The sequence below is a fragment of the Phocoena phocoena genome, chromosome 8 (genome assembly GCF_963924675.1).
Source record: "Phocoena phocoena chromosome 8, mPhoPho1.1, whole genome shotgun sequence".
In the NCBI taxonomy this organism is placed as follows: Eukaryota; Metazoa; Chordata; class Mammalia; order Artiodactyla; family Phocoenidae; genus Phocoena; species Phocoena phocoena.
The window spans coordinates 109,873,715-110,011,196 of NC_089226.1; the positions used below are offsets into that span (position 1 = coordinate 109,873,715).

The 137,482-nt window shown below is 57.7% G+C and overlaps 6 protein-coding genes across 7 annotated transcripts; 3 read left to right on the forward strand and 3 right to left on the reverse strand.

The window, feature by feature from the left end:
* The first annotated feature begins 6,330 nt into the window (after nt 1–6,330).
* Nucleotides 6,331–11,644, forward strand: RNH1 (ribonuclease/angiogenin inhibitor 1). The gene is made up of 9 exons (XM_065882650.1): nt 6,331–6,432; nt 8,987–9,157; nt 9,397–9,567; nt 10,007–10,177; nt 10,264–10,434; nt 10,527–10,697; nt 10,963–11,133; nt 11,294–11,464; nt 11,557–11,644. The coding sequence occupies exons 1-9, from the start codon at nt 6,347–6,349 to the stop codon at nt 11,642–11,644; spliced, it is 1,371 nt and encodes a 456-aa protein (XP_065738722.1). The 5' UTR covers nt 6,331–6,346.
* A 2,217-nt stretch (nt 11,645–13,861) lies between these two features.
* PTDSS2 (phosphatidylserine synthase 2) lies at nt 13,862–41,450 on the reverse strand. Its single transcript, XM_065882505.1, has 12 exons — nt 41,269–41,450; nt 34,156–34,257; nt 26,559–26,641; nt 22,203–22,270; nt 16,545–16,679; nt 16,254–16,304; nt 15,387–15,500; nt 15,136–15,254; nt 14,638–14,752; nt 14,420–14,565; nt 14,142–14,327; nt 13,862–14,021 (listed from the first exon to the last, which is right to left on the reverse strand). Exons 1-12 carry the CDS (start codon nt 41,448–41,450, stop codon nt 13,862–13,864), a joined length of 1,461 nt encoding a protein of 486 aa, XP_065738577.1.
* An 11,960-nt stretch (nt 41,451–53,410) lies between these two features.
* On the forward strand, nt 53,411–71,260 carry ANO9 (anoctamin 9). The gene is given in 27 exon segments (XM_065882506.1): nt 53,411–53,473; nt 55,291–55,365; nt 55,469–55,594; nt 55,784–55,929; nt 57,085–57,149; nt 57,264–57,322; nt 57,404–57,477; nt 57,713–57,847; nt 58,201–58,297; nt 58,430–58,490; nt 58,575–58,657; nt 58,790–58,836; nt 58,838–58,880; nt 58,970–59,113; nt 59,116–59,133; nt 59,219–59,255; nt 59,489–59,600; nt 67,060–67,117; nt 67,232–67,331; nt 67,471–67,599; nt 67,678–67,830; nt 68,560–68,689; nt 69,269–69,370; nt 69,442–69,535; nt 69,655–69,793; nt 70,417–70,783; nt 70,927–71,260. Coding segments are annotated over 27 exon segments (2,991 nt in total).
* Nucleotides 71,261–73,068: 1,808 nt separating this feature from the next.
* Nucleotides 73,069–79,106, forward strand: SIGIRR (single Ig and TIR domain containing). Its single transcript, XM_065881937.1, has 10 exons — nt 73,069–73,252; nt 74,847–75,009; nt 75,884–76,082; nt 76,579–76,712; nt 76,812–76,952; nt 77,350–77,493; nt 77,785–77,887; nt 77,952–78,102; nt 78,280–78,469; nt 78,769–79,106. Exons 1-10 carry the CDS (start codon nt 73,202–73,204, stop codon nt 78,930–78,932), a joined length of 1,440 nt encoding a protein of 479 aa, XP_065738009.1. The 5' UTR covers nt 73,069–73,201; the 3' UTR covers nt 78,933–79,106.
* An 878-nt stretch (nt 79,107–79,984) lies between these two features.
* PKP3 (plakophilin 3) lies at nt 79,985–88,350 on the reverse strand. Of its 2 annotated transcripts, XM_065882021.1 has the most exons (14): nt 88,270–88,350; nt 86,794–86,989; nt 84,573–84,649; nt 83,836–84,467; nt 83,625–83,748; nt 83,058–83,262; nt 82,594–82,768; nt 82,078–82,195; nt 81,833–82,003; nt 81,564–81,749; nt 81,115–81,268; nt 80,710–80,902; nt 80,534–80,621; nt 80,327–80,362 (listed from the first exon to the last, which is right to left on the reverse strand). In XM_065882021.1, exons 1-14 carry the CDS (start codon nt 88,348–88,350, stop codon nt 80,327–80,329), a joined length of 2,436 nt encoding a protein of 811 aa, XP_065738093.1. The 2 variants fall into 2 exon arrangements, with proteins under 2 accessions (XP_065738095.1, XP_065738093.1); XM_065882023.1 differs by lacking the exon at nt 88,270–88,350 and having other exon boundaries at nt 79,985–80,362; nt 86,794–87,031.
* A 7,289-nt stretch (nt 88,351–95,639) lies between these two features.
* B4GALNT4 (beta-1,4-N-acetyl-galactosaminyltransferase 4) lies at nt 95,640–107,334 on the reverse strand. Its single transcript, XM_065882507.1, has 20 exons — nt 107,184–107,334; nt 104,216–104,319; nt 103,739–103,834; nt 103,564–103,659; nt 103,398–103,488; nt 103,219–103,319; nt 102,987–103,054; nt 102,716–102,794; nt 101,452–101,518; nt 101,187–101,321; nt 100,985–101,094; nt 100,766–100,866; nt 100,588–100,688; nt 99,616–100,507; nt 97,491–97,792; nt 97,177–97,330; nt 96,964–97,036; nt 96,710–96,863; nt 96,235–96,361; nt 95,640–95,763 (listed from the first exon to the last, which is right to left on the reverse strand). Exons 1-20 carry the CDS (start codon nt 107,332–107,334, stop codon nt 95,640–95,642), a joined length of 3,126 nt encoding a protein of 1,041 aa, XP_065738579.1.
* Between the last annotated feature and the right edge of the window lie 30,148 nt (nt 107,335–137,482).

Here is a 137,482-nt window from a genome sequence, read left to right on the forward strand (position 1 = left end):
TGCTAGGCCTCATCCTCACCGGGTCCGACTTTCGAGGCCCACCTACGGCACGCGCGGGTCCGCCCATCAGTTCCAGCTGGAGGCGATGAGGGCACCTTGGGGACCACCGCTGGCCCCGCCCCACCCGCAGGCCCCGCCAGCAGGCCCGCCCCTGTCTGCCCGCCCACAGGCCCCGCCCCTAGAGGCCCCGCCCACCGCCTGTTGCCGCGCCGCAGCGAGGCCCCGCCCCACCGCTGGTCCTGACACCGCCCCCCCGGTCGGAAGTAGGCCGTCTCCCTCCCGGTCAACAGGCCAGGGACAGTTCGTTGTCGTGTCTAGGTCAGTCACTCCCTAGGTCCGTCATCGGGTGGGCCAAACAGACGGCCGACCGGTCCGGGGTCAGTCCTTACCGGCGCCGGTCTTGGTCGGGCCGCGCGTGGACGCACGCCGGGTGCCACTGAGGCCACGCGGCCCGGGAGAGGTCCGCTGGGCGGGGGACAGCCCCACTCCTTGGGCCTGTGGGGCGGGGCCTGTCGGGGGCGGGTCCGGTGAGGCGGGTCCGCGCGGGCCGAGGCCGCGGCACCGCCCAGGGAACGTCGGCGCGCTCCGATGACGTCAGGGCGTCCGAGTTCGCCTCTGCGTATGCGCGCCGCTGCCGGCCGTCCTCCCGGGGCACTCTGGGACCTCCGGCGCGGGGCCCTGCTTCTGCGCTTCCGTGGTCTGCGTCCTGGTGGTCCGCTCTTTGGCGCCGAGCCATCTACACCAGCAAGGGCTGGCTCAGCCAGACTTTCCTTCTCAAATTGAGTAACCCCCGACCTTATTTCCCAAAAGAACCGATCCCCAGGAAGGACAGGCAGCCCTGGCAGAGAGCACTCGACCGGGTGGCGCCCATAAGGTGCTGGGCCTTGGGATGGCCATGTGTCCGCCCTGCAGTTCTGTCCCGTTAGGTCACCCGAGTGACCCGGGGGAGCTGGGTGGGCAGCTCCTGTGGGAAAGAAGACATAAGTGGGACAGCACCTCGAGGGCCGCGAGTTCGGGTTGTCACAAGGTCTGGCTGAGACAGTCTAAATGTCAGCTTGTGGAGATTGGTTGAGTAGATTGAATACACTCGAACAGTGACACACCGTGTGCCCACTAAAAGTTAGCTTCCATACATATCTACTCACGTACGTGTATATTCGTGTATACATTGTATACATATCTATTCTTAGGTGAGAAATATAGCAGCTCCCTAATGCATTAGTTTCTTACTGCTACTGTAGTGAGTTGCTACAGACCAGATATTTTACAATTCTGGAGGTCAGAAGTCAGAAATGGGCCTTAGGGGGTTAAAAATCAACGTGTCCACAGAATGGCTCCTTCCAGAGGCTCCAGGGGAGAATCTAGTTCTTGGTCTTTTCTAGCTTCTAGAGGCCGATTGTCTCCATCTTCAAAGCACAGCCACTCCAACCTCTGCTTCCATTGTCACTTCCTCTCTGATTTTGACCCTTTTGCCTCTCTTTTAAGGACCCTCAGGATTACATTGGGCCTATCCAAGTAAACAAGGACAGTACCCCCATCTCAAGATTCTTAACTTTGTCATATCTGCAGAGACCCCTTTGCCATCTATGGTAACTATTGACAGGTTTGGGGATTAGGACGTGGTCATCTTTGGGGGCCATTATTCTGCCTACTATTGCTAATATTTCATTTTTATTTTTAAAACTGTATTGTGTGTACAGGAGGAGCAGGGGCAGACACACAGATGTCAGATCATTTGTCTCTGGAAGATGGGCATCCTTGGGCCTTTTTTTTTTTTAATCTCTTCTGGTTTTTCTACAAAAAGCACATACTGCTCCTGTGATAAAAATCATGTTAAAGTTGGTTGGCATACCAGTGCACCCAGAGGCCTCTTTCTGCTCCCTCCCCTCTCCCTGCTGCATCCTCACCCACCCCAGCCTGCAGGAGTTTCTGCCAGAAACCCAGCACCACGCTCGTCCTCCTGCATCAGGGTGGGGGAGAGCTGCACACTGTCTTCACTCGACAACTTGTCAACTTGCACTTGCTCTGCGGGAGCTCATGGTGTCGGGCGGGGGTGGGTGTCTGTGCCTTGGGGCCCCAAACCTGCGAAGCCACTGGTCTCTCCAGGACCCCTGGCCCAACGTTGGTGGCCCTGACCCCTTACAAACTACACAAGCAAGGACTGGCCCTGCCGGATATTCTCCCCAAGTTGAGTAACCCTTCCTTTATTCCCACAACGAACCAGCCCCCAGGCAACTGGTCAGCTCCCTGAGGTTCCTTTGTTAAATTTAGAGATCTTGGTTGGTTTCAATAACTGACCATCTGGGCCACATGTGCTTTTCTCTTCTTCTGCTGTAAATTCCAGCTCTGATGTTTTAAGTTTACCAATAGTGAGCCTGCGAAACCCTAGGCCGCCAACCTTGACTCCAGTTAAAGCAGAACCCTAGCTGCCTGCCCCCAACCCCCCGCCCCCTCCCCGCCCCGCTCTGTGACCCCAGGTATGCCATGTGCATTCCAACACATGTGAGTAATAAACCTTTTTTTTTTTTCTCCAAAGCTTCCTAATGGTCTTTGTTGAAGGCTGCCTTGCAATCACAAGGGCAAGTCCAGCCACGACACTGGTTATGGCTAGGCCAAGAGGGGCGCAAAACAGGTGTGTTATGAAGCCTTTAACCATCTTCCTACTGGTAGACATTTAGATTGTTTCCAGGTTTGGACAGTTGCAAAATGCTGCAAAAAGACATTGTGAACATGTCTCCTAAGCTCATGCATGAATATTCCTCCTGATCGATACACAGAAATGCAGGGGTGTGTAGTGTTTTACATAAGCCAAATGCCACGCTTGTTACCCGAAGAACGTTTCGCCTTGTGGTGAGTGTTGAGCCAAAAGACACAGCCAAGCCAGAGATCCGGAAAGGAAGGATTGATTTCTTGCTGCAAGTAAGGGGAACACTGGGGATCTTCTCCAAAGCAGTGTCTCCCCGCAGAGTCCAGGGTTCATTTGATTGAAGTCAGGAGGGTCAGAAAAGGTCATCTTCACCCCTTAGATTCCGGTAGGTCTGGTGGTTGCGGCTGCAGGCTAATCGTCACCATTGAAACAGAACCGGAAGTCTTTACAACTGGAACATTATTTTTGCTGTTGTTACTTCTCTTGCCTGATTACAGTCGTTTGTTTCTGCGTTCTTTTGTTCCCTTAAGATCATCAATTACTGAGACCTGTTCAAGGGCAAAGCATTGTGGCCCAGCTTAGATCACAAAACGGCTTAGGCCAAAACATGGCTTCTGTTAAGAAAGCCATGCCTGGTTCTCTCTCCCAGGAAACCCACCGTATCTGCTTACACACTGACGCATTTCATCACAGCCAAGACAGATAGTTTCCATCTTTTCCTGTGTGGCAGCAAAAAGAAGTGCCTCAGATACTCGATTTCTGTGCTTTGGGAAACTCCCACGTCCTGCCTGCTGGTGGGAGGGCGCAGAGAAAGCCCCGACGGCCTCTGTCTCCTTGGGGGTGGGCGGGGCTCCCCGCGCCTGCGCCCGCATCTCCGCCTGACGCCCCCTCCCCGCAAGGTGGCCTGCCCCTGTTCTGGGCGACAAAGTGGAAAATCAAACTGGGACGTCAACTTTTACCCCGGAGTTCAGCGGAAAGCGGCGAAGGCTTAGCTGTGGGCGCAGGCTCGGCGCGCGTCTCAGAAAAAGACCCGGGGCCAAGCCGGGGAGGGATGAAGGGATGTCGGGCGGGCCCTTCCCGGGGTCTAGTGTCCTCCAGCCGGGGTTCGGTGGGCGAGGGCGACCTGGCGCGGGGATCTAGGCCCGCCCGGCCCCCACTCTCCAAGGCCCCGCCCCAGGACGTGACCCCACCCCCTGCCCGGGCGGAAGACGCAGCTCTGCTCTCTGGTCTGCGGTGGAGGCCCAGGAGGTGAGGTCCGGGGTCGGGGCAGAGCGGGAGCGGGCCGGCGAGGGGGGCGCGGTGTTTTGGGGGTCCCCCAGCCGCTGACCGCGTGGCGGACGGTCCCCGGACCCGAGAAAGCGCAGGGGCCGGGGGCGCGGGGAGCCCTCTCCGCGCGGCTTCTGAGCGGCCCGCCTCTCCCTGGAGAGGCCCCGGCCCGACCCCGCGCTGACCTCCGACCCCCGGACACATGCGGAGCCTCGGGCGGGCGTGGAGGGTGGCGGCGGCGGCGGGCTGCCCCGCGCGGACCCCGGCGCGCCCCTGCCTCCCGCCACCCCTCGCGCCTCGCAGAGGTAACCAAGCTGCGCCGGTAGCGGGGGGGCGGGCCGCGGGCACCGCTCCAGGGAAGGCCCGGGCCGGACGCTGAGGCGGAGAAGACGCACCTCCTGGCTTCCGGCGCGGTCTTGCGCAGCGGCCTGTCCCCGCACTTGGAAGCATTAATTAGGGGCCGTTGTTGAGATCCTGGACCCGCGACTTGGGGCCTGGGGAGCAGCCCAGCTGGTGGGGATCCTGATTGCCAGGGAGGCCGTGGGCCGGACATGTGCTTGTTCCTGTCCAGATCAGGCACCGTAACTGGGGGCTTGTGAGGAAGGCTGTACACGCGGCATCTTTGCGGGATGTTAACACTTTTACATGGGTTCTCAAAGGGATCTGTGTCCTCCGGAGGCTAAGACGCCCGCAGGCCGACCAAAGGGATACTCTGGGTCTAGTCAAGTCTGGGGGCTTGGGGGGCGCAGCTGCCGGCTATCAACTTCCTACTCTGGAGAGGCGAGTCCCCTAATGTCACACTGGATTCTGGGAGGGAGCGGCCGGGGGAGCGGTGTCGGGGCTGGAGATCCTCAGGGGCCCCTCCCCCTGATTCCTCTCCCGCGATGACTGAGGGTTCTGAGTCAGGGTTTGGGTGGCCACACCCTGGGCTGGGGGTGGGTGGCAGGCCTGGTTTTGCTCACGTGCTCTGGCCAGTGGGCTGGGCGGCCTCTCCCTGGGACGGCCCCTCCCTGGGATGGTACGGGAAGTGGCCAGTTACCCGTGCCCTCGCCTTAGTTTCTTAGTAGGCCCCTCTGCTGGGACATGAACACGTGAATCCGAATCTTACCTGATCATTGGCACCAGGGGCCTCCCAGGAGGAATGTACCTAGAGCCTTTGCCTGGGCTGGCCCTCCTCCCCGCTGTGGGCTCGAACCAGCCGGGGGCCGGCAGGGGGCATGCCCTCTTCAGCAAGGCCGGGGCTGTGCCAGGCACGGACACAAACACGAGTGAAGTATTGTTCTCAGGAATCGGGGGGTTTCGGGGAACCGGGAACCTCACATGGGTCTGAGTCATCCTGTCTCCGGCGATCTGGAAAGGCATGGCTTCCAGGCACGGGTGTTTACTGAACTTCTTGTTGCTCTTGACTGAAAACCCGCTCCCGGGCACCCCCCAGCTCACGGCTGCCGCTGGGTTCCTCTCCTGCTGGCCCCCCCTTCAGGGCCACAGTCGGCACCCGCCAAGGGCTCTGGTTACTCATTTGTTCAGGCGCTGTGTGTGGCCCTGGTGAGGCTTCAGGGCCTGTGACCTCCCATCCCAGACCTGCTGGCCAGAGGCCTCCGTCTTTTCTCAGCCTGCTTGGTGGACTGGCTTCTTTGTGGGCTGGTCCCTGGGTTGAGCCGGGGTTGGGCAGAGGACGTGCCCTGTCCAGAGTCCCAGGCCCAGAAGGGGCTCATGGAAACAGGCGCCCCGGGCGGCCACCCATGAAGGCACCATCCGGAGCGCAGGTCACTGGACCTGGGGTCCCCACCCTGCCTTCTCTGTCCTGGCCAGGGCGCTTGTGGCTGGCACCCCTCAGGAACTGCCGGATGACCACCTGACAGGGCTGCTTCAGAGCAGTGAGGCCTGAGGTGCTGGCATCCTGGGCGCGTCTGGCCTTGTGGATGCCGGCCAGGTGGGGCTGTGCGCTGCCTTCCTGTTCTCAGAGGGGAGAAGTCACAGATTGGGGCCCCTGCGCCCTCCTGGCTGGGGTCTGCACACTGTCCGGGCCCACAGGCGCCACCTCTCCCCGCCCCCCCGCCACCTGTCCTTGCTGGCAAGGCAGAGGCAGGGCTTCGGGCGGTGAGCGCCGGTCTCCCCTTCCTCGGGTGGGAGGTGCCCGGGAGGCTGAGGGGTGAGAGCGGCCTCTGTCCCCGCAGCCACGTCCCCCAGCTCTGCGGTCCGTGGCTGTCTTTGCCTGGGAGCCCTCGCCCATTTCTGCTTCTGGAGGCTGACGTGGATAAAGGTGCTGAAGAAGGGAAACAAAGCAGGCTGTGGCTTCTCCTGGAATGTCCCCTGGGGTCCTGTTTGGACGTCTTCCGTCCACTGGATCTCTGGCCTGTCAGACCTTGAGAGTTTGGCTGAAATCTTCTCCTTCTCCCCTGCCTGTGTCTAGGCAGCACCTCGCCTCCCACCATGAAGCTCGACATCCAGTGTGAGCAGCTGAGTGACGCCCGGTGGACAGAGCTCCTGCCTCTGATCCAGCAGTACGAGGTGGTCAGGTAGGACCAGCCCTGCCTGCGTCCCCGGGGTCATCACCCCGCAGGGGGTGAGGGGTGCTCCCAGGTCACTTCACTTACAGAAGCGTGATGTAAATTTTGTATGATTTTCACGTGGCATAAAATGTGACTCCTTTTGTATTTTTTTCCAACCGTTCGAATGTAAACCCATTCTGGCCCACGCCTGGTGGGCAGAGCAACCTGGCCCAGGGTCTCCTCCGCTCGTCCCCTTCCCCTGGAAATGCAGTCGCCGCAGCCGGCTCGTGTGGGCACTGCCTGTCCTCTGCCCCTGCCGGGCTGCGGGCTGGGAATCCAAGTCCAGGCTGACTTCTCCTGTTGAGGCCCTCAAACCCGCAGGTTCCTCAGGGCTCACGAGCAAGAGATGAGTGCCTGCCTGCTTATCTTCTTTTTTTTGGATTTAAAAATATTTTATTTTTGAATAGGTAAGACATGGTACAAAGTCAAAAAGACACAAAAGGGAATACAGTGAAAAGTCTCACTCCTGTGCCCAGTCCACTCTGTTGCCCTCCGCATCAACTACCCTTGTTTCTAAGAATTTAGCCCCCAGGTATAATTCCGTAGATATAATGTGAAATAACATATGCACAAGAATGTTCATTACAGCATTATTTTTAATAGCAAAAGATAGGGAACAATGGAAATATCCATTAATAGGGGACTGATTAAGTTATGATATATCCGTTCAGTGGAGAAGTACACGGTTATAAAATAGCAAGAGACAGCCCTTGACGGGCAAGTATGTATCAAGCAAACAAAGTGCAGAACAGCATGCACGGTAGGCCATTTGTGTTTCTAATACAAGGAAGCACGTGTATACGCGAGTATCTTGGGAAGGGCCCGCAGGAAGGCGGGGGCTGGGAGGAAGAGCAGTGGGAACAGCGTTTAAGCAGGTGCAGTGCCCGACGGGTACACTGAGGAATGGTGAGCTCTCCGAAGTACAGCATGTGCGGCGGAGCGGCAAGGGCGAGGTTAGCAGATTTCCAATTCTTTTCCCCTCGGTTTTAGACAAATAGCAATATTTGTATAAATATTGTTGTATAACCTTCCTGTTTCCCTTAATCTATTTTGGAAATCTTACCCAGGCATTTAGAGCCACTTTTTTTTCTTATTAGAGCTCTATGGAAATTAATTGCTTCTAACCTTTTGTTATTACAAACAATGCTATAATAAATAACTTCTTACATGTGTCATTTTACTTTTTTTTTTAACATCTTCATTGGAGTATAATTGCTTTACAGTTTCTGCTTTATAACAAAGTGAATCAGTTATACATATACATATGTTCCCATATCTCTTCCCTCTTGCGTCTCCCTCCCTCCATCCCTCCCTATCCCACCCCTCTAGGTGGTCACAGAGCACCGAGCTGATCTCCCTGTGCTGTGCGGCTGCTTCCCACTAGCTATCTGTTTTACGTTTGGTAGTGTATATATGTCCATGCCACTCTCTCACGTCGTCCCAGCTTACCCTTCCCCCTCCCCGTGTCCTCAAGTCCCTGCTTATCTTTCTTCTTTTGAACTTATTTGAAATAGTTTTATGGAATAGTTTTATGGAAGGTTTATGGAAGAGTCACAAAGACAGTGCAGGGTCCCCCGTGCCCCGTCGCCTGGGGCGCTAGTCAAAGCGAAGGGCCCGACACGGCCGCCTTGACTCACGTCACCGGCTTTTCCGTGCATGTCCTCTCCTGTTCCCGGCTCGTGCGGGACCCTCCACGGCATCATCGCCACGTCTCCACGGCCCCTCCTGTCTGTGATGGTCCCTCCGTCCCTCCTTGTCCTTGGCTGCCTGACTCTGGGGTCCGCTCACTCGGGCTCAGGTGAAAGTGCCTCTGACGTCTTCTCAGGGTTGAGTCACACGTTTTGGCCAGACAACACAGAAATGACGTTGTGTCCTGTCTGGCGTATCGTGGGAGGTGTTGTCACAGCGGTGCCACGTGGTCACCCCTAATGGTCGCCGTGACCACCTGATGCGGGTGCCTGCCACTTCTCGGGGTGACACCCCTTCAGACTCTGCTCACGTCCTGTTTCTGCTCGGACTTTTTGCCTGTTGATCTTTGCAGATGTTGGTGGGTTTTTGGCCTGAAGTGTTCCTGGGACTCTGCCTCACTGGGGTTTTTAATTTTTTCATTCCTTCCACATTTATCACTTGTCATTCTCTGAGGAAGAGCTGGCTTTCCTTCCACCTGTATTGTCTCAGTGGTTCACTTAATCGGTGGACGTGATCCTGGGTCAGGGCCTGGCACATTCCACGCTGGCCTCTCCGAGCCTCTTCAGCCGGGCTCTGCCCTCGAGCTGCCGCCTCCAGGTTTGGTTTCTCTCCTGGGGGTGGAGGGGCACTTGTGCCCCCTGACCGTGTCCCGGGGAAGATGCAGAGATACGCGTCCGTATAGGTGCCAGTATCTTAACAGTTTTCACGAGACAATCCACGCGCTTTTTCTCGTTCATTTTAAGATGTGTTGGTTGTGACCCACCTCGTCGAGTTCTTGGCCCAAGAACGGGTCACAACCTGCTGTGTGAAGTGACTGAGTGTCCGTCTGCAGGCTGGACGACTGTGGCCTCACGGAGGTGCGGTGCAAGGACATCGGTTCCGCGCTCCGGGCCAACCCCTCCCTGACGGAGCTCAGCCTCCGCACCAATGAGCTGGGCGACGGCGGCGTGCACCTGGTGCTCCAGGGCCTGCAGAGCCCCACCTGCAAGATCCAGAAGCTCAGGTGAGCCATGCCGGTCACTCCTGGGCTCTGGGCCCTGAGGCACACCTGAGCCCTCTCGCGGGCCCCCACCCCGCGTCTCCTCCTGCAAGGCCGGCTGCCTGGCCTCCCCCGTGGGGGTGTGCGTGGTGGCGGCAGTTCTGTGTCCGCCTTGCTTGGGCTCCGGCAGACGGAGGGGTGGCTCGTCTTGCGTGGGAGCCGCAGCCGGCTCGTGGGGCCCGCTGACGGCCACGTGTGTCCAGCCTCCAGAACTGCTGCCTGACAGAGGCCGGCTGCGGGGTCCTGCCCGGCGTGCTGCGCTCCCTGCCCACCCTGCTGGAGCTGCACCTCAGCGACAACCCACTGGGTGACGCCGGCCTGCAGCTGCTCTGCGAGGGGCTCCTGGACCCGCAGTGCCACCTGGAGAAGCTGCAGTGAGTGTGCCCCCCACCCGGGGCCCCGAGGGGCCCGCGCCCACCCGTCCCCTGGGTTTCGGCTGTCTGCCCTGGGCAAGCCCCCTCCCCAGCTCATCGGCTGCAGGGAGCTTCGAGGAGGGGCTCTTCCCTGAGGCTGGGGTTGTGGCCTCTGAAAGCAGCTGGCAGCTGGCCTGTGACCCCGAGTGACGGGGTCAGCCACAGAGGGAGGAAGCCAAGCCGAAAAGCCCCAGCTCGGGCTGGGTGTCTTTCTCCTGGGTCTCTGGGCACCCGCCACCCGGGGAGATGGCCCCTCGGCCACTGCCGTGCTGTCACCGCCAGGCAGCCGTCCGGTCTCCGCAGGCCTCACGGCTGGGGTGGGAAAGGAGACCCAGACAGGTGCCCCCTGGGCCAAGCCGCATTCCTGCGGCCGAGGGGCTGACTGCCCGCCCGCCCCCAGTCTGGAGTACTGCAACCTGACGGCCGCGGCCTGTGAGCCCCTGGCCGCGGTGCTCAGGGCCACACGGGACCTGAAGGAGCTCGTGGTGAGCAATAATGACATGGGCGAGGCTGGCATCCGGGAGCTGTGCCGGGGCCTGGCGGACTCCGCCTGCCAGTTGGAGACACTCAAGTAAGCTCCGGGCTGGGGCTGGGGCTGGGGGGCAGGGCGGGGGCTGGGGGGGGCACCCCAGCTCCTAGCGCCTCTCGTGCCCCCAGGCTGGAGAACTGCGGCCTCACGCCGGCCAACTGTAAGGACCTGTGTGGGATCGTGGCCTCCCAGGCCTCGCTGAACGAGCTGGGCCTGGGCAGCAACCCGCTGGGCGACGCAGGCATCGCGGAGCTGTGCCCTGGGCTGCGGAGCCCCGGCTCCCAGCTCAAGACCCTCTGGTGAGCTGGCCTCCGGCTGGACAGACAAGAACTTGGGGGCGGCGGGACGCGTTGGGAACCTCTCTGTGCTGATGGGAGACTCACCTCTGTAGGCTCTGGGAGTGTGACATCACCGCCAGTGGCTGCAGAGACCTCTGCCGCATCCTCCAGGCCAAGGAGACCCTGAAGGAGCTGAGTCTGGCGGGCAACAGTCTGGGTGACGAGAGCGCCCGGCTGCTGTGCGACAGCCTGCTGCAGCCGGGCTGCCAGCTGGAGTCCCTGTGGTGAGGGGGCCGCGTGGCACCAGGGGATGGGAGGGCCCACGCAGAGGATCCTGGGTGGCCCGGGGGGGCCAGCGCCCGGGGCTGGCGAGGTGCAGGTGCCCTCGGGGGGCGGGGGCGGGGTGCCGAGGTGGAGCCACTGAAGGTCAGAGACTCGGTGGGGGGGGGGGGGGGGGGCGGGGCGCCGGCGTTCAGATCCCCAGGGCCCTCCCGGGGCACCCCAGTGGCGTGGGCCACAGCGGCCCCAGTCCCCGTCTGCCGCCCGCAGGGTGAAGTCCTGCAACCTCACGGCCGCCTGCTGCCCCCACTTCGGCTCGATGCTGACCCAGAACAAGCGTCTCCTGGAGCTGCAGCTGAGCAGCAACCAGCTGGGCGACTCGGGCGTCCAGGCACTGTGCCAGGCCCTGGGCCAGCCTGGCACCACACTGAGGGTGCTCTGGTGAGCCTGCTGGGGGGCGCCCCGTCCGCCCAGGCTGAGGGTGGGGTCAGCTAAGACTCAAACCCGCCCCCTCGCGCTCCACGATCAGGGCCCGGGCCCTGGTTGCACAGCCACCTGGGGGCGCACCCTCGGCCTGACCTCGGCCCTGCCCTCCGCCCAGGCTGGGGGACTGTGACGTGACAGACGGCGCCTGTGGAGGCCTGGCCTCGCTCCTGCTGACCAGTCGCAGCCTGCGCGAGCTGGACCTGAGCAACAACGGCCTGGGTGACCCCGGCGTCCTGCAGCTGCTGGGCAGCCTGGAGCAGTCCGGCTGCGCCCTGGAGCAGCTGGTGTGAGTGGCCCTGGTGTGCGGGGGACAGGCGAGGCACACGGGGCGGGGTGGGGGGGGGTGTTGCTGCTACCTCACCCCCTCCCTCCCTGCAGCCTGTACGACATCTACTGGACGGAGGTGGTGGAGGAGCGCCTGCGGGCCCTGGAGGGGAGCAAGCCTGGCCTGCGGATCATCTCCTGACGCCCCTCCCCGGACGGCCCTCCTACCACGAGGAGTCCTGGCTTTAACCGAGAGAAGAGCTTAAATCAGCTCATTTTTGGGAGAGCATTTTAGGCACTTTATTAAAACGCTTTTCTGGCAGGAGGGGTCTTTGTCTGTCCTCGTGGTCCCCACGAGGCTCTGGTGTCAAGGGGGTGATGTTTTCGCGAGCACCACAGACGTAGCAGCCTTAGGCAAGTCAAGTCGGGGGTCCGGGCCTGGTGGCGGCTGCGCCCAGCGGGGTCCTCCGTGGGGGTCCGGTCTGAGCTCCCCAGGTGCTGGCGGGGTCCTGCTCCTTGCGGCCTCAGAGGCCACCCCGTCCTACAGGCCTCCCCTGCCTCAGGTCTGTGAGGACGGCATCCTGCCTGCACTAAGGGGCACCAGAACGTGGCCCCTGGCCTCGGGGCCTGGCTCACCTTGGCCAGCAGCAGTGGTCGTTGGCTGGCAGCGTGCTCGGACCTCCTGTGTGTGGCCCGGAAAGCCCGGCTGGGAGCTGCTCCCAGGGCCTGGCCGAGCCTGCCGACGGCTGGCTCCCGAGTGCTCTCCTGGTGGAGGCTGGAGCCCTGTGGACGTAAGGGCAGGGTCCGCTCCGTCTCACTGGCCTCGTATGGCCGTGGGCGGACAGCGTAGGGGTGACCTGTCCTGAGCAGCACGATCAAGGTGTGACACTGGGCAGCTTTCAGAGGGTCGGCGCCTGGGCAGTAACTTCCTGCCATCACGACGAAGCCCCGAAGGTACCCAGGGGCCCCAGAAGAGAGCAGGATTTGTGGAGGACTGGGGGGACCCACCCAGGTCTGGGCGGGAGATGCTCCAGGGGAACCTGCACCCACCGTGGGCCAGAAACCACTCCTGGGGGCCACGCCTGGGACCCGTGAGCAACACGGGCCTCCAGCCCTGCAGGGAGAGCACAGGCCACAGGAATGAGGTAATCTGGGACCAGAGCGACTGGACCCTGTGGCGCCGAGAACCCCGGGTGGAGGTGGGCAGACAGGACGCTTGGTGTCTCCGCAGTGTTGGGGCAGGCGTCGGCCCTAAACCCAGATCAAAGGTGACACTCGACAGCAGCAGGTGGGGTGGGGCACACTGAGGCCCCGGGTCACACCCCTGACGTGAGGAAGCCCACGGAAGCCAGAGGCTGAGAAGCAGCTCAACGGCACAAGAGCAGAGGGTGGGGCGGGGGCCCAGGCACACCGCCGTCCGTCCTCAACCGCCGCCCTCGGTTTGAAATTCTCCCTAGAAATAGTTACGGGAAAATAAACTAAGGAAACAAGTCCACCACCAAGGCCCTGGCGCTCTGAGAGGCCCTGCCCTTGGGAAGGTCGGGAGTGTCACCCTTGCCCGGAAATCAGGGCGCTTCCCTTCGCCGGTGCGTGTGAAGCCTGAAGACAGTGTGCCATCACCCACACCCCGCCCAGAACTAGCTCCCTGGGACCGGCCCGAGGGGCGGATGCAGCAGGAGGCGCCAGGGGTGCCGGCGACCCTCGTGCCCGCTGGTCGTCTGCCAGGACAGGTGTCCAGCCCGAGTGGCTCCCAGCTGCCCTCTGGGCCGCACAGGGTAGGGCGGGGGCGAGGGGCAGCGAGGGGCTGCGGAGCTGCAGGCCGTCATCGTGGCTTTTATTTGTTCTGTTTGCTCGTGGGGGTGACCTCAACCCTGGGCCACAGAGACCCTCCCTCACGACCCGCCCTCCCGACGGCGGGCACCAGGCCTTGGAGTCTCTGACTCGATGCGCGGGCAGCCCTGTCCACGCACCCTCCAGGTTGGAGGATCAGATGGAGGCTCCCGAGGAAGCGGATCTGCCCTTTCCCAGCCACGCCAGGGCGTCCCTGGACGACTGTCCTTCACACGTGCCGCCAGAAGGTCGTGGGGGACCGGCGGGGCCCAGGGAGCGGAGAGGGGCACCGAGACGCTGCTGCCTGGGCTGGGCCGTCCGGGCACCAAGGCTCGGGGTGGCCAATGCGGCGGGCTGACTGCGCAGAAGGGGCACCAGCCGGCCCAGGGCAAGCCCCAGAGCCTCAGGAGCACACGTGCACACACACACGCACCCACACACCACACACGCACGCGCGCCCCACCCCACCGTGCACGCGGGAGAAAAGGGAGATAGAACCTTGAGGGCTGAGGCCTGCTGGAAGGCTCCTGGCGGGAATCGCAGAGGGTGGAGGGCGCCGGGCCTGGGCTCTGCAGGCCCAGCCGCAGCGTCAGTGCGGTGCCGGCACCCCCTCCCTCTCGGCCTCCTCGGGCCCCGAGGGGTCGTCGGGCCCTGGCGGGCGCCCGTCCACACTGCCGTCCGCCCTGCCCTGGTCGTCCCTGCCCTGCTGCTTCTGCCGCCGTGTCTCCTTGTATCTCAGGGTGATGTCCCTGGGGACAGCGGGGGCTGCGTCACCACCGGCTCGCCCACGGAGGTCCCTGGACGCTGCCCCGCAGGGGAGCTCAGAGCCTGGGGTGGGCAGGCAGGACCACCGGGGCCACGGCGCTCACCGCAGGAAGAAGCGCCAGACGGTCCAGGTGAGGGCGAGCACGGAGCCGAGCGTCCAGCACTGGGCGATGTAGAAGGGCAGGGACAGCGTGAGCGTGTGCGGGTCGTACTTCACCACGATGAGCAGCTCCGTGACGGTGATGGCCGCCACCAGCCAGGCCTGCTGGCCCAGCTTCTTGTGGAGCTTCCTGCAGAGGGAGGTGGGTGCAGGGGTGAGGCTCGAGAGCGCCCCGCCCCCGCGCCACCCCCTCCACGGCCCAGGCCCCACCCTGGCCCTCACGGGTCGTCCATGAAGTCGTAGATCTCCCGCATGGCCACGCCGCCCACGTTGACGAAGAAGACTAGCCGCAGGAGGACCAGGTAGTGCTCGGGGGGCATCCACAGCACAAACTTCAGGTAGAAGGTGTTCAGCTCTGCCAAGAGAAACTGGGGGCAGAGGAGGGTGGAGGGCGCCCGGGGCGGGGAGGGCAGGGGCGTGCAGGAGGCCACAGGCCTTACCACCAGGATGATGCCGCACACGGCCAGCCAGCGGCGCAGGCTGGAGGCCGGCTTCCACTCGAAGCGGACCCAGCTGTAGGGCGTGAACTGGAAGACGATCCTCTTCATCTTGCCCCTGGAACCGTGGCCCGTCAGCCCAGGGCAACGCCCACCGGGCACACTCGCCCCCGGCCCGCGCCACCCAACCCCCGGCCCCCCAGGTCTTTTCCTGGACTGTTTCTCTACTTCTTCACAGAGGGAGGCGGCTGGGAAGGGGCGATCCCGAGAAGGGCCAGCAGGGAGTAAGAGGAGCCGGCTGGATGGAGACGGGCTGACGTCCTGGCCGCCACGAGGGCAGCACCCAGGGTCACATCCTCGGTGGAGTTTACAGAGGCAAGATCCTCGCCTGTAGCACCTCACGAAAGGACCTCGCGGTGGGGGGGGGGGGGGTGGGGGGGGGCTGCAGGCCCCACACTGGGGTCAAGGCCTGTGCGGAGCAGGGCTGCTCTCTAGACGTACTTGTAGGTCGGAATGTTCCAGAGGCCCTGCCACTTGTACGTCTTTAGGGACAGCCACTCGAGAGTCTTCATGCCGCAGTAGATGCCCAGCCCGTTGCAGACGAGCACGTCCATGATCCACTGGGGGCGGGAGCCAGGTGGGAGGGAGGTGGGTGCCACAGGTCCCCAGGTCGAACGGCCCTGGCTGAGGGGACCCCGTGCCGCCCGCCGCCCCCCGTCGTGGCCGGCCGGGACGCAGAGGGCGGCACTTACGTGGTCCCACCAGCACTCGCTGAAGTTGGGCAGCTGATGCTCCAGGCTGTACTCCAGGAACTCAAACATCACGCTCACGATGGTGCACATCCACCAGTCACGGATCATCAGGGTCTGCGGGCCACCAGGACGTCAGCCCCCAGGGCGGGATCCCCCAAGGACAGCCCGCCCCTACCCCCACCCCACTGCCCTCAGGTGGGGCGCGGCGGCAGGGCAGCTGTGGCTCCAGCCGCCCCAAGTTAAGACTTTGAGGGCTCCCCTGGTGGTGCAGTGGTTAAGAATCCGCCTGCCAATGCAGGGGACACGGGTTCGATCCCTGGTCCGGGAAGATCCCACATGCTGCGGAGCAACTAAGCCCGTGCGCCACAGCTACTGAGCCTGCGCTCTAGAGCCCGCGAGCCACAACTACTGAAGCCCGCGTGCTCTAGGGCCCGTGCTCGGCAACAAGAGAAGCCACCGCAACAAGAAGCCCGCGCACCGCAACGAAGAGCAGCCCCCGCTCGCCACAACTAGAGGAAGCCCGCGTGCAGCAACGAAGACCCAACGCAGCCAAAAATAAATAAATTTATTAAAAAAAAAAAAAAAGACTTTTGAGGCAACTTGCAGGTATGTCGACGACTCGTGTGTCCAGGCCTGAGGGTGCCCAGGGCTGGGTGGGATGGGGGCTGGGGGCCCCCCGTGGGTCTCTCCCCTTTGCTCTCCAGCGGCCACCGCAACACCCAGGACACGCAAGGTTGGGTCAGGCCCCCCAGCTCGGCAGCCCGCCTGTCCTGCACCGCGGCCGCAACCCACCGCACGGCTGGAAAATGGCCCAGAGTTCAGGGCGGCTCCGAAACCAGGTACCCCGCCCAACGAGGAGGTGCCTACCTTCAGGTACCAGCCGATGAAGTGTGCGGGCACAAAGCCGTCCAGCTTGTCCTGTGGGACACAGAGGCAGGCCTCGCGCTCGGTCCACCATCGTGAGCTGGGAAGGGGCCCCGCCGCAGCCAGAGGCATCCCCGCGTGTGGGCGGCATGGCCCCTGGTACCCTCATCCCATCCAGTCCAGAGTGACTCGGGTCCCAGAAGCACCCATGCCTGGGGCAGCGCCGAGCTTCACGCGTGGGAGGTGGTGGGGCCCCCATGCCATGAGGCCGGCCGTCCCCCTCCGGGCACCTACCCAGACGTTGTGGAAGGGGTCGGTCTTGTTGTCGGCATCATAGATGAGGCAGTTTCCCCCGTAGTCCCTCTCCGGCAGCGGGACCCCCAACCTGGGGTCAACGTACTTCAGAAACTGGCGGCCGTCCTGGACGGTCTGCAAGGGCGGCGGCATGTCAGTGGGGCAGGGTTTGCGGTGCGCAGACAGCACCCACCAACCGCGAGGGGAAGCACTGTCTCGGCATCGCCCTCACTTCAGCCGGGCAGAGCGGGGATGTGCCAAGTCCGAGGATGTCCTCACGCCCCCTGGGACCCCAGGACAAGACCACGTGGCGTCGCAGGGGCACCTCCCGTGGGAGGGTGCTCAGATCACCAGTCTCCCCACCTCTCCTCCCTACGTCCGGTTCAGGGTCCAGACCCCACACCGAGGAACAGCACAGTGGGACACACTTCTCCAGGCGGCGCCCGGACAGCCTCTCCCAGACGCCAGCGTTAGCCAAACAGCCCTCCAGCCTCGGCACAAAGTGGGCTTTTGGGGGCGCACCCTGGCAGAAGAGGACCCCCCCCATTCCTCCCTCCAGGCCCCCGCTGGCTGCCAGCTGGGGCCTCTGGTCCACAGGAGGGACCCTGGGACACCCGTCATCAGGACCCTGTCCCCTCGCTCCTGCCCCGAGTACCAGCGAAAGGGCACGACGGGGAAGAGGCTCTAGGCTGGGATGACGAGACGCGGTCCGTGGTGTGTGTGGACAGATGACACTCAGACCTGCATCTTGTCACATGACTGAGGTGACACCACGAACAACTGAACCCTCCCCCCCCCACGTGTGCCCTGGTCACACGGGATCTGAGGGCGACACCGCTGTGTTCCTGAGTCAGGACGGCCCCACGGGCTCTGCTCCGGAGCCAGGTCAGCAGGGGCTCAGATCCCTGGACACTCAACCCTCAGAGAAGCGAAAAACAGCACTGTACCAGGTCTCCGTCTCAGGGCATCTGAGGGCTGACGTGACCCAGGGAAGTCAGCTCCGGTCCCAGCTGAGAGCTTGTCACCCAAGCCCAGAGGGCCAGACCATGAACCTCCACTCCAGCAAAGGCCAGGGAGGCCGACTGACCCCTCGTGACATGGCTCTGGGAGAGGACAGCAGCCTGGGCAGGGGGGCCTCCCAGAACCGGCCATTTATAAGTCTGCAGACTCACTGGTCAGGACCCACAGGGCTCCGCACTGCTGGCCGAGAGAGCCCACATCTTGGTTCCTAAGAGCATTTTCTCCAATAAAGGAACCAGGCTCCCTGGAGAAATGGCAGATTCCAAGACGGGCTTGGAATGTCTTCCAGCACCAGAAAGGAGGGAGGTGCTCAGAAACCCAAAACAAAACACCAAGAACCCACGTAGGTGGGGTATGGGAAAGCTCCCAACAGCCAAGGCTGGAACAGTTTGAGCAACAAATCAAGTACTGAATTGTAACCCAAAGTATAACGTAGATACCTACCCACGAGTCTGCGCTGATTTAAGAAATGACCGAACACATTAGTGAGTCGGAGAGAAGAGACAAACCTCCCACACAGAAGGTTTCCCATCGGATTATGGAGCTGCTCTCCGCGCACTCCGCACGGGGGCCTCCCTCCCGAGGGCGAGGCGTGGAGGAGACCCGACAGACACACCTCTGCCAGGGGGTCGGGGTCAGCACCGACGGTCAGAATCATGTGTCAGATCACGACAGAAACACCAGACAAACCCCCAGCAACCCTGATACCAAAATCAGAAAAAAACATTCCAGGCAAACTACAGACAGTGTCTCTTATGAATATGGATGCAACAATCCTCAACAGAATACCAGCAAAGTGAATCCAGCAGTATATACAAAAGGTCATACACCACGACCAAGTGGGCTTTATCCCAGGAATGCTAAGCTGGTTCAAAATGAGAAAATGAATCAACACAAAACATCATGTTAATAAAGGGAACAAACCACACGATCATCTCATTTCATGCAGAAAAGCATCCAACCAACAAAATCTAATACCCTCTCATGAAAAAAACACTCAACAAATTAGGAAGAGTGGAACTTCCTCCATTGACAAGGGGCATCTGGTGAGGGCTGAGGGCTCCCCACTAAGAAGTGGGGGACAGTGTGAGGCCAGGGACGGACAGACACTCAGGTTGGAAAGGAAGACGTGAACTCCCCCTATTCCTGCACAGAGACCCCCTCAGGAACCCCCCGAACAGCAGCAGAGCTGTGGGAACGAGTGAGCCGACACAGAGGACCCAGACCGACAGAGCAAGCAGGCTGCGTGTCCAGACGCCAGCGACCAGCAGACCAACACGAAATCAAGACAGTCCCACTCAGGACAGCATCAGAAAGAGTGAGATACTCAGGAATACATTTCACAAAGGAAGTGCGAAACATATACTCCGAAAACCACAAAACGTTGCTGAGAGAAATGAAAGACCCACGTAAGGGGAGTCTCCTGTGCTGCAGAGGAGGGGAAAACCTGAGAGAAAGTGTGGGTTTTAGTTAATAATGATTAATTGTAACAAATGCATCATATTAGTGTAAGATGTTCATAACAGGAGACCCTGGGTGGAGAAACTCTCTGCACTAACTTCACAATCCTGTAAATGTGTCTTAAAATAAAAAGTTTATTTTAAATAAATAAAACATGAACCATTTAAAAAAATCAATCAGAACAAAAGCTGGTCTCCCAAAAAGACATACAAACATCCAACAAGCACATGGGAAGATAGGGAAATGCAAATCAAAACCACATCAGGGGCTCCCCTGGTGGCGCAGCGGTTAGGAATCCGCATGCCAACGCGGGGGACACAGGTTTGAGCCCTGGTCCGGGAGGATCCCACATGCTGCGGAGCAACTAAGCCCGTGCGCCACAACTACCGAGCCTGTGCTCTAGAGCCCGCGAGCCACAACTACTGAGCCCACGTGCCACAGATACTGAGCCTGTGCACCTACAGCCCGTGCTCCGCAGCAAGAGAAGCCACGGCAATGAGAAGCCCGCACACCGCAATGAAGAGTAGCCCCTGCTCGCCACAACCAGAGAAAGCCTGTGCGCAGCAACAAAGACCCAACGCAGCCAAAAGTAAATAAATAAATTTATTTAAAAAAAAAAGAAGGAAAACCACGAGATATTTTACCACTTCACCACCCCGCCCGCCCCCCCACCAAAAAAGGGAAAATAACAAGTGTTGGTGAGAATGTGGAGAAACTGGAAGCCTGTGCACTGCTGGAGGGGCTGTAAAATGAGCACAGCCGCTGTGGAGAACAGTCTGGCAGCTCCTCTAAAGGTTAAACAGAGTTACTCAGCAACCCCACTTGTAGGCATGTCCTCAAAGGAATGGAAAGCAGGGACTGGAACAGATACTCGCACACCCACGTTCACAGTCACCAAAAGGTGGAGGCAACCCAAGTGTCCATCCATTTGAGTGGATACACAAAATGTGGTTTAAACACACAATGGAACACTACTCGGCCTTAAAAAGGAAGGAACTTGTGACACAGGCTACACAGGGTGAACCGTGAGGACATCACACTCAGTGAAATAATCCAGTCACAGAAGGACTAATCCTGTCTGATTCCACTCCCTAGGGGTCCCTGGAGGAGTCACATCCACAGAGACAGAAAAGTAGACGGTGGGGCCCAGGGCTGGGGGAGGGGAGGGGAGTGAGTGTTCATGGGGACAGAGCGTCCGTTCGGGAAGACGGAACGTTCTGGGGATGAAGGTGGGGAAGGTAACACGACCACGTGAATGTGCTTCGTGCCCCGCCCCGTGCGCCTAGAGATGCTGAGACGGTAAATTTTATGTTATGTTTTTACTGTAGTTAAAAAGTACTTTTAATTAAATGCACTGCAATAAAACCGCACAGTATTCTACATACACACGTGTGCGTGCACACATGCATGTAAAACTGAGCTGTGACAAACTCTGTGGAGCGCATTGATATCAATTTCCTGGTTTGATACTGTCTTTTATATATATATATATTTTTTTAAAATTAAAGTATAGTTGACTTACAATATTATGCTAGTTTCAGGTACACATACTGTCCTACATTTGTGCAAAATATTGAGGACCTGGGTGAAGGAACACAGGACCTACCTGTACAATTTGTTCACAACTTCCTGTGAATCTACAATCGTTCCAAAACAAAATGTAGAAAGAAACTCAACATGAATAAGCAGTCTCAGTGTAAAATATAGAAGCAGGCAGGTTTTAAAGGAAGATCCTAATAAACTGGTGCTGGACGAAGAAGTCTTAGATATGACATCAAAGACACAACAAGAAAAGACATAAGGACCGCCACTGCTAAAGAACGAAGGCCCAACACATCCAGCAAAGGACCTTGTAACCAGGACTACATAAAAAGCTGTCATAACTCAACACTACAAAAACAAACCACCCGATTTTTAAAAAGGGCAAAAAATAAACATTTCACCGAGGAGGATGTTCGTTTCATGGCTCATATATGCAGGAGAGGTTGGTCAACATCGTCAGCCACTCTAGAAATGCAATGAAATCCATGAGACACCGGCTAAAATACAAGATCCTGGTGATGGCAAGTACTGCCAAGGATGAGAGAGGGTGCTGGCGCGACACAGCTGCCCTGGGAGTGAGACACCTAACCTATGACGCAGGAGTCCCTCCAGAGTGTTCACCCTCAAGAAATGAAAGCTCAGGTCCACACAAGAGCCTATACCTGAGGCTCAGAGCAGCTCCACGCACATCTGCCCCAAACCAGACACAACCCCAGTGAATGGACAGATGGCGGTCCCTCCACCAGGAACCCCATCCACGACAGAGGACCGGCTGTAGGTGCGCACGGCTTGGTTGAGTTTCAGAGGCAGTGAAGGCCACGCCCTGCACAACTCCACTCACACGAGACTTTCCAGGAGACAAACGGCGGCGACGCAGGGACAGATGGCGGCTGCGAGGCCAGTGCGAGGCCAGGGCCACGGAGGTGGCACCCGAGGGGGCCTGGGGCTCTGTGCCTAACTGTGGTGTCCACACAAACACAAACAGGTGTTACAGCTCCCAGCCCTGCACGCCTACCCGAAATGCAAACCTTCCCACGCGATGATCAATCACTCAGCTATCGCTGACTGTTCTGAGATTGTGAATACTGAAGACCACCCTCAAAGGCGAGCTCGGTAAGTCCAGCAGAACAGGATTATTAGTCAGAAAGATGTTAGCGGCAACAAATCCGGATCCAAGATTTACTGAGGAGCTAAGTTTCCAACCTCCACCCCAACCCCCTTGCAGAACGTGTGACAGAGGGAGAAAAGCACACGAAGCCACAGCCGGTCACCTGCAAAACCAGAAGCGAGGCCCATGGCGAATGGTCCCGGGCCCACTGCCCACTCAGAGCGCCTGTGCTGCGGGGTCAGGGGCGCCCCCTGTGAGGGGCTCAGCCCTGCTCAGATCTGGAGCGCCTGCCAGGCGTCCACGTCTGAACCCATCGTCCCCCGGCCACGGGGCAGCTGCGCCCAGAGGTCCAGGCCCGCTGAGAACGGAGACCCTGCCACAGGCGATGGCTGGCGCCTTCCCACCCCTACAGCCCCTGCCCCCTTCGGGTGGGGTCCAGCCTCCTACCAGAGCCCTGGGGGCCGATACGCAGAGCGTTCTGTGCCACCTCCACTTTCACAGTTCACCCAACCAAGAGACCCGCTTACCTGGAAGAGTATAAAGATGAGCACCAGCTCGTAGACCACACTGACGCAGAGCCAAAACCTCCAGTAGGCTGTACAGACACGGAGAACACAGCGGCATCAGGGGGCGCCGCCCTGCGGCCCGCGGCCCCGCCCCACACAGCTCCTGAGCGCGGCCTCTGCTCGGGGCCCTCAGGTCCCTGGGAGAGACTTCAGAAGCAAGCTCTAACTCAGGGCTGAGCACAGTTTCTCTCTGACTGTTCTTCCTTCCTTCTCTTCCATTCCCGTCCCTAATCTTTCCCGCAGCACAGAAGGCCCGCAAACCACCAGATTCGAGCAGTGACAGCAAACATCCTTGTCTTGTGTTTCCTAGGGATGCTTCTAACCTCCATCATTAAGTAAGTTTGCAGGGTTTTGGTGGATACCTTTCATCACGTTAAGAGAACCTTTTCATTCCAGTATGTTGTGTTTCTATCATGGATGAGTACAAAACTTTATTCTTCTGCATTTACGAGGACCAATTTTTTTCTTTAGTGTTAATGAATGAAATTAACACATTTCCCAACATTAAACCATCTCTGAATTCCTGGGATGACAATTTGTTTTAGGAAACTGTCTTAAGTTTCAATCAGCACTTCTGTCCCTCCGGTGACTACACTTGGCGGTTCTATATTATATACTTTAAAGTCGCTGAGAGAGTTGATCTTAGATGTTCTCACCACACACACACACACACACACACACACACACACACACACACACACAAAAGTTGAGATTACATGAGATGACAGAGGGGTTAACTAACCATACTGGAGTATGCAATACACATGTATCAAATCATCACACGGTACACCTTAGACTTGTTACGTGTCAATCCTGTCTCAATAAAGCTGGAAAAAAGAACGAACGTGTCCTTCAGAACCCCTTTCACTGGCCGGGACTCCTCTCTCTCACCATCTGCTTTCCATACTCTCAAGTCCCTGGGGGATGAGATAACAGGAAGGGGAAGGTCTAGAACTGTCCTAAAAGCCAACGGTAACTTCTATCTTCCAAGAATCTTCAGAAACCTGTTTAATAAATGCCTAAGGGGACTTCCCTGGTGGCGCGGTGGTAAAGAATCTGCCTGCCAATGCAGGGGACATGGGTTCGATCCCTGGTCTGGGAAGATCCCACATGCCGCAGAGCAACTAAGCCTGTGCGCCACAACTACTGAGGCTGCGCTCTAGAGCCCGCGAGCCACAACTACTGAAGCCCGCCTGCCCCAGAGCCCACGTGCCACAAATACTGAGCCCACGTGCTGCAACTACTGAAGCCTGCGGACCACAACTACTGAAGCCTGCGCGCCTAGAGCCCGTGTTCCGCAACGAGAAGCCCGCGCACCGCAACGAAGAGCAGCCCCCGCTCGCCGCAACTAGAGAAAGCCCGTGCGCAGCAATGAAGACCCAATGCAGCCAAAAAACAAACAAATAAATAATAAAACAATAAAATAAATAAATAATAAGATATCTGCTTACCCTATGCTTATGTCTGTAAAGAAAAAATAAACCACCAGCCTACTTTTAAAAGTTAATTCACCTTGAATTAAAAAAATAAGCCGTGCTCACAAACTGGAGACACAAGGTTTGGCCACGGCTGTTCCACAGCTATTCCAGGTCATCTGTGACAGCACCACGTGCTCTCCCGCCCCCGCTTCAGTGGGGACCCAGGGTACAGGCAGCCGGGCAGGTGAGTGGCAGGGGTGCGGGGCCTGTTGTGTCAGAAGAGGGTGAGAACTGCACACATGCCAGGCTCCGGGGCCAGCCCGGCACCCTCAGGCCTTGGGCCTAACCCGCTTGCCGGGGGAAAAACCGCCCCGGACACTGATGAGAATCCAGCCTCGCACGGGCAGGAAATACAAACGTGGCTGAGTTCTTGGGAAGGTGGGCTAACGTGTTCCGAGACAACGGACGTAAACAGCCGAGGTGACAGGCTTATTCTTCGTGCCCTTGAAGACAGGAAAAACCTGGAAAATTCTCCCTGGTTCGAGGCTGCAGCAGCAGGTCGAGGACTGTGGAGCAGGGACTTGGTGCGGCCGAGTGTGGCTGCCCAGCTGCGGGGACGGCCACCTCCTCCCATGAAGGCTGCGCTGTCCCTGCCCCGGCCACCCCCACTCTGCTCAGACTCCCCACCACTAGCACCCCGTAGAGCCCACCAGGACCCAGGCCTGCCCCCCACAAGTGGCCAGCGGGTCCTCGCCCCTCCCCACGGCCAGGGTCCCCACACCCTGCTGCAGCTACGGCTCTCCGCCAGCCACCCCGGAGGCTCCTGATCACGGGCTGCCCTGCTCCCAGACCCGCACTCGTATCTTCTTCCTGAGCAGCAACTCCGGCCACCTCAGCAGCACCTGCAACGTCCTCGTCTACTCCAGCTTCTGCAGGGAGCCGCTCACGAGGGCAAGGGGGCCTCTTTAGTGGCAGCCCCAGCTGGAGCTGCAGCCAACTCGTTTCCAAATAAAGCAACGCCCCACACAGGTCAGCTGTCTGCTCCCCCAGTGGCTACCGAGCCGGGCCCAGAGGAGGGCGGGAGGCACGCAGAGACCCCAGGGTGCCTCCTTTGTGGAGTCCGTTCCGGCCAGCGTGCACACGTAACCTGATTTGAGAGGCTGAGGACCTCCTGCCAACTACCAGGTGAACAAGCCACCTGGACGGTGCTCTGGGGCAGGTCCCCCCGTGAACTGAGCCGAGACCGGCAGAGAAACAGGGTGGGCGCACAGCAACCACACTCAGGAAAGGCAGAGCCACGCTCAGAACGTCAGCTCGGAAACTGCGGCACTGCCCGCTCCAGAGGGGCAGCCGGCCTGACACTCACACCACTCAGAGCCGCAGATGGAGCTTTCCTGAAGCTGAAGCCGAAGCCCCGGGATGATGCGGGCAGGGCCCTGTCTGTCCTGCTCGCGGCTCGTCCAGTGCCGGGTGCCCACGAGAACTTCGCTGCGCCCCCACCCACCGACAGCCTCTGGGGAGCTTCTGGCAGCTCCTGTTCTCCCTTCCAAGTCTGTCGGACGAGCACTGAAGACACCTGGTTTCTCACCGTGACTCTGGTGGTTCTGACACTTCAGCTCACTTTTCCGTTGCTCTGGTTAAGAGTCCACGCCCTTCTGAGGCAAGACTGGACGGGCCCACACCAGTGGAGACGGTGGAGAAGGTCCTGCAGCCCCTCCCCAACCCCCAGTGGGGGCCGTGCCCTTCGGCTCAGGAAGCTCACGCTGCCCCGGGGGCAGGGACCATACAGGCTTCAGCCAGCACCAACGTCCCCACCAGGCATTGAAGGGGCAGAGCCCCCGGGGGCCTCGCTCACAACCCCCGGCTCGCTGGCCCCTGAGCAGATACGCCCCTTCTAGGGGGCAACTGGGTAGCACCCATCAGGAGCCCCAAATGCTCATGCCCTTCATCTGCTACGCTCCCTGGACCTTTGGTCCCATGGATAATCGGACAGGTACACAAAAGTGTACATGTGGAAATTCACTACAGCCTGGTTTATTGCCACGAAATTGGAAACCCCCAAGTATACAATCATACAGGACTGGTTAAGTAAACTGTAGTACATTCAAATGATAACAAATGATAAACAAGGAGCCATCAAAAATCCAGTTCTCAAAAATGAAAAATTCACAAGGATATGCATGTGTTAAGCCTGAGGTGAATACTGCATGATACAAAACCACACATACAGTATGACGCCAACTTCTTGTTTTTACACCTGTGTACGTATACACGCATACACACTCATTAAATCTTAACGGTGGTTATTTTCCTTATTTTAAATATTTAAAAATACTTTATTTAAAAATACTTTATTTTCCAAATTTTCTACGATAAATACACACCCTTAATGAGATAGAAACTCGTTACTAAATAGAGACCCTTCAGGAAAACTCACCACCCCTGCCCCGGAGCCGGCCCCTCGGAGAGGCTGGAGCCCGGACAGGCTGGAGCCCCTCCAGCTGTGAGGGGATGTCCCAGGGGTTGCCAGAAGGCCCCACGACTCCGGGGTGGGGGGGGTGGCTGCGGATGGCGCCCTGTGAGCCTCCCAACAGCGGGGGGGCACAACCACCAGCTCGAGGCCACGCCAAGAGCACTGGACGGCCCCGGGCGCCTCCGCCTGCAGGGAGACCCCTCTGCCTAGCACAGAGAGGGCAGGGACGGGGGAGGAGTGGGGGCGGGGGCGGGTCCCCGGGGGCTAGCGCCCAAAGAGGAGGGGCTTCGAGGTGGCGGTGAAGCCGGCCAGCCGGGAGGGGCCCCAGGGGGGACGGGACACCCACACGCAGCAGCACAGACACAGAGTGACCCTCAGAACAGCACGGCCACACGGGCACACACAGAGAAAGAAACGGCAAGTTACCTGGATGAGGTCTGGAAAATGGCCCGTCTTTAGCTTGTGTGACTCCAAAACATAAGAAAACCAAAATACTGGCCACAATACCTCTGCAAATAAAGAACAAACAGCCCTCAGTGTGCGGAAGCGCCAAGCTCCGGGTCGGCTCCTCCCTGGCGGGAGGTGGGAGGGATCCCCGGGCGCCCACCACGGGGACGGCCCCTGACCCCCGGTTAGGGCAGAGCCGAGGCTCGGCCGCAGAGAGGCTGGCGGCCCAGCACTGCCGCCCTGGCCCCAGAGGCAGCACCAACCCGGGGAGAAGGCCCTGCCACTGGGCTGTGTCATGTGTACCGTCAAGAGCCACGTCACTAAGACGTGTGGCACATTAAAAACACACAAACAAAAAGCCCCTAAAATTCCACACAGGATGATCCAGAGCTCACTAAAGCCCTAAGATGGAAAGGTATTATTAGGATCAAATGGCTTCCCACTCCAACAAGGCTGGGGCCCCGCTAAGTAGCTCTTTCGTCCTGTGGGGCCACCGTATCCAGTCCCAGCAGGAACCCACCAGGAGACAGAGTGAAAGCCACGCAGACACACACGGCACCCCTGCCCACGACAGAGGAGCAAGGCGGGCCCAGCTCACCCTGCCCATGCGGGACTGTCATACCACAAGGGTTCACAGTCTTGCGTTCGCAGGCCTGGGTGACTGCAGGTGAAGCCGCCGTGCACGGACGCGCTTCTCACGGGACGCCCAAGGCCGCTGTCCCCAGAAGCAGGTCTGAGGATGCAAAGCCCTGTCCCTGGCACTCAGCGGTGGGGTGGGGTGCAGGTGAGGCTGCCCTGGGGGCAACGGTCACCCTTCCGGGGTCTGGTGAAAGGGCCGCTAGACACCCTCCTGCCCCAAAGGGATGATGTGGGAAAATCTGTCGCCCAGAAGGACTTTTAGAGGAAAGCAAATAAATTACACTTTAAAATAATCTTTTAATTTTAGAACAGAAAAGTTACAAAGACAGTACAGAATTTCCCACACTCCGTGAGCGTGGGACAGCTGTCACAGTCAGTGAACCAACACTGATCCAGTAACTGAAGTCCACAGTTTTTTCTTTCAGATTTCTTTACTTTCTACCTAAAGTCCTTTTCCTATTCGAGGACCCCATCCAGGGCCCCACATGACAGTCCTCAAGTCTCCTTAGGCTCCTCTGGCCTGTGACAGGTTCTCAGACTGGCCCTGTTCTGATGACCTGGACAGTTTTGAGGAACACCGGCCAGGTATTTTGTGGAATGCCCCTTAATGAAGGCTGCCTTTTTTATTAGATCAGGGCTGTTTATGATTAGATCAGGGCTGTAGGATTTTTGGAAGTGAGATCACAGATGCTAAGGACCATCTTCATATCTTATCAAGGGTACACACCATCAACACGATTCTGATTGTTGGTGCCGCCCCTGACACCCTGGCAGAGGTATGTCTGTCGGGTCCCCTCCACACCTCGCCTTCGGGAGGGAGGCCCCCCCCCCGCACAGCTGGCAGGGAGCAGCTCCGCAACCTGATGGGAAACCTTCTGTGCAGGAGGTTTGTCTCTGCTCCCCGATTCACTAATGTGTTCGGTCATTTCTTACATCAGCCCAGATTTGTGGGTGCCTACGTTACATGCTGGGTTATAATTCAATACTTGATTGATATCGGTGCTCAAACTGTTCCAGCTTTGGCCACAAGGAGCTTTCATTTGGCTCCTGTACTGCTTTGACACGCCTCATCTTTGTGGAGGTTTGTATTCTTGTTTCTGAGCACCTCCCTCCTTTCTGGTGCTAGAAGACACTCCAGGCCCATCTTGGGGGTTCCCTGTCCCAGCCCTGGAATCGGCCATTTGTCCAGGGAGCCTGGTTCCTTTGCTGGAGAACGAATGCTCTTAGGAACCAAGATCTGGGGGCCCGTGTACTCCTCGCCTCTGGGCCCTCTCGGCTGACAGAGCAACAAGATACGTGTGTGCCAACCTTGCATACACACACGTTACAAATATTCCTGTGTGTAACCACCTGTCCCTACATTAAACGAACGTGAGTTCTCACTGACATCTCCAACCAGCATCTGTTATCCACGGATCATTCTCCCCTTGGTCGCCTGTAACCTCCCACTCCTCCGGGGTGAGAATCCCGGCCTCCACCATCCGTGTACTTTCCTGTTCAATCCCAGCGCACGTGTACAGCAGGGACACGGCTGTTGACCCATGCCCCACAGGAAACAACTTCACCACTAGAGCCCAGTGCTGTGTGCACATCCCTTGCCTTCAGGCCTACAGACCCCACTCGTTTCCAAAGTGACTCAGGTCAGCACCTTTTGTAGGTTCTCCTGTCACAGTCTGCATTCCTTCCTGGGGTCCTCCACCTCTTAAAGGACTTTTTTTTTAATTTATTTATTTTTGGCTGCGTTGGGTCTTCGTTGCTGCACGAACGCTTTCTCTAGTTGCGGCGAGTGGGGGCTACTCTTCATTGTGGTGCGTGGGCTTCTCATTGCAGTGGCTTCTCTTGCTGCAGGGCACGAGCTCTAGGCGCGCGGGCTTCAGTAGTTGTGGCTCGCGGGCTCTAGAGCGCAGGCTCAGAAGTTGTGGCACACGGCCTTAGTTGCTCCGTGGCATGTGGGATCTTCCCGGACCAGGGCTCAAACCCGTGTCCCCTGCACTGGCAGGAAGATTCTTAACCACTGCACCACCAGGAAAGCCCCTAAACGATTTTTAAAATTTGCATACTTAGGTTTACTCTTTGTGTTGTTCAGTCCTATGGGTTTTGACAAACACACAGCGTCCTGCATTCACCATTACAATATCAACAGAACAAGAGCCTAAAAAAATCTCACACTCCATCTATTCATTCTCCCCCTGCCCCGGAAACCACTGATCTTTCTACCATCACATAGTTTTTGCCTTTTCCAGAATGTCACAGCGTTGGACTCATACAGTATGTAGCCTTTTCAGGCTGGCTTCTTTCCCTCAACAATATGCATTCGTCTCTGTCTCCATGGCTTGATAGCTCATTTCTGTTTATTACTTAATGATATTCCATTGCATGAAGGTACCAGTTTGTTTACCCATTCACCCACTAAGGACATTTTGGTGGCTTCCAAGTTTTGGTGATTATGAACAAAGCCGCTACAAATGTCCATGTTTGGGTGTGGACTTAAGTTTTCAGCTCCTCTGGGTAAATACCAAGGCGCACAGCTGCTGGATTATGTTTAGTTCTCTGAGAGAGTCTCCAACCGTCTTCCAAAGCGGCTGCCCCATTCATGTTCCTGCCGGTGATGACTGAGAGTTCCTGTTGCTCAGGTCCTCGCCAGCGCCCGGTGTTGCCGTGTTTTCAATCCTGGCCACTCGAGCAGGCGTGTAGTGGCGTCTCCAAGCTGATGCATGGTGCTGAGTGCGTCCTTTCACGCACTTGTGTCCTCTTTGGTGTCCGTCCAGACCTTCTGCCCGGCTTGGAACTGTGCTGCTGGTTTTCCTCCTGCTGAGCTTCAAGAGCTCTCTGAACAGTGAACACAGACACTTCATGAGACGCGTATTTGGCAAACATTTCCCACCAGCCTGTGGCTTGTCTTTTGTTATGCTTTGCAGAGCAGAAGGTTTTAATTTTAATCAAGTCCGACTCATCAGTTTTTTCTTCTGCGGATCATGCGTTAGGTGTTCTATCTAAAAAGTCATTGGGACTTCCCTGGCGGTCCAGTGGTTAGGTCCAGTGGTTAAGACTCTACACTTCCACTGCAGGGAACGCGGGTTTGATCCCTGGTCAGGGAACTAAGATCCCACATGCCTCACGGCAAGGCCAAAAAAAAAAGGCATCCAAACTCAAGGTCACCAGATTTTCTCCCACGTTTTCTTCAAGAAGTTTTATAGTTTTCTATTTTCTATTTAGGTCTATAATCCATTTCGAATTCATTATTGTGAAAAGTGTAAGGTCTGTATCTAGATTATTTTGTTGAAAATTCTCCTTTCTCCACTGACTTGCCTTTGCTCCTCTTTGCGTGGGGCTACTTCTGGGCTCTCTACTTGTCCAGCCTCTGCCAGCACCACTGTCCTGACCACCACTGCACAGCTTTAGACGCTCCAGGCCCATCTTGGGGGTTCCCTGTCCCAGCCCTGGAATCGGCCATTTGTCCAGGGAGCCTGGTTCCTTTGCTGGAGAACGAATGCTCTTAGGAACCAAGATCTGGGGGCCCGTGTACTCCTCGCCTCTGGGCCCTCTCGGCCCTCAGAGGCTGACCCGCGGTCAGGCCTCTGCCTCTGTGCTTCAGTACTGTGAGTACATTATATTTCTACACATTGCAAATATGCAAAATATGTTTATATTGTACATGTATTGATTTATTTACACATTTACACATGCATATGTGTATACATATGTAAACATCCCAATGTCACCAACAGATAATGGATCAAGGAACTGTGGCGTGTCCACACGGTGGACCACCCCTTGGCAATGGACCAGGATGACCGTTGACAGACACGGCAACGTGGGTGTCACAAAACCATCATGCCGAGTGGGAGGGGCCGGACACAAGGGCGCATGCTGGATGACACTGTACAACAGACAAGAAGGGCCTGTGGGGACAGATCGGTGGGAGCCTGTAGCCAGCAGTGCAGACTGACCGCGGCCCTCAGAGGAAACTCAGTGTGTACCTACACCTAGTTGTGGCAAGTAGATAAGCCATACGTTTTAATTACGTGCATGTTATATTAAATGACACAACAATAAAGTTGGCCTAGGAAGAAAAATCTACTCCCTTAAAGTGACAGAACTTGTTAGATCCACAATGACACACAAGGTGAAATTGAAAGCTTAAGGGAAACGAACCAATTTCCTAGATTTTTAACAACGTAAATATTAAATTTAAAAAAAAGCCATAACCTTTGGGAAGTATTTTACATATACAAAACCCTCCCCTGAGAGCATCAAAAGCTCTGACATAATAAAAATCAGCAGCCCCAGCGGCCTCCCGAGACCGGGGGGACCTCATCACAGCCCAGGCAGATGTGCTGACGTGGGGGGCAGGCTGTGGGCCCCTCTGGGGTCCACGGGGGTGAGAGTGGACTCAGCAGAAATGAACCCACACGCCTATGTGACTGTCCCTGGAGGAAGCTGCAGAGCCTCAGACAGGTGAGGGCGGGGCTACAGGCTCCTAGAAGTAGGCTCCGGGCACCACCAGCAGCCGTACAGGGCCAGGAGGGCAGCTCCTCTGTGCCCCTGCAGTGGGCCGAGAGGGCCAGAGACGGTGGCTACGATGTCCTGTGTCCCCAGAGCACAGAACTTCAGGGCAGAGCAGTGCCTGGGGCCCTCGAATTCCCACCCACCTGCCTTCCCCCGGCCCCGCCTTCAATGAAATCACACAGGGGACCCCAGGGAGAGGACCCAGGTGTCCCTCTTGGTGGCATCTTCTGGGCTCACTGTGCCAACCTCTCTTGGGCAGAAACAGCTCAGGAGAAAGGCCAGTGCAGGAAGAAGGGGTGGGGAAGCACCCACCCAGGTCCACAGCTGCTGTCCCAGACGAGGCCAACAAGCCCCCTCGACGTTGGGGGTCTGAGCCCCTGGGCCCCTGGGCGCAGGGCAGGGCCCAGGGCAGCAAGGCTTTGTGACTCGCCTGGGCCCCTGCCTCGGGAGGCATCCCGGGACACGCTGCTGGGCCCACTCTTGCTGTGGGGGGGCCCCGCTCGTCCTTGTGACTGGTCTTGCCCTGTGACGTCACAACTGCTCATCTCTAGCCCAACTTCACAGCCACGTGGGGACACCTCTTCAGTGTGACCAAGCTCTACCTTTTTGATCCTCCCTGCCTGGCTGTGCCCAGCAGATGCTGCAAACCCTCCATAACCACGTGCTGGCACACAAATGCACAGGAAAGGCCAGGTTCCAGCTGGAAACCCCCTTGAGGCAGACGTGGGGCTCCGTCTCCAGGTCCACAGGCCCAGCGTCCCCCTCAGAGACCCACCCAGAGGGGCCCAAAGAGGAGCCCCCCTCCCTCCTCTGCTCTGGGCTCCGCGACCCCTGCTGCCAGGCCTGCGGTGTGATCACACAGGGCTGAGGAGGGCTGGGCAGCCTGGGTGGGAGGCCTGCGCCTTACAGGGGAGGGTAACATACACTTCCTGGTGTCCTGGACCCAGGCGTCTACACCACAGTCTAGGCGGAGGGTTGGACCCCAAGGGTGAAGGTGTACGAGCCCAGCCCACCACCCAAAGCTGACCAGCGGTCTCCTGCCACCTCTGGGCTCCGGATGCCGCCCTCCACCTGTCCCTGCCTGGCCTCCTCTAGCTGTCCCAGCACAGCAGGTGGAGCCTAGGCCCCAGGATCAGAACAGCAACAGGGGCTTCATGGCACCAGAGAGGGAGAGGTGAGTCCGTCCAGCGTAGAAAATGCACAGAAACGAGTTCTGAAACCAGCTAGTCTTCCCCACGCACTTCTGAGACTGGCTCCAGAATCCATGGGATTCAGGCAAAGGACACAAACCTACCAGCTGGTCTATTTCTGGAGATAATGCTGGAAAGACAGTCTACCCACTTCCTGCCCTGCAGGAGGAGATGGACCACCAGACTCCTAAAGGCAGTTTAAAACTTTCAAAAAGTCTTCTAGTCAACAGAGTGTAGAAGAATGGTGCTAGCTGATGGGAACCACCCCTGGCCTCACAAAAAGCCCAGACACTCAAATTCACGGTCACTGTGATATTGTGATCTATACAAGAAATACGTATTTGGTCTTCATCTGTTTCAGGCCAGAGCTCCTAAAACCCCTGGTATTGCCCAAGCCCTGAGGGCTACAAAGGTATCTTTTGTTATGTTAACGAGGTGACTTTTGGACCCCACCTCCGGATGGGAGCTGGTTGCCAGGGGGCCAAGCAGACGACTGGAGGGCTGGTCTGGAACTCTCCGTCCTACCCTCAGACCCCTGGGAAGGGGTAAAGATTAAGTCAATCACCAGTGGCCAGTGATTTAATCAATCACGCCATGTGAGGAGGGCCTCCCTAAACCCCAGCAGCACGGGGGTTCAGAGCCTCCAGGCTGGTGACCGCGTGGACGCTCTGCGTCCCACCCCCACACCTTGCCCTACACATCTCTCCCATCTAGCTGCTCCTCCATCTTTCTATGAAAGAACCTTTGATAATAAATAAGTAAAATGCTTCTCTGAGTTCTGTGAGCCGCCCTAGCAAGTTAATTGCACCCAAGGAGGAGGCGGTGGGAACCTATGGTTTACAGCCCGTCAGGTGATGACCGCTCTTGCGACTGGGGTCTAAGTGGGGAGGGGATGAAGTCTGGCCGGACCGAGCCCGGGACCGTGGGGCCTGGCACTGCCTGGAATGGTGTCAGATCTGAGCTGACCTGCGGCACACTCAGGTGGGGCCTGGGGTACTGAGGGTGGGATGTGTGGGGAAGCCGCCCCATCGGAACTGACCTGAACCCCTTTAGACCCCTCCCTGGAGCCGCCGCAGCACCTTCTGGTTTCTCGCGCACAAATGCAGCACGAGCAGGGGTCCCACGGGAGCCGTGCTGTCGATCCCAGGGATGGGACGGGCAGAAGAGGGGCTGAAGGTGCCACACAGCACCCAGAGACCCTGCCAGCCGCGTGGAGCGAGGCTGGGCCGGGCCGGTACCTCTTGGTGTTGTAGGCCGTGTCCCGCGGTGTCTCCTCCAGCAGTGTCACGTAGCCCAGCACGCAGGTGAGGATGAAGAGCACGCTCAGGGTGTGGGCCCGCCTGCAACGCAAACAGCCCGCGTCGGTGCACGGAAAGCACACGTGGGACCGCGGCGCGACGGGCCGCCAGAGGAGCGAGCTCGGCCCTCGACCTCCATCTCAAAATCCCCCGAGCGCCAGCTACGGCTGCGTGACTCCCAGACGGTGCTGTGCCGGCGCGGCGGCCCGTTCGGGCGGGGAGAGCGGACGGCACGTTGGCTCGAGGCGTCCCGGGAAGGTGGCTCTGCTACAGAGGGACCAGGCGGCCGGTTAAGTGGGCTCCGGGCACCGAGCAAGATCGCCCAGAGACCAACCTCGTGATTCATGAAGTGACCATGGCTGAGAGATTCGCCGGGATGACAGCGGAGCACTGGCGGCAGAGAGAGGTGCCAGGGCCGGAGCGAGAAGGGCGTGGGCCGGCCACGGCCGCCAGCCCAGAAGACCGGGCAGAGAGATGGCTGCCCGGTGGGGGTGAGACATGGGCTCCCCGCTTCCGCCTGCCCACCCTGGCTGGGCCTCCAGAGCCCCGATGTGGGAAAGGGGCGGCACTCGGCAGGCAGCGGGTGGCCTCTCCTGGAACCAGGGCCCACGACAAGTCCAGCACCCGACCGCACGCCGCCCAGCCACATACCCGCCGGGGCCCCTCTGCGCTGAACAACTGCCTGCAGAGGGGGCAGAGGCCCAGCTTCCGTGTCCGTGGAGAGACGATGCAGCCCTGCATTTCTAAACGAGGGCACCTCCAGCCTTGAAGGGCACCCTGAAGACGAGTGAACAAACACACGAAAAGCATCGAGCCCAGTACTGGCCTCCTGTCGAAACTCCGTGAAACACGCAGTGAAGAAACGAAAAAGCCAGCCACCAGCCGGGAGAAAACACTGATGACACGTACACCCAACAGAGGCCTTTGTACCCAGAACACACAAAGAGCTCTTACAGCTCAACGATAAAGACGATCTCCCGAAACACGAACGAAAGACTGAACACACACGTCAAAGAAAAAGATCAACAAATGGCCAATACCACACGAAAAGATGTGCAGCATCCCTGGTCGTCGTGGGAGCAGACATGCAGCATGGCAGTCAGCAGCGCCCGCCCCTGGGACGGGATCACGGACAGCACGAGTGCCTTCGAGGAAGGGTCCTCGCGAGGACGCGGAGCCACCAACACACACGTTCCAGGTGGGGCTGCAAAGGGTGCAGCCGCTTTGAAAATGCTTCCCAGTTTCTTACAAAGTTAAACAGAGTCTATCACCCAAGCCAGCCATTCCTTCCAAGTGTTTACTTGTGAAAAAGGAAAGCATATGTCCATTCAAAGACTTGCACGTGGACGTTAACCCCATGCTGACAGCCAGGCATGAAAGCAACCTGCTGTCTGTTTCCACCGACAAGACTCACAAGAGGTGGCCATAGAGCATGGATGGCAGATGGGCGGGGGAGGTGCTAGGGCAGCAGCTTCCAAGATGATGGAATGTCCTGCATCCCTACCCCGGTGGTGGGCACCATGTGTAAGGCGCTGGAGTGTGGATACGGACCCTCAAGTGGGTGTGTGTCACGGAAAGCAATCGTACCTTGATTCAAGTAATTTTCTAAAAAGCAAGAGTGGGGCTGCATGAGATTAGGCTGGCGCTAAAGACCTGGACCATAGCTAGAGCCCATCCCGACGTCCGGCAGACCAGTCCTCTTCTCCATCCTGATTATTCTTGCATATTTCCTCTCCCATCTTAACTGTGACATCAGTCTGACAGCTGCCACAAATAATTCTAGTAGGATTCTAATTGGAACTGCACTGATTTTTTTTTTTTTTTTTTTTTTTTGCGGTACACGGGCCACTAACTGTTGTGGCCTCTCCCGCTGCGGAGCACAGGCTCCGGACGCGCAGGCTCAGCGGCCATGGCTCACGGGCCCAGTCTCTCCGCGGCACATGGGATCCTCCCAGACCGGGGCACGAACCCACGTCCCCTGCATTGGCAGGTGGACTCTCAACCACTGCGCCACCAGGGAAGCCCTGAACTGAATTTATAAATTAGCCCTGGAAGAACCGATGAGTCACAACTAGATGAGAGTTCCCCATCCACAAGACAATGAGTATCTCTCCATCTATTCAGGTGTTACGCCCTTCACTTAAATTTTATTTTCTTTGTGAAAACAAAAGCAGTCATGTTCAGATAAGTTAGCTCCAAGTAAAGAAAGCAGAGAGCACATTCTTTTGCCATATTTCACAATACTGGCATTTAAAACTATTAGAAGTGAAAAAAACTCCTATTTTAACTATTTTCATAAAATTCAATGTTAATATATTCACATTTGAGTCCTAGGCCATGAGGGAACTTCAGGAAAATCTCAGCCTTTCAGCTGAACTCTGTATAGTAAACATTTCAGTGCCCGAGAGATCTGTGGAATAATTACAGCACACAGACTACATTATAAGGTTCTACTTTAGACCTTCACTCCTAAGGTTCTCTGGATGTGGTGACCTAGAAACTGATCCTCTGCTGGACATGAGCCAACACCTACACACAGAGGGACTCAGCTGCCTCTCCTGGGTCTAGGACATGGCCCACCCTTCCCACCCCAGAGGGGACATCAGATTTTAGCAGGGAGAACAAGAGTCACTGAGAACCCACCAGGGACCGAGGGCATCTGGATTATGAGGGTGACAACGGTAAGTCATGGGCCTCTCCGTCACCTTGGCCCCTGAGGCTGGTCAGAGCTATAAACGGCAGTGTCGGGGTCACGCAGCTCGGTGGTGAGGGTCTGGGGTCTGAGCCCTGCTCGGGATGCCTCTAGCACACCTGTATCACCTCATAAACCCTCGCCGTGAGGTGATGAGACCCAGGGCCAGTGGGCCTAAGTGACACAGACACTAAGCGGCGCAGAGCAGCTACCAGGTGCCAACAAACCCCAATCCTGTCTCCCTGAGCTGTCGTTCCAACACAGCAAGACACACAGAGGGCTGGGTATGGAGTCAATGAAACGGGGTGGGGTGGGGTGCAGAATTAGGGAGGGCCTCACGCAGGACACCTGGGGACACAGGTCCAGGCCAGCAACGCGAGAGCAAAGGGCTGAGGGGCCACCATGGCTGGAGGAGGGGATCCTGCCCTGGGAGGCCCGGACTCACGTCGGTGGGGCAAGAGCCGCTGTAGAGCCCAGAGCAGACGGGGCTGCCTCGCGACCCTCCAGGGCGGGCAGGAGATGCTGGGAGTGGCTGGTCTGGATCTGCCCAGAAGGTACAGCTGACGTGCTGGACAGGACGTGGAGCCCAAGCCGGCCGAGCGTGACTGAGCAGAACCGCTCAGGGCCGGCGGGGTTCAGCTCCAGGCCTGTGTAGACGTGCCTGGCGGGCCGTGGGCGGAGCCATGGGACAGCACGCTTGGCAGGCAGGCCGGCAGGCAGGCCCAGTCCCCTGAGCTCCAGAATGCTCACTGCCTGCCCCAAGAGGCAGAGTCACGCCTACCCTGGTGAGCATTTCCAGAGGAAAAAAGCAAAAAACAGGAATAAAGTCAGAAATCAAGATGTGAGAATTGGTCCCAAAGGTCCCTGCTTTTCAGCCACCACAGCACAGACTCCTCACCAGGCTTCTTTTCAGCTCAAACACCAAGTCTGAGCTCAGATTTCTCCTCAGAAACCATGGAGGCCAGAGGAAGTGGGACAAAATTTGTAAAGCAGTGAAAGAAAAGAAATGTTAAACCAGGATCCCATGTCCAGCAAAAACATCCTTGAGAAACGAAGGTGAACTAAACATTCGTGGATGGAGGAAGAAGTAGAGAATCCGGTGCCGGCAGACCTGCTCTAAAAGAATCACTCACTCCAGGAAGCTCTCCAGACAGAAGGGAAGTGAGACTAGAAGGAAACCAGGTGGCCAGGAAGGAAGACGGAGCCGCTGAGATGGGAAGGCTGGGCAGATCAGGTACTGTCCTCACGAACACTGTGTGATGGGGACCACCAGAGCCCAAGGGGAGAGGCCAGACGGATTGAGATGGACTTGATGTGGCAAAGCGAGGATGCTGGGGCTGGAAAAGCTCTGCATGTTCACTGTGGCCACAGAGACGTGATAAAAACAACAGGTCGGTGGTGCAGGACAGCAGGGAAGATTCCATGTCCCTCTCGGATGCCAGAGCTGGGCAACAACCTCTTGATCCTAGCTCCCGGTGCCCAGGAAGACAAATGCACCGTTTGGTTGAGTGACTACCAGATGACGTGGGGATCCAGGCACAGGGAGAGATCGGCCGTAAATCCTGTGACTCCAGCCACTGGGCCAGGGTGAGGGCATGAAGACAGCAGGCTCCCTGCCACGGCGAGCGGAAAATACCCAGTTGTCAGCCCCTGTCTAGAGGTGACCATACTCATATGCCGAGCGGGCAGGGAGGCAGCCTGCCAAGCCAATCAGAGAAGGTACAAAGATGTGGCTGTGAGACTGAGTGCACAGCGGCGGCTCGGCCAGGTAACGTCAAGACCAGAAGGCCTGTCCCAGGCCTGCGAGAGGCACCTGGGGCCACCGACCCTCCTGGCCTGCTGACCAGCAGGACCAAAAAGGCACCAGCTGGCAAGTCATGCTGCCCTGATGTGGGCGAAGCTGGCAAACCCCAACACACACTGACTGAGGTACGTGGGGCGTCTAAGATCTGCCCCGCAAATCCTCACAGCTACTGTGAGACGTGTTGCTGACAGCAGAGCCCGCGCTCACCAAACGCTCAATGCTGTAAGATGTGAGCACGCAGTGAGCATTTCCAAAATGTCACAGCCATCCATCTTGTCCCTGACTCAAAGCGTGGTGACCCAACGGCGATTCATCTTGCCCCTTCCCCGAGGTCCAGTTTGGGGCAGCCCAGCCTTGGGCTCCACAACTGAATCCTAATTCCATACTCTGTGGCTGACAAGTAATGACAAAGAAACTCACAATCCTCATACATGGCCCCCAAGAAGCCCGAGCTCCTTTGGAAACGAAAACTGTAAAAACAAGGTTTTGAACATGCAAGAGTTCTTTCAAGTAATTTTGGAACATACAGTCGTTTCCACAAATACATACTTTTTAGTCTTTAGGTTAATTTTTTGGTAACATCCATTAATAAAATTCCCTAAAACTCAAAATAAAGAGTTTTTAAAATCCCAGCACAGCAAGTCAATGATGAGAGACTCAGAAAAAGGTAAGTGGCTGGGCCCTACAAGTAAAAATAAGTCATTCTCGCCAGGTGAGCATCTGGTTACCTGCCTTGAGGAAACGTGAAGCTTCTTCCCCTGCACAGGTGAGGGCAGAGGCCCGGGACGCAGCAACAACCACACACGCCAGCAGCCCACACACCTGCGGTGCAGAGGCTGCAGACACCCGCCCAGGAGGCCGGTACCCGGAACTGGCAGCCCCGCGGCACGCCCTCCTGTCTCCATCAGGCCTCCCCACAAGTGAGCGCAGCTACGGCAGGCCTTTCTGTGTCCCCATGGGCAGGGACCCGCGGGCCGCTGCTCTGTGCTTCTAAAGAAACCCGCACGTGCCCTCGTTACCCTCTGGCTTCTGTGAGCACCGCTCAGCACCCCCTTGGCCAACATGCTGAGCCTTCTGAGGCTCCAGTCTTGTGCCAGAACCTAAGTTTCTTGTTTAGTTCTCTGTTGTATCCCCTAGAACAGCAACTGGCACCCCCAAAATATGCACTGAATGAACGGGAAAGGAAAGCAAGCCTGGGCACCACTCCAGAACCTCAGTCTCCCTCTTGTGGTCACCAGCCGGGCTGTCAGAGGACGGCGCCCTCTGCCCTGAAGTCTGAAGGGGCCCTGTTCCCAGAGCAGGAGACGCCTGGTCCACTCACAGAATGTCTCTAGCTCTGGGGCCACACCCCCGCCGAGGAGGGCACCCCACCCCTCTCCCCCTCCCCCTGGCTCCAGGCCACTGGAGCACAGTATCTTCCCAGAGCAGGGCTGGGTGGCCACCCCCAGGAGCAGCTGCCCACACCCACAGGGAAGATCCCGACCTCGTTAGATGCAGGGATGCCTCCCCCACCACATCCGCTCCCCTGTCTCTCCCGAGTCAGATACAAGCAAGACACCAGTGGCCCCACGTGCACCTCCCCTGAGGTTTCCAGCTGTGTGGCACCTCGCCGACTGTCCAGTGGCTCCGTCAGGCTCTCCTCCTTTCCTGATCTCATTTTCTCTGCGGTCCCAGGCTCCCTCTCTGAGGAGCTGCTTCCACATGGCATCCTTGCTGCCTACACGTCTGTCTCTCCCATGAGCTCTCTTGGCACCAAAGCCACAAATGTCCCCAGGGCCTACCACGGGATACAACTTTAGGTGGCCGTGAACTGAACAGCATAGAACGGCCACAGCCCTCCTCTCAAGAAGCACACTTTCTAGCGTATGGGGTTTGTGCCTCTAAGAAGCAAGGAAAGAGAAGCTCAGACTGGCGAAGGGTAGCCCAAGGTCACTGAGCCATCAGGTGCACGAGCCACACCTGGGACCTGTTGGTCCAAGACTGCTTTCCTGGACCCTCAAACGCAGAAGTGCCCAACTCGGCCTAAAGCAACATCATGAACTCTTCCAACTCTGCTCCTGGCGGCCCCTCCCTCCCTGACCCCCGCGAAGGTAGACTAGAGGGCAGCCTGATCCCGAGGCTTGGCCGGGACCGAGCTGCACACGGGTCAAAGGGCTGGCCTGGCGAGGAGCCACTAAAGAGAGGAAGAGCCTTCCTCTACACTCGTTCGCTCAGCTCCTCGCGCGGAGTAAGGTGTCGATATTACCGCCACGTGCCGGGGGAGGAGACGATCATTTCACACGGCATCAGCACCGTCAGCGAAAGGGATCACGACGGAGGGCAGAGGGGGACTGCGGACAGGGAGGGCAGGAAAAGCCTTTCTGAGGTGACTTCGGAGCCAAGTCCTCCCAGGATAGGGGGCAGGGAGCAGATGAGGGGCTGGACCACCGGGGAGGCCGGGTCGGGGCTGCAGCAGCAAGGGGCCGGTCCCGGGGTCCTGCGTGCACCCCCAACCCGCACGACGTGGCCACGCCCCTCGCGACCCCAGCCGGCACTGAAGCGAACCACCGTCCCTCACCAGAAGAAGGTGTTGGTGCCGTCGTCGTAGACCTCTGACTCGGTGCTGCGGCGGCCAGCGGCCGGCGCGCTCGCTCGGCCCGCGGCCGCGCCGTCCAGCGGCTCCTCCAGCGAGGCCTTGCCCACGGGCACAGGGGACCCCGGCCGCGGCCCCTCGGCGCCCTTGCGCTCACCCCTCCGCATGACGCCCCGACCCCAGCAGCTCTGCCCCGCGCCTTGACCCCACGCACCAGAGTCACCGCGAGACCGCGCGAAGAGCGCCGGGAAGGGGTCGCGGCGCTCGCTCCGCAGGGTCTCCGGAGAGCAGAGGCGGGGGGCGGCAAGAAAAGGGCGGGCGGTGCATTGTGGGACCTGTAGTCCGAGCGCCTGGGCGCGAGGCATGCTGGGATTCGTAGTCCCCAATGTCGTGCGTTAGAGGCAGTGCTTGCTGGGAGGGATGCCGCCTGGTTGCTAGGTAACCAGCGCGGCAAAGTTGCGGGAAGAGCGAGGTCTCCCCATACTGCTGGGGCGCCCGGGCTGCCCCAGACCCTCCTCCCCCGCGGTCTTCCCCGAGCTCCGCCCAGACCCTCCTCCCCAGGCAGCCTGCCCCGCCGGCGCGCCACCAGCACTCCCCCCTTCTCAACACCCTGGGCCCAGGCGTGTTCTCCCCATTCTCCATTGGGAGCTCCAGACTCCAGCCTGTAGAGTCCTCTTCATGGCCGGAGAGTAGTTCTTAAGAAAGTAGTAGACATGCTGATCTTGGTTGACTCAAATTATTAATGTAGACAGAGCCCCCTGCAAAAACATTTAGCTCTGACCCATTTGAAAAAGTCCGGCAGGACTTGCCTGGTGGCACAGTGGTCAAGAATCCGCCTGCCAATGCAGGGGACACGGGTTCAAGCCCTGGTCTGGGAAGATCCCACATGCCGCAGAGCAACTAAGCCCATGGGCCACAACTACTGAGGCTGCGCTCTAAACTACTGAAGCCCACACGCCTAGAGCATGTGCTCCGCAACGAGAAGCCACCACAAGGAGAATCCTGCTCACCGCAATGAAGAGTAGCCACCACTTGCCGCTACTAGAGAAAGCCTGCGCGCAGCAACGAAGACCCAACGCAGCCAAAAATAAAAAATAAATAAGTTAAAAAAAAAAAAGTCCGGCATCTGCTCAAAGGGTGAAACAGAGAGTTAGTTACCATGTGACCCAGCAATTCGTATATACTCAAGAAATGAAAACATATGTCCATGCAGAACTGTACATGGATATTGTCACCTTTAATAATAAAATAGCCAGTTATTTCACCAGCAAAGGCAGGCTTATTCAGGAATAGCAGAGGAATTGCAGCTCAGTATCTCTGAACCACGGTGGACCACTGGCAAATCCAGAGAACAAGTAGGGGGAACGTGCTATTATAGGGAAAAAAGGGAGCTGGGAGGGGCTGTGATATCCAGAGCCCATTGGAGGAGCTGGGGGTCCAAAGTAAGGAGGCTTCCCATGGGCTGGGCCACTACAGTCTCTGATTGGCTGGGCTGCCGTGGGAGGAGAGAAGTTTCCTTCCTCCGGCTGGGTGGTCCGTAGAGATGCCTTCCTTTCGGAGGTGTAGTGGGGGGGTTCTTTTTCTGTTTGCATTACCAATGAAAATAAATATACCATTCGTTTTAATTTTAGAACTGCAGTCCTCCAATTTAATCTTAAGGAAAACGAGTTTGGGGAGATCAAAAGTTTCCCATAATGGCCATTGTAATTCTGGATTACTTTGGCCCACTTAGTTAAAAAATAGTCATGTAGGGCGGTCCCTAGATTTTAAACATGAAACCAGCTGGAGTCCCCAAAGGAGAGCTGCCCTCAGAGCATTTAGATGGCCAGGATCCCATTTCCCTAAGTCCTCCTGAAAACCCAAGAAAGTTGCTAGAGTCCTAACCCAGATTCCAAAGGGAATAAAACAAAACTCTTAGTTCCCAATTAGCTCAGTCCCCAAAAGAGAACCTTGCTACCATGCACTCCAGAAAACAGCTGAGTACTCACCAAGGATGAAACCACACCGCTGAAAGGACAAAGCCTCTGTCCTGAATAAAGTTGGTGAGCTCAAAACGCAAAAAGAGCAGGGCTCAGAATCCGAGAGGAGACTCACCAAACCAAAAGCTGGTGGCGACTCACAGAAGCAATAAGCACAAAGGGCTTGGTGCAATGCCTCAGTCAATTTCATCCCTTGGGGTTTGCCTCCAGACCCCACTACTGACACCACATGTGTCCACTTCAATAATATAAATACCTAGTTATTTTACTAGCAAAAGTGAGTTTACTCAGGAATAGCAGAGAAATTGCAATTTGAGATACGTGAACCATGGTGGACCACAGGCAAATACAGAGAACAAGGAGAGGGAACTTGCTTTTATAGGGAAAAGGGGGATTGGAAGGGGCTTTGATAGAGTCCACTGGAGGAGCTGGGGGTCCAAAGTAAGGAGGCTTCCCATAGGTTGGGCCACTGCAGTCTCTGATTGGCTGCAATCAGAGTGAAGCAGAGAGAAGTTTTCTTCTTTCTGCTAGGTAGTTAATAGAGATGCCTTCCTGTCAGAGGTGTAGGGGGACATTTCTTACTGTTTGGGGGTCATTGACGATGCATCGAGGGCATGAGAGCTTCCCCTACAGGCCTGTCCCCACTCCAGCTTTAGCTGGTTTCTTTAATTAGTTCCACAATGTTCATAGCAGCATAATTCATAATAACCAAAGGGGAAGCAACTTAATGTCCACCAACTGAGGAATGCAAGCAAAAAAATGTGGTATATCCGTACAATGGAAAATTATTCAACTGTAAAAAGGAATGAAGTTTTGACACATGCTACAACATGGGTTGTACATTATGCTTGAAAACTTTGTGCTAAGTGAAAGAAGTCAGCCACAAAAGACTATATACTGGGCTTCCCTGGTGGTGCAGGGGCTAAGAATCTGCCTGCCAATGCAGGAGACACAGGTTCGAGCCCCGCTCCGGGAAGATCCCACATGCCGTGGAGCAACAAAGCCCGTGTACCACAACTACTGAGCCTGTGCTCTACAGCCCATGCTCTGCAACAAGAGAAGCCACCGCAATGAGAAGCCCGCGCACTGCAATGAAGAGTAAGTAGCCCCCCGCTCGCCACAACCAGAGAAAGCCCGCACGCAGCAACGAAGACCCAACGCAACCAAAAATAAACAAACAAATAAATAAATTAAAAAAAAGAAGACTATATACTGTATGGTCCACTTATATGAGATGTCAATAGGCCAGAATAGGCAAATCATGGACACAGAATAGTGGTCACCACAGGCTGGGAAGGGAATGTGGAGTGACTGCTCAAGGGTACTGGGCTCCTTTTCAGGGACATGAAAATATTCTAAAATTGACTGTGGTGATGGTTGCATGTATCTATAAGTATACTAGAAACTACTGAACTGTTCACTCTAAATGCAGAGAGTTCCCAACAGCTTCACAAATGGTACCTGTTGTGATCTTTACACCCCCAGGTTCTATTTTTATCTCTGGCTTAAAGAGGAGAAACTGAGGCACAGAAAGGTTGGTAACCCACTGGCCCAGCCTGTTCTTCCCCTGGTGCCTCTCCCCTGAAGCCCTGCACTCTGCAGAGACCCCTGCACCTGCAGCTTTGCTCCTGGGGCGTGACGTCTGGGTCTCACCTCCGCCTAGTCCCTGACCTAACCATGATGCTTCACCCTGGACACCTTGCAGCCCCCTCACCCCTCCCACTGCGAGACTTGGAGACAGGCCAGAGGGAGAGGGGCAGGGCATCTGCAAGGCCCACCACACTTTGTGGCCCAGGTGGCCAGGTGGCAGGTGTGAAAATTAACAAAGGGAAACCTCATTTAAAATGGAGTCGGGGGACTTCCCTGGTGGTGCAGTGGTTAAGAGTCCACCTGCCGGTGCAGGGGACACGGGTTCGTGCCCTGGTCCGGGAAGATCCCACATGCCGCGGAGCGGCTGGGCCCGTGAGCCATGGCCGCTGAGCCTGCGCGTCCGGAGCCTGTGCTCCGCAACGGGAGAGGCCACAACAGTGAGAGGCCCGCGTACGGCAGAAAAAAAAAAAAAAGGAGTCGGGAAACCCTGAAGGGGGAGCTCTCACACACACGTACCTTACTTTACATTCCTGGGCAGGAAGAAGCTTGCTTTACTACCCAGCAGAGGAAGGAAGTTTCTCTCCTTGCCCAGCAATAGCCAGCCAGAGAGAAGCTACCACCACTCAGAGCACGAGAACCCATCACCACCCTGAGCTTTTCTCCATGGACTTCTGGTTCAAAGCAGCCCCTCCCAATAAAGTAACAGCTCCTCTCCTTTGTTCTCCAGTCTTGCCTGTGGTTGGCCATAGTCTGTGTTTCCTGAACAGCAGTTCCTCTGCCATTCCCAAATAAACTCATTTTGCTAGTGAAATAACTGGTTATTTCGTTTTAAGGTTGACACAGGTGTGAGGAGTTAGCAGAACAGCTTTGAGGACATGGCCCGCTGCGATTCTGAGAACCTGTGGGGCTGCCCCTGGGACCCCATGTGGGGAGGGTGCAGAGGCCAGTGACCTTCCTCAGCCAGGGCGGTGACTGTGGGAAGCCCCAGTGCACTGGAGCAATTCAGGGTCTTTGACGGTGGCCGATTCTGGCCTTGCTCAGGGATTGCTGGTGTCCTGAGGCCACACCTCAAAGAACCAGGTCAAAGGTTACATGGGAGTGGCCTGGTCTCAGATTCCAAGGTTTCCTTAGGCCTGCAGGACACATTTATGGTGGTAAATGGTGAAAATATTGGCAGAAATGCTTTCCAAAAACATTCTTGCAAGGAAGGCAGAGAAAAAGTTGCGAATTTGTAAAAGAACCATGGCTATCCTTTTCCACTGGAGTGGAAAACCTGCAAAGGTGAAGGGTTCCATAGAACTCTGCCCGCCACTCGCACACCTGCCGCCTGGGAGTTTTCTCAGGGTTGATGGAAGGATTTGGGACAACAGGGCTGTAAACTCAGCCAAGAACGGCTCTCTGCTCCCTGAGAAAGAAAACAGGGCACTTTCCTGGTGGCGCAGTGGTTAAGACTCCACGCTCCCAATGCAGGGGGCCCGGGTTGGATCCCTGGTCAGGGAACTAGATCCCACATGCATGCCGCAACTAAGGAGCCCGTGAGCCTCAGCTAAGGAGCCTGCTAGGTGCAACTAAGGAGCATGCCTGCCGCGACTAAGACCTGGTGCAACCAAATAAAAATAAATGAATAAATAAATAAATAAATGGCATTCACTATTTAAAAAAAAAAAAGAAAGAAAACAGGAACTGCTGAAATTTAAGGCCCAGAGGCATTGGTGGGGAGCAGCAGGGAGACAGAAGTGTTCCTGGGGTGAGGACATCAGGGGCCTGGGTCCCCACCCCAATGCCATCCTGGTGTGACGGGCACGGGCCAGCTTCCCGCAGACCGGAGGAGCAGAGGCCCAACCTGGGGGAGGGGTCTCTCCTGCAGGGGCCTGAGGCCAGCGAGGTCTATGGCCCAAGAGAGGCTCCGTCAGCCAAAGAAGCCAGAGGGGGGTGGGGTGCCTGGGACCAGCCTGGAGAGGACTCAGGAGACCCCAACCTCAGCCGCCCTGCCTGTGCCGCCTCCGAGGAGCAGCCTCAGAAAGACCCCAGAGGGTCTTCGGCCACATCCAGGCCACTGGGGTTGGGAGGACAGATTCCCCCGGTGAGGATGAGCCTGGGGCACTCTTGGTAGACTTGTCATTCTGACATCTTCCTGGGGGAGGCGCCCTAGAGACGGCGGGAATGGGGGGCCTGCGTCCTGCTGCACTTTGGCAGCAGGATTCACAGGGGAGGAGCCGGAGGCCCATGTGCACCTCGACTGGAGTTCTCCGCCCAAAACAGGGCAGGGTCAGCCTGCGGACAGCCGGGGTGGCCAGGCCACACTGCCTGAAGGGGTGCGGCTTCTTCACGAGATGTACTCAAAACCAAGGCAGAGAGTGAGGCTGAGCCTGAACAAAGTTCCTGATAATAGACTTTAATATGACAACAAAGTGCATTTAATAATGCAGAGTTTATAAAAGTGCTGTGTGTCAAAGAAAGCAAACTGTAGGAAGAAAAGCGCAATTCCACCATCCGCACGCAAATATGAATATCAAATACAAAAACTACTCTCCCGGTATTTTAATGCATTTTAACTTAGTTGAGATAAAGAAATGTATATATGTCTACAATCTATGTTTTCTTCACTTAACAGTATAACATAAGCATTTTCCTGTGCTGTCATAAACTCTGAAAGCATCATTTTTAACGGCTACTTAACCAGCATATGACTATACCGTGTTGGCTCAGACATTTCCCTATGATTGATAATCCAGGTGGTTTATAATTTTTGCCTCAAAGCACATAGTAATACATATTTTCAATATTTTGGAGTTTTTCTTAGGATAGTTTAGAAAAAGTTAATTAATGGACCAAAGTATGAACAATTTTTAAGGCTTTAGATTCTTATTGCTGGACTGCTTTCCGAAAGGGCCGCACCCATTTCCTCTCCAGATAGGACTAGATGAGACCTGCCCTTTCCATCCTTCACTGAGAGTAGGGGAGCTTCCACTGTGGGGCGAGGCCAGGGCTCCTCTTCCCGCGCCGCTCCGCCCCCGGGCTGGAGATGCTACGCTGCCTTCGCCCAAGGGGCCAAGGTGCAAGAGGCTCTTGGGCAGCGAGGCTGCTGGATATAATTTAGGTTCCCTCAGACCCTTGGAAGGTGGGAAAGAGAAGAAGCAGTGTTTCTGTGGCATTAAAATTGGGAATGCCAAATAAAGACATTGAAAAAGGGAGCAGCTGTGTAGACACTTGGAGGGAACTAGTGGACTCTTTTCACAGAATGAAAGTGTAAATGCAGACTGTCCTGAGCAGGTTGAGCTGGAGACTGGGGGGAGATGGAGAGTCCAGGAGATGGCTGGTAATGGGGATCTTGAGTTTGGATTACTGATGCTCAAAATCTCTTGCTGACTCTGTTTCCTGAGCTCTAACACAGCGTTTGAGGCCCTCTCACCTGTGGCAGAGGCTGCTGGGTGCCCCCAGGGTCCATCTACCTTCTCCCTTAGGAAAAATGATCATACTTCCCGTGCTTCCTTGCAGTAAGGTGTGGCCAGGTGACTGGCCAGGTGACTAACCACATGCAGGATGGAATACCCCTCCTCCATCCTTTGCTCTTCCTGCTGTCTGGAATGTGGATGTGACGCCTGGAGCTTGAGCAGCCACTTTGAACTGTGCGATGGGTCCACGCGCTTTCGGTGACAGAGCAACAAGTTAATAACAAGGCGTCTGGTAGGACCGCCTCCAGATGTCATTTATGGGAGAGAGAAGTAAACAGGCTTGTTTAAGCTGCTACTGTTTGGGGTTTCCATCACACCAACCTCAATGCCTTTTTGTCCAGATTTGCTCCATCAGAGTTGCACAGGTTCTGTGCTGCCAGTTCACTCTCTTGTCTTTGCCACTTCGTAGTTCAGCCTGCCATGGGGTCCCGCAAACAGAAATGTGGGTGGGGCCGTGTTACCCCTGGGGCAACCTAGAGCAAACATGCCAACCATGGGTCTACACCGCAGCCTGGGCTGCAGTGCTGTAGCGTGACATCGTGGGTGCCCCCTGTGACACTATGGGTGCCCCCTGCTCTCCTCCAGCTGCCCCCATACTGCTCAGTGTCTCCACCTGTCTTCTCTCCTGGCTCCTGCCCTGTGTCCTCAGCTTCCCAGCAGCTGTCAGAGCCTGGATACCCCACCTCCCTATCCTGCAGGGCAGTCCCTCTCAGGTGGCCCAGAGCCTCCTCCAGCTGCTGCCCGCTGGACCACAGGATGTGGTAGAACTGCCTTCTCAGTCCTTCATTCCCCACCCAGCCCAGCCAGCCACCTGTCCTCAGGACCCCAAGGGCTCCTCCTCCCCCAGCTGGCGTCCACAGAGCAGGGGCTCAGGGAGCTGATTGTTTCTTGCTGGGGTTTGTCTCATCTTCAGTCCTCTGGGCCCCAGTTTCTCCTCTAAGGGAATCAACACTAGACTTGAAAGGGTCAGAGGTTGGGTGCTCTGGAAGGGCCTGGGGAAGGTGCGTCCTGGGGTCAGGGAGAGTGAAGGCGAGCAGGGAGCTGCGGTCATCGGCGAGGGCTCCCCTCCGCCTACCGGATGCCAGTCTAACCCCGTAGCGGAGGGGACACTCCCCTCTGCAGGTGAGGCCTCGGGCCTCGGGGCGGGGGCGGGCGCGACGGCGGCGTCCCGAGGAAGGTGCCCCAGGTCCGAGGAAGGTGCCCCAGGTCCGGGGGACTGGGGGGAGGGTGTGCCTTCTGGCCCGCGGGCCACTAGCTCCTCCCCGACGGCGCCGGGCGGCACAGGGGCCTGAGGAGGGAGGGGAGAGTCGCGCACGGAAGTCGGGAAGGAGCGCCGGGCGGCTTCGCAGCCACACTCGGGTTCCCACCGGCGCTGGGACCGCCGGTCCCTCCGACCCCTCCGAGCGCGGCGCCCAGCACCGCCACCAGCGTGCGGGTGAGTCCGCTCCGAGCCACGCCCACCCGGACGGGGTCCGAGCCGAGGCCCCTCCGGCCGGCCCTGCCCCCTCACCTGGAGGGTGCCTGGGGCGGCCGCGGGTGGGGTTCTGCCCAGCCCCGGCCGCGGGGAGGCTGGCCGGGCTGGGATTGGGGCGGGACAGAGGACGGCGGCCCTTCGAGAGTGAAGGGCTTACGCGGGGAGGGCAAGTCCACCCCCTGGGCCCCGAGCCGGGGTTCTTGGGTCCCTCCGGCCCGGCTCTCACACTCACACAGAGTGTGCGGGAAGGCATATCCACCCCTGGGCCCTGAGCCAGGAGGAAGACCCCAGACCTGCCGCTCTGCCCTGAGGGGAGGGGCTGTGGTCTCTAGGGTGGGCTGACCTGGGGATGGGGAGTCCCAGGGTGGCCAGCTGGGCCCTTGGCTCCCTGGGGGTTCTGCCTAGGCAGGGGTGGGAGCCCGCCGAGGGCTACTGGATTCTGATTCTGGGGGCAGAGCAGGAGGCCGTGGGGGCCCTGGGGAGGTAGGCGGGAACATCCTGGAAAGACTTCCTTCCTTCCCTCCCCAGGGAAGAGGTCGGTCTCCGGGGCGGGGCCAGCCCTTGGGCAGCTGGCGGGGACCCGTGCTGAAGTGGAGAAGGAAAGCGGCCTCCCACTCAGCCCCCTCAGGGCGCTCCCAGGTGTGGGCCCAAGCAGGCGGCCTCTCACTCTGCCCCTGCCCTTCCAGAGCCAGCTCTGGAGCCCCGGCTGCTAAGGCTGTCATGTGGGCATACGCTGGCCTGACCCCGAGCTCCCCTGGCTGCCCCTTCCTCCCGTGCCAGCCCTGTGCTGGAGTGGAAGGGAGGCGGGGCTGGCAAGGGTGGCTGGGGAGGATGCCCCTGGTTTGACTGAGGCAAGAGAATCAACCCTTGGAGAAAGACTGATGCACACAGCAGAGAACTCTGTGGCCCCAGCTGGACCTGAGCACACCCTTCCCCTGCTCCAGTCCCTTCCACGGCTCCCTGCTGCCCCCAGCTGAAGTCCAGGCTCCCCAGCTGCTGAGAGGCCCTCTGATCTGGCTTCTGCTAACCCCCAGTCTCACCTCCCGGCAGCTCCCTTCTTGCCCTTTATGCTTCTGCAGAGCTGAAGTGCTGAGTACTGAGTCCCTGGGAGGTAGCACCGAGCCCCTGGACACCAGTTGCCCGCTGCCCCTCAGGGCCTGTCCACACCACAAGGGCAAGCTCCCCTGCCAAGTAGGCACCTGCTCTCCGGGCCGTGTCCACTTACACTACGCACTCCCCGTGAGGGCTGCACACAGAGCAAGCTGTGTCTGGGGGTGGATGACCTGACACATGAGACAGAGGGATGGCAGAAGGGAGTGGGTAGGCAGATGACAGGACTCGGAAGATGAGTCAGAGGAGGAAGCAGGGGCTTCCCCGGCGGTCCAGTGGCTATAGGACTCCTCGCTTCCACTGCAGGGGGTGCGGGTTCGATCCCTGGTTGGGGAACTAAGATCCCACATGCGAGGGGGTACGGCCAGGGGAAGGGGACTGGGAAGGGAAGATGAGGAAGCAGAGCCAGCAGGTGGGGCATCCACTGGGGGGGTGGGGTCAGAGGCCGGACGAGCCAGGGCGGGCCTCTCCCTGTTCACGCTGGGCAGTGGGGCAGGAGGGTGCGGAGTGCCGGCAGGGCTGTGGTGTGACCCTTGGCGTGAGACGGGCCGTGGAGAGTGACGGAGGCCCACGTGTGCCACATGCAGCTGGGGTGATGTCACACGGGTGCTCCCTGTAGCCCGCAGGGCCAGGACTGCTGGGAGCTGGGTGGCAGTCGCATTCGCCCCTCCGGTGACCTGGAGGCTGGCCTGGGAAGGGACAGACAGGGGCAGGACTCGCCCGGCTCTGGCTCCCAAGGCTGGGAAGGTCTCCCGGGAGCTGCAGCATCGTAAGAAGTTTCCTCTTGCAGAGCCAGCGGGTGAGGCCGTTGGGACTCCAGTCTGTACCAAGCCCTGGGTGCATGGCCTGCAGGGGTGGGGGCTGGAAGGCCGAAGGGAGGGCAACAGAGAGCCGGGTGCCCAGAGCCTGCCCCCTGTCCAAGTGCAGGGACTTGCTGGGGGTCTGCACATGGCAGCGCTGGGATCCCCGAGGCCAAGAGTGCCAGGGTAGCCCCTGTAGGAACCCTGCAGGAGCCCTGGGGATTGGGAGCCTGATGGGCACACATGGCTTCCTGGGGGTGGGGTCTGATAGACAGGGACGCAGGGGCCCCAGACACCTCGCTTCGGGTGCACCAAGCAGTCTGGTTGGCTGGAGGTGGGGGTGACTTCAGGTGGACCTGGTTCCCATCTGTGAAGGCCTCTTTCCCTGGAGGACAGGTGGACAGATGGACAGCCTGATGCTGGAGGCTGTGTCTGTGACCACGGCCCAGAGAGGGGCCTTGCATGTGGCAGGTGGCCTGGGGATGGGGCTGGGGAGCCCAGAGTGTACAGGAAGCTGATGCTCAGGACCTGGTCCCTTTGCGGCTGTGGGGTGTGGGGTGGCTAGACCAGGGCTGGGCAGGGGGCACTCAGACCTGGCCGCTCCTGTGACTGCTCGCCCATTGCCCAGGGGTGACCAGGGCAACCCTGAGGGGTGCATGTACCTTTGCCCTCGGTGGGGGGTGTCTCCCCGTCCAGTGGCCCGAATCAATCGTGGGGGTCAGTGCCCGTAGGACACCTCTGGTCCAGATCACACACCATCCTCCAGGGAAGGTTGAGTTCCCCTTTTCCAAGAGGCTCTGGGTAATGTCCCAAAGCTGTGTGATGTCTCTGGGGCGGGAGGGGTGTCTGGGACCCCAGAGCTGCACCAAGTCCAGCAGCTCATTTCTGGGGCCGCCTGAGGGCCGGCCTCCCGCTGTCGTCTTGGCAGGTCCCTCACAGGCAGTCTTCCCCAGGCTCCCTCCTGCTGCCTCCTGCCAGGGTGGCTTCCCTGTGCCGTCCCTCCCCGCCCTGGGGTCCCGTCTTCCCGTTCTTCAGCCTCAGGCCGCTGCTCACGTGAGGGAGTCTCTCCTTTCAGCCTCTGTGGGACTGTCCACCAGGGACCCTCGAAGGGTCCTCCTGCAGGAGGTCCCGGGCCTGGGGAGAGGTGGGCGAGCCCTCATCTTGGATCTGAAGCCAAGCACGTGAGGATCCGTTTCACTTACGAGTTTGTCCAACATGACACTTAGCCCCTAAGGCGGGCAAGTCAGAGCCTGCTGTTTGCTCACTGGGAGTAAATGAAGCCTAAAGACCCCCCTCCACTCCCCGCCCTCCCCCCTCCACCAACCTGGATGCCAATCCCAGAACCCTCCACTCCACTTGTGCAGTTTTTACAGGTCTGTGAGTTTTCGTAAAGAGTCACAAAGACGGTGCGTGGTCCCCCGTGCCCCGTCGCCTGGGGCGCTGGTCAAAGCGAAGGGCCCGACACGGCCGCCTTGACTCACGTCACCGGCTTTTCCACGCGTGTCCTCTCCTGTTCCCGGCTCGTGCGGGACCCCCCACGGCATCATCGCCACGTCTCCACGGCCCCTCCTGTCTGTGATGGTCCCTCCGTCCCGCCTTGTCCTTGGCCGCCTGACTCTGGGGTCCGCTCACTCGGGCTCAGGTGAAAGTGCCTCTGACGTCTTCTGCTGAGATGGGACTAGGGGCTTTAGGGTGGGGGATCACGTACTATCGCATCACATGCTGTCAGGAGGTCCCCGACATCTCAATTACATCACCGTGACCTTGACCTTCATCACCTGGGTGGGGGCATCTGCCAGGTTTCTCCTTTGTAGGGTGACTCTTTTCCCCTTTCACGCTTCCTTCATGAGTCACCGAGTCCAGCCCACCCTCGAGAGGGAGGAGTCTGCACCATCCTCCGGAGGCAGAAGCGTAGAAGGATGTGTGAGGTTTGTTGATGCTGCCGCAACATTTAACAAAGAATCGGGGAGACTCAGGGGCTCGGCACCATCTGCTTCCCCCTTAAGGTTCTGCCCGCTGGTTTTAGTGTCCGTCCGTCTGTCCAGGACGTGCCTGCAGCCGTCGCTCCTGCACAGTTCTCACTGGACTTACTTCTAGGAAACTCAGTACCGTGTCACACGGGTCCCCAACGCCCTGTGTGCAGTGGCGGCCCTCACGTTCCTGTTGTGTGTGGTCATAGCACAGTGTTTTCACCCATCTGCCTACCGACGGGAATTTGGGTTATTTCCACAATTCTGACATGAAATGTGCTGCTGTGAGCACTCTCGTCTGTCTCCAAAGGTGGCTGGCCCGGGGCGTAGTGTCTGGGACGGTCCACTTAGTTTCCCAAGTTCCGGCACCAATGTGTGAGCCACAGCGACGCACGGGGCTTCTGCTGAGTCACTGGGCTTTTTTTTTTTGACGTATAGTCGATTTACAACATTATAGTAGTTTCAGGTGATTTACTATATTATATTACATTCAATATTGTTATAGATCACCCGGGCTTTTTTTTTTTTTGACGTATAGTCGATTTACAACATTATAGTAGTTTCAGGTGATTTACAATATTATATTACATTCAATATTGTTATAGATCACCCGGGCTTTTTTTTTTTTGACGTATAGTCGATTTACAACATTATAGTAGTTTCAGGTGATTTACAATATTATATTACATTCAATATTGTTATAGATCACCCGGGCTTTTTTTTTTTTTGACGTATAGTTGATTTACAACATTATAGTAGTTTCAGGTGATTTACAATATTATATTACATTCAATATTGTTATAGATCACCCGGGCTTTTTTTTTTTTGACGTATAGTTGATTTACAACATTATAGTAGTTTCAGGTGATTTACAATATTATATTACATTCAATATTGTTATAGATCACCCGGGCTTTTTTTTTTTTTTTAATATTTATTTATTTATTATTTATTTTGGCTGCTCTGGGTCTTAGCTGCAGCAGATGGGATCTTCATCGCGGCATGTGGGATTTAGTTGTGGCATGCATGTAGGATCTAGTTCCCGGAGCAGGGATCGGACCCGGGCCCCCTGCACTGGGAGCGCGGAGGCTTAGCCACTGGACCACCAGGGAAGTCCCACCCAGGCTTTTTTTTGGGGGGGGGGGGCGCACCAAGCAGCATTGGGGATCTCAGTTCCCCTACCAGGGATTGAACCTGGGCCACGGCTGTGAAAGCACTGCATCCTAAACACTAGACAGCCAGGGAACTCCCACACCTGTGTTTTTAGAGCTGTCTGGCCGTAAAATGTTGGCTACCAAATGGTGGAAGGTGGTGCCTCCTTGGTCACCTGGCCTGCGTTTGCCAGATGCTTCCCTAGCTCCATGGTTTCAGCTTCTGAGTGCCCCTCTTTTGTGAAGTGTGCATTTGCATCTCTGGCCCACTTTAAACTGGGCTGTCTGCCTTTTCTTATGAATTCTGGGAGCTCTTTGTATAGATTTCCAAACCAACCTCTGCTGGCCACTTGTGCTGTAGCCTCATTGCATGCACTTAGCCCCACCCGGAACTACCCCTTTGCTACCAGAGCACCCAGCCCAGGAGGTGCTTGTCTGCTGCAATGAGCCCCATCCTCCGTCTGCTCTTCACCCCCAGGGAGAAGAGAGCCTCCGGATCCTGGTGGGGACCGAAGGGGACAGCCCCCTGCAGATGGACATCAATACCACTGAGGTGAGTCTCTGCTTGAGTCTCTCCTGGGCTTGGTCCCACCTACTGCCCCATGGCCCGCACCTGGCCCGCCCTGGTCCCCAGTCCCCACACCTCCTTCTTCTAGACTGAGGCCTCCGAGCCATGGGACTATGTCCTTGTGGCTGATCACTGCACCCAGAGAAACCCCAGGCAGGTCCAGCGGCAGCAGCAGTTCCTGGAAGAGCTCGAGAGGAAGGGCTTCTGCTACAGGGTGGGCGGGCTGAGGGCCTCGCCTGGGCGCAGGGGTCACGGGGGACTGGGCGGATCCCGGGGAGGTGTCTGGGGAGGTGGGCTGAGGACTCGTGCAGGAGAAGGATAGGAGGGGATAGGCCATTGGCTTTGGATGAAGGGGAGGGTCTCAATGTGGAGTAGAGGGTCCCATGCTGCCCCCCACCCTCAGGCAAGGGAGGACCAGGCGAAGGTGTTCTTTGGGATCCGAGCTGACAACCGGGTCTTTGACCGGTACCGCAGACTTCTCATGGAGCCCGAGGCTACCGCCCCCAGAGGGGAGCTGGCCAGGCCAACTTCCATCCCAGCCACCACCAGGTGAGAGGCTGGCCCAGAGTGGGGCCAGGAGGACCCCTGCCCGCCCACATGCCAGTCCAGACAGGCAGCAAGGCTCCCAGGAGTGGTCCCAGGGTGGAGGGCCCAGGGGGCAAGGGTCTGTGAGTCAGTTTCCATGTCTGTAATACGGGAAAATGACAGTTCTCACCTCTTGAAGTGTTTGAAGGTTACATGTGACTATGTCCCCCAGATGCAGAATAGAAACCAGCCTTAAAGGGTGGGCAGAATTTGGAGAGGCTGAGAGGATCCTCCCAGCTGTCTCTCCTAGGCTCTGAGGTCATCTCCCTGGATTCACGTCCTGACTTCTTTCCTCCAGACCAAATGCCCCTCCCTGGACATCTATCCCCTGCTTCCCAGGCACCCAACACCTCCTCTCTCTCCAAGCACCTGCTTCTCCCCACCCCGATCCTCTAGGCCTCCAAGCCAGCCCACCCGCCCTCCCCACAGCCCTCCTCCATCATCTTCCTGGCCCCAGCCCCGGCCCCCTGAACTCATCTGGGGCCCGATCAGGGAGACTAGCGAAGAACACTCCTGGAATTTGGATACGAGGCAGTGGAGGGGGGCTTCCTGTGAACACAGAAGGACTGGCCGGTCTTGGGAGGACACATGAATAGAGGCATCTTGATGGGGCCTGAGAGGAGCAGGCTGTGGGGAGTGCCCTGGGACACTCAGGGGGCCGTGTCTCATAGGAGAATGTTCCAGAGGAGCAGGACTGTATAGTCAGATGCCCGAATGTGCCGCTTCCTGGCTGTGTGGCCTTGACCAAATTACTCACTCTCTCTGAGCTTCAGTCGCCCCATAGGCAAAATGGCTCACAGGGGTGCAAAGAGGATTTGTGCACATAAAGAGCGTGCTCTCGACGTGTGGGGGCTCCGGGTGGGACAGGTGATTGGAGGTGGGAGGTCTGGGGGGGATCTGGGAGAGACTATTGCAGGGCTGAGCATCGGGGCCCTGGGAAGAGAGAGACCACCCTGAGGGAGGCGCACCTTGGAACCATGGCACAGCTAGACCCTGGGAGGATTTAAGGAGGTGGGCTCCCAGAGGAATCCTGGATTCTGGGCTCTGGTCAGGTGGTCTGGGGGCTCTGCTAGGACACAGAGGGGCCTGGGACCTGGCCAGATAGAGGGCCATCCTGAGCCAGCTCTTGTGTTCCAGAATCCAAATTGTCAACTTTGTGCTGAAAAGCAAGATGGCAGCTGGTGGTAAGGACTGGATGGCAGCAGCCCACCAGGAGGGGCAGTCACACGGGGAGAACGGGACAGGGTCCTCCCTCACCCCTCACTCCCTTCTGACCCGAGAATCCCTGTGACCACCAGACACGCTCCAGGATTTGGTGAAGGATGGGGTCTTTGAGGCCGTGTTTCCCCTACACAAGGTGAGTGGCGGGCCGGCTGGGAGAGGACCTGAGGGCAGGACCTGAGGCAAGAAGCTCTCACTGTCTGTCGCCTACGCTCAGGGGGAGGAAGACCTAAAGAAGAAATGGGCCTGGTGGAGAAACATGTTCCAAGAGCAGCCAATTGGTGACATCAGGTACTACTGCCCCCCGCGGACACACCTGCGCCCCCGCAAGGCAGGCTGCGCCCCCCGCGGTCACACCCACGCCTCCAGCAAACTGCTGTGCGGGCTCCCATTTAGACACACATTTAGATGCCCTCAGTACAGGCGCTCCTTGCCCGCCCCCGCATGTGGCATGTCTCACCCCGGCGTTGGCGCTGGACGGTCACCCCTGCTGGGAGTGGCCCTGACGGGACGGCTGTGCCCCTAGGAACTACTTCGGTGAGAAGGTGGCGCTGTACTTCGCCTGGCTCGGCTGGTGCACCTACATGCTGGTGCCCGCCGCGGTGGTGGGCCTCATCATCTTCCTGAGCGGGTTTGCCCATTTCGAAGCCAGCCAGATCAGGTGGGGCGGAGTCAGGCAAGGGACGGGACTGGGGGGTCAGGGAAGGGGCAGGACCGGGGTGGGGGAGGTCACGGAAGGGGCGGGGCTAGGGCGGGGTCGTGAAAGGGAGGCACTGAGGGTGGGGAGGAGTCAGGGAATGAGCGGGACTGGGGTGTGTAGGGTCATGGAGGGGGCGGGGTTGGGGTGGAGTCACGTAAGGGGGTGGGACTGAGGGGGCTGGGTGGAGTCAGAAAGGGGGCGTGACTGGGGCGGGGTCGTGGAGCGGCGGGACTGAGGGTGGGGCGGGGTCCCCCAGGGGCCACAGGAGGGGCCACAGGAAAGCGCCGCCGACAGCCCGGTCCCTGCACCCCCAGCAGGGAGATCTGTGATGCCCACGACGCCTACATGTGCCCTCGCGGCGACCACATCCCCAGGTACCAGCGGCTCTCAGAAACCTGCGCCTTCGCCAAGGTTTGCGCCGGGGGGGGGGGGGGGGGGGGGGTTGGGGGGGGCACTGCGGCTGCTCGCCCGCGGGGAAGAGGTCCCAGGGGGTCCTCCCAGGGAAGGGAAGGCCGCCTCAGCCCCACGCGCCGCTCTCCCCAGCTCACCCACCTCTTCGACAACGAGGGCACCGTGCTGTTCGCCGTGTTCACGGCGCTGTGGGGTGAGTCGCTGTGGCACCTGGGGGGCAGCCGAGCTCCACGCAGCGGGGACACGCCGTGAGGCCTCTGCTTTCTCCCGGCTGCAGCCACCGTGTTCCTGGAGTTGTGGAAGCGGGAGCGAGCCCGTGTGGTCCTGCAATGGGACCTGTACGGGTGGGACGAGGACCAGGTGAGGCTGAGCCAGGTGACCAGGCCCAGGGCCCACACGAGTCTGCTGTGTCTGAGGGGGTCCCCATGTATGAGGCGCGGTTCCCGTGGGTGAGGAGTCCCGTGTCTCAGGCGTGTCTGGTGCCGTCCACAGGAGGAAATGCTGCTGGGGCTCATTGCCTGCCCTGACTACCAGCCCCGGCTACGCGCGGAGTACCGTCATCCTCCTGCTGTCTCTGTTGATGGTACTCCTGGGGCGCCCCTGGTGGGGCTGGAGAGCAGGTGGGGCGGCCCCTGGAGGCCTGCCCATCCTGGCCTCCCCGACCCCCCCCAGATCTGCCTGATGATAGGCATGGCCCACGTCCTGGTGATCTGCCGCGTCCTGGTCGCTGCCCTTTTCAGCTCCGCCTTGCCCTTCCTGGGAGAGCAGGTGACCACGGCCGTGGTGGTGACCGGGTCCCTGGTTCACTATGTGACAGCATCCTCGTCATGACCAAGGCAGGGGTCGGGGCAGGGCGAGGGTGCCGGTGGGGGTGGAGCTCTGCTGAGGTCCGAGGTGAGCCCTCCGTCTCCCCTCCCACAGATCAACAAATACGTGGCACTGAAGCTTTGTGACTTTGGTGAGAGGAGGGCCCCCCTGAGCCCCTCTCTGGCTACTGGAGGGAGGATTCAGGGTGGGGATCTTGGAGCCCTAGGCTGGGGGGGAAGGGGGCCTACGAGAGGGCAGGGGCTCGCACCTGGGAGACAGGTGGGGGTCGCAGGTGTCCCTGAGTTGTCAGGATAGGGACAGGCTGGGCGCGGGCTGTCATCGGGGTGAAGGATGGGGGAGGGACGGCCCCACATCTCATTCCAGAGAAGCCCAGGACCTTCTCAGAGCGAGAGAGCGAGTTCACCATCAAGTTCTTCACTCTGCAGTTCTTTGCTCACTTCTCCTCCCTTATCTACATCGCCTTCATCCTGGGCAGGTAAGGGCCACCTGCTCCCACATGCCTCCCTCTAACTCCTTTCTCCCCACCTTGAAAATAGAAATACCTGTTCTTGTTAATTTTTAAAGTAAATCATGCTCAGAACACGTGGAAACCCAGTACAGAAATATGTGAAGGAAGCCCACAGCGAACTGTCCAATCCTCGTCCTCAGAGATGACACTGTAACTGTTTGTTGGGTCTTCCCAAACTTTTTTACACATTTAAGTACACACACATACACCTATTGACATGAGTGATTTTGTCGTGTAAATAATTGTATCTGCCTTACACTGAAAACGTACTATGGGCGTTTTCCATGTCTGCATGGGTGGTGAGGCTTTGTTTTTAAAAACATACTATGGGCGTTCTTTTGTGGGATGCCCTTGAATTTATTTAACCACTTCAGTTGGTGGACATTCGGGTTAATTCCAGTTTTGAGGTTTATAAATAAAGCTGCAGTGGGCATCCCATGTAACACACACGCACACGCACACACTTCCCCTCACCTTCCTAATTAATGAAATGAACATTTTTGGTTCAGTCAACATATCTTTTTTTGTCTTTTCTGAAGAAAATAATTCCTCTATGTGTTCTCTATGTTTGTTCAAATGTTGTAAGTTACACATACACTGCCAATTAATCCCAAACTCTCTAGCAAAACTTTATTTATTTATCTGCAAAATTTATTTATTCAGTTATTTATTTATTTTTGGCTGCGTTGGGTCTTCAATGCTGCGTGCGGGCTTTCTCTAGTTGTGGCGAGTGGGGGCTACTCTTTGTTGAGGTACCCGGGCTTCTCATTTCTCATTGCGGTGGCTTCTCTTGTTGCTGAGCACGGGCTCTAGGTGTGCGGGCTTCAGTAGCTGCGGCACACGGGCTCGGTAGTTGTGGCTTGTGGGCTCTAGAGCGCAGGCTCAGTAGTTGTGGCGCATGGGCTTAGTTGCTCCATAGCATGTGGGATCTTCCCGGACCAGGGCTCGAACCCGTGTCCCCGGCACTGGCAGGTGGATTTTTAACAACTGCGCCACCAGGGAAGTCCCTCTAGAAGAACTTTAGAAGAAACCAACTCCTGCCAGTATGGTCAAAGACATCATGAGGTCCTTGGAGACGCCCTCGTGGCATCTGTCCCCTTCTCTTGGGGCTGTGCTTGGCCCTTTCATCCTGGGAAGCCCCTTACTCTCTGCTGTGTAGGATCCCAAGTTTTCCAGTGGCTTCCTGTGAAAGGCTACATGGGAAATCATATGTGCTGAGTTTCCTCTTTATTGGGGGCCTGACTGAGCGTCTGCTGGAGAAAGGGTTCTAAGTTGGACATGGTTTTCCTCAGATTTCCGAAGGGTATTTTGGTTTCCGGCTTCCAGCGTTCTGTTCCGCAAGTCTGGCGTTAATGTTCTTCCAACTCTCTGTGCATCTTCTCACTGTCCCCCGTCTTCTGGAATTTCTCAGCCGTGTGACTTGGTGGGTCTTTTTCAGTCGACATGCTTCGGTAATTCACATCTCTCTCCTCCACACGCCAGCTTTCCTCTCTCTGCCGGATGATTTCCACCATCACACAAACATGCTGTCACAGTTCTTTCCGGAAGTCTTCTCATCGGCGAACCCGGTTTCTGGTTCTCCTGCCTCGCGCTTCTGCCTCCCCGGTACTCTCACTGCCTCCTGGCGCTGACCTTTGCTCTCCTGCTGGCCTCGGAACGTCGCCTGGCCCCGAACCCTGGTCCCTCAGACTCCGCTCTTCCCTTGCTCCCCCTCCATAGCCGCCGCCACCCAGGACGTGATGCACATTTATTTGTTCACTGTCTCTCTCAGAAATGGCAGCTCCCCAGGGCGGAGGGTAGGGCGCTTGTCCTTTGCTGAATGCTCAGCTCCTGCAGTCAGCCAGGCGTACAGAATCAATGCTGGTCAAGTGGAAAGAAATTACCAGGTACTCACTGGGCCTGGAGCCTCAGGGCCTTCAGTTTTGAGAGATTTTCTTATGTACCTGAGAGCCTCCTGCTTCAGCTCCCTCTCCTCCCTTCTGAGGAATTCTTTTTGTTTGGAAATTGGACCTTCTGAATTGATCTACTTTTCTTCGCTTTTTTTCTCCCATTCTTGTTCCAGTTTCTTGGAGTTTTTCTCAACTGTTTTCCAACCCTTCTACTGAACGTTTCACTTCTGCTCATGTTCTTAATATCAGAGCACTCCTTTTGACACGTGCAGATTCTTCACAGCCTCCTCTTCATGTCACCTGGACACCAGGGCTTTTCTTTTCTGAGGATGTGGCCTCTTTTTTTCCCTTCTACTTTGACATTTCTTCTGTTCCTTTCGAGTTTCTTTTATGCTCTTTCTTTGATCGGTCTCTGATTCTGGTGTTAGAGACCCCCCACCCACCCACCCCACCCCCGCCTTAGATGTCTTTTATTCTTGGCCACCTGTCTGTAATTGAGAAAGGCATGTGCCAGTGGCTTTGCTCTGGACCATGTGTCTCCTGTCGGGACCTCTTGCTGTGTCGGTTCCTGAAGGGGAATCCCTGGTCTCCTGCCTGGAGGCAGAAGGATGCCCGTCAGTATGCTGGGAGCCCAGCTGGGGAAGGGACACTGTGGGGTCTCAGTGTCCATTGGCCCAACCCTGCGATCTGAATCTTTGGTTGTTCAACCCCCTAGAAATGTCTTTGTCTTCTTGTGTGTGTGTGTCTTGTGTGTGTGTGGGGGGGTGGATTAGGGGTTGGATAGGAGGCCCAGGGGTTCAGCCGGGCCTGCATCCCATCCAGTGGGTGCCCCCAAGCTACCAGAGGTGCCCAAGTCCTGGGGTGTTCCAGGCTCTTGGGCAGGGTTGTGTTGCTATTCAGACGTCTTCCCTGCAGGCTTAGATCCAGCTTGATGTCTCAAGTGGGCTGCAGGCCTCTCCAGTTCCCTTCCACCTCCGAGGTGATGCCTGGCAGTGGGTGTGGGCAGCCAGCCATTTTAACTGGGAGTCGGCAGTGCACATTTAAATTGAGAGACATTGCTAAAGCACCCTCCAAAAATGCTGTGCTGACTCACAAGGCCGCACACTGTGTACGTGACCGCACGCTCCACGCTGGTCTGATGGACAAGGACCTTGAAGGTGCGTTATTAAAACCTACTAGTGAGGATCCAGCATCTTCCCAGATACTCTTGGCCATTGAGTTCCGTTTCCTATAAGTTGTTCATATCATCTGAGCATTTCTAGAACATCAAGGTCAAGTGGATTCTCTTCTGACTCATCATGCCATATTTTACGCTGCTTCTTATCTGACCGTTTCTTTGTTGTACAGCTCTTTATTTTTCCTGTTGTTTTTAATTGCCTTTTTTCCTCCTTGCATGTCTTTATCTTATCAAGGGTATCCAGCCTCTCCATTGTCAAACTGCCTATTGCATGGAGTCTCTTTTCTCCCAGAGACCCTCCATTCTCCCCACACTGGGCTGGTGGCTCTCCGTGCCTCCTGCATACCTGTCTCCCTGGGACTTCAATCTGCTGCTTTCCTGGGTTAGGACCATCATCTCCTGGACTCCCAAGCCTCCTTCTTTCTTGATTTTTGCTTTCATTTATTTTGAGAAGGTATATCGGAGAGGTAAACTCTCTGAATTCATGTATGTCTAAAGGTGTCATGTTCTACTGTTGCACGAGATTGACATGGCTGGGTGTAGAAATCTAACTTCAAAACAATTTTCCCTTCTAGAACTTTAAAGACATTGCTCCGTTGTCTTTGAACATGCAAAATGGATGATAAGAAGTGTGCAGAAAATCTGATTTTTGTTTCTTCCTAGTTGACCTAGAAGCTTTAGGATCTTCTCTTTAAACAGGGGAACAATCTAGGGTGGGTCTTTTCTTCACGCACTGTGCCGGGCAATTGTTGGCACCTTCCGATGAAACAGCCCGTGTCCTGCTTAGGCTCACTACGTTTTCTTCCGTTTTTCCTTAGGTTGTTGTTGTTTTTAATTTTTATTGGAGTATATGGTTGGTTTACAATGTTGTGTCAGCCTCCACTGCACAACAAAATGAATCAGCCATACGCATACAGTACCCCTCCCTTTTGGACTTCCCTCCCATTTAGGTCACCACAGGGCATTGGGTAGAGCTCCCTGTGCTCTACAGTATGTTCCCATCAGCTGTCTATTTTATACATAGTGTCGATAATGCATGTGTGTCAGTCCCAGTCTCCCAGTTTCTCCCACCCCACCCCTTTCCCCCTTGGTATCCATACGTTTGCTCTCTACGTCTGTGTCTCTGTTTCTGCTTTGCATATAAGATCACCTATACCATTTTCCTAGATTCCACATATATGTGTTATCATATGATGTTTTTCTCTTTCTGACTTACTTCACTCTGTGTGCCACTCTCTAGGTCCATCCACGTCTCCACAAATGACCGCATTTCATTCCTTTTTATGGCTGAGTACTTCTCCATTGTATGTATGTACCACATCTTCTTTATCCATTCCTCTGTTGATGGGTATTTAGGTTGCTTCCGTGTCCTGGCTATTGTAAATAGTGCTGCTGTGAACATTGGGGTGCATGTGTCTTTTTGAATTGTGGTTTTCTCTGGGTATATGCCCAGTAGTGGGATTGTTGGTTCAAGTGGTAGTTCTATTTTTAGTTTTTTGGGGTTTTTTTCCTTAAGTTTTTAAAAATATTTTTTTCCCCTCTGCTCTCTATGGAACACCTGGTCCTCTTGGGTTTCTTATCTTTTTCTCTCATATATTCCATCTCTGTGTCTTTACATTCTACACCTGGAGAGATTTCCTTCACTTTGTCTTTTTGCCTTTTTTTTTTTTAATGTTTATTTATTTATTTATTTGGCTGCACTGGGTTTTAGTTGTGGCATGTGGGATCTTTAGTTGCAGCATGCGAACTCTTAGTTGCGGCATGTGGGATCTAGTTCCCTGACCAGGGATTGAACCCAGGCCCCCTGCATTGGGAATACGGAGTCTTAGCCACTGGACCACTAGGGAAGTCCCTGTTTTCTTTTTTTAAGTTTAACAGTTAAAGTCTTAATTTCCAAGAGGGTTTTTATTTTTTTATCCTTTTTTTTTTATAGTGTCCTTTTCTTGTTTCCACAGATACAGTACTTTCTTGAGGATATCAATGTTCTTTTTTCCCCTTAAGTTCTCATCTGTTTCCTCATTATCTCATTTCCTAAAGGGTCCATCTTCCTGTTCCTTTATCGTAGTCCTTCTCTTTTGTACAGCTGGTTTTCCTCGTGCCTGAAGATTTGTAGCTGTCCATTCATACTGAAGAACGAAGGACTGAGTAGGTTTTCCCAGGCAGGATGGGATATGTCTTTATAATAACTCACGTCTGCTGACACTCACCCATTCTATCCTAAGGGCCTCACATTCATCAGCTCTAATCTGCACAACAGCCCTATGGGGTAGGGACTCTCTAAACCCCATTTCACAGATGAGTAGACCGAGGCACAGAAAGGTTAAGAAACGATCTCAGGGTCGCACAGTCAGCAGATAGAAGCGAGTCTGGCGCCTTTTGTGTACTGGCCCTGCATGTGGCATCCCTGGGAAAAGAAGGCAGGAGCCTGTGCAGTCACTCGTGTTTCTCTGGAGGCCGTTTCTGTTTTGTCACGAAGGTTATCACTGTGTCTCTTTATAGTTCCTGTTTTTCATGCCGTGCTCAAAAAGGCCTCCCCTCCTCAACATTAAAAACATGTTCAGGGGCTTCCCTGGTGGTGCAGTGGTTCAGAGTCCGCCTGCCAATGCAGGGGACGCGAGTTCCTGCCCCAGTCCGGGAAGATCCCACATGCCGCGGAGCGGCTGGGCCCGTGAGCCATGGCCACTGAGCCTCGTGTCCGGAGCAAAAAAAAAAAAAAAAAAAAAAGTTCAGCTGTGATTTCCCTTAGATGCTTATGGTTTCAACATTTTAAACATTTAAATCTTTGATTCACAAGGAATTTGTTTTGCTGCAGGCGGCAAAGGAGGGAAGCCTGTTTTGTTGTTTTCCAAGTGACAGCCAGTTGTCCCCAAACCATTTGTTGACTGTTCCATCGCCACCACCACCCTTCTGTCACACAGCAAGTTCCATCATTCACTTGACTGTTTTGGTGCTCCGTGGATTCTGACGATTCTGGTCTAGTACCTTTCTGTGTCATTACTACTGTAATGCTTTCCTGTCAGATAGGTCTGGTGTCAATTTTCTTTTTCTCTTCTTTTTCACTTTTCCTTTTTTGTAGTTATTTACGTGTTTATTCTTCTAGGTGAACTTTAAAATAATGTTTGTCAAACTCCATCAAAATTCTGTGGGATTTAGCTTAAGACTGCAGTGAAATTATACATTCTTTTAGGGAGAATTGACATAGATACTGTATTAATTTTCTGTTGCTGACCACAACTTAGCGGCTTTAAACAACACACATTACATACAGTTCTCGAGGCCAAGAGTCCAAAATGGGTCTCACTGGGCTAAAATCAGGGTGTCAGCAGGGCTGTGTTCTGTCTGCAGGACCTCGGGGAGAGTCCATACTCTTGTTTTTTTCAGCTTCTAGAGGCTGCCTGGCCCGCTCCGTCCTGTGTCTGCAAAGCCAGTAGTGTCAGGCTGAGTCCTTCTCATCCTGACATCTCTCTGGCTCTCCCTCTTACTCATTTAAGGACTCTGGTGATTACAATGGGCACACCCAGATAATCCAGGATTCTCTGTCCATTTTAAGGTCAGCTGATTACCACCCGCCATGTCAGATAACATAGTCACAGGTTCCAGGAATGGGATGTGGTATCTTTGGGGGCCTGACATTCCACCTGTCACAAAAATACAAGCGTAAGTTTTTCTATCGAAGAACAAGGTTCCTCTATTCAATGTTGTTTTAATGTTCTTTAGCTGTGTTATAGTTTTCTTCTTATGGGTCCCCCACATTTCCTGTGAATTTCACTCTATTTTATCGTTTTCGCTGCTATCTGCGACAGATATTCCCTCCTGCTACATTTCTCGGTGGTTTTGTTGCACCTAGGAAAGCAAAAGGGAGTTGAGCTTGATATCAATTTTATATCCACTCTGAGCATTTTTCAGATTTATCTGCCCAATCGTTCAGTTGATTTATTTTGGTTTCCCAGATATATAATCGTATTTTCTACAACAAGTTTTTCCTTTGCAAAGTTACACCATTCTGGAATAGTAGTTGTCATGAACTGCAGTAACAGGAGTGCTTGCAGGACTTCACCATGGAGCGTAAGCCCAACGTTTGGTTAAATATACCGTTTTTATCATGGAAATCAGGTGATTTAAACACAAAGTAGCCCTGTGTGCACAGTTACCTGGGGAGAAACTGGGGCCCCTCCTCACAGCCTTTCCTGAGCCTGTGAACAGCTGAGAGGTCCCCGGCGGTCCTGCGCACACGCAGGCCTGTCTGGGTTAGCCTCTGCTCACCTGTGGGGCGGGTCTCCTTCCTTCCCCTCCAGGCCCCACTGCTCCCCGACTCCCACTCCTGTCCTGCGCCCTCTCTCAGCCTCGCTGCCCTTCCCAGGATCAACGGTAACCCCGGGAAGTCCGTGCACTTGGCAGGGCTGTGGAAGCTGGAGGAGGTCAGTCTGTCCGGACTGCCCTCCTTACTGGCCTTACTGCCCTCTTCCTGAACTGCCCCAACCCCCTGGTCACCCCCAGGCCCCGTGCCTGACCTCTCACCCTTGCCCCCACAGTGCCATCTCAGTGGCTGCATGACGGACCTGTTCGTGCAGGTGGCCATCATCATGGGTCTGATACAAACGCTCAGCAACTGCATGGAGTACCTGGGCCCCTGAGGACCACCCTCCCTCCCGGGGCGCCACCCTCACCGCAGGGAGCCCCCGAACCCACAGGACCCCACCTCCCAGAGCCAGCAGTCCCGAGGGGTCCTCAGCCCCTCTCCCCGTCCCCCACCCGGTCCTCCTCGCTCGCAGGTGCCTGGCCCACAAGTGTCGCTCGATGCGAGCCACGTCCCAGGACCCCGAGCTGAGGCACTGGCGGCGCAACTACCGCCTGAACCCGGTCAACACCTTCAGCCTGTTCGAGGAGTTCATGGAGATGAGTACGCAGGGCGGGGCTGGTGGGCGGAGGGGCGGGCGGGCACCGTGCGGGGGCCCACGGTGACGACCCCCACCCCCAGTGATCCAGTATGGCTTCACCACCGTCTTCGTGGCCGCCTTCCCGCTTGCCCCGCTGCTGGCGCTCTTCAACAACCTCGTGGAGATCCGCCTGGACGCCATCAAGATGGTCCAGGTGCAGCGGCGCCTGGTGCCCCGCAAGGCCAAGGACATTGGTCAGGGGCCCGACGGGGCGGCCTGAGGGCGGGCGCTCCAGCCAGGGGGGCATGAGCCGCGAGGCGCGCTGGGGCCACGCCAGTCCCCTTGAAACCAGCGCTCTGAGCCATGGGGGCAGGGCTCAGGCCCCAGGAAGAGGCGGGGCTGGCAGGCACCTCGCAGGCCGCTCCCCCCCAGGGGTCCCATTGAAGGGCCAGCGGCCGCCCTGCGGAGGCCGTGCAGAACGGCTTGACTCTCAGGGAGCTGAGGGAGAGGGGTCCAGCAGCTGGGCACAGGGACTGAGAGCAGGTGGCCTTAGTCACCTTGACTGGCCTCGCTGAGGTGGACGGGTGTCAGGGATGAGGCCAGGAGATGCGGCGTTGGACATAGGCAGTGGGAGAGAAGTGTGAGGGAGACTTGGGACCAGGTTAAGGCGGTCTGCCCTGGGGAGGGGACCCAGGAGGTGGAGCAGGCCTGGGGGCAGCCGAAAGGTTCAGGCATAAGATAGGGGGCGGAGACCTGAGCCCCTCCCTGTCCACATCAAGAAGAGGGGTGCAGGAGAGTGGAGGCTGCTCTCTGTTGGCCTTGGCCCAGGTCTTCCTCATCAGGGACCTGGCCCTGTGGCTGCCACAAACAGAGGCATGATGAGGCCCTTGACCATCCAGGCTCCCAGCTTCAGGGGATCAACAGAGGTGGGGGGGGCGGGGGGTGGGGAGACAGTGCAGGCCTCACCCCCTGCTGTGGCCCAGGGACCTGGCTGCAGGTGCTGGCCGTCATTGCCGACGGGATGGTCATCGCCTTCACATCTGAGTTCATCCCCCGAGTGGTGTACAAGTACTGCTATGGCCCGTGCCGACAGGGGGCCCACCCTGCAGTCGAGTAAGGGGACACCGCCACACAGACCCTGGGGGAGCCTCAAACTGTCCAGAGACCCCTGGGAAACTGGCCCAACCATGGCCCAGCCCCAGGGGACCCCAGGGAAGGGCTCGATGCTAACAGTATTGCCTGGGGTGGGCTGCCCTCCCACAGCAACCTGCAGACCCTGAGTGGACCCCGGGAGTGCTGACGGGGACCCCAGTAGGGGATTAACATCCCAGAACCAGCTGTTTTCTGAGCAAGTGATACTGGAACGGCTCCCCTTCCAAAGGCAGACCCTTAGTGGTCTGCATGCTGTCCTCACCCAGTTCCTCCAGCCCTGCAGGGGGGCAGGTCTCCAGGGGTAGGTCTCCCCCAGTAAGGCTGGCAAGGAAGCCTCGGCCCCTGGCAAGGAAGGCAGGTGGTGGCACCTGCAAGTCCCTTCAGCCTCCCCCAGGGGCCCCTCTCCCATGTACAGAGATGAAGGAGGGGGGTCTGCACTGTGGCCCACCCTGATGGCCCCCACCAGGCAGGGGTCGGTTACAAGCCAGCACCCCAGAAGCCTGAAGGGACCACACCAAACTCCTCTCCCACTCCCCCCAGCTGCCTCACGGGCTACGTCAACCACAGCCTGTCCGTGTTCTACACCAAGGACTTCCAGAATCCTGTTGAAATAGAGGGCTCAGAGAATGTGACTGAGTGCAGGCTTGGACCCCCATCCCCTGAGAGCACCCTCTGAACTCCTGACTCCTGACCTCAGGTGCTTCCCACCCCAGGTACCGGGACTGTGGCACCGCTCAGAACTCCAACTTCACTGAGCAGCCCTGGTTCCTCCTGGCCGTCCGTCTGACCTTCCTCATCTTCTTCGAGGTGAGCCAACACTGGGGACAGGCCCCAGGGCGGGGCAGCTCTCTGCAGCCCTCCCTGGGCCCCTGCCCCCTAAAGTCCCTGCTCAGCGCACCTTGACCTCCCCACTCTGGCCCTCCCAGCACGTGGCCTTATGCATCAAGCTCACTGCTGGCTGGTTTGTGCCTGATGTGCCTCAGTGGGTGAAGAATGAAGTCCTGAAGAGGAAGCACCAGAGACCTGGGGAGGCGGGGCTGCCGGGGCCTGGCCCCGAGTCCCGAAGTACCAGAGACTCCGGCCGAGAGCACAGACATGGAGCGGGCCCGGAGCCGGTCCAGAGGCCAAGACGCAGAGCTGCTGCCGCCACCGCCCACCCCAGCCCTGGCTGTGTGTGTGTGGGCGGGCTTTAATTAGACCCGCGTATATGTGGGGGTCCGGGGAGCCCCTGTATGTTTGAGGTGTCTGTGAGCTGTACACCTGTCCATGGTCTGGGAGGCCTGTTCCACCTGTGAGGGCTCAGGCTTGGTACTACCTGACTTGAACTCTGAGTGACCCCTGCCACCCAGAGAACTGGGGCGGGGTTGGGGGGGAGACAGTGCAGGCCTGTCCTGTCTTCTCATGCCGTCTCGACAGGAAAACTGGCCCTGTTTCCTGGGCCCCAGATCCTGCCCCACCCCACTGGCTCCCCTCAATCAGCAGAGTTTTCTCTAATAAAATAAAACTGCTTTGTGTTAATTTCTGGGCTTCTGGCCGATTACGTCTGCCCTCAGGGCTAGCTGGGAAACTGAGGCCGTGACGGGGAGAGGCCCGGAATGTGGTAGCCTCCGCCCTCCTCTGGTTTTCCGTGGGCTTCCAAGTGAGGGGTGCCTTACAGAGGTCTTACCCTCCCTGCACCTCGGGTTTAGGAGCGGGAGTCAAGGCAGGCTTCCTAGAGGAAGACAAAGAGCTTGGGAAGAGAGGCAGAACCGTACCAGGTGCTCCTGGGGACGGTGGAATTTCCGAGGAGTTCCTGGGGCACGGAGACTCTCGGGGCTGGTCGGGCCGGTTTGGCCTCTGCCCCCAGGCGCGGCGGCCGCGGCTCCAGGGGGCCGAGCGCAGGACCGTCTTGAACACCAGCCTGAGGCTCGAAGCAGGACAGTTGGGTCCGCCCTCGCCCCGGCTGCTGGGCGGGGCTGCACCTGCCACCGTCGCTGGGGCTGTCGCCGCTGCGCACCTGGCCCAGGTGAGCCGCTCCACCCTCGCGGCCGCGCAAGCCCCGGGTCTTGGCAGCAGGTGAGTGGCGATCGCGGCTCCTACCTGCGGAGGTGAGTGGAGGTCGCCGGCTCCCGGGAGCCAGAACCGGGCCTGGAGCTTGGGGGGCCGAGGCGGCTTTTGCCCCGGGGAGCCTCTGGACCGTGGCGGGTGCGGTTCCGCAGGAAGCGCCTCGGAGCCGAGCCCGCTGCCCGCGTCGCCCGGAAGCCTCAGCTCGCCCTCGTTCCGGCCCCTCCGGCCTTGCGGGGGCGAGGGCCGCTCTTCCCGCTCCGCCCGACTTGGCCCTCGGCCAGGAGAGGGAAGAGGAGCGCCGAGGCGCTGAGGGACCCCGCCTCCGCCCCAAAGTCCGAGCCCAGGCCCGAGGCCTCCCAGGGCGCCGGGGGCGGACGGAGAAACCTGCCGAAGCCGCTGCGCACCTGTGTCCGGGCGGAGCTACAGCCTTCCGCGCACCCCGCCCTTCCGTGCGCGCCCCCGACCTGCCCGCCCCCGCGCCCCTAAACGTGCGCGCCCTGCCTGGCTCACCCCACCCGGAGGAAGGGGGTACTAACACCCCACCGGGAAGGCGGAGCGCGGGTGTGGGGTGTGTGGCGGGCCCGGGGGTGCAGGAGGGGGCCTCTAGGCTCGCGGGGCCACAGCGCTTTGTGCAAGTTCTTTCCTTCGGGACAGACGTCCGGGGATGAAGCACGCGCCAGGCGCAGAGGGGCCGCCGGTCCCAGATGAGGGGGAGTCGCTCAGAGACTGGGGTGCTGAGCAGCAAATCAGACGGCTGGGCGCCTGGGGACAAGGCGCGGGCGCGCGCCAGGCGGCCAGGCTGACGCCGATGCTCCGAGGAGGCGGAGAGCCAGCGTGAGGCCGGTGGGTGGGAGGGGCTAGGGCTTCCTAGGAACCGCGCGGGTGCGGCCGAGCGCGGTGGGCGGTGCAGGGGGCGGGCTCGGATTCGGAAGGGCTATTCTCGAGAGTGCCTGAGGCGACGTGGGGTTTTCTGCTCGCTTTGTGGAGTGGGCCTGGGGGACAAGGGAGGGTGAGGGTGGGCGTTAGCAAAGGGGGGACGGGCGCCCAGTCGCGGCTGTGAGGTGGTGGCGCGGGTGGGCATGCCGAGAGGCAGGCAGTCTGGCAGGAGCTTTGAGAGGCAGCAAAGCAGGTGGGGACACCAGGGAGAACCTAGCTCTTTGCCTCCTGCCTGGGCTCTCCCGGGCAGGTCACTGACTGCTGGTGGCCACTAGCCTGTCCGTCAGGTGCTTACGCTGTTCACTCAGCCTCAGGGCCCACTGGGGCTCCTTGGAGGAGCTGCGGCTCGGTGGGGAAGGGGTGCAGTCAGGACTTCTTCCAGTTCTATTGGACCCTGAGCCCAAGATGCACCATCGTCCAAGGGTCTTGGAGGCCACGGGGGGGCGGGCGTTGTGCAGGGGGCCTTGGACAGGGTCAGATTAAGGATGTAGGAAAGCTGACGCTGCAGTGAGGATGCTCTGCCCCTGGAGGGTGAGGGCAGGGACAGGGACCACAGGGGACCCTGCCCGATTGCTATGAGCAGCGCCATCAGCCACCAGTGCTGGGCCCTGAGTTCCAGGTCAGTCCGGGATGGTGGTGCGGGGGAGTCTGCTGTGACTCCAGGAGATGTCGGCTCTCCCCGACCTGGGTTCAGAGCTGGGAGCCTTGCTGAGGCCTCCTATTTGCTTCCTTATCTAGAAGAGGGGGCTTAAGGTCCATGTGATACCCCAGCCCCCTTGTAACTGCTCACCATTTGGGGGCTACACCTGGGAGGTGGACAGGGAGGGGGCCAGAGAGCCCTGTTCAAGGGCCCGTTATTGGTGAGAGTTTCCACAGGAGCCCCACCCATCACCCTGGCAGGTCAGAGGTCAGAGATACATCGGGGCTGCTCACTGGGGCCTGGGGAGCTACGTGGAGACACCCCCCCCATCTCCTGGGTGTTGGGACCATAGGGAGTGTCCGGGAAGCAGGCCATACTGCCCAGCTCCTCAGGCGTGTGCAGGATGGCCCTGACTGGGGGTCCACTGGCCAGGACCCCCACATATCACCATGGCCCCCAGCCCTTCTGCCACCTCCCCGCTCACCCAGGCCTAGCCTTGGGAAGGGAAGGACGGTGCCGGTGCCCGGGTGGGCTGGGGCGGGCCCTAGAGGAAGGAGCTGCTTGACTCAGAGTTACAGGAAGAGTGGGGCAGGCGGGGCTGGCGGGGAGAACCACCAACTGCCCGCCCGCCCGCCAGCCGGCTGGGGAGGAGGGTGGGTGCCTGGGTGGGGTTTAGGTTGAGGAGAGGATGTGACTGCAAAGCCAGGAAGCTACGGGGAAAGTTCTTATTAAAACGCACAAACAAAAGCCAGGTCCTCGCCGTGCTTGGCGATGCGTCTGGGGCAGCCGTGGTGATTTGGACTGGGCCGGGGGCCCAGCCGAGCAAACAGTTTGCTCCCAAGCACACGTGAATGACCTCAGTGACGGACATCCCCTCCTCAGGAGGAAAGAGCTGGAACCAGGTGACTTCGTGTTCTCGCTGCTCAGCGTGAGCCTGTGTTCTCGTCCTTGGATGCCTTTTCCGGCCTGAGCCCTCTCCTCGAAATCAGGCCTGGCTGAGGGGAGGCCCGCAAAGCACGTGGCTTGCGTGTGCGCGTGTGTGCGTGGTGCGTGTGTGCCAGTGAGAGAGCGAGGGCTGACGGGAGGCTGCGGGTGGGTGTGAGGCGCCGTGTGTGTGGTGTGGGGTGTGCACGTGCAGGCGTGTGTGGGGCGTGCAGGGGGCGGTCGCACAACACAGACTACACAGAGGATGGGGAGGGTTGCAGTGGAGGGTGTGCAGGGGGACACCTGTCGCCTGGCCATGTGGTCTGGCCTGAATTTCCAGGAGGGTCCGAGGTTGCCTTTCCAGGGGTAGGAGGTCTTCTGAGGTTACAGAGGCCAAGGGGCCACTGTAGGAGTTGCCCTGGGACCCGCTGGGCTGGGGGAGGGGGCGTGAGCCGCCCAGCCTCCCATAGCCCTCAGTGGGCTTGTCCTCCTGCTTCAAGGGCCTTCCCAGGACTGCCCTCCACTCCAAAGGGCTTCTGGAAGGACCCTCCGCACCAGCCCCCCGGGAAAGAGCCAGATGCTCCACCGATTTCTGAGGAAATTCCAGCCCAGCCAAACCAGGGGCTTCCAGCTGATCACGGGTCCACATCGGGTCACCCGTGCCGAAGGAATGGGGGGCAGGCTAAGACTCGTCCCTGCAAAGCCTCAGGGGCCCTACAGGTGGGGGGAGGGCCTGAAGGAGCCGGGGCCCTGGTGTGTCCACTTAGCAGGGAGCAGGGGGAGGACTAGGTGCCCAGTAAATACCCGCTGGGCACCAGGGAGGAGGTGCCCAGGGCCCGGCTGCCAAGGAGTCTTCCTCAAAGGCTCTGCCACTGGGGCTTCGTGCCCCGCCGTTCAGCCCAGGTCACTGGAGAGCTTTGTGGGTCAAGAGGCGTGTGGCTGCTGCCAGTCTGGCCGGGAGTGGTCCCAGACCCCGTGGAGGAGAGAAAGGTCACCGTGGGCGGGTGGGGGCTTCCCTTGGACAACTATATGGACAGTGTGGACAAGAGTGTCTGGGTCTGAAGATGACAAATGGGTGGAGGCGCCAGCACAGGACCCAGAAGGAGGGCTGCCCCGTGAGACCAGCCTGACCCCCCGCTCACCCCTCCTGCCTCGACACCTCGGCCCAGTGCAGCCTCAAGTGCAGGGTTCACGCGTGCGTGGTGCACCCAGGATGGCGTCCAGAACAAAACCCCATGGCTGGGAGTGAGGCTCAGTCAGGCAGCCCAGCACTCGAGAACCCCGAGCCCCCCGGAGCCTCGGTACAGGCTGAGTGCGGCTGTACTGCAGCCCCCCTGCCTGTGTGTGGCAGCCCTGTCCCAGGGGACTTGGGAACGAGGCCAACTCCTGGGCTCACGAGGTGTGCCGGGAGTGCTGTCCCACCCTGGGCTGTCACCGTGTCCCTGGGGCAGATGACGTGCCTGGTGCTCGGGCCTCCACGCGGCAGCTGGGACAGAGGCAGTGCTTCAGTGGCCAGAGTTACACGTTAACTTATCCTGTTCTTGTTTAACTTGCTTCCGGGGATGGCGGCAGCCTCTGACCCATCCTGGTGCCCTGACTGTCTGGCCACAAGGACAGAGAGTGAATCCTGCCCGGCCCTTGAGGGATCAGTCTGCTCGGCCGAGGAGCCCCGGGGAGCCGTGGGTGGCACCAGTGTCCAGCCTGCCTCGAGGAGGCCCCGGCCAGACCATGGCAGGTAGACGGCCAGAGAGGGATGGGCACGGGCTCCACTCCCACCTCCTGCCCCTCAGGCTGGCTCCACGCTGCAGTGTGGCCTGGCCTCTCTGCTTGGCCTCCAGCCAGGGGTACAAAGACCTCTGTTTGCCCCTCCCCTATGGCCCGGGGTCCTGACCCCATGGTTAGGATGGGCCCACACCGTCTCCTGCCCAAGGCCTCCTGACCAGGCTCGTGGGGGTCAGGAAAGCCCAGGGATACTGGGAGTGGGCGCTGGTGGGGGGCCATTGGGGGTGGGCTGCTGGGAGACCACACTACCAAGATGATGGCGGTCTTCTATGACTACCGGCTCCGGCTCATCACCCCAATTTAAAGATCTTGGGGAGGTGAGAAGGCTTGCCTGTAGCCAGGAGTAGAGGGTCCTGGAACCCCCAGCTCCCATACCAGGTGGAAGGTGCTGACGCCCAACCCGACTCCCCCAAACCACTGGTGTCCAGCAGAGGGGCCGGGGCCTGGGCATCAGAGCAGTGGGCGACAGGTGCACACAGGAAATGTGTGCTGGCTCACGTCCTGGGTAGACAGGCAGCTAGGCGGGCCCTGCTGAGCTGGAGGGCGGTGCTGGGCCAGCTCAGCCATGACTCCGTGCTAACATCTTCTCTGGGGACGGGCAGCCACATCTGGGGCAGGCAGAACACATACGAACCGGCTGCTGCGGGGGTTAGAGGTGCCAAATGCCAGGCCCTGTCCCCCGTGGGACGCGTGGACAGACGTGGTGCGGTTACCGAGCAGCACATGCCACTGGCCACCGTGGTGTTCTCCTGGCCCACAGACCATCTGTGGACAGTGGGAGGCTGGCATCGTGGGCACAGCTAACCCACTCGGTCCTCTCTCTGCAGGAGCCTGCGACAGGGCCCCTGACTTCCTCTCCCCATCTGGGGACCAGGTGCTGTGGCCTGCCCCGGGCAGTGTGGTCACTCTGAACTGCACGGCCTCAGTGGCCTCTGGGCCCCACTGCCCCTTGCCCTCGGTCCAGTGGCTGAGAGATGGGCTGCTGCTGGGCAATGGAAGCCACTATGACCTCCATGAGGACTCCTGGTAAGAGATGAGGGTGTCCAGGGTCAGGTGACCACGCTGGATATACCCCCCCCAGTGGCCTCTCTGACCTACACCCTGGTCTGTAATGACCTGGACATGGGCTGGGGAGTGACTGGCCAGACATGCCATGGGCAGAGTGCCACTCTGGATATGCACACTGACTGCAGGGACAGACGGCCCCTCTAGACACTCACCTTGTAGACCACCCAGGGCCATGGGGGCCAGCAGAGTCCTACAGCCTGAATTACTCACTGACCGTCGGGCCAAGCCTAGGATCTGAGGACCCCCAGGACCCAGATCCAGGATTAGGGTGACTGTCCCAAAAGAGATCCACACCCCCTTCATGTTCTGCCATTTCTCTTAGCTTATGGCCCAAGGACTGCCCAGGAGGCCCAAATCTACAGCCTCTCTGGGTGAGTCCCAGACAAGTGGGGCTCTGGGGCATCCGGTGATGCTGTCGGGCCCCAGGTGAGGGGGTGGGGCCTGGTCTCCCCAGGGTCAAGGCCAACTGGTCAGAGGTGCTTGTGTCCAGTGTCCTGGGGATCAACCTGACCAGTACTGAAGACTTCAGGACCTTCACCTGCTCCGTCCAGAACATCAGCTCCTCTTCCTTCACTCTTTGGAGAGCTGGTGAGTGGGGTCCAGTGGGGCAGAAGGTAGGAGGGAGGCCTGGGGAGCCTTTAGGCTTGGAGGGTGCTGGGCTGGCTCAGTCAGTGGCTCTGTCCCCAGGCCTGGCTGGGCACGTGGCCGCGGTGCTGGCCTCACTTCTGGTCCTGCTGGTCCTGCTGCTGGCAGCGCTGCTATACGCGAAGTGTCGACTCAATGTACTGCTCTGGTACCAAGACACGTATGGGGAGGTGGAGATGAACGGTGCGTGGGGCGCGGATGCATGGGGAGGCGGAGTCAGCCACGGGGCCTCCCTAGGCTCAGCTCTGGGTGGGGGGGATTGGCTCTGGAGGTGGGGGCGAGGAGGCATCCGTCCCTGGAGGGCACTGGAGAGATCCCAGTCCAGGAAAGGGGGGTGTCTCTGTGCAGCCCAGGAGGGCACAGGGCCGGCAGAAGGGCGCCACGGTAGCCTGGTTCCAGGGCTCCACTCGGAATCCTGTGCTGAGGAGGGGTCTAAGCGGGGCCCGGGGCCGAGATCTGCTGGATCTGCGTCTGGGGGGCTGGCCTGGACCCCGGGGCACAACGGGGGAGGTTTAGGGGGCCCCGAGGGTGGCAAGCCTCGGCCTGGAAAGCGGCCGGGCTGACCCGCCGCCGTCCGCAGACGGGAAGCTCTACGACGCCTACGTCTCCTACAGCGACAGCCCCGAGGACCGGAAGTTCGTGAACTTCATCCTGAAGCCGCAGCTGGAGCGCCGTCGGGGTTACAAGCTCTTTCTGGACGACCGCGACCTCCTGCCACGCGCGGGTACCGCGGCGCCCTGCCCCTTTCCGCTCGGGCCCAGCCCCGATCCGGGGCGCAGGCCCCGCCCCTGTTCCGACCCAGACCCCGCCTTTTTCCAGGGCCACGCCCCTCAAAGCCCATCTCCTCCCCGTGCAGGGCCCAGCCCCATCTCTACTCGGGCCCCGCCCCTGTTCCGGCCCAGATCCCGCCTTCCTAGGGCCACGCCCCCTCGGGTTCTCCTCAGGCCCAGGCTAGGGCCCCGCCCCTTCTAGGGCCCCGTCCGCACCGCCCCCGCCGATGCACGGGTTCCCGCAGAGCCGTCGGCCGACCTCCTGGTGAACCTGAGCCGCTGCCGGCGCCTCGTCGTGGTGTTGTCCGACGCCTTCCTCGGCCGGGCCTGGTGCAGTCACAGCTTCCGGTGGGTCCCGCGCGGGGCTGGGTGGGCCCCAACTGCGCCCCCCCTGACTGTGCCGCCCTCGCAGGGAGGGCCTGTGCCGGCTGCTGGAGCTCACGCGCAGACCCATCTTCATCACTTTCGAGGGCCAGCGGCGCGACCCCGCACACCCTGCGCTCCGCCTGCTGCGCCAGCATCGCCACCTGGTGACCCTGCTGCTCTGGAGGCCCGGTTCCGTGGTGCGGAGGGGCAGGGGGCGGGGAGGGAGGGGGCTTGTGGATGGGAGCCCGTGGGTGGAGTGCCATGGTCAGCCGCCCAGAGGAATGGGCTCTTTGCGGCCAAGGAGACCAGGGTCTTTCCGTGTTGGCACCCCCTCAATTGTTCACGCTCGCTAACTGCCCCACGTTGGCCTCCAGACACCTTCCTCCGATTTTTGGAAAGAGCTACAGTTGGCATTGCCACGGAAGGTGCAGTACAGAGCGATGGAGGGAGACCCCCAGACCCGGCTGCAGGATGACAAGGACCCCATGCTGATTGTGGGAGGCCGGGTCCCAGAGGGTCGGACCCTGGACCCGGAGCTGGACCCTGACCCTGAGGGGGACTTGGGTATGCCCACCGGCCCCACCCCTGACCCTGAGAAGCTCAGCCTGAGTTGGAGGGGGGCTGCGTAAGGTGGAGCCCCAAAAAGGGTCCAGGTGGCAGGGACTGCTCCCTGCAGCCCGTGGATGGGCTTAATTCCCAGCACCTCCCACTGCCTCTTTCCATGAAGGTGGTCGGGCCCGGGGCCTGACTGGGAACCTCCAGGACCTCAAATACCACCATGCAGGAGGGGCAGCAGGGAGTGACCCTGGCAGAAGGCAGGCTGTGGGCGGCCCAGCCTCAGGCCTGGCGGTACCCCTCCCCAGGTGTACGAGGGCCTGTCTTTGGGGAGCCAGCAGCTCCACCGCATGCAAGTGGGGTCTCGCTTGGAGAGGGCCAAGGCAGTGAAGTGGATGTGTCGGACCTTGGCTCCCGAAACTACAGTGCCCGCACGGACTTCTACTGCCTGGTGTCGGAGGATGACGTGTAGCCCCTGCCCCCTGGAGCAGCAGGTTCACCAGGGACAGCTGGGGCAGGGCTGGGGTGGGTTTTTTTCCCACTCAGCAGGACCACGAGCCCTGTCTACCTGCAGCCTTGGGACCTCGGGGAAGGAGAGTGGGCCCAGCAACCCTCCTTGTGCCAGAAATAAAGTCCTTTGGAATCCTGCCCAGGTCTCGGCCTCTCCTCCCCTGGGGCAGGAAGTGGGTATGCAGTGTTCTGAGCAGAACACCCCACCCCTCACTTCCGTCTCAGGCACTCCAGGGCCCTGGATCCCTTCCTTTTCTCGCTCCATGGCCACCTGGTCACTGCACCTGGGTGTCCCCTCAAGCCCACCCTCTCCCCATCCTCCTCCGTCCTGAGCCAGCTGAGGCGTGTCTCTTGCAGCGGCCTCCTCAGGTCTCCCTGCTTGGGGCCGTGACTGTTCCTAGTCCCACTGTGATCCAGACAGTCCCTTGGGGGGCAGGCCCCTTAGAGACTTCAGGTTCTGAGCTTTGCAAAAAAAGCCTGTTGTTGTAAAAAATGTCAGTGGGAACTTTACAACCAAAGGGCCTGGCTTGGTGAGATGGAGAGGTCCCAAAACCTACTGGACCCCAAGCCTCAGACAGCATGAGTATACCTATCAGGGCACCTCCAGGCCCAGGAAGGCAGGGCAGGGAGAGGTGTTGGCTGCATCTGCCACGTGAGCACAGCCCGGTAGGGCAGCACCGAGGCCAGTAGGAGTCACAGCTGCCCCAGAAGTGCTCGTTCCTCTGCACACCAGGTCCCCGGCTCCGCTGCTTCCGCATCTCACTTGGCTTGAGGCTGCCTCTGCTGTCTGCCCCATCTCCTCCATTCTCTCCGCCAGCTCTCCTGCTGCTGGACACGCCCTCCTCCCTGTCCTGGGTCCCCTGACCTGTAGAGGCCTGTGTATGGGCCCAGCGGGGAGTGTCCTAAGGGGCAGGCATGGTTGCAGGCATGGTTGCTCTTGGGGACATTGCTGAGTCCTTGGGTCCGACCCCCAAGTCTGACCAACCAAAGAAGCATGAGGGGCTGTGGCTGCTATGTTCACGGCCACCTTTATTCCCATTGCTGGCTGTCCCGAGGCACTGCTGGGCCACAGCCAGAGCCACCTCTGCCAGTGTGACCTGGCCACCACCCCACGCATCAGAGCAGCCTCAAGCCCTGCCCCACCCCCTGCCCTGCAGAAGCCAATTCCCCAGCCGCAAGCCCCTGTCCCCTCCCCCGTGGCCCAGGCCTTCAAGTTGCACGTGGATGGGACTCCAGCGAGAGCCCCTGGGCCGTCATCAACCTTCTCCTCCAGGCCAGCTGGTGAGCAGCCCTGAGCTGAGCCCTTCTCTCGGAGGCGGGTCACATCGCACGCTCCTTCTCCAAGGGAGGCTTCGCCTACGGGCCCAGGAAGTCTTCCTTTCGGTAGCCCTTCTGCGGCGGAGAGGGGCCTGGAGTCAGGGCGCTACTGCTCTGCATCCCGTCCCCCCAGGCCCCTGGTCTCATGGGTGCCCTGGGCCACATGGGTTTCCGTGTCCTTCCCTGCCGTCCTGTGCCCACGTCCCACGCTCACAGCCCCACCTGCCCTGGACCGCGGGAACATACCGCCCGGAAGTCTCGGTGGAGCTTGTTGTACTGCCACAGGTTGGCCAAGAGGCTGGAGGCTGCCCGGGAGGACTTCTCACTGTCAGGGCTGGGGGGTAGGGGGCAGGGGTCAGTGGGGTGACAGGCTTGGCCAGGAGGCAGGGCGAGCAGGGGGCGTGCGGGGCTCGGGCCCTCACCTGTCCCGTGTCTTCTTGATGAAGAACAGTTTGTGGAGTCCGTCGAAGTAGAGCAGGTCTCGGGCGGCCACGGGACTGACCACCAGCAGGTTGTTGAGGACGGCCATGATGTTCACCAGCACGTCGGCTGGGGGAGAGCTCTCAGCCGGGCTGCCGGGCAGCTTCTCGATCAGGTGGCTCACCACCTTGGTGGCTGCCAGCAGGTCGGGGTGGTCAGTCTCCGTTGCCCGCCCCCTGCCCCGCCCCCTCGGCGCCTGCCATTCCCTGCTCCCCCTCGGCGCCTGTCTGTCCACCAGCGCTGGCTTCCCAGAAGCCGGCCGGAGAAGCAGCAGTACAGACAGAGTCCAGGCACGCGCCCGGCCCCCAGGGGAGGTAGAACCCAGGCCTCGGGACGGCTGGACTCACACAGCTCATCCTTGTTCCTGGCATTCCGAGACAGGTTTCGGATGAGGCCGGTCAGTGAGCGCAGCTGGTGGTGGTCAGCCGTCCGAACTCGGTCCAGCAGCGGGTTCAGGATGCGTTCCTGCTCCAGAGCCAGCCGGCTCAGCATGCCCGCCCACTGCCGGCGGGAGAGGGGCTGGTGAGAATGGGTGCTGGTGCCCCGTGGAGGCCCCGGGTCTGCTCCCTCCTGGCCCAACCCTCCCGGCACCTTCCTTAAACTCAGTGCAGACCCCGGGGGCCGAGGTGGCATCCTCCAGCCGCATCCTGCCCGCCTCCCTCTCTCGCTCTGAAGTTCTGGCCCCCCGATGCACCATAAAGTCCGGGAGAGCGGGCTCCTGTCCGCCGTTCACCCCTTGCGTCCCCAGTGCCTCGCGCCGCAGCGCGTGGCCCGGTGTGGTCCCAGGCCACCTCACCCTGCGGTCGCCTGCGGTGATGTTCTGCAGCGCGCCGGCAGCCGCTTCCGTCGTGTGCCGGTTGAGCTCACAGCGCTGCAGCAGCCGGTTGTACAGCGCCACGACCTGGGGGCTCCACAGCCACTCCAGGCCCTTGGGGTCCTTAGACACCTCGGCGAAGGTGAGCGCGTCGGCCGTGAGGGACAACTGGGCAGGAGGGCGTGGAGGGTCAGCCGAGGTCACCCGGGATCCCTGCTTCCGCCCGCCCCCCTGCCCAGGCCCGCACCCACCTCTCGGAGCCGCCGGCTCTGTGGCGTGAAGCAGCCCACTGCCTCGCCTGGCAGCGCCCCTGCCGTATCCCGGCGGCCTCGGCCCTCCAGCCGCTGCAGGGCCGACGGTGGCATCTCGTCGTACAGGCGGTAGGACAGGTTCCTGAGCACGCACACGGCGTTCTCCACGCTCTGTGGACAGAGGGCGGACCTCGGTCAGAGCAGGCTGGAGCCCCTCGGGCCCCGGGGCACTGGCTGAGCCTCACCTTATCCTCGCACTTGCCCACGTCCAGGGCGTGGTTGATATAGGTGACCAGGGAGTCCACCAGCCCGTGGCACTCACGCATCTTCTGGCGAGTGGCCTGGGAGGCCGAGCTGAGGTTCCTTTGGATGGAGGCAGATCAGAGACCCCCACTGGGGCCACAGGCAGAGCCCACCCCTCAGGGACCCACCCAATGCTGAGATCCCGAGCACCAATCCCCTCCTCCCCCGAGCTGGGCTCTGCCCCTCGGCACCTCCGCATGCCCATCCGCCATCCACTTCTCAAAGTGTCCGGGGCTCCGGGGAGGTTATAAATGTCAGATCAAATCCCTGATTTAAAGAAATTTGAGCCTGCAGCCCCCAGTCTGTTGGCGTCTGGTCGGGGGCCACACCTGCGTCAGCGCCTCTGCCTCTCTGTCCACTTCTCCCAGACCCCCACCCCCGGTGGCCCCGCCTTGTCATTCAGATCTCAGATCCTAACGCCCCTTCTCTGGGCCTCCCCTGCCTGCTGCCCGTCGCACCTGAGGAAGCCCGTGGCATTGTAGAAGATCTCCGCTTCCGAGGCGTTCTGCTGGGTGAGGAGCGGTCCCCTGGCCCCTGAGAAGGGGCTCAGCACCAGGTCTGTGAGCTGCTCCAGCGTGTCTCGGGCCAGGCGGTCCTTCAGGTGGTCACTGGAGGACAAGTTCCACAGGATCCCTGTGGCAGGTGGGGCGAGGCTGTGGTCAGGGACGGCCCTCCAGCCCCTCTGCTTCTTCCGGGGATGGTGCCCAGGGCCCCGCCTGGCACTTCGAGCCTCACCCAAGAGCCTCGCTGGGGAGAGCCTGAGTATGGCGTGTAGGGTCACGGGGCCGCAACAGCGCAGAGAGGAGGACGCTTGGGGACACGGGGCCTGGGGCTGGAGTCCAACTCCAAGGAGACATGCCCCAGGGATGGCCGTGGGGACCGAGGGAAGGGTGGCAGAGCGGCGGGCGGGGAGCAGGGCCACCTGTGACATTCTTGCGCAGCTCGTCGTCCTGCTCACGCAGCGAACGCAGCAGCTCGAATATGCCGTTCTCCTCCACCAGGGCCAGCTTGTTGTCCGCGTTGTCGTAGACAAGGTTGCGCATGGCGCCCGTGGCGTGGCGCTGCACCTCCTGGTTGGCGTGGTTGAAGAGCTTCACCAGCCTAGCCACAGCCTGCAGGCTGCGGGCCTGTGGGCATAGCCACACGGGTGTTAGCGCTTGTGCACACGCTGCATAGGTATGTGCAAACGTATGCAGGTGTGTGTGGATGTGTGAGTACATGTGCAGGTGTATGGAGATGTGTGCAGAGGTGTGCAGGTATGTGCAGGTATATGGAGACGTGTGCATACACATACAGGTGTATGGAGATGTATGCAGGTGTGTGCAGATGTGAGCAGAAGCGTGCAGGTGTATTCAGATTTGTGCAAGCCAGTCCCTCCTGCCCCTCCTCTGCTGAGGAGGCCCTGGGGATCAGTGAGGGGTGGTCAGGGACCAGACAGAGGACAGTGAGTGAAGGGGGGCCCGTGAGGGTGGGAAGCAGGGGTGGTCACCTGGTTCTTGGCTGCTGTGTCACTGTAGCACTTGTGCTGAATGTAGGCTGCTCCCAGCACCTGCAGGTTGGGATCTGAGGCCATGAGGTACTTGACCGCCGAGGGCAGGTCGATGTCATCAAAGCTGCAGAGAAAAGAGGCAGGTCAGGCTGAGCCTGGGGACAGGCCAGGGTTAGGCAGAAGCCCCCTCCCCGAGCCAGGCCCAGCTCACCCGCTGCTGAGCCTCTGCAAGGTGCGGTGGCCACTGTAGCTGTCCAGCCTACGCACGTCCGGCAGGTGGCCCGAGTTGCCCAGGCTGAGGCTGAGGCTGCGCACAGATGGCGCCCGGGTCACGGGCTCCAGGACGCCCCCTGGCATTCCGCCAGCCGCCACACGGCTGCGGTGGCCGCTCTGGAACCGCTGCAGGGTCCGCACGGCGGGGGCACGGATGGTTCGGCTGGGCGGCCCCTCGGCAGCCTCCAGCCAGCCCAGGCCCCCAGCCCGGCCAGAGCTGGAGCTGGCCCGGCGCTCAGAGGCAGAGGCCCTGTAGGGGGAGGCGGCCGCCGGCTCCAGCCACTCCTCCACCACTCCATGGCGGTCATCCGGGCCCCCGGCCCCCAGGCTGAGCGAGCACAGGGACAAGGTGTCGTGATCCGCCCAGCTCCCCACCCCGCCACGCTCGTGGAAGGACGTGGGCCGGGTGGGCGGGGGCGCGGCGGGCCGGGCACCCCCATACCCTGCCGCCCCAAGGGCGCTGCCCCTGCTGTGGGCTGAGCTCGGCCTTCGGCCGGAGCTCAGGTCCACGGCCGAGCGGGAAGACCAGGAGACAGGGCTGCAGGCGGGCCTGGCGATGGGCTGGAAGGTCTGTGGGACAGGGAGGGGAGGGCAGTGAGGGCCGCTTGGCTTCCTGACGCTGGAGCCCCCAGAGCCCCCAGAACCTCCCTCACGGGACCCCGGGCTGTCACTCACCGAGGTGTCCCCGCTCCGGCCCTGGGAGCGGGAGCTGAAACCGGCCTGCAAGGTGTGGTACTGAGCCCGGCACGCACCTGCGGACAGGGACAGCGCAGCCTGGCTGGGCCGATGGCAAGGCACTGGCCTCCTGCCTCCCCTCCTGCCCTGAGCCCTGGTGGGGAGGCCAGTGGACTCTGGGGCAGGTGCCTTGGCTTCCGGTCCCTGCCGTCACCTTGTCATCCCTCCCACAGCCCCCGTCCCTTCCAGCTGTGCCCCTCAGCGGGGGACAGATGTGCTCACCCTGCTGACCTCCCGGCTACCTAGTGTGCCAGGGCCTCCTTCCTCAGCTTCCCGATCCCTGCCAGGGCACAACGCCTGGCCACTGCCCCCAGGAAGCCACACTGACCTCCCGGGAGCCCATCCTGTGCTGTTGGTCACTCGCCGCGGACACAGTCTCCCTGGACCAGTGCCCTGAGGCGCAGTCCCCTGACCCACCTGGCCGAGCCACACCCACCCCTAGCCACACACAAACTGGGGGCACCGGCACCAGCCCGCCTGCATGGCGAGTGGACAGACGGGCAGGTGGATGGAGGGTGGAGGGTGGAGAGGTGGGGGGAGGGTGGGTTGGATGAACAGACTGACTGGTGTGTGAAGGGGTATCTAAGCCGGGAGGATGGATGCTGAAGGGACAACTGAATGAATATGTGGATGACAGGTGGCGCGGTGTGGTTGGTCGGGTGTCTAGGAAGAGCTGAGAACACCCGGAGAAGAGTTGGGCAAAGGTCAAACCAAGGCAGAGCAGTGGGAATGGACTGGGGGGTGCATCACCTGGGCAATGCCAGGGGTGGGGTCTTTGGGTTGGGAGGGTATTCCTGGAGTGGTCAGCCTCTGCTAGAGTCCCTGCTGTGGTCACACCTGGAGGGGGAAGAGTCCTATCCCCCGAAGGCCAGGGTAGAGTGACTTGGCTGAAGGGATTCAGGGTGAGGGTGAAGGGAAGGAGGGGCCTTGGACCCTCCCACAACCTCTGCTTCAGTTAGGTCTGGGGGGACTCCCCCACCCAGCACGCTCCCCAGACAGGCCCTGGTTAATGAGGCTTCTGGGCAGGGGCTATTAACCCTTTGACGCTAGTGAGGCCCGGCCTTGGCGGGGCACGGCCCCCACCCCCAAATTATAATCCTCTTTCCCCTAATTAACCCCTCCCTGCTCCCTCCTCTACCCCATGACCCCTGGGCACCCAAATTGGCCACCAGCAAGGCTGAGGCCCAGGGAGGGGAGGACATAGGAATCCAGCCAGCCCTGGCAGCCCCCGTGCTGGCTGACCCGCTTATCCCCCGACCAGCCGCTGGCGGCCAGCACTGGGAAGGGCCCTCTGGAGATCACGCGAGCCGCCGTGGAGCGGGGTCTTGGCCCCGGACATCCTGGAGGCTTCTCTTACTGTCTGACCTTGGTCCCTGTGGCTGCAGCTGGCAAGGGAGGGAGTGGCATTTCTAGAAGTGCCCTGAACTTGCTGCACACACTCATGCACACGCACATACACACTCACGTACACCCGTGCACGTGCCCCATGCACGAACCGGGGTTCCTACACAGGGAGCTGCCTGGCCCTGAGGGGCATTCCCCCACCCGCTGCTCTCATGGAGCGTATCCGGGTCACCCCAGCAGGGCCTCCCCCCTGGCAATTCCGCAGGGAGACCCTGGCCCAGACAGGCCGTGGCTCTCCTCCAGGAGTCCCAGACCCCGCCCCTCACCTTTCTGTCTGCTTATTCCTGTGGGGCATGGGGGGTGGACGCTACAGTCTGGGCGTCTGTGTCTCTGCGTTTGTGTCTCCAGGGGAGTGACGTGTGTGTCTGCGTGTCTCTGAGACCGTGTGTGAGCCCGTGGGGTGTGGGACCGGACGCGTGCGTGTTCCGGGTTTGCCGACAGAGACAGACCTGGCCGGCCACGTGCCACTTCTCCCGTGCCCCCCCTGGGTGGGTGGGAGGCTCAGGGCCCGGTGGGCAGGTGAGGCCCAACCCGACTTGCAGGGAGGACCCTGGGGTCCCTGCCAGGAGGTGGAGGCCTCACCTCTGGCTTCTCCCACGCCTGCAGGGGTAGGGCGGTGACTCAAGACGGGCCTGGGTGAGTCAGGGAGCTGAGTCCGGAGTGGCCCCACCGTGGCCTCTGGCCCTCGCACCACCATGCCTGCCGGGGCCACCTCCACCCGCCACCCACCGTGGGCACCCAGCCAGCGTCTACCTACCTTTGGCAGCCCTGGCCGCGCCGTCGGGCTGGGCCGGCCCGTTCTGCCAAGACTGCTGACCCAGCTGCAGGAGGCGAGCGCGGACCTGCTCCTGGACACGAGCTGCACGCAGCCTCTCGGCCTCCGGCCCTTCGGTGCCCCGGCGGTCCAACTGTAGGTCCGAGGGCAGCGCCAGGGAGCACACACCCGTCTCGGGCTGCAGGGCCGACAGTAGGAAGTTACCGTCCTGCATGGCGGCGGGCACGGGGGCCGGGATTTGTCTCCACTGTCTCTTCCCGCGCGGCCCTGTCCCCGAAGTCCCCTCCCTGCTGGCCTTGCCCAGGGCTGGCCCGGAGACTGACCCCGCCCAGCCCTGAGCTCAGCTAGGGGCGGGGACACCTGGGCCAGGTGGGAGGGAGGGGCCCCGCTTAAGGTGGAATTTGGGCGGAAGAACAGGCCCTGCGTGACCAGGCACTGCAGCCATGGTTGGAGTGAGGCCTAGCAGGGGTCAAGTGCTAAGGGACAGCATTGAGGATAAAAGGCTTGGAGTGGAGCTTCAGGGTGGAAAGGGGCTCTATGGGGCCCTCGTCCTGGTCCTTGGTGCCCAAGAGACCCCAGAAGCAAGAGGCGAGATGGGCCCACCCCAGGCTCATGACCCTCCAGACCTCCATCCTGCAGACTCCGGAAGTGCCCCCAGCACCCCCACCCCCACCCCGGGCTCTGCAGAGGCCTCCAAAGGGCTGGCTAGCCCTCCTGGGCTCCCGCCCCCTGTGGAGGTGGGAGGCCTCTCCCAAGCCATGAGTCAAGGCTCAGCTCAGCAGGGGCAGGCGGGGCTGCCCCAGGGGGTTGACTCAGAGGGGCCCTCCTGCCCTGGCTGGGGGCTCAGGATCTGGCGTGCTCCAGGGAGAGCCCAGGAGTCCAGGCGGAGCAGGGTCCGAGTTGTGTGGGGAGGGGAGGCCCAGCAGTCGGTGGTGGGAGGGCAAGGGCCAGGCTTAGTAGCGCTCGCCCCAAGAAGGTCTCCCTGGAGCGCCACCGCCAGCTGGACCAGCACCCTCCAAGGCCTCCCGTGTAGGCCTGGCTTGGATCCAGGACAGGCCCCTGGTGGACTGAGTGGGGGCCGAGCCCAGGAGGGCTGGAGGGGTGTGGGCTGAGTGGCCTCATGTACCTCCTGGGTTCCCCTGGAAAAGTCGTCCTGGGGCCACCCTCACAGGCCTTCCCTCCCATGGGAGGCCCTGACCCTGGGCCCTGGTCCCCTGAAGGCAGGGGACGTGAGCCCCAGGTGGGAATGGTGGCTGGGGGCAGTGGCCTGGGGGTGAGGTGGGGTCGAGGTCAGAAGGCAGCCCTAGGGGTGAGGTCAGTGCTGGGGAGGGGACTGGGGGTGGGAGTCAGAGGTCAACGTTGGGGGTGAGAGAGGGAGGGGAGGGTCCCCGGAAAGGGCAAGGTGAACCCTGGGGTGGAGCCTCCCGGCTCAGGGGATGTGCACAGTGGGCGACCTACCCGTCTGGTGGTCCAGATACTGCCAGCCCCCGGGCTCATCCCAGAGGCCTCTGCTGCCGGCTGAGGAGTCCTGGGCTGCATCCCGGGCCCAGCACTGCCGTCAGGGCCTCAGTGTGGGACAGGACTGCCGGGGCACCGGGAGGGTGGAGTGGGAACGCCCGCACACCCAGCGAGCTCATCAGACCGGTTGCTTCCCTGGGAGATGTGTTTTGTGTGGAGAAATCCCGGGATACAAGTTTGTACAGCGCTGAGTGCGCCTGGAGGCCCGCCCTTCACTCGAGTCCGCCTGGGCCCACCTGGCAGGGCAGCAGGCCTCGAGGGGCAGACTGCAGGTGGGGTCCAGAGGCCCTGGGTGGTGGGACAGGGCCGCAGAGGGATGGAAGGGGCTTTGGTGGGGTCGGAGCCACGGGATGGAGAGGAGGCGCCAGGCAGATACCCCCTAGGTCCGGTTTTCCACAGCCTGCGGGGCTTCCCCCTCCTCTTGGCAGGGAGGGCTGCGGGGGCCCCCAGGCTGTGCAGAGCCTCCCTGAGGACCTGTGGACCCCTCCACCTCCCCACCTCGGATCTCCTGCCTTTGTGGCTCAGTGCCCAGGGAAACCCTGGGGATCCCGAGCGAGATTTCTCTAACCACTGCAGGGCCTGAGGGACTGGCTGTGGCTTGGAACCTGTGTCCATCTGAAGCTCAGAGCCCGGTCCAACCCCTGCGACCAGCCTTCTGCTCCGTCCTCCCTGAGAGCCCCCTCTTCCTGGAGCCGGTGTGTAGGGAGAGAGCACGAGAAGGATTCTGTGCTGGCTTGAGGGTGAACTTCCTGGGGGAGGGGACTCTGTGGCAGATGGGGGAAGATTCACCCAGGGAGCTTAGAGAACAGGTGGTAGGTCCTGGGAGTCTGCGTTTGTGCACTTTCGGGTTTGAGATCCCGGGACCTGAGGGCCTGCAAGGGTGAGTGATGCTCTTACTTGGGAGGTGGGGGGATGGGGGAGCCTGGACTCTGCCCTGGGGCCTGGGAAGGAAGGGCTATGGGGGCCCAAGAGGGGCAGGTTAGCATTTACAACCCCGACAGCTTAGAGGTCGGGCTGGGGTATTTACTGGAGGAGGGGGACCCCAGGCAGTTGTTACAAAAGTCTCTGGAGGAGGAGTAGGGGATGGGGGGCGATATGGGGTGGTTTTCAGGTACGAGGGCCAGAGTAGGGGGCGGGTGGAAGGACGGACGCCCTCCTGGTGCTGGCTTTGGTGACCTGGGAGGCGCTCACTGTGAAGGGGCTAGGGGTTGCCCGGTGTGTGCGGGAGCTGGAGGAGGGGTACAGAGGGCACCCCACCCCACCTCTGTGGGGAGTCTGGAGTGGGGCTATTGGGGGCAGGAATGGAGGAGAAAAGCTTGAAGATGTAGACAGCAACATAATATTCAAAACAAGATTCTGGAGCGCGCTGGAGCACAGAGAAGTTAGGTAGATCGTCCGGGGCCACGGAGCCTGCAGAGAGCGGGATGGATCAGCGTGAGGGCGCGTACCAGGCGGGAGGGCGCGGCGCGCCGCGGGGGCCGCGGAGGTGCGGGTCTTGCTGCTAGGGCTCCAGCCGTGCGCGTCCCGACGTTTCCTGTCAGCAAGCTCGCGAGCGTTCCCACGTCCCGATGGCTGGGCTCCCGCCAAACCCAGCCCAGCCCAGCCCAGCCCAGGGTTAGGGTTAGGGTTCCTCCATGAAGCCTACCTGGGCTTGCGCATCGGGCGCTGCCCCGGATCCCCCTGGGGCGGGGCATCCTCTGTGTCCCCTGGCGCCTCGCCCCTTTGGCGGGGAAGGTCGCCAAGGGTTACTGCCCCACCGCCACCCGTCTGCCCCCTCCCCTCAGGTCTTCCGTCCACCTTGCCGGTTCTGCGCTCTTCCATGCGCTGGCGCTGCTCCGGGGCAGGTGTGTGACCAAGGCAGACGCAGCTTCTCGCGGGAGCGCTCCTTCTGGGGTCGAGGGGTGGGGGGGACACAGACACAGCGGTCCGCCCGCAATGATGCTGGTCTGGGTGGCGGGGCAGCTGAGAGCCTCTGGGACAGAGGGGGCGCCTTGCAGAGGCCCCAGAGAGGACCCTAAAGGGAACGGGGTGGCCGGAGCCCATGGTTGGGGGTGCTCCAGCAGGGGAGGAGGATGAATTGACTAAGGGGAGGGCCCCAGGGCAGGGAGGGTGGAGAGAAAGCTGCGTCCAGTCCCTGGAGGGGTGCGGGATGGTGCTTCCTCCCTCCTGAGGCCTGTCTCGGGTCCTGGAGAAACTCGTCACCACCCATGGGCACTGTTTGCGAGGGCTCGGCGGTAGAGGCTGGGTGGTGGGTGCTCTGTTCGCAGTCTGTCCTTAATCTTCACAGGAGCGCCGGGAGGCAGATGTGGCTCCAGTTTACAGGCCAGCAAACAGGTTCCCCAGGCTAAATAAGTTTCCACAAGTTACGAAGCAAGTGAGGGTGTGTAGGGAAAGGTCTCCCTGAGCGGGACAGGGCTGAGCTTGGGGACTGGCGCTGGCTGGTGGGTGGGCGTCTTGGTAGTAGTCCCCCAGCTAGGTCTGGGCCGCTTTCTCCACTGAGGTTAAGAGGGCGTTCGTTTGCCTTCCTCCCGGTGGTTTTGCTTTAGTCTTGTTCTCAAAGGGGTTCCCGCTCCCCTGGGCCCTTTCCCATCGCTGCACGAGGAGCCCTTTGCTCTCACCATCTGCTCGGCTCCGAGAACTGCTGTTGCCTTTTTGGTTGAACAGCATCAGAGCTGGGTAACCCTTCAGGCTCCAGCTTCCTTTCCCGAAGGACCTCCGTCCCCTGGAGCTGGGGACCGGGGGTGGGGTGGGGGGCAACCAGGGATCTTGTCGGTGTCTGGATTTTGGCCATTCTTATAGGTGTGTAGAGGTATCTCGTTCTTTTATCATATGCATTTCTCCAATGACATAGGATGTGGAGCATCTTTCCATGTGCTCATTTGCCATCTGTATTTCTTCTCTGGTGAGGGGTCTATTAATGTCATTTGACCATTTTTCAGTTGGGTTACTCATTTTATTGTTGAGTTTTAAGAGTTCTTTCTATATTTTGGATAACAGTCATTTCTCAGATGTGTCTTTTGCAAATATTTTCTCCTAGTCTGCGATTTATCTTCTCATTCTTTTGACATTGTGTTTTGCAGAGAAGAGGTTTTTCATTTTAATGAAGTTCTGTTTATCAATTCTCTCTTTCATGGATCAGCCTTTGGTGTTGTGTCCACAGAGTCATCAGCACACCCAAGGTCATCTAGGTTTTCTCCTGTGCTCTCTTCTAGGAATTTTACAGTTTTGTGTTTTACATTTCGGTCTATGATTGATCTTGAGTTATTTTTTGTAAAGGGTGTAAGGTCTGGGTCTAGACTCATTTTTTGCATGCGGATGTCCAGTTGTACCAGCACCATTTGTTGAAAAGACCATCTTTGCTCCATTGTATTGCCTTTGCTTCTTTGTCAAAGATCAGTTGACTGCATTTATGTGGGTCTATTTCTGAGCTCTCTGTTCTGCCCCACTGATCTATTTTGTCTAATCTTTTGCCCATACCACACTGTCTCGATTGCTGTAGCTCTATAGTAAGCCTTGAAGTTGGATACTATCAGTCTTCCAAGTTTATTCTTCTTGAATATTATGTTGGCTATTCTGGGTCTTTTGCCTCTCCAGAAAAGAATCAGTTAGTTGATTGGTGGGGTTTTGATTAGGATTGCATTGAATCTATAGATCAAGTTGGGAAAAACTGACATCGTGACAATATTGAGTCTTCCCATCCATCAACATGGACTATCTCGCCATTGATTTAGGTCTTTGATTTCTTTCATCACAGTTTTGTAGTTTTCCTCATATAGATCTTATACATATTTTGTTAGATTTTAACCTAAGTATTTATTTATTTTTTTCGGTGCTAATGTAAATGGTATTGTGTTTTAAATTTCAAATTCCAATAGTTCATTGCTAGTATATAGGAAAGCAATTGACTTCTGTATATTAACCTTGTATCCTGCAACCTTGCTATAACTGATTATTATTATTTTAAAATATTTATTTATTTCGGCTGTGCCAGGTCTTAGCTGCGCCATGCGGACTCTTAGTTGCAGCATGCGTGCGGGATCTATTTCCCTGACCAGGGATCGAACCCGGGCCCCCTGCATTGGGAGCACAGAATCTTACGCACTGGACCATCAGGGAAGTCCTTATAATTGATTATTAGTTCCAGAAGTTTCTTTTTTTTTTCTTTTCTTTTCCTTTTTTTTGGCTAATTCTTTTGGATTTTCTCCATAGATGATTATGTCATCTGCAAACTAAAACAATGTTATTTCTTCCTCCTCAATCTGTATACTTTTTATTTCCTTTTCTTGTCTTGTTGCGTTAACTAGTACTTCCAGTATAATATTGAAAAGATGTGATGAGAAGGGTTTATCACTGATGTCTAAAAATGTCTTCAAATGTCACCTCGGACTTCCTCCCCTTCCCCATCTGTGTCCTTGGCAGCCTCACCAGCACCTCAGGGCTTTGCTGAGATGTCACCTTCTCAGGTCAGGCTTTTTCTTTAATAAAAATTTTGCCCATATTTTCTTCTAGAATTTTTTTTTTTAATTTTTGGCTGAGTTGGGTCTTTGTCGCTGCGAGCGGGCTTTCTCTAGTTGCGGCGAGCAGGGCCTACTCTTTGTTGTGGTGCGCAGGCTTCTCATTGTGGTGGCTCCCCTTGTTGTGGAGCACGGGCTCTAGATGTGCGGGCTTCAGTACTTGTGGCACGTGGGCTCAGTAGTTGTGGCACACGGGCTTAGTTCCTCCGCGGCATGTGGGATCTTCCCGGACCAGGGCTCGAACCCGTGTCCCCTGCACTGGCAGGCAGATTCTTTAACCACCGCACCACCAGGGAAGCCTGGTCAGGCTTTTTCTGACCACTGTTTACAATGGCAGCCACACTCAGACTCGCTATTCTCTTTCCGGCTTTACTTTTCTTTACAAGCGCTGCCACCAGCTGATATACCAGATATGGTTTTACTGTGTCTGTCGTCTGCTTCTCCTCACGCTTCACTAGAATGTAAGTTCTACGAGGCAGGGATTCTTGTCTGTTTTGTTCACCACTTCTTCCACAGTGTCTGGCACATAGTGGGTGCTCAATAAACAGTTGTTAAAGTGGATTAGTAAATTATGGTATACGTATAGTCCAGATTACATGAAATGTTGTCTGACATTTTTTCCTGCTTCCAGAGGTAGTTATTTTTCTGATGTGCATGCTTCCCCTACCTGTTACACTCCCCCCGCCCCAATTTTTGGAAGTATATAGTCTTTTTTTTGCGGTACACGGGCCTCTCGCTGTTGTGGCCTCTCCCGTTGCGGAGCAAAGGCTCCGGACGTGCAGGCTCAGCGGCCATGGCTCACAGGCCCAGCCGCTCCGCGGCATGTGGGATCCTCCCGGACCAGGGCACGAACCCGCGTCCCCTGCATCGGCAGGCGGACTCTCAACCACTGCGCCACCAGGGAAGCCCTGGAGTATATATTCTTAATTCCAGTGCTAGTTCTTTTCTTGTTACTAACATCTGTATCTGGGGATCATTTCTTCTGAACTAGATACTTAGGGAGGAGTGGGCAGTATGAGCTGGGGCATCTGGTAACCTCTGAGTAGGTGTGTGGCAGGTTAGCTGTGTCCTCCACCCTGCGGGCACCAGCAGTACTCACGTCACGAGTGACTTAGTGTTCACAGACACCCGCGGGCTGCCCTGGTCAGCAGCCACAGAGCTGAATGCCCCGGGCCATCTCTAGGGTCTTCTCAGGGCCCGACTGGAGTGTCCATCTGGTTTTTCTTTCCCTGAAATCCTCCCTGCTGCCCTGTGTTCATGGCAAGGTAAATCTTGCGAGGATTGTGTGGAGTGCTGGGCGGACGTGCTGCCTTCCCACAGAATGAGGCAGTACAGGGTAAAAGCCCCAAAGATGTCCATGCCCTAATCCCCAGAACCTGTGGCTGTCACCTCCATGGCAAGACGGACTTCGCAGATTAAGTAAAGGATGTTGCTTGGGATGCAGCGATTATCCTCGGTTATGTGGGTGGGTCCAGGGTCATCCCAGGGGTCCTTATAAGAGGGAGGCAGGAGGGTCAGAGCCAGAGAAGGAGATGTGATGATGGTAGTAGAGGTGTGAGAGAGACAGGGAGAGTGATATGAAAATGGTAAGCTGCTGGCTTTGAGGATGGAGGAAGAGGCCATGAGCAAGGAAGTCCAGGTGGCCTCCAGGAGCTGGGGAAGGAGGGAAGCAGATTCAGTCCTAAAGCCCCCAGAAGGGGCGCAGGCCTGTGGAAACCTCGATTTTAGGACTTCCGCCCTCCAGAGCCATAAGACAGGAAATTCCATTTTGTTTGTGGAAATCTGTTACAGCAGCTGCAAGGAACTCATATGGGCAAGCGCGCCCGGTGCCAGGCAGAGCACTGGCCTCCCTGCCGTGACTGGGACCCCAAGGAAGGGGGGGGGCCCTCGGCAGCATCATGCAGTCCGTCTGACTCTCCAGGGGGCTCCTGACCCCGGACTTCCACGAGACAAGTCAAGCAAACCCCCCGTTGTGTTTAAACCAGTATGCATTGGGCTTTCCATTTATGGCAACTGAGTCCTAACTATACCCCAACCTGGTTGTAGCATGTCACCCGCCACCCCGGGGTGCCTAGTGTTCCCACATCCTTGAGGGTGGCGCAGGACTGACATCCAAGGTCTGTTTTCACAACAAAGGGGACTAAGCAGACGGTCGCAGGTGGAAAGGCCTCATGCCACGCTGGTGACTGGCGGCTCCACGCACAGGGTGGTGAGGAAGGGTCCCCAACCCCCTTGCCTCCAGGGCCCGATACAGAAGCTCAAAGGGAAAGTGCGGGAAGAGGTGAGTGGTCTCGAGGGTGGAGAAAGGTGCGGTCAGCACGGCGGCTGCAGCTCAGGTCAGGAAAGGGAGTCAGCAGCAGGCAGTGCCCAGGGCCACCGCGGGTGCAGGGTCTCTTGCTGCCGCCCGGGCCTACCTCTGCCCTCTCAAGAGAACCAGGCCCAGAGGATGAGTCAGAACTAAAAAAAATATTTCATTTCATTCTGAATAAAAAACGGAACAGACAAAACTCTTGGAAATCCTGAAACAATGTCATTGCTACAGCAAAATTTCACAGAAATCATCGCACAGTGCGTGGGGGGCAAGCCCAGGCCCCGCCGGCTACGACGGCCGCCTCTCTGGGGGGAGGTGGGGTGGCCACAGAGGGGGCAGCAGCCTGGGGGGCCAGAGAGGGGCAGGCACGGGTGGTGGCTGTGCCCCCGGATGAGCCCCGCTGGGTCCCCAGGGTCCAGGCTCAGAGCCTGGCCTCCAGCTGCCACGGCAGGACAGCAGCCGGGGCTGGGAGGGGTCGCTGGTCCTCAAGGGGCCTCCTTCCGGGCGGCCTTGCGGCTGCGCACGCCCCACATCCCGCGCTTGGAGTGGAAGTGGTGGTAGAAGTTCCGCACTCGGAGCCGCTCCACCTCCAGCCCTGCCTGCAGGACCCTGGGTGGGGAGGGCGAGTCAGGGCTGCCCCTCAGCCCAGAGGACCTTTGGGGGGTGATCCAGACTGGGGGTATGGGGGTGAATGGGGCTGCAGGGGGAGGGCATGCCTGTCAGGGCTGCCCCTAGACTACAGAACCCTGGGGGTGGGCTGGAATGGAAGAGCTCACGCCTCTGGTCCAGGGCCTGGGGTGTCAGGGCTTCCACTACTGTCCAAGCCCAGCAAGAGGAGAGGGACCCAGGAGAGGCCTGCAGGGTCTGGGGGCAGAGCTGGTTCAAGGGCTTCCCTGAGTCTGCAGGATCCTGGAGCTGGGAAGGGGTTTAGGGGAGTGGGGTGGGGTCCAAGGAGCTCTCTAGGCCTAGATCTGGGGGTCGGAGGGGGAGGAAAGCAGAGTCCCGTCAGCTCGTGAGGCCCCTCCCACCCACAGGCGGAGGATGTGGAAGTCGCAGTCTCCGCTGGGGGGAGGTGGTCACCTGTCCAAAAGTTCCCAGTCCTCGCCTCCCCACTGGTCCCGGAACTCCTCGGTGTTCATGCCTCCAATGCGGTCGAAGTCGGACTTGTAGATCCCAAAGAGGCCGAAGCCGTTCACCTCCCAGTAGCCTGGCGGGGATGGGGTGCCCTTCAGACGCCAGGTCCTGCAACCCCTTCCTCAGGAGGGCTCTCAGGGTCACTCCAATGTGTTGGTCATAACCTGGGAGGCCTGTGCATGACTTGGGTGTTGGAGAAGGTTCCTAGGGGCCGAGCATGGCCCTGGGGTTACTGGGGGGAGGACTTGAGGTCCTGGGCACTCTGGGGGTCCTAGAGGCCACAAGGAGTCCCAGGCGTTATAAGGGGCATTGATGGGGCCCTTGGAGTGGAAGTGGTGGGTTGGGAGGCCCCCGGGGGCCCGGGTTTTGCCCTGGCATGGGTGGGACCCCTGACGTTACCGAGGGGCACTCAGGGCATTACCGTGAGGGTCCCCTGGCGAGCTCCCGCAGCCCAGCCGCATGACCACAGGCGCAAAGGCTAGCTTGCCCTCCACGCAGTGCTTGCGGATGCCATCCAGGATGCTGGGGGGGAAGTGGATGTGCAGGTCGCAGAGGAAAACGATGCTGCTGGCATCCTGGAGACAGCGGGGAGGTCTGAGCCTCGCCCTCTCCTCCGGAAGGGCCCCCCCGCTCCCCCATCTCATTCTCTCCACCCACACCATCCTGCCCACGCACCTCCACCGCGGCCACTCCAGCTTGCAACCCCGCGGAGCGCTCAAAGTTCCCGGTTCGCCTTAGGTATTGGTATCTGGGGGAGGAAGGGGATATGGGGTGGGAAGTCATAGCCACCCATTTCTGGGGCAGGGGGCGGGGGCAGGAAAACCCATGCCTGTCCGGGAGGAGGGAAGCTGTGCCTGACCCTCCCCGGGAGGTGGGGGGCACCGTTACCTGGGCAGTGGCGCCGCGCGGAGGGCCCTCTCCACATCCATGTCCTCGCTCTCAAAGTCCACCAGGATGACACTGAAGCGAGAGTCCCCTGTACGGACGTGCAGTGCAGCCATGTCTGCCAGGAACTGTACCACCCAGCGCGCCTGGTTCTTCACTGGAGGAGGATGGGGATACTGAACCCACCTGGACCCGACCTGGCGGTACCCTGCCCAGGACCAGTGGCACTCCCCCCCTCCCCATAAGGCCTGCTGGACAAGGCCCCCCACCCCCCCACAATCCCAGGTGGCTGGCCGGCCAGCCCCACTCCCACGCACCTGGCACGATGAAGTGCACCATCACATCCTGGCGCCAGGCCAGGCGCAGTGGCCGGCAGAGCTCCGGGCGGCCGTCGGGGTGCGCGGAGGCGGCTGGGGAGACGGCTGGAGCGGGCTCAGGACTCTCCCCATCTCCATCTGTGTCGCTGGCATGTGCCCGGGGCAGGCGCAGGAAGACGTACTCAGACAGGCGCAGCCGGCGCCCGCCGCGCTCCTGGAGCTCCAGCTCCAGGAGGAAACGGCTTCCCCGCGCGGAGTCCCGGCGCTTCTCCACGTTCACGATGCGCAGGAGAGCGTACCGCCTGTGGGGTGGGCCCCAGTCAGCCCCCTCGGGCTCCGAAGCCGCGTCCACGACTCCAACCCCATTCTTCCCACAAGCCGCCCCCAGCCGCAGAAACGAGGTGGCCACTCAGGTGACGTGGGGTGGGGTGCCGCACGTCCCCCGTCCCCCACCACACCTCAAGGCCTGCTGGGGCGCTCCCCTTCTCAGAAGGCAGGCCCACACGCCGGGGCTCCCTCTCCGTGGGGCAGCCCACAAGGGAGGCGTCCCCAAGCCCAGGCCAGTCCTCTCCTCGGTGCCACCACTTCTGTCCACAGCTGCACGCTCAGAAACCTTTAGGGGAGCCCACGGCCCACAGGCCGAGGCTCAGACGTCTGAATTCTAAGCCGGTAAACAGTGTCTACCTTGTGGCCTCAATACCCCCTCAGGTTAGATACGCAAGCTGCCTCTTCCCGTGGGGTCATTGCCCTAGGTGTCCCCTGCCTGGATGCTCGCCCCAGGCTCCCTGCCCTCCTCTCCAAGGTCCTGGGTGCCTCCTCTGAGAAGCCTCATTTTTGCCCCCCCAGAACCAGCGCAGGGGCTGCCCTGATCTCTGGGGAAGAAGCCTCCGGGACTTCCGCCGCTGGCTCTTCCCCAGCGCTGGCCTGGGAAGATAGGGCCCTGCCCTTGACTAGGTCACTCTCCCTTCTGCCGCACGTCCCCCCACTCCACCTTTGCAGCCAGTATCCCTCACCATCGGAGCCTACCGGTGTGACCTCCCAGGGGTCTAGATTCTTCCCTTCACCCCCTGCCCATCCCCACCATGCTCTCAAGTATCAGGGACTTTCTGCCCCAAACGCTCTGGGTCTGTGCTCTCGTTCCTTGGGGCCACCCACACCCTTGCACGGCTCAGGGAAGGTGGGGCTGCAGCCATGACCCTTCTGCTGGACAGACCCCCTCATGCCCATGGGACGATGAGCTGCTCTCAGGAAGCTCAGAGCCAAGCGCAGGCTTGCCTTCTCAGCCACCTAGAATCAATCTACCCCAGCGCCTGCCAAGGGTCCAGGCCATGCCATCGCTGCCCTGGACCAAGCCTGTCAGTCATGGGCTCCCCCTTCCACCCCCTCCTCTCCAACACAGCCATACGCTCGTCTATGAACCAGATGGGCCAAACCTGCGTCCTGCTCCAAACTGTGTGTATCAGAGGCAAGAAGAATGACTCCTGCACCTGGCCTTCAAGGCCCATGAGGCCTGTCCTCTGCCCACCAGCCTCCTGGCCAGCCTTTGCCTGTCTCTGCAGGTCCTGCCCCTACTTAAGGGCTCAGCACAGCTCTGAGAACCCCTCAGGGCCTCCCCTCAGGTCAAATTGGGGCCCCCACTCTCCAACCCCCATACCTGATTGGGGTGGAGACAAGACTGGATTCCTGGGGCCTGGGGGAGACCAGAAGGGCCAGTGGGGCAGGAACCCTGAGCCCTCCCCTGAGGACCAAGACCCCAGCCAGCGAGGTGCCAGTGGGGAGAGGGATCCAGGGGTTCTTAGCTTGACCTTCATGTGTGTCTCTATCTGGAAGAGAGACCTGGGTGGCTCAGATCCATCCTCAGGTCCAGGTCCAAGGTAATAGGTGTGGGGTTTAGAGGTGCAGGACAGGGGAGCCAGCCCTGGGTGATGGGAGAAAGGCTCCTAGCACAGGACGGGGGCCCTGAGCAGTAAGGGGCCCCAGAAGGGTGAGAAGACACTTCCGGGGGGGCAGGGGGGGAGGGGGGTGTGTACCATTCCCAGAGCAGTGCCCCGTTAAACCCTGGGGAAGTCTGAGGGTCCCATGGAGGCCAAGGCCGTCCCTTTCCACACGCGCCCCTCCCTCGTACCCTCCATGGCGCGCGTTGAGCCGCTCCATGTACTGAGCCACCACGTCCACGGCCTCGGCCTCCTGCAGCTGCAGATTCCCCGACACATTGCAGCGCAGGTCGTTCCAGTCCGAGCGCAGCATCTCGAAGTCCACGCTGCCCACGCTGAACGTGCGTTGCCAGTTGATAGCGTCCTCGCGCCAGCGGCCGCGCACTGGGCCGGCCTTCTCTTCGCTGTCCTCCAACGCAGCCTCTTCGCCCTGCGCCCCTTCCTCGTCGTCCTCATTCTCCCCGGGCAGCTGTGGCCTGGACACCTGGGACAAGCTCAGGAAGGAGGTCACGGGCTGCGCTTCGGACGAATAGTTCGAGTCCGTGGTGGGGGCCGTGAGTTCCGGCTCGCGTGCCTGGCCCTCTCGGCTCCCCTGGGTGGTCGGCGCCGGGGCCGGGGGCCTCAGCTTTGCGGCCTGGGGGCCGCCGGTCCTGTGGCCTCGAGCCCGGGGTGGGCGTGGGCGCGCGCGCAGCTGCACCCTGGGTAGGGGTCTGGGGCGCAGGAAGACGCCAGGGAAAGGTGGCCGGGGAGGGCCGTGTGGGCTGAGCGGTGCCGGGGCCCGGGGCGGGACCCGCAGTCCCGGCCGCACCCGCGTGACATACACCTTCGGGGGCCGCTCGGCCGCGGCTGCTGGGCGGGGGGGAGGGGCACGGCCCCAGAAGAGGGGAAGGGGGCGGGCGGCCCAGCTCAGCGCCCGCGAGCGCCGGGGGGTCGGCCGGCCCAGGAGGGCGGGAGGCGTTGGCAGGGCGGGAGTGGCCAGGGCCTCGGTGGGGGCCGCGAGCCGGCGGCCGCCCTGCGTTCCGGGCGCCTCGGTGGGCTCCAGACCGTCGAGCAGCTCCCCATCGTCCTCGTCATCCAGGAAGTCTGTGGGCAGCGCGGGTGGGGTGAGCTGCCGCGCCAGGGCGGGCCCAGCTGAGGGGGTGGGGGGCGCGGGGGGCACTCACCGTCTGGGTTGAGGAAGAGGAAGGCTCGGCGCTGCACCTCCTCCTCTTCGTCTTCCTCCCCCTCCTCCCGGTCCATCTTCATGTATTTGTAGAACCCAAACCTGGGGCAGGGGCGGGGCGTCAGAGACGAGGCTCGGCCGAGGTCCCGCCCATTCTTCCTTGGGCACCACCCACCCACCTTTCCAGATACAGCGGCGACTCGCGGTAGAAGCACTTGTTGTCCGTCTCCATGTGAGTCAGGCGTGTGTGGTCATTGGGATAGACGAAGGACAGGTACACCTGGGGCGGGCAGAGGGCTCAGGTTGGGGCGTCTTCCAGAGGGCCTGGAGGAGGCTCCGGGGACCCTGGGAAGAGGGAGGTCTGGGTCTCAGGGAAGACCTTGGTGAGAGGCACTTACAAACTGCAGTCCCTGGTATCTTGCGATGGGAAAGTCCTTGACGACGTAGGTGGGGGCGTAGGTGCAGGGCTCCAGCACATTCTCCAGACTCCAGGGCTCCACCCGAGGCGCTGCGGGAGGCGTGGTCACATTGTGACCTGGAACCCCTGCCCTGCCCCACCCCGCCCCCCACCCCACCCCACCCCGGGGGGCCTCCTCTCACTGAGGAAGAAGGTGTCTCGGGGATCCGGCCGCAGCATGTCAGCTCTGGGCTCCTCCTGCAGCAGGCGCCCCCCAACGTGGCTGGCTGGAGACTGGGGCACGTGGGCCACGTGGTCCATCTTCAGGGCTGACTCATCTAGGGGCAGAGGACGTGTGGGGACCCCAGGAGTTCCTAGAGATCCCTCCTCACCCATATCCAGACACCACCCCAAAGAGACCGCCCATCAGGAGCCCTCCCCTTTCCCCAGAGGCACTGGGCTCCGCACCTGTATACAGGGAGATATGAGCAGAGCCTATGACCTCGAACTTCAGACCCGGCAGGAAGGCTCGCCACTGGGGGTTGGAGAGGGTGGTCAGGGCCAAAGGACGGGGGTCAAGGTGGGAACACAGCTGGGTCAGGGGGGAGTGAATCTTCCCTGACGTGGGGCTGGGGAACTAGTAGGGGCAACCCCTTCACGGATGCAGGAAGCTTGGGGTGGGGGGGTGGATGGGAGAGTGGTCCTGAGAAGGCACAGCAGGGAAGCTGGAGAGGCCTAGAAGGCTGGGGTCCCTGGAGGCAGGTGAGGATGCCTTTCCTGACACCCTGGGTGCTTCCGGACCTTCTGGTTATGACCTCTGCCCCCACCTCCCCCCGGTTCTGCAGCCACTGCCCTTCTGGAGGTCAGAGCTGGCCCCCCAGCTCCCCGCTGGACCTCCTCATCCCCACTTCCCCCACTTCTGTGGCTGTGCCTTCCCAGTCTCCCTTGCAGACTCTCCCTCCCCCACCGCTCTCATGTTGGGCTTCCTGGGGGCTGTCCCAGGCCCTCTTCCCTTCCTAGCTCATCCTGGGCCCTTAGTCACTCCCCCGGCTTCCACAAGATCACCCCAAATCTGCATCTGCAGGCTGGGCCCTCTGCTAAGCTGAGCCGGCGTGATACCCACCACACACAAACCAGACACCTGCAACCTCCCACCACCCCCTAGCCCACCCTGGTCATCACCCCACACCCAGCCAGGCTCAGGCTCTCAGTCGCTGGGCATCTCCCTCCGCACCGCCCCCCCTCCCCTGGACCTTCCACCTCTTCTATTCCCACCTCCCTGGTTCAGGGACCGATGGATGGCCACCCACGAAAATCCCTCCCAACAGGCAGTGGCCAGAGGGTTTTCCCCGAAATGCAGATCCAGTTGCCTCATCCTTAGGAGGAAGCCCTGCTGGATCTGGCCACCAGACTGCTTGGAGTTCCAGAAGACTCCAGGTGGTTCCATTCCTCTGCTGTTCTCGAGACCTGGAATTCATCTTTGCACCCCAGATTCTCTCCCCACTGGTCTCCCTGTGAATGTCTCTCAGCTCTCAAGAATCTGCTCAAGGGTCGCTTCCTCTGTGAGCACAAGCCCCGTCCCTGAGCACCTGCTTTGTCAGCTAGATGGGAAGCTTCTCTGGGGGAGGCGGGCGGGGTCCACATCGTTGTCCTGCGGGGAGTGGCCGGAAAGAGGAGGGCAGGGCAGGGGAGGTGGGGTCTCCAGAAGCCCTCAGAGGGCAGCCGCACTCACGCCCACTTCCACGTGGTCCGAGCCGCGGTCATCCTGCTTGTGCAGTAGCTCAAAGTAGTACCTCCGGGAGGCCATGAGCCTGGGGACGGGAGGAGTGAGGGGGCGGGCCCGCCATGCCCCAGAAGCCCCAAACAGATGGGGAGCCTACAGGAGGTGGGGCTTGAGGGGCAGCACAGCAACAGCGGCTTCACGCACGCACGTGTCACCTAGTCCTCACACACAGACACACACACGGGTACACACCCATGCACACACTCCCACAGTCACTCACCGCCTGGGCTTGGACACCTGGGAGCTGAACTTGGTGAATTCTCCGGGTGCTGTCCACTCCGAACCAGTCTGGAGGGTAACAGAGAAGGGACAGGGGGCTCACCCTCTCCTTGGGGCACCAGCCCCATCCAGTCCCCACTCCTGAGAAGCTGGAGGGGACAGGTGACCAAGCCGCAGGAGGCCCACGAAGACAATGGGTGTGGATGGAGGGGCTGGGCGGCGCGTGGGGGTACCTTGCCCACAAAGGCCACCAGCTGGGCACCCGCCGGGCTCTCGGTTGGGCTCAGCCAGAACTCAGAGTTGTCATCCGAAGCCACGGAGAACTGGACATCTCCTAGGCCACAGGACAGGGCTCAGGGGTCGGTGGGGGCTTCATGACACCCTGCCCCCCAACATCCTCGTCCCCCCGCACCATCTCTTGCCGGGTGGATGAAGCCGAAAATCCGGAGGCCGTAGTTCTTCCACTTGGGGGACACAGCCAGCTTCTTCACGGTGGTGCGAGTCTGGGGGGGCAGCGGCCTCTGACGTCAAGGCCCCCGCCCACCTGCGGGCCGGCCGCCCCCCACCCCAGCACTCACATGAGGGAAGAGCGGGAAGTGCAAGTTCCTCCTCAGATGGCCCACGGCGCCCCCGCACCAGTCCTCGAACACGTGCAGGTTCACCTGCCCCTTGTACTGGGGGTGGGAGGAGGGCTTACCTTCTGCACAGCTGCCCCCGGCCCTCCCCAAGGCCGAGCCACTGAGCAGAGCTCACCTCCTCCCGCCACGAGGGCGCCTGACGGGTGAGGTTGAGCGACAGTGGCCTTCCAGCCCCCCAGGGAAACAGCGCGTCTGGGTCCCGACCTTCGGGCTACGGGAGAGAAGGGGCACCAGGGTCAAAGCTGAGGAACGTGAGGGCAGGAAGAAGCCCCACAGCCACACGCACGCGCACCAGACACAGAGCGCGACACAGCCCGCCACACCCGCCGGCTCACTTCACAGAGATCCCTTCCGCGTGCAGCCACGAAGCCCTGACTCCATCACGCCCCGGCCGTGCACACCCACCCGAGCAGACCCTTGGCCACCCCACGTGCACCAGATGCGTCCGCCCAGGCTGGGGCCATGCTCCGTGGTGGAGCAGTGTGCCGCTGTGTCCTCCGTGCACACGGCCTACAGGTCCTGAGGCCACCGGCACAGGAGTGGCCTTGGCTCTCGTGTGTGCTGTGGTGTTCTTCCCCACAGCCCTGCTCACCACCCGCTCCTCCTCACGGCTCTCGCTGGAGTCCTCTGCCCTCTGTGTGGACAGTGCAGCCCGGATGCCCCGGCCATCTGTCACACCGCTCAGCTTCTCACCATCTGTGGGCGGCACATGAGGCGGGGCTGGGGTCCAGGCTCTCCAAGGCCACAGCCCCTGCCGCTGGGGTCAGGATGGCCAGTGGTGTCTCCACTGAAGCCCTCCCTCCCCACGTCTGCCCCTTCATGCTACCCGATGCCCCACCCTACAGCTGGAAGTGCTCTCGGCTGGGCCCTTCTCCCACATCCCACCTCCGTGGGGACGGCCCCTGCCTGCCTGAGTCCCCCACCTGGCTTTTCCCAGCCCCCACTGGCATGAGGGAGCAGTTATGTGTGTGCACATGCTAGCACATATGCTTGCACACACACACCCGTGGGGCTGTTGTCATCAGTGACTCTGCCTCCAAGAAGGCCCCCAGGATTGCTCTGTGCCCTCAGCACTTTTCCTGTGTGCTGGAGTGTTTGGTGTCTGACTCCTTTACCAGAACTGAGAGCCAAGGGTTAGTGCTGGAGCTTGTTGTCAGGTGAGCTGGCACTGTGGTCTTGAGGCTACGCCAGCCCCGGCACATCACCTGCTGCCCTTGAGGCCAGGGCTCAGGACCAAAGGAGCCCTGGTACCCACCTGGGCAGGGGAGGGATTGGCACTCTGGTCCAGCTTCCAGAGGACATGGGGCCAAGGCGGCCCCGGAGGGAGACTGTCCCCCTGGGGATCCCTTCTGTGGACACCTCTAGAGCTTGGCACCCCCCTAACTCCCCAAGCCTGGGGCAGACCACCTCCACACCCCTGCCTCCCTCTGCTTCCCAGACCTCCTCCCTAAGCTGTGGGCCTGGGCTTCCATACCCTGGGATCTGAGCCTCCGAAGGCAAGGCTTCACTGTGTGCCACGTCTGCCTCCCCTGGTGCTCCCATCTGGGGACCCCCAGTCCAGGAACCCCTCTCCTCCAGGGCCAAGCCTGGCCTTCAAAGTCTGTGCCCGTCCCTCGATCCAGACCCCAGGAGCTAGATTCCTGGACTGACACAGTTGGCCTGGGCCCTTTCTCTGGGGGAGGGGGCTGCCTGCGGTCTCGTGCCTGTGAGGCTCCGGTGGTGCCTGCCCACTTGCTTCTCCCCCCCAGTCACTGTCACCTGTCCAGCTGGGAGGTGAGCCCCTAAATCCCCACAGCCTGGCCCTGATGCTGCCTGCCCACAAAGGTAACTCTGTGGGTACTGGGAACCTTCCACAGTGGGGTCCCAAGCCAGGATGCCATCACTGTCCTGCAGGGGCTGAGCCCCAGCACAGCGAGATCCACACGGGCCTCCTGCCTCCTGGCTGCTGGACCCCGGGAAGGTAGCCTTTCTGGTGGGAGTGAACACAGTGCTGACAGGACAGTCAGGAGGGCCTCAGACATGTCCAGCTGCTCAGCTTCCCACAAGCCCTGCCCTGGTGGGAGCCCAGGTAGCGGGACAGGAGGTGGGGCTGCAACCCCGGGGGGCGAGAGCCCCGGCTGGGTCTGCTCCTGGCAGGAGCTGCTTGGGGGTTTGATCTTCCATAACCTTGAACAGCTCCTGCCCACCCAGGAGCAGCAAGTACAGCTTCCTCGCTGGTCCAGCTGAGAGCAGAGGAGGCCTCAGAAGTGGGGTTCCCACACCTCCGCCCCCTCGCGGTTGCCGAGTTAGGCTCGCCGGCTGCCCGGGAAGTCAGGCTAGGGAGGACTGTGGTTGCTCAGAAAACCACAGGGCAGCTGAGCAGGAGGCTGGTCACGTCTGTGTCACTGGGTCACGCTCCGGGGTCCTGCCTTATTTGATGGTAGCTGGGGGGCCTCTATGAGGGACTGAACAGTGCTGGGGGCCCCTAGAGGGTGTGGTAGCTGTGAGATGCGTGGACTCTGGGGGTGGGGTGGGGTGGGACAAGCCTGTGACCCCTGGCCTGGGGTGTCTGTGGTGCCAGCTGTGGGGCTGAACAGGGAACTCTGGACCCCTTGGTGGGGTGGCCCAGGACTTCATGGGGCAAGATCATGGTTCTGAGTCTTTGGGAAGCAAGATTCTCACCACCCATCCTAAGGACACCTCTCTTCCTTGAGAAGGGCCAGGAGCAGCTTGGCTGGGACCATCCCTGCCCTGAGGTGCTTCCTTCTCTCTCTCATCACCGCCCCCCCCGCCCCCCCCCCCCAGCACTCTACTCCTCCTCTTCCAAGTGTGTGTCAAAAGTCACCACCTCCAAGAGGCCCTCTGGGATCCCCCTAGCTAAAGTGGCAGGACTCCTCCCCAACTCTTCCCCACATCGCTCACCAGGACCTGATTTGTGGGTTCACTGTCTGTCCCCACTAGAGCGTGAGCTCGAGGAGCCTGGGAGAGTTCACTCCAGGCAGTTCGGTGCTCCCCAAGCTGGATCCCTATCCCCATGCCTCACCCCGCCTCAACACACAAGCGTCTCAGTCCCTGATCACAGGTTTACCTAGGGCACCTCCTCCAGGAAGCGTTCCAACTGCAAGGGTCAGCTCCCTCCCGCCAGTCCCCTCTCTCTCCGTCCTGAGGTTGGGTCTCTGCCCCTCCCCAGCAGATGCGAAAACCGAGGCTCTGCTAAGCAGGCACGTGTCGGAGGCGCAGCCAGACTTGGCCTCTCGGAAATCCCAGCATGCAGGGCCCGGTAGCGGAGATCTCCCCAGGAGCCCACCGTGAACCCCGTCACTCACTACCCGCTCCAGGCCAGACCCCGGCGTCCGCCGGGGTTCGGGGACGCTCCCCAAGAGGGTCGCGCACGTCACTGCTGACGTCATCGGCGTTCTGGCCGGGCTGAGCCGAACCGCGCCCCCTGCCCCAATGTCGCCGAGCTGGGAAGGGCGGACGGGGTCTCCGGGCGGGCCTGGGCGCGATGGGAGGGCCCGGGACCCGCGCTGATCGCGACCCTCACCGCCCCCCGCCCCCAGGGCGCGCGCCCCCTCCCGTACCTCGCCCGTAGCCCAGCCGCTGGCGCAGCGCGCGGCCCTGGCGCACCAGGCTCAGGTGCACGTACGTGAGCCACGCGGCGCAGGTGAGCAGCAGCAGCAAAAGCAGCAGCTTGATCTGTTTGCGGATCTTCTTCACCGGGAACCACGGCATCGCGGCCGTCTCCGCCCCGGGCCGCGCTCAGCGGCGCCGCCGCGGCCCCCAGCTCCAGCGCGCCCCGCGCCGCGTCCCCCGGCCCTGCATGGTCCTTTGTCCGCCGCCCGCGGCCCCAGGGTGCGGCCGCGGCCCCGGGCTGCCCTTGGCCGAGGGCACGGGGTGGGCGGCGGAGCGGCTGCCGGCGGTGTCCCCGCCCGGCCCCGCCTGGCCGCTCGGGCTCCAAGCTCCTGGGGGCCTCGGCGGGACGGAGCAGCATCCACGCTGCGGTGCTACCCACCGTGAAACGGGCCCGGCCACCGCGCCGCGCGAGCCAATCCGGGCCCGGCCAGCCGGAGGGGAGCCAATCCACGGCGCGGGGGGCGGGGCCGGCGTGTTAGGGTGTGCCCGCCGCTGGTCTCTACGCAACGCGCGCGCATCCACCTGGGCGCGCCGGCCCGCGCACCGCGGGGACGCGGGGTCCTGGGGTTGCGGAGGACCCGGGATGCGGTGTATGCGGAGGTGTGAAGGACCGGGGACAGGGGTCAAGGGGCAGAGAATGCACGAGACAAGGAGTGGTGCATAGGACCGGGGGACATAGGGACCCGGGGTCACGGGGTGTAGTGATGGAGGCCGCGGGAGGAGCAGGCTATGGGTCGGGGGACAGTGGGGACACGGAGAAGAAGGGTGTAGGGACGCGTGATGGGGAGACACTAGGAGCTTGGGGAACGTGAGGGGAAGGATGCGGGCAGCCTGGGCTTGCAGTTGGAGTAAGCCTCCTGCTAAGAATGCGGCCAGAAGGAATGGGGCTCAGACAACATGGGAAGAAGAAAAAGGAAGTTTTGGGGAGAGACATAGTAGGGTAGGTGATGGTGGTGGGTCAGGGGGGCTGGGGGCGCGTGGGTGCACAGGCTCCATGCAGGCAAGACTGAGGAGGGTCTCAAAAGCACCTGGCTTCACCCTGAGGGGCACGCGCAGCCACCAGAGGACTTAGCGTGGAGGGCCAGGGTCTGAGCTGGCTGCCAGGCGGACAGCGGCAGCAGAAGGGCGAGCTGGCGGCCTCCACTGAGGGCAGGGTGAAGATGAAGAGGAGGTGCCCCGGCTGTCTGGAAGGGGGCAGGGGGGAACCTAGCCCTCCCGTTTCTGACCTGAGGCTGGGGTCCGAGATGTGGCTCTTGCCGAGCTGGAGGTGGGAGGGGAGTGTGGGCCGATGCTGAACTTTGCCCACTTGGCTCCCATTCCTGCCTGGGCCACCGCCACCTCTGCCTGCCCTGTCATCTCCTCCACCCCTCCCTCTGCCCAGCTGCCCGGCTGACTCCTCTCTCTGTCCCTTCCTCCATCCGTTAAAGTTTTCTGTTATTGTGTAACGAGCCACCCAGCATCAGGGTTGTAAAGCAACTGTTAGTTAAGCTCCTGGAGTCTGTGGTTCGGGACTTTCGATGGGGCCCCGCAGGACAGCTCTCCTCTGCCCCAGGATGTCTTGGGCCTCAGGTGGGAAGACGTGACCAGCTGGGGGCGGTGACTCCGGTGGCCGGGCTGGACTCATCTGGAGACTTCTGCACCCTCGTGTCAGGGCCTTGGCAGGGATGGTTGAGCTTGGCCAGGATGACTAACCAGAGCACCAGGGTACGGCCACTCCAGGGCAGTGGCCTCTGGGCTCCAGCAAACAGGGCAAAGCACCTGGAGAGTCATGGCATGCCAATTCTGCCACACGCTGTCATAGGCCACCCAGCCTTGAGAGGAGGGGACGTGGACCCCACCTCATCTTGGCAAGATCATCCAGGAAGTTGCAGTCTTAACACTGCCACACTACCCTTTTTTCCCTTTTATTTTGATCTCGGGGCATAGAATCAAGTTGGCCACTTTCCGCCGTTCTGTCGATCTGTCATCTGTCCTGTGAGCAACACCTACATCTCTTCAAACCTTCCCCCACCCCATTCTTGTTCTTTCCCCTCCTCCAACCCCCTTTCCATGTCCATGTTATCTGCACCTTCATTAAGATATACATCACATCGTGTGTATTTTAAACATATATCAATAATTTTGTGCTGTAAATCTCATTGTGTCTCTCCAGACCTCATATATAAAAATGCATATCTCCATGTTGCCGTGTGTGCACTGCTTTCCCTCAGCCCCCTGGTCCTCCACCATGTGCCCATTCAGCCAATAGATACCTGGGGTCCTTGTGAGCCAGAGACTTAAGGGGCACAGTATCTAACAAGACAGATACGGTCCCTTCTTTCATGGAGTTTCTATTTTCCTAGGCAAAGGCACATGTGAGCAAGCAATAGTTTCCAGTGGTGATAAGTGCTGTGAAGACAATAAAGCATGATGATGGCCTAGAGAGATGAGGGGGAGGGTTTCTTCTTCCTCTTTTTTTTTTTTCAAATGTTGGGTTTCTAAATTTTATTTAATTAATTAATTTATTTTGGCTGCGTTGGGTCTTCGTTGCTGCGCGGGCTTTTCTCTAGTTGCAGCGAGCGGGGGGGCTACTCTTCATTGCGGTGCGCGGGCTTCTCATTGCAGTGGCTTCTCTTGTTGTGGAGCACAGTCTCTAGGCGCGTGGGCTTCAGTAGTTGTGACACGCGGGCTCAGGAGTTGTGGCTCGCGGGCTCTAGAGCGCAGGCTCAGTAGTTGTGGCACATGGGCTTAGTTGCTCCGTGGCATGTGGGATCTTCCCGGACAGGGATCGAACCCGTGTCCCCTGCATTGATTCTTAGCCACTGCACCACCAGGGAGGTCCAGGGGGAGGGTTTCTTCTTCTAGAGTGATCACTAGAGGTTCACTGTTTTGGGAAGTGACATCTGATCTGAAACATAAACGAAATCTTTAGAAAGCAAGCATCAGAAAATGGGTGCCAGGGACTTCCCCGGCGGTGCAGTGGTTAAGGCTCTGCGCTTCCAATGCAGGGGATGCAGGTTCGATCCCTGGTCAGGGAACTAAGATCCCACATGCCGCAGCAGCACGGCCAAAATAGGTAAATAAATAAATATGTAGATTGTCTTTAAAAATGCGGAAAAAAAAGAAAGCTACTTGAACGTTAAAAATAAAGGAAAGGGGCTTCCCTGGTGGCGCAGTGGTTGAGAATCTGCCTGCTAATGCAGGGGACACGGGTTCGAGCCCTGGTCTGGGAAGATCCCACATGCCACGGAGCAACTAGGCCTGTGAGCCACAACTACTGAGCCTGTGCTCCGCAACAAGAGAGGCCATGATAGTGAGAGGCCCGTGCACCACGATGAAGAGTGGCCCCTGCCTGCCACAACCAGAGAAAGCCCTCGCACAGAAACGAAGACCCAACACAGCAAAAATAAATAAATAAAATTAATAAACTCCTACCCCCAACACCTTCCAAAAAAAAATAAATTAAAAAAATTAAAAAAAAAAAAAATAAAGGAAAGTGTGTGCCAGGAGGAAAGTGTTGGGGACACTGTTGCCTGGGAGGCTCCAGAAGGTCTCTTTCGGCCTGGAGGCCAGCAGGTGGATGAAGGGCAGGGGGCAGAGAGTGAGTGAGAGGCAGGTTGCCTCTGCTGGACGCGGCTGCTCCGTCAGCGACCACGTGTGGCCACGACAGCCTTTTCAGAGAGTAGCAGCCACCACCCACTGCTGTGTCTCCAACTTCACACAAGTTCCTCTTTTGCCCAACTCTGACCCAAACCATACAGGGAAGGGGATCTTGGGAAACGTATTCCCAGCTTAACAACAGAATCCCTAGCAGAGAGGCTCCTTGGCAACTCGGCACACACACACACTTCTACTATTTTTTTTGGCTGCTTTGGGTCTTTGTTGCTGTGCAGGGGCTTTCTCTTGTTGTGGCGAGCAGGGGCTACTCTTCTTTGCGGTGAGCAGGCTTCTCATTGCAGTGGCTTCTCTTGTTGTGGAGCATGGGCTCTAGGCACGCGGGCTTCTGTAGTTGCAGCATGTGGGCTCACTAGTTGTGGCACGTGGGCCCTAGAGCATGTGGGCTTCAGTAGTTGCGGCATGTGGGCTCAGTAGTTGTGGCACGCAGGCTTAGTTGTTCTGCGGCATGTGGGATCTTCCTGGACCAGGGATCAAACCCATGTCCCCTGCATTGACAGGCGGATTCTTAGCCACTGCACCACCAGGGAAGCCCCACACCTTCTACTTTAAACCACTCTTAACCACTGCACCACCAGGGAAGCCCACACCTTCTACTTTAAACCGCTCTTAACCTCCAAGTAAAAACAAAGGCGAAATCATGCTTCTGCTTGATATGATGCAAGTGTCCTGGCTACAAAGAGGCTAATCTCTCCAGAAGAGGCTGATGGACGTTTCACATCACTTTATCCGTCTTTGGGTGGTACGGACTCTAACTGAACAATATGTCCTCTTTAAGAATGTGGAACACTTGAACAATCTCAGAGAGAGTGTGTGAGCATTCATGACAAACACTGGGGTGTGAGGTCAGCTATTGTTAACATACGTTAGACAGAAGGGGTGGAAGAGGAACAGGGAGGAAGGAGGGCGGGTGGAACTAGTACAGGTGTACCTCGCGTGAAGGTAAGGATGAGGTTCTCGTTACTACGGCAGCCACGTGGCAGTAGCCGGCGCCTGTGTCCCCTGCGCACTCCACATCCCCGTGTCCCCAGCCACCACCTCAGCTGCTCATGGCTCTTTGTCTGATGGAGTGACCCCAAGGGTCTATGCCTGTTTTGGGTGGTTCTAGTTTTCTGTTGGTGTTTACTCCAGGACCAAGGGGCACTCAGAGACACCCTGGAGTGTCTCCTGCCTTCCAGACGTCGCCTGCTTACCCAGCTCTGTCATGAGAGCTCAGCTCCCCTCTATGACCGTCATCCCCGCCGGCGCAGTGAGCTTCTGTCGATTCCCTGGTGTGAAGAGCCCCCAGTGGCCAGGTGGCTGTCAGCTGCAGTCTGACATATGCCCCCTGGTGGATGTGCTCTAGGGCTTGCCTGGGACTGAGGGGATTCTAGGATGTGGGACTCTCAGTTTTAAACCTAGGAAAGTCCTGGCAAACCAGGATAGCTAGTCACCGTAATGCACCCCTCCCTTGGAATCTGAGACCACTGGACAAGCAGAGCCCAGAGTTGCAGGGATGGGAAGCAAACATTTCACTGGTGGACCTTTTGGGTTAGTAGAACACTGCTATTCCTATCTCTTGAGAGCTGGTCCCGTGGACCTTGGCTGTGCGAGACCCCGTAGGTTGCTGATTGAGAGCATTAACCCATCTCCATAGTCACGTCTCACAAAGGCCATTCCACCCTCTGTCCACCGTTCTACCAGGCTGGCTGCTTCGGGGAGATGGGAACATGCAGGACCGGTGGACTCCATGAGCATGGGCCCACTGATGCAGTTTACTTGCCGTGAGGTGAGTGGCTGGTCGGGAGTCATGCCGCGTGGAGGATGGCATAGGGGGATGCAGCTTTCTGTGAGCCCACGGGGAGAGGTTCTGGCAGAGCACTGCAGGCAGGGAAGGTACATCCATACCCCGAGGAAGTGTCTATTCTCGGACGAACGAGGCGCCGCCCCCAAGCCACTGCCCCTGGGAGGGAAGAGGGGCTAGTGCTGGTCTCTGCTTCTGGCAGTTGGGCTCTCCGCAGTGACAGCAGCCGGATAAGCCCTGGTGGGCGGATGTCCAAGTTGTGACGCCGCGCAGAGCCTCCCTTCCCCCGCCTCGGCCACTTGGCTCATAAACCGACTGGCCAAGGGCGAGAGGTGCCGGGGCAAGAGGCTGACGTGCCCTCAGAATGGGCCACCTTGTCCTCCTGATGCTGAGGCCCTCCACGGCTGAGGCAGCTCTCATGCAACACAAATTCTTTATACTTTGTTCACGCCCAGAGAAGTCCATGTGCATACTTTTCCCCAGATGTCCTTGTCACCAGTTTTCCAATCACATCCCTTCCTAGTGTCCGAGCATCCAGCCAGCTGGAGAGCTAGTCACTGCCCGTCCCCAGGGTAGGTCTCTGCCTCTTACCTCGTCCTGCAAGGCGGCATGAACAGCCAGGGCACTGCTTGTTCCTCTCTGAGGGCTCACCCTCATCTCTGTCCTGCAACCCCCTGACCGTCCACGTCTGGGCAAGGCCCGCAACCCCCTCTGTAACCAGGCCTGAGTTCCTTTCTTCTCAGGCACCTGGTCATCGGGAAGCCCCGCGAAGCCTTGCTGCAGGTTGAGAGGGCTGAGGCGATGCGACGGCTACCTGGTCACGCTTGTTCATGACTCTCATGTGACTTCCTTGGGCCTCCGGGACCTGCTTGAGAGCAATCACATACACGCCACTTCCACTGACAGGGCACCGCTGTGCGCCTGGCCGTTCAGCTCGGGGGTCACACACCCGCCCACGACGGCAGCTCCGGTGGTATAATAACCGCGGCTCATGGCCGAGCGCTTGGTACCCAGGCGGTTATCTTCAGAACGTGGCAGAGCTCTGTGACACCGAGGGGCCACACTCAGGCACCTCGGGCTCTGCTGGGTGGTGCGGCCCCTATGGCAGGGTGACCTGCTGCCGGGCTGCCTCTTCTCTGAGCCTCTCAGCTCCAGGGTCAGAGTGGTACAGCCACACGGGGTGAAAGTCGCCTCCCAGGAGCAAGACACGTCAGGCATCAGGCCTCTTTCTTCCTGGTCGAAGGGACGGGATGCAGCCACTTGCCTGTGACTTGGGAAGGGATGTCTAGATGTGTACTGGGCTGCTGGACCCCTAGGCATTTCAGGGATGGCCTGGACTTTTTGTGGAGTTTACCTTGCACTCTGGTGTACGTTTGTCCTGCTGAGGGTAGTTGCTACGTCTGCTTATCGAGTTCGAACAACATGGCCTCACCCATGGAAGGACCAGTGTGGCAGCTGTGGGAGGGACCAGTGGGCCAGGTCCCCAGCGACCTGGTGTGACATGGGGTTGCTCTGTCTCTGAGGGAAGGCTGTGGAGGGGTGTTGCTGCCTCTTGAAAGCCGGCTCTTCCGACAGTCTCTACTAGCCGGGATGGAGAGACCCATCGCTCAACGGCTGGGCTCCCGGCTGGGAACCAGTGGGGCTTTGCTTCAGCAACGAAATCACGTCAGGAACAGCGGCTGTGCTTATGTTGTTGTAGCTAAAAAATCATCACCAAATCCAAGCTCACCTAGATTTTCTCTTATGTTATCTTCTAGAAGATTTATAGTTTTGGTCTATGATAAATTTTTAGTTAATTCTTGCGAAAAGTATAAGATCTGTGTCTAGGGCTTCCCTGGTGGCGCAGTGGTTGAGAGTCCGCCTTCCAATTCAGGGGACACGGGTTCGTGCCCCGGTCCGGGAAGATCCCACATGCCGCGGAGCGGCTGGGCCCGTGAGCCATGGCCGCTGAGCCTGCGCGTCCGGAGCCTGTGCCCCGCAATGGGAGAGGCCACGGCAGTGAGAGGCCCGCGTACTACAAAAAAAAAAAAAAAAAAAAAAAAAAAAAAAAAAAAAAGATCTGTGTCTAGAGTCATTTTTTTGCCTATAGATGTCCACTTGTTCCAGGAAGTTTGTTGAGAAGACTATCTTTCTCCATCATATTGCCTTTGCTCATTTATCAAAGATCTGTTGACTATATTTGATTGGATCTATTTCTGGACTCTATTCTGTTTCATTGATCTATTTATCTCGTCTTTTGCCAAAACCAGGCTGTCTTAATTACTGCAGCTTTGTAATAAGTCACATAGTATCCGTCCTCCAACTTTGTCATTCCTTTCAGTATGATGTTGGCTAGTCTGGATTTTTGCCTTTTCCTATAATCTTTAGAATCAGTTTGTCAATATCAACGAAATAACTTGCTGGGATTTTGACTGGGATTGCATTGCATCTATAGGTCAAGTTGGGAAGAAATGACATCTTAACAATACTGAGTTCCTATCAGTGAACATGGAATATCTCTCCCCTTATTTAGATCTTTGATTTCATTCATCAAAGTTTTGTAGTTTTCCTTATGTGGATCCTGTACATATTTTTTTCTTTTAGATTTATACCTAAGTATTTAATTTTCTAGGGTGCTAATGTAAATGGTACTGTGCTTTGAATGTCAAATTTCCATTGTTCAAGGTAAAATAGATAGCTAGTGGGAAGCAGTCGCATAGCACAGGGAGATCAGCTCCGTGTTTTGTGACCAACTAGAGGGGTGGGATAGGGAGGGTGGGAGGGAGGGAGACGCAAGAGGGAAGAGATATGGGAACATATGTATATGTATAACTGATTCACTTTGTTATAAAGCAGAAACTAACACACCGTTGTAAAGCAATTATACTCCAATAAAAATGTTAAAAAAATTTCCATTGTTCATTGCTAGTATATAGGAAAGTGATGTACTTTTGTACATTAATCACCCTGTAATAATTGCTTATGCATTCCAGGTGTTTTTTTATTTTGTTAATTCTTTGGTTTTCCTACATAGACACTCTTGTCATCTGTGAACAAAGATAGTTTTATTTCTTCTTTCCCTATCTGTGTATATTTTATTTCTTGTCTTATTTCATTGGCCTGGATTTCTAGTATGATGTTGAATGGGAGTAAATGGGAGAGGACATCCTCGCCTTGTGCCTGATCTTCAGGGGAAAACATCTGGTTTCTCACAATTAAGTATGATGTTAGTGGTGCATTTTTTGGTAAATGATCTTGATCAAGTTGAGGAAATTCCCCTCCATTACCATTTTGTTGAGAATTTTATTTTTTTAAATTAATTTATTTATTTTTAAATTTTATTATTTATTTATAGCTGCGTTGGGTCTTCGTTGCTGCGCATGGGCTTTCTCTGGTTGTGGTGAGCAGGGGCTTCTCTTGTTGCAGAGCACGGGCTCTAGGCACATGGGCTTCAGAAGTTGTGGCACGCGGGCTCTAGAGCGCAGGCTCAGTAGTTGTGGCACGTGGGCTTCTTAGTTGCTCCGCTGCATGTGGGATCTTCCTGGACCAGGGCTTGAACCCGTGTCCCCTGCATTGGCAGGCAGATTCTTAACCACTGCGCCACCAGGGAAGTCCTGAGAATTTTAATTATGAATTGGTGTTGGGTTTTGTCAAACTCTTTTCTGCATCAATTGATAAGATCATATTATTTTTCTTCCCTAGCCTGTAGATGTGATAGGTTACATTAATTGATTTTAAAAGTATTGAGTCAGCTTTGCACACCTGGAATAAATCCCACTTGGTAGTAGTATGTAATTGTTTTGTGGTGTATAATTAATTGTTGGATTTAATTTGCTAATATTTTGTTGAGAATTTTTGCAGTTCCATTCATGAGAGATATTGATCTGTAGTTTTCGTTTCTTCTTATGTCTTGATCTGCTTTTGGTTTTATTAGGTTAATGCTGACCTCAGAATGAGTGAGGAAGCATTCTCTCTGTTTCTATTTTCTGGAAAAGATTATAGAGAATTGGTATCATTTCTTCCTTAAATGTTTGGTACAATTCACCAGTGGAACCATCTGGGCCTAGGGCTTTCTTGTTTGGAAGATTATTGATTGTTGATTCAATTTCTTTAATAGATACAGACCTATTTAGTGTATTTCTCCTTGTGTGAGTTTTGGTAGTCTGTGTCTTTCAAGGAATTTGTCCGTTTCATTTGCGTCATCAAGTTTGTGGGCATTAACCCCTTAATGTCTGTGGAAACTGTAGTGACGGCCCCTCTTTCACGCTTTCATTTCTCATTGTAGTAATCTCTGTTTTCTCTTTTTATTTCTGGTTAGCCTTCCTAGCAGTTTATCAATCTTATTTACTTTTTTCCCCTCAAATAACCAGCTTTTGGTTGTTTAGTTTTTTTTAAATTGATTTTCTATTTTCAATTTCCTTGATTTCTGTTCTCGTTTATATCATTTCTTTTGGCTTGTATTACCTTTCTTTCTCTAGTTTCCTAAATAAGAATTTTACATTATTGATTTTAGGTCTTTTTTTCTAATATATGCATTTATACCATAGATTTCCTTCTAAGTGCTGCTTTCACTACATCCCACAAATTTTGGTAAGTTGTGTTTTCATTTTAATTTAGTTCAAATTCTTTTTAAAATATTCCTCTTGGAACTTATTTTTTGATTCATGCCCAAGTGGTCTTGGGTTAAGCTACATGCAGCAATTGAGGCTGCAAATCCTCAGTGACACTGCTCCCATGTTTTTTTTTGTTTTTGTTTTTTTTTTTGCGGTACGCGGGCCTCTCACTGTTGTGGCCTCTGCCATTGTGGAGCACAGGCTCCGGACGCGCAGGCTCAGCGGCCATGGCTCACGGGCCCAGCAGCTCCGCGGCATGTGGGATCCTCCCGGACCGGGGCACAAACCCATGTCCCCTGCATCGGCAGGAGGACTCTCAACCACTGCGCCACCAGGGAAGCCCTGTTCCCATGTTTAAGCAAACCCACGTGCTGGAGACCCAAACCAGATTCAAGCTGGGCCGCCTGTTCGGATGTGGGGATGGTGGGCCTCAGATGCCTCTGCATGGGGGAATAGGGCTACCTTCCAGCCATCATCACCTCTGATTATTGCCACTTAACACCCATCCCCAACCATGTGCTCTCATTGGACCCCCAGGTTGTCCTGTCTTCATGCCCAGAGATCATGGTCAGAACCCCATCTACCAGGCTGGTGAGATGGCCCAGCCCAAGTCAGCACCTGGGTGGGTCACGATGGCAACAGATGGGCGGCTTGAGCCTGCCTTGGCTGAGTGGGGAGGAGCGTCTCCTCCCGTGTTTGGGTTGATACCACTGTCAGGCCCTCAGAAAAGAAGCTAAGGGTCATTGGAGATGCGACCTGCACCCCACCTGGGACTCGTGAGGGTCTGAGTCAGCATCCCGGGAACATGGCAGCGGTCGGGTCTGTGGGTCGCCTCACCCCGCAAGTGGACTATCGAGCAAGTGTGGGACACACCGAGCAGGAGTGGCCCAGCCCGTCAGCCCCTCTGACCTGTGACAATTTGAGTTTGGCTGAGGGTAGGATTATCTCGAGGGAAGCTATGGGCAGGGGGCCCCCATGCACCCTGTGTGTCCTTGCTGAACGGCTGGATTGCAGGGCTGACTGTCTGAGACCGAGTGCTTTCTGTCGCCATGACGACTGCCACTAGGCAAGTCAAGGGGACCCAGGGGGACCACCATCGACTGCCCACTCCTGTGGGGAGGGACTTCTGTGTCTGCTGCTTGCCCCAGGGCCCCAAGTCCCTCAACTGTGATACGACCCACTCTGCATGCAGCCCATCACATCACCCTGGAACACAGGGCAGGGACCTGGTGCTGCCGTGTGAGGCCTGTGTGCTGTGATCCCGAGTCCCGCCGGCTCCTGTCAGCACCTGTGGAGTGGTGAGCGGTTTGTTCTTGGCATCCTCTATGAGCCTGCAGTTCTACCACCTCCCCTGCAGGGCCTGCTCAGCCCCTGCACGGGAGGCCAGATCACTCACCCAACACTGGACCAGCACAACGCAGGCCTCGCCACTGCCCCGTGGCTGCCCTCCTGAGTCACCTCCCAACACACATCCAGCTCTGGCGTCTGACCACTTCTCTGGATTCGCGTCACTGGAGGGACTACAGCCCTTCTGTGCCCCAGGGCCCTTGCACGGCTGTCTCCTCTGGCCAGAATGTCCTTGTCCCTTAGGGAATTTCCTCCTTGGCTCTCACTGACCTTGCCCTCACTCCCTCGCGTCTCATCACATTTTGTACGTCACACTGCTTCATGAGCTTCTTAGCCCTTACCAAATCCTGAAATTATCCTGCTTACTTTTTTTTTTAATTAAAAAAATTGAGGTAGAGGGAATCCCCTGGCGGTCCAGTGGTTAGGACTCCGCGCTTTCACTGCGGAGCGCCGGGGTTCAAGCCCCAGTCCGGGAACTAAGATCCCGCAAGCGCAAGCGGTGCGGTGGGTGGGAGTAGTGGGGGAAATTGAGATACAGTTGATGTATATCCTGCTTTAAGCTTCATGAGGGTAGGGCCTGGTCCTTTCTCCCGGTGGGTCCCCAGCGCATTGGTGGGGGAGGGCGTCCATCCTCCCTGGCCAGCCCCCTGGGGGAAATCAGCAGTCCCCTCCCGCAGACCCTGGCCCTGACCCACGGCAGTAGGGCTCTGCCAGCCACCGTTCTGCCGGCCGTGCCTGCCGGTCGGAATCCATCTGCGCTGGGCCAGCAGCCGCGGGCTGAAACAAGGCCCCGCACCCGGGTCCCGCGAGTCCCCTCTGCCTCCTCTCCCGGCGGCCGCCCCCACCCCCACCTTTCGCTGTCCCTGCAGCCGCGTTCTGTCCCCGCGGCCACCAGGTGGCGCCGCAGGCCCAGGCACGGCCGGAGGGCTCGGCGCAGGGCCGCCGGGCGCCTCTCTCCGGGAGCCGGTGGGGCCGGGGTAGGGGGTGAGGGTCTGCGCCTGGCGAGCGGCCGAGGGGGCCAGAGTCGTCCGGACGGCTCGGGTGGTGTCTTCGGAGGGGGCGACACGTTCCCTGGTGCGCCCCGGGGGCCGCCTGCGGGACTGTGGTTGTCGAGAGGGTCCCTGGGGGAGCCCCGTGACCCTCGACCCCTCCAGGCCCCGGTAAGAGGCGGAGAATCCAAGGGAGGGGGGCTGGCCGCGGAGGCGGGGACTGCGGCGAGGAGAGCGGGGCGGGGGGAAGGGGGGGAGACGGGGGCCGGGGGTGGGGGCGCAGGGACTGGGGCGGGGACCCCGGGGCGTGCGGGGTGATGGCCTGGCTGCAGCCTTCGAGCCTCCCCTTTCCCCGAAGTGACGGGGCGCGCGGGGGCGGGGGAGCGCGGGAGGCCTGGAGGCAGGGGCTGCGGCCGGAAGCGGGAGGGGCGCGGGCACTGGGGACAGATGGGCCCTGCGGTCGTCAGAGCTTTGTGTCCGAGAAATGGTGAAAGTAGAGAGACACGTGGGTGGGTTTGTGGGAGCGCTCCGCTCTGCGCAGAGACCCTGCTGAGGAAGGGGGCGGCGGGGAGAGGGGGCATCGCCTCTGCTGAAGCTTGTGACGCTTCTGGGACAGAGCCCAGATTAGAAAAGCGGCCACGGCTGGGGCCCTGACATTTCCCCTCAGGTCTGAGCCTTGGGGGTGAGACCGCCCCAACCTCCCCGGTGGGACGGCAGCCCCTCCAGCTTGCCCGGAACCTTAGATCCCGAGCCTGCAGGCCAGCAGCAGACTTGCCTGCGGAGTGAAGATTCGGGGGACCCTGACTCCCTAGAGCAGGGGCTAGCTGGTGAGGGGAGCGGGGAGATGGGGCGTGGGGGGGATGTCGTCCTTGGGGCAAAGGTGGTGCCGGTGTGGTGTAGATGCGTCTGGTTCCCTCTGCCCAGGTCTCCTCTCCGGTCTCCAGACCCCCTGTGGGGCACACCTGGAAATTGTTATGAGAAGGGAAGTGTCCTTTCTCTCTGACCCAGGGTCCACGTACTCTAAAACTGTGGTGGGTTCACTTGTCAGCTTGCAAGGTGGGTGAAATCTCAGACCCTTCAATTCTTCACAGAAGAACCCTCCAACCCTGGGTTTTACTGCAATCTCCCCCTCCCCCAAAGCCACCCCTCCCCCCCCCCAGGCCCCGGCCTTTGTTCTCTTAACCAATTAGACCTGAGGTTAAGCCCGCCACCAGGCTGCCCCTGCTCAGAAGCTTCATCCATCAGGGCAGGGGCCAGGCCTCCCTGCAAACAGCAGCCCTGTGGGTACCCTCCTGGGGCTGCTGGTGGCCAGGGGCTTTTGCCTCCTTAATACCCTACATCAGATTAACTCCACGTTGTATTCTGGCCCCAGTTCCCATTGCACCTACTTTCCACCCCAGATTACCCCTAACCCCATTAAGCGCAGCAGAAGTTACACTTTCAGGTCAACGGCAGCATAGAGGCTCTGACGCTGTGACAGCCCAAATTTGGGTATAAATCTTTTCCCAATATCCAGTATTCCAGGAGAAATTACAGTACAAGAATTAACCCTTTCCCGAAGTAATATAAGCCTCAAAGAAATTGAACTAAAATTCTTAAGTTCAAGTCCAAACAAGCTCAAGTACTAGGAAGGAAAACAATCTCAAACAAATCAGTTGGGCTTCCCTGGTGGCGCAGAGGTTGAGAGACGCCTGCCGATGCAGGGGACGCGGGTTCGTGCCCTGGTCCGGGAAGATCCCACATGCCACGGAGCGGCTGGGCCCGTGAGCCACGGCCGCTGAGCCTACGGCGTCTGGAGCCTGTGCTCCGCAACGGGAGAGGCCACAGCAGTGAGAGGCCCGCGTACTGCAAAAACAAAAAAAACAACAAAAAAAATCAGTTCTGTGTTGCAGTTTCTGAGAAACCGGTCACGTGACTTCCCGCCTCCTCTGGGCGAGGCTGTGGCCCTGGGGCTGGAGGCTGGCAGTCAGGAAGGCGGGATGGATTCCAGACACAGGAGCCCGCCTGAGTTTGCAGTTTCCTGGCAGCAGGAGCTCAGTCTAGGCTTTTCTTTGACAGTCAAAAAAGGCTGCTTTGTTGTGTCTAGTGGGAGACTTTCCCTTCTTCCCTTCTAGGGTCTTCGGCTTGTGTAATAATTAAATTGACATAAAACAACTTAGCAGCAGAAAAACAAATTTTGTGCATACAGGAGCCCCATGAAAACATGAGACCCAAAGGGCAGCCAGAAAATTGTGGCTTTGGAAACTTCCTGAGCCAAGGAGAGGGGTGGGGTCTGGGGTACAGAGGAAGGCAGGCAGCAGGATGTTGGTGCAGAAAGGCTGCTCTGCAGTGTCTCTTAGCTTGCTTCCTGGTCTCCAGTGTGAATTAGGCAGTTGAGAGGGAGGTAAAGCACTTTTCCTGAATCTGCTGGACTCTGATTGCCTTTAAAGCTCTTCAGGAGACCACCCGAGGCCAGATTAAAGGAGTGCAGGCCCTGCACACACCCTGATCCTTATCAGCAACCCTGTCCTTGAACCATTGCTATAAAACTCCTCCCCGGCTGGAAAACAGTTCTGAGGGCACGAGCGCACTGTGTCCCTCTACCTGGCAAAGCAATAAAGCTATCCTCTTCTACTTCACCCAAAACTCGGTCTCTGGGATTCGATTTGGCACTGGTGCACAGAGGCCGAGTTTTCAGCATCGATATTTTGGGGTGGCAAAACCTGCTCCCCTTCAGTTTAAAGAAGAAAATCCTTCTGGGGGTCTTCCGTGGCTTTGCCTGTCCGAGGCCTGGAGTTGGCAGGGTGAGGGGCCAGGGTGTCCCCTGAGCACCTACTGTCCCACCTTCCTCTTCCTGCCTGGGGTTTTGTCAGCCACCTAGGGTTAAGTCAACACACCCAGAGTCTCTCTTCTTTAAAAAGGCCCAAGAGGGGCTTCCCTGGTGGCGCAGTGGTTGGGAGTCCGCCTGCCGATGCAGGGGACGTGGGTTCGTGCCCCAGTCTGGGAAGATCCCACATGCCGCGGGGCGGCTGGGCCTGTGAGCCACGGCCGCTGAGCCTGCGCGTCCGGAGCCTGTGCTCCGCAACGGGAGAGGCCACAACAGTGAGAGGGCCGCGTACCGCAAAAAAAAAAAAAAGAAAAAAAAAGGCCCAAGAGTTACTAGGTTGAATATGATTTTCACATCACCAGATCTACAACCACACAATTTAAAACACGGTTCTCTCCACTTCGCAGAGATTTTCCAGGAAAAACCCAGGACTCTCCAGCAGCAGAGACTGGGGGTGTTTGAGGGAAAAAGGAGAGACCGCGGAGGAGACCGTCTGGTCAGTGGTCACTTCAGGTGGCAAAACAGCTCAGGCTGTTGCTCCCTGCCCCTCCTGCACTGTGAGAGGCTGGGCGCCAGGAGTCGTGCCCCTGCCTGGACCCCAGGCTTTGGTGAGGAGGCCCAGTGGGCAGAAGGGCTGGGACTGTCACTGCCTCACCCTCCCGTCCCCAGGATCCCCAGGAAATGGGAGCAGCTCCCCCATAGCAGGAAGTGGAGACTTGCAAGAAAAACAGCCAGTTGACAGACGCAGCATCTGACCGAGTCATCGCGCCGGATGGACCCGGAACGCTGAGAAGTGTGGCTAACATAATCCCCCATAATCAGGTCTGGGCGGTGCTGGGGCAGCAGAGACGGACCTCAGGAACGGAACAGGACTAGGCCAGCACAGAGGGAAGCTCGTGCATGGGGTACAGATGGACTGAACTCTGAAACCACACCAACACTGGAAGAAAACAGGGGTGAATTCCTCTTTGATCTCAGGGTAAAGGAAGTCCTTCTAACTGGTAAAGGGAAAAGCACAGGCCCAAAACGGGGTCATTTGTGCTAAAGTCCACGATACCAAACCTAGCCTTCTACCCGATCTAACTGCATTTCAGCCTTCCCCAGAAATGCCATCTTAATCAACCAGCCTGGAGCTTCCTGGTCGGCACCGAGGAGGTGATCTGCCCCGGGGATTGCTCTGTGCCCTGGGAGGATGAGGGAGCAGCTTGCCGTCCCGCCTCCCCCCACTCCCCAGGAGGAGATGTCCTGGCCCTACCCTCCTTCCTATAAAGCCTTCCATTTTGTACTGCTCCTCTGAGCGCCCTGGTACTTGCTGGATGAGATGCTGCCAATTCATGAATCACCAAAGAAAGCCAGTTAGAGGTTCAGATTTGCTCAGTTGAACTTTGTTTTTTACATAACCAGACAAGAACAAAAGGTGAATAAATTTGACTACATAAACAGTTTTTAAAGTTGTGTGACAAAAATGCCATATACAAAGTACGAACAACTGACAAACTGGGAGAAAATATTCGGAACATACACCCAGAAAAGGGGCTAATAACCCTAATATGTCAAGAAGTCTTAAAAAGCTGAATAGGGAAAATGGAGAAAATACGTGAGCAGAAAATTTATATTAAAAAAAAAACCCCAAACATATGAAAAAACAGTGAAATCACTCATCATTGGAGAAATGCAATTAATATAAGACTGAGGTCCCACTTCTCACCTATCAAAGTGGCAAGAAATTTAAAATTATGACCCAATCTTTTGTTGAAGCTGCAGGGAAGCCAGCACACTCATATATCGCTGGGGGGGGGGGGGGGACCACAAATGGTAAATCCTGAAGAGAAATTGGGTGAGACCTGACAAAAATATATGTGCACTTAGCCTTCACCAAGCAACCCTTGTTTTCAGGAATCTACCCTGAAGATGCACTTCAAACAATGGGAAATAGATATGCAAAGGGGATTCATTGCAGCAATGTTTATAAAATGTGAGATACGTATGCACAAGGGGATTCACTGCAACATTGTTTAATCACAAAACATTAGGAGCAGCTTAAATGTCCATACTTAAGAGAGCGGTAGGATAAACAGGTACGTCCAGACTGGCGCGCAGGCCCTGAAGGAGGAGAAGGAGGGTCACTCTAAATGGAGGGGGTGTGGCTCCCAGGCCGTATACCTTGAAGCGAAAAAGGACAGCAGATCACCTATAGTGCCCCCTTTCTTTTAAGAAGGAAGATGATATGCGTCTGCTCATTTGTGGAAAAAGACACAGGAAGCGTAAACCAGAAACTGAAGAGACTGGTTACCTACTAGGTGGGTGAGGAAGGGACGGACAGGGTGGTGTGGACCCCACTGAGTACATCTTTTTATGGAAATTCAACTGCTGGAACCAAAGCAGTGCTTCACATACCCCAAAAGTAAACAGGCAGTTTGGACCAATAAGCACTGGGGAGCATCCACGATGGGATCCGAGCCTCAGAGGTGAGTCTAGTGCAGATGGAGGAGCTCCACCAAGGACAAGGCTGGGAAAACCCAGCCAAGTCGAGTGGTAACAGGAACTTGACAGGAAGCCGAAAGGCTAACGACAAAGAGGGCTGCCGGTGAACACGTGGTAACAGGACTTCCCTCAGGGCTGTGGTCTAGGACTTCTGGAACTATTTTATCTGTACGTGAGAACTGAGCAAATACGTAAATCTTTGTAGATGAGAACTGACCTTCTTGCTGTTGGAGAAAGAAGTTAGGAGAAGGGAAGGGAGAAGGCTTGCCGGAGCCCTGCAAGGTGGGGTGGGTGTCCCGCGGTCTGTGTAAACTAGTGGTCTGTAACCTACACACAGAAAGACACAGAGAAAAGGACCTAATTGCCGTTTCAACCTTCCTCAGAAATGTGACATTTAACCAGCCAACCTGGAATTCCTGGCCAGCACTAGGAGGAAATTTGCTGATAGACCCTCTTCCGTTCTCCTAAGAGGGCAACGTTGCCTAAAAAATGCACTCTTTGCTAATAATTTCCTTTTTCTTGTTCCCTTTCTGCAGCTATAATGAAGTTCCTTTCTATTGCTGGATGGGATGTGGCCTGATTCATGAATCGCTTAATAAAGCCAATTAGATTCTCAAATTCACCCAGCTGAATTCTTGTTATTTAACAGATTTGGTGGGATCAAAGGAAATTTCCAGCAGCTTTGGTGACAAGGAGAAAGGCAGTCACTGTACCGTGAACCCCTTTTTGAGTTCACTGTCTTCCAGGGGCGGTGGGTACATCCCCTCTCAGTTCTGAGCTCTGCTCTCTGTGTCAAGCCCCCAGTCTAATTGGCCTACGGGGCAGGACGGCTCATGCTGGCAGCCGGTTCTTTTTTTTAAGATTTTTTTATGTGGACCATTTTTAAAGTCTTTACTGAATTTGTTACAACGTCGCTTCTATTTTCTGTTTCGGTTTTTTGGTCCTGAGGCATGTGGGATCTTAGCTCCCAAACCGGAGATCGAACCTGCACCCCCTACATTGCAAGGTGAAGTATTAACCACTGCACCACCGGGGAAGTCCCCTGGCAGCCGGTTCTGCCCAGAGCTAAGCCCCTGGGCTTTCAGACTCCACGTCCCAGGTTTTCGTGTGGAGCCCCCAGTCTGCAGGGCCCCTCACTGGGGTCTGCGGGTCCGGCCCTCTCCCCGGGCCAGGGTTCCCTGGGCAGTTGCACGGGTGCGTGCAGGGCCTTCTCTTGGCCAGGACGCAGCCGCAGCCCTCAGTTGCTGCCGTGTGTTGAGCTGCAAACACTTACTTGTCTTCTCTTGTGTAGATAAAAGCTACTGCTGATGGGGGTCTCAGAGGCCAAAAAGCTGCAAACCTGGGTGAACACGAGTTGAACTCTTAAATACTGTTAGTGCACTTGTTGTCAGACCCAAGGACCTGCATGTTAGGATAAGTTGGTTACAGGACGGGCTCCATCAACTCTGGGTCACCTGCCAACCTCAAGAAAACTTCCCAGCAGCAAGGTCACCGCGTCACATGCACTGCCCAGCCCAGCGGCACATCCCTTTGAGGTACTGGTTTGACTCCAAGAAACCTGAAGCCTCAGGTCACGGGATCCTTGGACTCTGAACAGTCAGGTGCCCGGCCTTGCCGAACACCTGCTGATTTTTTTTTTTTTTTTTTTTTTTTTGCGGTACGCGGGCCTCTCACTGTTGCGGCCTCTCCCGTTGTGGAGCACAGGCTCTGGACGCGCAGGCTCAGCGGCCATGGCTCACGGGCCCAGCCGCTCCGCGGCACGTGGGATCTTCCCGGACCGGGGCACGAACCCGTGTCCCCTGCATCGGCAGGCGGACTCTCAACCACTGCGCTACCAGGGAAGCCCACACCCGCTGATTTTATGTCTAATAACTATGGGCCCAGAAGCTATAAATATCGACAAAAATGGCAAAATCTTACTAAAAGCAACCTAGAATTACAGTGGCCATCATGGGGAACATTCCAGTTAGATAAAATCATTCATTTAAGAGGTGCGCTTCAGAGCAAGTGTTCCCAAGCCCCACAAACAGGTGGACACCTATTTTAATTTGTGTACAGAAGCCTCCAAAAGTCTTCAAGACTCTAAAATAGCTTCATTAAAAGCCTTGTTACAGAAGGTTAATGAAAAATTAAAGACACGAGGTACCTGGAACGGTGACAGGACTGACGTGCCCCTCCCCCTTCCCCTCCACCCTTCACCTGGGCACTTACATTGTACTAATTAATCCTCTGTCTGGACAGACTTTCCACCCAGACGAGACTCTGACACAGGTACCTTTTAGAATAAAGCCGCTTGAGGTTGCAGGTTTCCCTACTCAGATAGCGTTCACTCTTTGCTCAAAGACCAAACCGAGGGCCAGAGTTTAAAAATTTCCTAAACCAGGGAGGATCCCCCAAAGTTTTATGGGTTTAGAGTCCTTATTGAAGCCTCTGACCCCAGCTGCCAGATCTTTATCAGCTTGTGCATGAGTTGGTAGGACCCTAGGGACACCCCAAACTGGATTCGGGAAGCAGGATGGTGTAGTCCCGAGGATGACATTCGAGGTCTGTGGTCCTCTAACGGACCAGGCGAAGCTCACGCAGTAGCAGCTGGAGGATCTTCCCGGCATCGCAGCTGCTGTGCAATGAGCGAGGATGCCCAGCCTGCTCTGGTTGCCCTGTTTGTAAGCGGATTTTCCCAGGAGATTAGAGGGTTGGTAAAAAGGCAGAAAATAGGACGCGGGAGGCCACCCGTCTGACGGAACTCGTAACTGGGGCTGAGCACTTTGAAAGGACTTTGGATCGAGGTCATAAACAAAGGTCCTTCAAACTGATGGCCTCACGGCTACAACAGCTCCAGGGCCAGAAGCTGAAAATAATGCCCGGCCCTCACAGCACACCCTTAGGGTCCACCATCAAAACGATGGCCCAAGATTGATATGGTGTTCCATTTGTAATCACTGAAAAAGACTGTCCTCAAAGGTCCTATGCAAATTCATCGATATCCGCTCAACTGACCCAATGTGGGGGGGCCCCTCCCAGGACTGACAGGGTCGCAAGGGACCCTCCAGTAAGCTGCTACCGGGAAAATACCCTTAGACAGCCAAGGGGAAACTACAGTGAAAATTAACGGGAAACCTTGACCAATTCTGGTAGATACTGGGGCTGCCCTTTCTACTTTAAGCCCTACCCTCACAGGACAACAAACCCCTCAGAGTGAAAACAAGTTTCCATAGTGAGGTATCGGGGTCAGAGAGAGATTCTACCTCAACTGGTACACATGCCTCTGGGACCTTTTACTGAAAACATCCCTTTTTGCTATGGGACACAGCGCCAGTCAGCCTCTTGGGCAGAGGCCTCATTTCTAAATGGAAAGGGCTGGTTGGCCTGCAGTGGAGGCCTCACCTTAGAGTTTCCTGACCAACCTGAGCCTCATCTTTTATGGCCTTCACACTCTGTCCTTGATGCAGAAGAGGACGAAGTTCAACAAAGTTCCCCTGATCTGCAGGCTACCTCTAATATGGACACTGGGGGAATAAAAAGGGCTGAACCTATAAAAATCTAGAGACGTAACCAAACCTCTCCCTCAATGACCTTACTGTCCATATGAGGCCTCACACCTAGTAGAAGACTTAACTGCCAGGGGCTTCCTGTACCAGGCCCTGTAGCTGCCAGTCTGGAAGCCTGACCAATGGGGATGGTGGTTTGCCTGGGGTCTGAGCGCTATTGACGTCAGTGACGCCCCACCTCCCAGTTGTTCGGAACCTGAACACCCGCTGCTGCGTGTTCTGCCGGATTCAGAATGACTCCACTGCTGTGGGCCTCTGGTCAGCCTTCTTCCGCATCCCTCAGACCCCAAAGGCCAATATCTGCTTGCCTTTGCTTGGAACAGTCAATCAGCAATGGGCCTGGACAGTCGTGCCTGAGAGGTTCACAGAGGCCCCTCCTGGTTTCTCCCAATGGCTCCACCACGATGTCAGCAGCCTCCAGGCCCCTTTAACAATATGCAGGTGACCTGCTGTGCTCAGTTACTGAAGAGCTGTCCATAAAAGACTCCGTGTATTTGCTGTAACAGGTGGCCGGAAAAGGACACAGAGTTGCTAAGGGAGGATTACAATGATCTCTAGACACTGTTCATCACCTCAGTCATCATTTAAGCACTGAGGAATTCAGCTATCTCTGAAAAGAATGAAGCTAATCCAAGTACTTCGTAGACCCACGAGAAAGGGGCAGCCTCGTGAACTTCTGGGCCTGGCTGGATATCGTAGACTGTGGGTTCCTAATTTGTCTCTATTTCCTTCCCTACTTTCTGAGCTTACATTTCAGTCCCCGAGCCCCTTCCCTGGGAAGATGAATGTAAACAGGCCTTTCTAAGACTAAAACGAGTAGTGAGAACCGCCCTCCCTCGGGTACCCAGCTCTCCCAAACCTGTCACTTTATTTGCACAGCAGACGGTGAGCCAGGCCCCGGGAGGCTCAGGCAGAAATGGCTGCAAACACGGGCCTGTGGCCTCACAGCCTGACTCAGCGCTGGCCCCTCCCCGGCAGCTGCAAATTTGGTGGAAGCAGATTTGACCCTAGGAAATGACGTTTATTTGTAAACTCCTCACGCTGTACAAAGTCTTAACTCTGAATTAACTCAATATTTCTCGGCAAGGAGACTAACCCCCCATGAGATCCCTCTGCTTCCACCTCCTAATCTGCTTCTTAAATGTTGCCCCATCCTTAATCCTGATTTGTTACTGCTCTGCCTGAGGGGACCCCCATGACTGTGGGGTGATGACGTCCCATTTCGTGACACCACGTCCTGGTTCACGAGACACCCCTTTAACCAATCCTGATCTACTTTTGTTTTCTGACGGGCCATACCGTGGAAACCAGAAAGGGGATTTTCAAGGTGGTTATGCTGTCACTACCCTAGATGACCTACTGGAAAGCGGAAACCTCCCACCAGCTGAGTCAGCCAACAGGCAGAGCTTCACGCCCTCACCTGAGCACACCAGCTCTCAGAAGGACAAACTGTCAATGTTTATACTGACAGCCAGTGTGCCCTTGGGGTCGCACATAATTTGGGGGTGTTATGGAAGCAAAGGGATTTTCTTTCATCTTCTGGGACTCCAATAAAAAATGGGCAGAAAGCAAATGACCTTCTTACTGCTATTCTCTTATCTTCTGAAGTTGCTGTCATCGAAATCAGGGTTCCCACTGGAAAGACTGGCCCTGAGTATCAGGGGATGCCCCAGCTGATCTCCACGCAAAGGCAGCAGCTGAGCATCTGTGAAGATTGTGGCACCACGTGGATGAAGTCATTCTGCTTCTGCAAAAAACGGCCCTTTGTTGCCAGACTGTTTTCACCCCGGTATCCTTGTAACATGGCAACAATCTGTTCCTGCATCAGAGAAATTAAGATGGATAAACAATGGCTGCGAATTAAGGGAACAGTCAGGGCTATGGGAAACCCAAGACAGCCTCTTGGTTCTTCCCGGCTCCCTGGCAAACCCCATGTTCAGCTTTTGCATTCCTTCACCCCCATAGTGCATTTAATATGATTCAGATTATAAATAAGCATTGGTGGAGAGGCATCTATACAATGGTGAGGACACTTTACCGTCAGTGTCTCACCTGCCAGGGGCAGAACCCTGGGAAAACTGTTTTTGTTCCCAGAGGCCTCAAAACTCCTCCCTCTGAACCCTTTGAACACCTGCAGCTGGAATCGCTCAACTGCCACTCAGTAGGGTTATCAACGTTCTCGTTGTCACTGGTACGGTTTCCTGAAGGGTTGAAGCCCTTCAGGGATGATGCCCTCACGGTGGCAAGGAAACTGTTAGCGGATGTGTCTCTCTACCACTCGGGGTGGACCTTCCACAGTTTCCGGTGACTGAGGGACTCACTTCACCAGTCAAATTGTAACTGCGCGGGACCCTATGGGCCTCCCTGGGGCAGGCCCTTCCCCTCTATCCTCTGCTGTAGCTCCTCTCTGAAGTACCTGCATAACAGTATCTGAGGTACATTCTTGAGTTGTTTTACAGACGTGAAAACCTCCACCAAATGGGAGATGTTAACTACTTGATGACCAGGAGCGTGTGACCCCAGTCATCCTGGAGCCTCAGGACTGATCATGTTACCCCTGTGACCTCACCATCAACCTATCAGAGAATTGTGCAGAAGCTGACCACATACCCTGCGACCCCCTTCCCTCACCTGGGCTTTAAAAATGCTTTGCTGCAACCCTTCAGAGAGTTTGAGGTCTGGGGGGGCACGAGCCACCCATCTCCTTGCTGGGCCCTGAAATAAACCTCTCTCTGCTGCAAACTCCGACTTTTCAGTTCGTTTGTCTTCACTATGCATCGGGCACAGGAACTTGGGGTCGCTAACAAAATCACAAAAGCCTTAACGAGAACCCTGCAAACTTCTTGGAGTTAGTGAAAGTGAGCAGGACCCTGTGGGGTTCCTGGGCATGACAGCCTTTCTGTGTCGCCCGTTTCTTGACCTTCCCTGATTTCCTAAAAGCAGCTTCAAACCGTTGTTGATGAGGGGAGGGAGGGGAGGAGCAGCCAGGAAACACTAGCGCAGCCTCAGGGCAGGTCCTGGGTCCCCCTCAAGGGATGCACAGAACAATATCTCTGAGCTCTTCTGCAGAACTAAAACCCCCAAGAAATGGAAGATGTTAGCTACTTGATGAAGCATTCTTCACTCCAGAGAAGGTCACAGTTTGATGACCTTGAGAACCAGAGAAGCTCATCAGGAGACCACCTGAGGCCAGATCAAAGGAGTGCAGGCGCTGCACACACGTGATCCCTATCAGCAACCCTGCCCTTGAACCATTGCTATAAAACTCCTCACCAAATCTGCCTGAGTTGGGACACAAAGTTTTGAGGGGCACAAGCCTACTGTGTCTCCCTTTACCCGGCAAAGCAATAAGGCTGTCCCTTTCTACTTCCCCCGAAGCTCCGTCTTTGAGGTTCGGTTCGGCACCGGGGCACAGAGGCCAAGCTCTGGGCATCATTATCACTGTCCCTCTCACCCTCAATCATCAGGCAAAGTTGAGAGAACTAAAGGGTTCCTCAAATGTCTAAATTTGTCAAACCTACTGGACTCCGCTGGCCTAAGGTCTCACTGGCTGTTCATAGGACCCCCTTTGGGAAACATAAACTCACTCCACAGGAGAGAGTCACCGGCAGACCGATGTCTGTTGGTATCTGACCTTCTGCTGATCCCTTGTCCCGTGCTGGTGCGATCAGCTACTGTAAGTCTCCACTGTCTTATGCTCAAGCTTCTCATCGATACTTTAAAGAAACTTTCCCAGTCCCAATTCAAAGAATCCTGTCGGTCAGTCTGGAGCCTCATGACTGGGTCTTCTGGAAACTTCACCAGAGGAAGACAGCCTTCGATGTTGGTGGAAGTGACCTTACTAAGTGCTCCTGACCACTGACACTGCTGCAAAATTAGAAGGTACTGAGCCTTGGGTACACATCTCACAGCTAAAGAAGGTCCCACCTGACACCTGGTCCTGTGCAGACACTGGGGACCTCAGGATCAAAGAGACAAGGAGAAGCGGCGGCTGCCACCCAAGACGCTGAATCAAGGTTTCTAATTAAAACGCGAAACCCTTTCTTATTCTTTCCTTTACTCTGGCATTGAAACCAAGTCCCCCTTAAACCGAATTTCTCTGCAGACTTTATGATGAACCTCTCTATCCAAAACTTTACTCCTCTTCTTGTCCCACCCCTTGTTTCCCTCAGGATAGGGGAGTATCAAAGAAAAGGGGGGATTGAAACTAAGCAGGGTCCTGTGGGGCCCTTCCAAGTACAAAAACCCCTCTGTGTCCTCCTGTTTCTTGTTTGTAGAAAAAGGCTTTGGTCTCCCAGGCCCTCCCTGAGTTCCAAAGAGCAGGGACAGGCGGTTACTAATTAAGGAAGTGAGGGAACGCAGAAGCAGAGGAAAAGCAGTTAAATGAGAAAAGTAATGACAATAGTTCAGGATAAAACAGAGTCATAGCTTCTCCTCAAGGGGTGTGCACGACAGTCTGACAGAATTCTTGGTTCTTCAGGAGCTAAGCCCTTGCCGGCCTCTTGTTTGTGGACTCTGGACATCCCCCTCCTCTGCTGCTTTAACCTCTGAGACATAAGCCTCTGTTCAGCCCTGCACATACACGTTAGTCACTAAAGGAATTCTGCCCACAGCTTGGGGTGTATGTGGCAGCCCCCTTTCAAGAAACCCGCATGGGGATAAGGAAATATGAACAAGAAAAGTTCACGTCTTATCTTTCTCTGAAGGAACACCATGACCAGACCAGGTTAACGTCAACCGGAGTCGACCGACCGAGAACAAAGACCCGGGACTGCAGCCTCTTCTGCCTCCTGACCCCACCTCTGCACGCTTCCCCCTTCCCTGGCATGAAAGAAGCCTGAATTAAGACGGTTCTTTAGGATATTAGTTTGCCATCTTCTCAGATTGCTCGCTTCTGAATAAAGTCGCTATTCTTCCCCAACACCTTGTCTCCCAGCTCAGTGGCCTGTTGTGAGAGCTTGGACTCGGTTATAGCTACAGGTGTCACCCCCATCTGTATCTCCCAGGCTTTGCTACGGGGGAGGCCTTTTAGACGGCTGGCTCCGTCATCAAAGATTCTGACCCACCTATGATGCTGGAGACCCCTGGTCCTCCCTGAGGCCAGTCCCTCTTCTATTCCAAATGTCACCGCAAACTACAATTGACCCCTTAGAAATCTCTTACTGACTTCAACTCTTACTGTTACCGAGTCCAATATCATACTGCTTGCCACATGACAGGCCAGCACATCAAGACATGAGGTGTTGGGACCAGGAATAGTGACTTTATTTGGAGAGCCAGCAGATGGAGAAGACGGCGGACTCGTGTCCCAGGGGACCGCCTTCCCTGAGTCAGAATTCCGTTTTCTTTTATACTAGAAGGGGAGGGGGTGTGGCTGGCTGTTGCAAACTTCTCCCCCTTGGAGGGGATGTGAGAATTCTTCGTTCTTACAGCACCGTGTAGGTCTGGTCACAATGTTTCTAAAACCCTCCAGCAAGACAAGTGTTGTTCTCTATTCGGCAACTTTTTACCTCTTTATGAATGAAAAGCTGTTATGCCTTGCAATTTTTCAGTATGTCTGAAATTTCTTGAAAATACAAAGCCTGGAAAAAGTCAATGTTAGGCTCGTTGAAGTAAGTAATAAAGAGGTGGGATAAGGAAGGTAGCATTGTGGCTGGAGCCTGGAGCCAGCCTGCCTCGGTGCCAAAGCCTGCTCTGCTACTGTCCAGCTGTGTGACATTGGGCAGTTTACCTAATGTCTCTGTGCCTCCATTTCTTCTTTTCTAAAATGAGGAAAATAACAGCACTTATCTGATCCGGTTGTTATGAGGTTTAAATCTATTAATATATGTGAAGCATTTAGAACAGTGCTTGGTACAGACTTACCACTCTTATGATGACCAGAACTGTAAACAGGGGTGGACCCCCCGAAGGGTAGGTTAGTGTGTGGGACATTAAGCTAGAGCGGTCCTGGGAGGTGATGTGGGAGAGGCAGATATGGGGATGAAAAGGGAGCTGAGCCGTGTCGGGGAAGAAGTCCTCACGTCCAGGGACAGAAGAGGAAAGGAAATGAGAGGAAATATCCTTGACGAAACAACGAAGCTAAACTTCCCAGAACTGAAGAAAGATGAAGGGTTTCAGCCCACAAAGAGGCAAGATGAGAAATAACCCACACTTAGATATGCTACAGTGAAATTTAAGAGTATCAGAGAAAAGTTTCCAAAAAGAGAAAGTTCCACAGAGAAAGAACAGACCGCCTACCTGGGAACAGGAATCATATTGATACCAGATTTCTGAGCAAATCATATAAGAAGATACAGGGTGATATTTTAAAGAATTGAATTTAATCTAGAATTTAATATCCAGCCAAATTGTTATTCAAATGTAAGAATATAATAAAGATATTTCCAGAAAGCCTCAGCATGTGCCCCTCCCAAACACCTACACTGATAACATTTCTGGAGCAGGAACTGAAAAAGAAGAAAAACACACCCAGGAAAATCCACGAGTCATAAAGGAAGCGAGGAGGCCAAACGCCTTTGTGAAGCCTTTTCCTATTTTAGGAACAAACCATCACCAATGAAAAGGCAGGAACAAAGGGCAAAAGTGCAGGATGTGGGCTTCCCTGGTGGCACAGTGGTTAAGAATCCTCCTGCCAATGCAGGGGACACAGGTTCGAGCCTTAGTCTGGGCAGATCGCACATGCTGCGGAGCAACTAAGCCCGTGCGCCACGACTACTGAGCCTGCGCTCTAGAGCCCGCAAGCCACAACTACTGAGCCCGCATGCCACAACTACTGAAGCCTGCACGCCCAGAGCCCATGCCCTGCAGCAAGAGAAGCCACTGCAATGAGAAGCCCGCGCACCGCAACGAAGAGTAGCCCCTGCTCGCCGCAACTAGAGAAAGCCTGCGTGCAGCAACGAAGACCCAACGCAGCCCCCAAAAATAAATAAATAAAATAAATAATAAATAAATAAATTTATTTTTTAAAAAAGTGCAGGATGTGCAGCCATACAAACCCCACGTAGAATTCTGGGTGGCGCCAACGTGACAGGAGGGAAGATAAAGGTCCACAGGAAGGGCCACCAAAGGGCAAAGGTGTCAGGGGCCCGGGTGCTCAGCACTGGGAGTGGACAGAGGCCAGCAGACACGGCCAGAACGTTCATGTCCGCCACAGCTCTGGGCAAAGTAGGTACTTAGTATTTGGTGAATAAATGAATGAATATATCTTCTTATAAAAGTTATAAGAAGAGGGCTTCCCTGGCGGCGCAGTGGTTGAGAGTCCGCCTGCCGATGCAGGGGACACAGGTTCGTGCCCCGGTCTGGGAAGATCCCACATGCCGCAGAGCGGCTGGGCCCGTGAGCCGTGGCTGCTGGGCCTGTGCATCCGGAGCCTGTGCTCCGCAACGGGAGAGGCCACAACAGTGAGAGGCCCGCGTACCACCAAAAAAAAAAAAAAAAAAAAAGTTATAAGAAGAAAAAAAATCCACCAAATGACAATCAACAGAAATGAAAAATAAAACAGAAAAGTAGAGCAAATAGCAAATATGAAAAATATGACAGAAATAAGTCCTAACAGAAGAATTATTATGTGAATTAAAAGACAGAGATCCAAAAAGGGATACAATTTAAGAAAAGACCCAGAAATATGGAGAAATCTCAGTCTCTGAAATTGGATTTCTTTTTCTTTTTTTTTTTTTTGATGTGGACCATTTTTAAAGTCTTTATTGAATTTGTTACAATATTGCTTCTGTTTTCTGTTGTTTTGTTTTTTTGGCCCCAAGGCATGTGGGATCTTAGCTCCTTGACCACGGATCCAGCCCACACCCCCTGCATTGGAAGGTGAAGTCTTAACCACTGGACCACTAGGGAAGTCCCTGAAATTGGATTTAGGTGATTCCTTGCCAGAATCATCAGGATCGTCTCTGGGGTGAGACACCATCTCAGGCCTGAAATTAGCTCTGAACCCAGAACCCAAAGATAAATAGGCACCCCAAGAGACAAGAAAACTTGCTTGGGGATCGGCAGGAAAAACAGATGACGGAAACTCTGGATACTGGAATTTCCAGATAATGAACTAGCTGTGCTCGCTAAGCTCTTGGAGGTGAAAGGTAAACTTAAACATTTTAGCAGGAATGGGAAACCATAAAAAGTGATATTGCAGATCTGAAAAGGAATTAATTAGAAATCATAGTACTGCAAGATACGGTAACAGAAATTAAGAACTCAGTGGGCGGTTTACAACATGTGGAGCACACCTGGAGAGAACACGCAGCGAGTCCTGGATCTCTCAGAATACTGCTCCCAGATGAGGCCAGCGCTGCTGCTCAAGGACCTCACTTGGAGAAGACGCATGAGAAGAAACCATTCAGACAGTGGAGGAGACCACAGACAGCAGGAAGAGATACTGAGGGCGGTGAAAAGCTTTAATCTGTGCTTAATTGGAGTTCCAGAAGGAGAGGATGTGGAAGATGGGGGAAAATCAATATCTGAAAATACAATGGATGAGAATTTTCTAAAACTGTTGGAAGACATTAACCCACAGGCATAAGCAACCCAAGAAATCTCTACCAGAATAAATAAAAATGAATCCACACCTCTGCACACCACAGTAAATCTGTAGCAAACAAAAGGTGTAAACAAAATCATGAACAGCCTGATAAAAACCCAGATTTCCTAATAAGGAGTAACAGCTCATTGGTAGCTGACTTCATAGTAACTGCAGAAGCAGAAAACAGTGGATTTGTATCTTTAGCGCTGACCTAAAATTCTTTACCGAGTGAAAACACTCTTCAAGAATGAGGTGAAATAAAGATTTTTTTTGGAAAACAAAAACTGATGGGCTTTGGCCACCAGTAAGCCCGCACTAAAGGGAGCTCTTCACGCTGAAGAGAACGACCTGGACGGACTGGGCGTGCAGGAAGGGGTGAGAAGCTGCGAAACCTGCGTGTGGTCAGTGTCAGTAGGTAGTAGTTGCACCAAACAATGACAACATCTTGATTTGTCAGAAAATGAAAAATTAAAGAGCATGGCAACAACGGCATAATCAGGAGGGAGGTAAGGGC

Coding starts and splice junctions, on each gene's coding strand:
- RNH1 (XM_065882650.1), top strand. CDS start 6,347: ATGAAGCTCGACATCCAGTGTGAGCAGCTGAGTGACGCCCGGTGGACA. Junction 9,158..9,396: donor TGCAAGATCCAGAAGCTCAG/GTGAGCCATGCC, acceptor ACGTGTGTCCAG/CCTCCAGAACTGCTGCCTGA. Junction 10,178..10,263: donor TGCCAGTTGGAGACACTCAA/GTAAGCTCCGGG, acceptor TCGTGCCCCCAG/GCTGGAGAACTGCGGCCTCA.
- B4GALNT4 (XM_065882507.1), bottom strand. CDS start 107,334: ATGCCGTGGTTCCCGGTGAAGAAGATCCGCAAACAGATCAAGCTGCTG. Junction 102,795..102,986: donor CAGGTGTCCAAGCCCAGGCG/GTGAGTGACTGT, acceptor TCCCGTCCCCAG/GCTCATGGCCTCCCGGAGGT. Junction 97,037..97,176: donor CGCGCGGCGCCACTGCCCAG/GTAACGGTGCCC, acceptor TTCCTCCCCCAG/ATACCAATACCTAAGGCGAA.
- SIGIRR (XM_065881937.1), top strand. CDS start 73,202: ATGACCTCAGTGACGGACATCCCCTCCTCAGGAGGAAAGAGCTGGAAC. Junction 76,713..76,811: donor CTTCACTCTTTGGAGAGCTG/GTGAGTGGGGTC, acceptor CTCTGTCCCCAG/GCCTGGCTGGGCACGTGGCC. Junction 78,470..78,768: donor TGACCCTGAGGGGGACTTGG/GTATGCCCACCG, acceptor ACCCCTCCCCAG/GTGTACGAGGGCCTGTCTTT.
- PTDSS2 (XM_065882505.1), bottom strand. CDS start 41,450: ATGCGGAGGGGTGAGCGCAAGGGCGCCGAGGGGCCGCGGCCGGGGTCC. Junction 15,501..16,253: donor TCATCGGCTGGTACCTGAAG/GTAGGCACCTCC, acceptor GGTGGCCCGCAG/ACCCTGATGATCCGTGACTG. Junction 14,566..14,637: donor TGTGCGGCATCATCCTGGTG/GTAAGGCCTGTG, acceptor CTCTGCCCCCAG/TTTCTCTTGGCAGAGCTGAA.
- PKP3 (XM_065882021.1), bottom strand. CDS start 88,350: ATGCAGCCCAGGACTCCTCAGCCGGCAGCAGAGGCCTCTGGGATGAGC. Junction 83,263..83,624: donor ACACAGCAGCCAAGAACCAG/GTGACCACCCCT, acceptor CTATGCCCACAG/GCCCGCAGCCTGCAGGCTGT. Junction 81,269..81,563: donor TCACCGCAGGCGACCGCAGG/GTGAGGTGGCCT, acceptor TCCCGCCGGCAG/TGGGCGGGCATGCTGAGCCG.